At 42.4% G+C, this 121,896-nt stretch overlaps 1 protein-coding gene across 2 annotated transcripts; it reads left to right on the top strand.

The window, feature by feature from the left end:
- Nucleotides 1-13,217: 13,217 nt before the first annotated feature.
- Nucleotides 13,218-88,381, top strand: FAXC (failed axon connections homolog, metaxin like GST domain containing). Of its 2 annotated transcripts, XM_055259557.2 has the most exons (7): nucleotides 13,218-13,427; nucleotides 13,930-14,051; nucleotides 20,153-20,288; nucleotides 29,014-29,210; nucleotides 38,863-39,086; nucleotides 69,317-69,433; nucleotides 79,705-88,381. In XM_055259557.2, exons 2-7 carry the CDS (start codon nucleotides 13,945-13,947, stop codon nucleotides 79,992-79,994), a joined length of 1,071 nt encoding a protein of 356 aa, XP_055115532.1. In that variant the 5' UTR covers nucleotides 13,218-13,427; nucleotides 13,930-13,944; the 3' UTR covers nucleotides 79,995-88,381. The 2 variants fall into 2 exon arrangements, with proteins under 2 accessions (XP_055115532.1, XP_055115525.1); XM_055259550.2 differs by lacking the exon at nucleotides 13,218-13,427 and having other exon boundaries at nucleotides 13,689-14,051.
- Nucleotides 88,382-121,896: the final 33,515 nt, after the last annotated feature.

The following is a 121,896-nucleotide window of genomic DNA, read 5'->3' as shown; positions in this document are numbered from 1 at the left end:
CATCCCCTGACCTAGTTTAGTGCCTGGCACGTGATGCGTGTTTATTGAATTAAAAAAATGAATGAATGAAGTGTTGGTAATATATTCCAACAAAGTTCCAATAAAGTCATTAATCTGGATATCTGACAGGTTACTACTGTAGGCTTTTTTTTTTTTCTTTTTGGAGACAAAGTCTTGCTCTGTTGCCCACACTGGAGTGCAATGGTGTGATCTCGGCTCACTGCAACCTCCGCCTCCCAGGTTCAAGTGATTCTCCTGCCTCGGCCTCCCGAGTATCTCGGATTACAGGCATGTGCCACCATGCCTAGCTAATTTTTATATTTTTAGTAGAGACGGGGTTTCCCCATGTTGGCCAGGCTGGTCTTGAACTCCTGAACCTCAGGTGAACCACCCGCCTCAGGCTTCCAAAGTGCTGGGATTATAGGCATGAGCCATCACACTCAGCCAATTTTGTGAATAATAGGTTCAAAACTTATGCTTTCTTCACTTTGGGACTACCACCTTCAGAGAAGGCCAAATAAATAAAAACAATTTTCTTGAAGTTTTGAAAAGTATTTAATTTGCCTGTCTTTATTCTCAATTTCCCCTTATCTTTTCCTAAGAATATGGCCTGTTTTCATCTTTCTAAAGATTAACCCATGCCATCCCCAATGCCTGGAGAGCCTCCTTTTTGTTCCCCACTAACTGCTCCTCAGTGACCCTCTTAGCCACCTGTGAACAGACATAGCCAAGTCTGATGGATGTTCCCTAAACCTCTTCCCTTCTGTAGCAAAATAACTCTTAGCTACATTTCTCAACCTTCTTTGCAGCTAGATGTGGCCATGCCTTTTAGTTATGGCCAGTGAAATGTAAATAGAAATAATACGTGTAACTTTCAAGAAGCGTCCTTAAAAAGTATGCCCTTTTCTGTGCCCTTCCTCCTTCCTGCTGGCTGAAAAGAGGACATGATGGCTTAAACTGGAACAGTCATCTCAGACTTTCAGTTGGAGAAACATGATTGAGAAGCCTGAGATGTGAAGTACTATGTTATCCCTAGGCTGTTTACTTCCATACTTGAGAGAAGAGAGAGAGAGAGAAACACAGAGAGGCAAAGAGAATCAACTTGTTTGAGCTACTAATGTCTGGGTTTTCTGTCACTCACAGCAAAAATCTTAATTTATTGTAGCTTGCTTTACATCCAGACCTAGAGCCAAATTACCACTTAGAGAGCAGGGATGAATAACCCAAACAAAGCTCACATCTGTTGATTGGAGGATCCCACACAAAGGAAAGCAATGATTTAGGAATCATTCTAAGAATGACCACTTTAGGTCTTGGGGACCATGATGACATAAGGATGAAGACAATTGAGAGGCAATGGCAGATGTCCATGTCTTTATTCACTCAGCACCCTTCTGTCTCTTGTCCATTGAGTGAGTAGCTAACCTGCTTCCAGACTCAGCCCAAATATCGCCTCCATGAACCTATTTCTGGCCAGCTGTCTGACTCAGGTAGAACTGATTATTCACATCTTAGAGCAACCCTTTTCCATCCTCTACCTGCCCCACTCTGTTATCCTATATTTATTCTATGAAGTGTTTATAACATCTTAGTACCCTTAATTCTCTTATTAGGAAGCTCTTTGTGAGTAGGAACTGCATGTCTTATCTCTATGTCTAGTGTAATTTCTGGCACATACAGCCACTGTTAAATAAGAGTTGAAATGAATAAATACTTGTCTTATGGAATCCAGCCAAGAAACATATATACTTATAAAATGAGATCATTTTTACACATGGTGTAGGAACACAATCTCCAAGCCCTTGGTGATTTCTGTCAGCTTTTAGATATTCTTCTTCCTTTTAAGCCCTGTCTCTACTCTTTCTTAACTGACCTATTCAGTCACTCAAACGGAAAATTAAAAGCACTTGCATTGCCAACAACGTAATAATTGATTCAGGCAATGGTTATCAGTGAAAGCTGTCAATCTAAAATAAGCAACAGAGAGGCTGACTCTCCAAAACAAAGAATTTACTTGGGAATAGCAAGAAATTGCCATTCAGAATGCGATTCGGCATAGGCACATACAAAGAGGCTGGGCCAACGGGAAGTTTTTAAGTGAAAAAAAAGGAGACATCCATGTAAGCTGCTTTGAAACAAATCCATTGGCTACAGAGGCTTGTTGCAGGAGTTGGCACCGGCTTATTACTGGAGACAGCCATTGTTAGGCGAGTGTCCTTTGCAAGTGGCTTATCTGGAATAGTGCGGGTTTGAGGAATTTCTTGCAATAATTTCTATTACAGATATAGATGTGCGAGGGGCTCCTTCTTCGTGGCTTTTCAGCTGCATTTTGAAAGAATATGACTTAAGTGACTCAATTTTGATACCGATAACTTCCACAAAGCTAAAACCATTGATATAAAAGTTGAGGGGAACAGGATGTTTATTGGATGTCAAAGTATCACCCAACAGATTACTTACTAATTCCAAATGAGTAAATGTTTTTTTTACAATGGAAAGATTAAATTTAGCATCACTCATAGTGGGATTGCCTTACATTATGTCCTCCTGATATGATGCAAAGTGAAGTACATGATATCTATGGGGTGTCCTGGCTAAAAAAAAAAAATTAAATCTAATTATGCTTCTAGGCTTAAGTTTCCAGAAATATAGGGCAAAGGGAAACACGTTAAAAGAAGCTAGAAGGGGAAAGCCAGACAAATTCAAAATGTGAGGCATTCTACAAGTTAACAGGCCTAAACTGGGATGTAGGTTAAAAGTGACCAATGCAATGCAAGACTGGATTCTAGACAGAAAAAACAACGGCAACAACCAAACAACTAGAAAATATGTTTGAGACAATTGGAAAATTTTGAATATGGTCTGAATATGTACTGGACATGAGATAGCGTTATGGAATTATATATTTCCTTGTGTGTGATAATATTATGTTTGTGAAAGAAAACGTCCTTGTTCAAAGGAATTGCGTGCTGAAAAGTAAAATACCTGCAACTTATGTTCAAAGGGTTAAAAAAAATGAAAACAGGCCATGTTGTTAGAACCCGATAAGGGATAAATGGCAATAGTCAGATAAAGAGAGACAGATGAGATACTTCTCAGAACTTTTAGTTTCTGAGAGTGTGTGTCTCCCTGCTTATGCAGAAACACAGAGAAAGTAAATATAGCAAAAGACTAACAGTTGATGAGTCTAGATGAGGGTACACAGGCTATTATTCCTTCAACTTTTCTATTAATCTGAAAATCTTCAAAATCAAAAGTTAGAAGAAAATGTTAGTGAAATTATGATTTTGAGTTGGCCAAGAAAAGAATTCCTACATTGATTATTGTCTCTGTGTCATATTTCATTTTAAAAAGAATTCATGATTGGCCGGGCGTGGTCACTCACGCCTATAATCCCAGCACTTTGGGAGGTTGAGGTGGGTGGATCACCCGAGGTCAGGAGTTCGAGAGCAGCCTAGCCAACATGGTGAAACCCTGTCTCTACTAAAAGTACAAAAATTAGCCTGGCGTGTTGGTGGCGTGTCTGAAGCCCAGCTACTCGGGAGGCTGAAGATAGAGAATCGCTTGAACCCAGGAGGTGGAGGTTGCAGTCAGTGGAGATTGCGCCATTGCACTCCAGCCTGGGCAACAAGAGCAAAACTCTGTCTGAAAAAAAAATTCATGGTTACTCTTGGCTATTTACTGTAATCTTTTTATTTATTTATTTTTTTGAGAAGGAGTCTCGCTCTTTCACCCAGGCTGGAGTGCAGTGGCGCGATCTCGGCTCACTGCAGACTCCGGCCCCCGGGGTTCACGCCATTGTCCTGCCTCAGCCTCCCGCGTAGCTGGGACTACAGGCGCCCACCACCTCGCCCGGCTAATTTTTTGTATTTTTAGTAGAGACGGGGTTTCACCGTGTTAGCCAGGATGGTCTCAATCTCCTGACCTCGTGATCCGCCCGCCTCGGCCTCCCAAAGTGCTGGGATTACAGGCGTGAGCCACCGCGCCCGGCCTACTGTAATCTTTTGGATTTATGAAGTGCCAAATCTTGTGCTAAACACTATGCATGTGCAATCTCACTTAATTCTCACAACAGCATGACGTAGAAACTATTGTTAGCTTCATTTCTCAGGAATGTTGAGTGACATTGACATGTTCAGCATCACACAGCTAGGAAGGCAGAGCCAGGATCTGAAGCCAGGCAGTCTGATTCCTGAGCCTGTGCACTTCACCACTTTTATACTTGTATCTAGTGTCCATGCCATCTTATAGTCATAGCAGTAGCATAGCCATGCACAGCTGGATTATTTTAATCACATATTTGAATTGTCTGTATGCAAGGCAGCATCTTCAAAAATATTGAAATCAGACAGAACATCAGCAAGCCTGAGTCTGGGCTCTTGACTCAGTTCTCTTAAAGATTAATTCCCCTTCTACGATTAAAACAACTATGAGCTACTAATTGCAACTTAATAAAAATGCTTTAAATACCCTGCATAAAATTATATCCTTACTCTCTGCATTATACTTAGATGTTTTACTATTATATTAGTGTTAAATTGAAGAAAAGCATCAAGTTAAAATATAATACATTGAAAGTATCTTAGTCAAGCACAAAAGTCAAAATTTTGGACACTATTTGAAATAGCCCTTTGATGTGTCCTAGGGACACTCAAGAGGGCTTCTGTGTTACTACTGGCCTGGAATAGATATAACATTGAGAAGCATCAAGTTTTAGAGACTGTTCAGTAACCAGGCACAAGCTCAAGTCATGCTTACTGGGAATACTTTTTAAACCTGGACTGCTGATGTCCCCACAATTCCATTTAACATATTTACATTATTATACGCTACAGAAGGAGGTCTGAACATCTAAGAAAATGTCAATGTAGAAATAAAGATGGAAACAAGACGAGATAAAAGTGTTAGTATAGCTGACACTAATTGTTTTGATTAACTTATGATGTTAATTAACTTACAATGTGACTCTATTAGAAGGGAGATTCTTACTTGACAATTACTGATGAGATGCAAATGACATACAAACTTTTTCTGTATCAAAAAAGCTGACACTGACCGTTTGCATGAAAATTAAATTAAAAAAATGGATTGTGAGTTCAATAAACCTCTTGTATCTGAGCAAAAAAGTGATGCGGCACATATAAAGAACAATTGTCTAGGAGATAAAAGGCACCAGTTGGACCCAAAGAAAAAAATATGTTCTCAAGATGATGTGGTGGCAGAGCTAAGAATGGGAGTAGAGAGTTTCAAGGTAAATATGGACATGAGATGTTCCCACTTCAGCTAGATCTGAATCCTTGTTTCTCATTGAGGAACAGAACCAAATGGATATAGAACTCACTGATATCTCACAAGATCTCCATTCCTTTCTTGACTTTAAAACAGGCTTGGTGTTTGTCTCTGTGCTCCTTAGATGACACCTTTTCCTGGGAACAATCAGTTCAAGTGCAGGTCATTGGTGTTCCAGGGAGCCACTGAGTCCAGATGGTTGTGCCATTCCTATAGCCTGATAAGGATCTCTGCCATCCCTAGTCATTGCCCAACATGTAGACACCCCATAGTGATTCTTTCCCAGAATCTCTCCTTAAGAGTGTTTCTTGAATTTTTCTTGCCTAACTTCCATTGATCTTCTATACTTTTCTGCTACAACCCCTATAAGGCCCATTTCATGATATACCAATTACTCTACCTTCTCAAGTCCTCTTTGTAGTGCCCTTTACTTCCTACCTCAACTGAAACCTGCTGTCCTATGAGGACATGATTTCACCTGGAGGAAGTCCCACATTTTCTATGAACCTCAGACTTTGGAGATGGGCTTTATGTCCTCTTCACTCACTGCCATTACTTTTGGATAAAAGCTCATGCTTCTCCAAGTTTCAGGTCTAGCTCTCCCATCCTCTACTCCTCCTCTGTTCCAAACTCCCACTTCTGGTCACACCCCTCAATCACAGCATCTTTTTTCTTCTACTCTCCCTAAGTCTTCCCATATTCATGAATAACTCCTCTGTCCTTGTGGATGGTCTGTGTCCTGTCTTGTCAGCAACAGACCCTTATCTCTAGAGGCTTCTACCTTCCTGGTCACAACTGACAAAGACTCTCTCCTTGACCAAATTTTAGTCAGGCTCCACTAAGCCTTCTTCTCGACTAAGCCTCAACATTTGGACTTCTGTGTCTATGTTTGCATTGCCCAATTTTAGAGAGAATGCTGCTAAGTCAATTTAGCCAGATTCCCCCATCCTTGATTTTTGATCACCTTCAGTATCTGATCAAATTTCTCATTTCCCAGGTGGCATCTGATCACCCAGGGCTGTCTTCATCAGGAATCTTGTTGGCCAGTTTAGCCTTCTAGTCTTGATGTTTTCTCATAGTAATTCTCCATCCCGTGACATCTTCTCCCCTTTCCCTGCCACTTGGCTGTAAATCCTCACTTTTCCTTGTTGTATTTGGAGTTAAGCTCAATCTTTCTCCCCTGTTGCAAAGCTCCATTGAAGTAGTCCCTTGAAAAAGGTTTTCTTTACTGCTTTTAACAAGTATCAGAATAATTTTTTCTTTAATACACCCCAGCACTTGAGGTCACCCCGGAACATCGAAATAATAGATTTGAGCATCCCATTCAGAGGATAAGGCCACTCTAAAACTATAATAGAAAATCAAGAAGCCACAGAAGAAAAAATGGAAAGAGACTGGGGCAGTGGCTCATGCCTGTAATCCCAGCACTTTGGGAGGCTGAGGCAGGTGAAACGCTTGAGCCCAGGAGTTCAAGACCAGCCTGGGCAACATGGTGAGACCCCATCTCCACAAAAAATATAAAAAAAAAAAATTAGGTGGCCGTGGTGATGCCTGCCTATAGTCCCAGCCACTTGAGGTGGTTGAGGTGGGAGGATCGCTTGATAATTCAGGGAATTATCTGAAGTTACCTCAGCCCAGGAGGTTGAGGCTGCAGTGAGCCGTAATCATGCCACTGCATTCCAGCCTGGGTGACACAGAGGTCTTGTCTCAAAAAGAATGAATATGTAAAATAAAAAGAAAAAATGGAAAGAGAACAAGCTGGGGAAAATATTTGCATCACTTTGATTTATAGACCAAGAGTTATTTTTCTCTATTAAGAGCTCAAATAAATAAATAAATAAATAAATAAATAATTTCAAGTGAAAAATGAATAGTTCAGGACCAGGTGTGCACATATAATTTCAGCTATTCAGGAGACTGAGATGGAGGGATCACTTGAGCAGTTCGAGTCTAGCCTGGGCAACATAGTGAGACTTGACGCTTAAGACAAAACAAATGAACAGTTCACAAAAAAATAGAAATACATCTTTCCAAAAAGTGCATTCAACCTTACACATAATAAGAGAAGCACAAATTTAAAACTACAAGGAGACACTGCTTTTTCAAATTAGGGACGATCAAAACATTTAACAACGTCATGTATGGTAAGGGTAGGATGAGGAAACAGACACTTTGAACACTATTGACGGTAACATTTTTTCAAGCTAGTTTCTGCCTCCGCAACACTTGAATGCACTCACTCACCCACGAAGGTCAGTAATGTCTGCCCTACTGGCTAACTTTATTTTACCTGACTTTTTGGGAGCATGTGACACTATTGATCGTACTCCTAAATTTCTCGAAACTCCCTATTCCCTTCTGTGGCTCTGACACCCTCCCACTTGTTGCTCCTTCTCAGTTTCCCTCTTTCTTTGCCCATTCTCTAAATATGATGTTGTTAGGGTTCTGTTCTTTGCCCTAGCAAACTAATACACTGTCCAAATTCAAAATGCTCTACACTTCTCACGATTCACCTTCTCAATTGCCTTTCACTCATCTGAGCCTGGTTATTATTTGCATATCTTTTCTCAGCATCAAGTTAATCTTAAGGACATGCTTTCTGAGAGTTGCATAATGGTTTATAAAACGCTCAAGTCCAGTGGATCAGAAAGTATATAGGCAAAGCACCTTATGGTGAGAGGTGAGAGACTGGCTTCCAGCTATAATGTTAGTTAGGATTCAGAATTCTCCTATGGGCTGGGTGCAGTGGCTCACACTTGTAATCCCAGCACTTTGGGAGGTTGAGGCAGGCAGATCACGAGGTCAGGAGTTTGAGATCAGCCTGGCCAACACAGTGAAACACTGTCTCTACTAAAAATACAAAAATTAGCTGGGCATGGTGGCAGGCGCCTGTAATCCCAGTTACTTGGGAGGCTGAGGCAGGAGGATCGCTTGAACTCGGGAGGCAGAGGTTGCAGTGAGCCGAGATTGCCCCACTGCACTCCAGCCTGGGTGAAAGAGCTAGACTCAGTCTCAAAAAAAAAAAAAAAAGAAAAAAGAATTCTCCTATGCCAGGTGGGTAGTTTGGTGTGAGATGTCCTCTCCACAAATCAAGCCAAGAAAGCAGAAGTTTACAACAAAATTCAGAGAAATATTATCAATTAAATTATCTACATTTGAATAACATAGAGATATTTTAATGCAATAGCATAGTAAATGTTACTATGTAAAAACCAGCAATAGTGCCACATCACATCCACTTATTACTATAGGAGCAAGGCTTTAAATCTCTTAAACTCGATTTTAAAACATCAAGTGTACTATCATTCTGATAAAAGATGATTAGGATAAATTAAATTTGTAAATTATTTTGTTCATTTGTTTATGCTGTTTGTATTGGTGCCTGAAAAATGTTCCATGATATTATTAATCACCCAGGTAGTGAAACAGAGACATGATAAATTGCCTATTCTCTGTCTTCTCTCTTATCTACTGTCCCCTTCCCTTACATCTCTCCTTCCCCATGACTTCCTCCCTCAGCTCCCAGCACTTGGGCATCAGGTCAGCCTCTCAGAAGAAATACACATTACTGTCTGTTCTAATTGTTCTTCTAGAGTCTTGATTTATTTTCTTCCTATTTCTCATTCTACTACTGCCCCAAACTTATCTGCAATGTATGATGTTCAAACTAATAAAAGGTGGTGACTTGATTGGGTTGATTAGAAACCATCTAACATGGGGTACACCTGGTTGGCAGAGTTCTTGATCTTCCTCATAAGCCAGTGGTATAAACAATTGTTACACAAACTGTGGTCTGGTATCACCTGGAAGCTTGTTAGAAATGCAGACTTTCAGACCCCACCCCAGAACTACTGAGTCAGATTTTGCATTTTAACAATATCCTCATATACATGGTAATGTTTGAGAGGCCCACACTCAAAACATCCTAAACTTTTCTCACCACCCACCTTCTCAATTGCCTCTGATCTAATTGTCTCTTGTTTGATCGTCATGACAGAGCCCCAGGTGACACATATGTACTTTAAGGTTTGGGAAACACTGATTTAGTTGTCCTTACCCAATTATCTTGGCGAGGCTGTAGACCCACGTGACATAGGGCACGCCGATATCTGCATAATAAATTATCTGAAGCTACCTTTTTTTTTTTTTTTTTTTTTTTGAGACGGAGTCTCGCTCTGTCGCCCAGGCTAGAGTGCAGTGGCGCAATCTCGGCTCACTGCAAGCTCCGCCTCCCGGGTTCACGCCATTCTCCTGCCTCAGCCTCTCCGAGTAGCTGGGACTACAGGCGCCCGCCACCACGCCCGGCTAATTTTTTGTATTTTTAGTAGAGACGGGGTTTCACTGTGGTCTCGATCTCCTGACCTCGTGATCCGCCCGCCTCGGCCTCCCAAAGTGCTGGGATTACAAGCGTGAGCCACCGCGCCCGGCCTGAAGCTACCTTTTTCAGGTGACAGTATAACCTGCAGGCATTGGATGCCTTGTAGTCATTCAGTTGAGACAGTTCGAAACTGAGCCCCAGACTAACAGTGTAAAGCAAGAATACCATGGACAGCGCTCTAGCACTCACTGTTCTTGGTGTGAGACCCTTGTAGGTCAAAACCTTGTCCAATCTGGCGGCCCAGGACGACTTTGAATGTGGCCCAACACAAATTTGTAAACTTTCTTAAAACATTATGAATTTTTTGCGATTTTTTTTAAAGCTCATCAGCTGTCCTTAGTGTATTTTAGGTGTGGCCCAAGACGGTTCTAACGTGGCCCAGGGAAGCCAAAAGATTGGACACCCCTGATGGAGGTGGTGGAGCGCCCACAGGGCCGCTGGTGTGAGACATGCTTGGATCCATCATCACCCCACTCTGGGAATTGAACTCGTTAATTGTCCCCTCTGGGCCTTAGTTTCTTTCAGTTGTAAAATTGAAATGACAATACTTATCTAACATAGCTTGTTACTGGAAAAAAAAATCACTATACAACACAAATAGGTGTTCAATCAATATTAGTTCCTTCTTTTTTCTTGTCTTATAACACCTCAATTAAAGTTAGTTAACAAAAAGTCCTTGAAAAAGAAAAATAAGTTGCCTCCAGTTTAGAGCTAATGTCCATGCGTACGGCACCAAAGCTGTCAAAATCAGTGGTGGTGGTGGTAGAAGGGGTGAAGTAGAGATGCCCAGCCTAGTGCCCAGAGTCTTCAAATTTTCTCACTAACTATAGGAGCCTCAGGAGGAGAGCTGGGGTGCAGACACGCTCAGCTCCTGCACCTTCAGCCTCAGCAGGGAGGCCCTGCATAGCTACTGTGGCTTCAGCCTGTGACCTGGCTCTACACTAGGGATTCTGAGGAGGCATTCTTTGAAGAATCAGCCTCCTTAGCAACTCTTGTTAACCAAGCTGTGTTCGGTTCCTTTCTACTGAGTTTATCCCACCGCCACCACTCCTCTGGGGCTGAGTCCTTTGCCCCTGAGCCTGAGTCTCCCATCTTTCTACAGCTTGCTTGCACCCCTTTGTGGAGCAGCTTTTCCCTCTGGAACTCAGTGTGTCTTTGGATGAAGAGCTGGCTGAGGATTGCATCAGTCGGTGCCTTTACAGCTAGAGCTGCTTTCCTTGCTCCCCAAAGGTTTGTTCCGAGGTTCTTCTTCTTTTTTTGAGATGGAGTCTCACTCTGTCACCCAGGCTAGAGTGCAGTGGCACGATCTCAGCTCACTGCGACCTCTGCCTCCCAGGTTCAAGTGATTCTCCTGCCTCAGACTCCTGAGTAGCTGGGGTTACAGATGCTCGACACCATGCCTGGCTAATTTTTGTATTTTTTTTTAGTAGAGACAGGGTTTCACCATGTTGGCCAGGCTGGTCTCAAACTCTTGACCTCAAGTGATCTGCCCACCTCCCAAAGTGCTGGGATTACAGGCGTGAGCCACCCCACCATGCCCGGCCTGTTCTGACATTCTGATACCAAACATTTGTCCAACTCAGATTTGTTGTCTCCTCAGTCTACTCCTCCTCTTTTCATCTTATACAGTCCTAGCAATAATCATCTTTTCTCTTCTATCCCATGGATCTAAAAGTTAAAATTTAAGATGTGTCAGATTAAGGTGACATTTTAGTTTCTCTTGTGGGATTTTATTTTATTTTTATTTTTATTGAGACGGTGTCTTGCTCTTGTTGCCCAGGCTGGAGTGCAATGGCACAATCTCTTCTCACTGAGACCTCCGCCTCCTGAGTTCAAGCAGTTCTCCTGCCTTAGCCTTCCGAGTAGCTGGAATTACAGGCGCTCGCCACCACGCCCGGCTAATTCTTTGTATTTTCAGTAGAGACGGGGTTTCGCCGTGTTGGCCAGGCTGATCTCGAACTCGTGACCTTAGGTGATCCACCCACCTTGGCCTCCCAAAGTGTTGGGATTACATGTGTGAGCCACCTGCGCCCAGCCCACATCTGCTTCTTAAAGACGTTCACTGCAGTGTCTCTAAAAATGTAAACCATATTTGAACCAGAGACCAGATGATGCTCAACAGCTGTCTGACACTACCAGGAAGCAGCAGTGGGCCCCTGGCCTGCATGAGTGGGTGGGGCAGGTCACTATGAGTGAGAGTGAATTGTAGTCAGTGGCTTTCTGGGATAAAAATACTACACTTCCTCTGGGTTCGAACTTGTTTTGGGGCATAAGGTTTGTCAGGATTGACTCTCCCTTTTGCCTTCCATATTCTTCCACTCAAGGTAATTTATGCCCATCCCCATGCCTAGACCTAGATATGCAAATAATGTGATCCCAAGTATCAAACTTATATTCTTTAAATACTGGCTCAGTGTTCACTGAGAGCAAAGACTGAGTGCTCTGTAGGAAGGGCACAGAAGGAGTATGGAGAATCCCTGGTGCCAGCCCTCCTTGTTCCCTCTTCCAGAGCACTGCAGCTCTGGTCCCAAACTTAACTACTCTGCTTCTTGCTGACAAGGCCAGGCAGCCTTCTGGCCTCTCTCCTTGGAAGACCAGCTGGTGACCACCTCAGTCACCCCAGGAGGCCGTTGGGTTTCACTCCTTGCAACCTACTCATGGGAGCTTCACTTACAACCACACACATACTTCTACCTGGGAGGTCACATATTCCCAGGAGTGTTTGGGGCGTCTCACATGTTGGTGCCTAGGCATCAGCTGACTAGCCCCTCCCCCTGTCTCATTGAGGCGACACGTCCATATTTATTATTTATTAACAATACGACCACACTCCTTGCCTGTTCTAAGGGGCAGGTGTGGCAGGAGAGGAAAAAAAAGGGGAGTCCTTTTGCGCCTCAATCTCTGCTCCACAGGCAAAAGCCTGGAGGTTTCTTTTACCCATCCTTCCACCTTAAGAGTGATGAACCTCCAGGGCCCGAATCCTTTTTCAGTTCTTCCAAACAATTTAAAACTATCCACGCTCTTGCTAAAATCTGTGCATATATTACAAGCTTCTATTCTTTGTACCTATGAACTTTAATAAATGAAGTTAAAGGAAAAAAATACACTGAACACACACACAGTTGTTAGACAGATTTTCTAAAACAAAAGAGGGACCCCCGTCCTCCAACCAAAACTCTTTATCAGCGAGTTCCCTGATAGTGACTTCAAAGAGGAAAGACTTGAACTGGGTTTGTCAGAGAAATCTCTTTAGGTAGAGTATTTTGTTGTTTGTCAAACCAGACATCTCGTCTCTGCAAACACCTGGTCAAGCCCGAGGTAACTGTGTAATGTAATGAGAGTGTTGTTATACATTATGCAAATACGCAGCGCTTTCCTGATGGCTAGAACAATCCGATTCCCGACTTTAATCCCGGCCCACGCTCCCAGCCCCCGCCTGGTGGCGTCTCCTGCCCGCAGCTCCGCGCCGCCCCAGGTGAGTCCTGCGCGTTCCCCGCTCTGGGGCCCGCGGGAGGGGCTGGAGCGCAGGCGGAGGGCGGGCCGGGGTAGAGGAGGACCGGGATCCGGGCCCCGACTGCAGCTTCCTCGCAGTGGAGCCGCGTTTCCAGGCACCTCCGCTGCCCTTGCCCGCGCGCGGCGAGCAGTTTTTGGGCGTGCCGCTTGGAGGCGCGGAGCCCGCCCGGCGCGCCTCAGCCCTGCAGATCCGGCCCCGGCGGAGGCGGCCGGACCGCGGAGATGCGGGGCGGGGGCAGGGCGCGGGGTAGGTGACTTTATCCCGCCTCTGTTTCCCTGCCCCGGGGAGCAATGACATCACGCGGCCTTCTCCAGGCGCCGACACAAAGAGCGGGGCGGAGAGGCCGCTGCCGGGGGAGCCGGCGGCCGCTGCTGCCGCCCAGGGCTCTGGGGCCCCGCCGGCCAGGCCCGCCGTCCGCGGCCAGTGTCCTTCCTCCTCCTCCTCCTCCTCCTCCTCTGCCGCCGCCTCCTCAGTCGCCGCCGCCCGCGCCGCCCGCGCCCTCCGCGCCCTCCGCGCGCCTCTGAGCCCGCGCCGGGCCGCGCCGGCCCCTTCCCATGCGGGCGGCGCGGGCCCTGGGAGGGGCGCCCGGAGCCAGCCGCGCAGCATGCACTGGGGGGTTGGCTTTGCTTCGTCCAGGCCGTGCGTGGTGGATCTGAGCTGGAACCAGAGCATCTCCTTCTTCGGCTGGTGGGCCGGGTCCGAGGAACCCTTCTCCTTTTATGGGGACATCATCGCTTTCCCTTTGCAGGATTACAGTGGGATCATGGCAGGGCTGGGCTCCGATCCCTGGTGGAAGAAAACCCTTTACTTGACCGGGGGAGCTTTGCTGGCCGCAGCTGCGTATCTGCTCCACGAACTCCTGGTCATTAGGTGAGCCGGAGAGAGGGCCCCGCACAGGGGCGCAGAGCGGGGCACCTGGCTAGGGCAGGGCTGGCGCGAGAGGGGCCCGTGCCAGCCCCTCGGTCACGCTGCCCAGATGCCCAAGCGTCCTGCAGTTACCTTTCCCTAAAGGCATTTGTGGTCACCTGGCCGTGAGGGGCAGTTTGGAGTTGAAAGGAGAATTAAACCGGTGCTGGGAGGGAAAAACATTTGTCTCCCAAAATGCTCTGGGTCACTTGTCGTTATCTATTAAGAAACGGCCTTAGGAGGATCTAAGTGCAGTGTGTTTGCAACAATAGAATTGGGCCCTGCAGAAATAGGTTACACTTTTACGAAATGCCTTGCTTATAAGTAATAATGCTGGAATATTAACTGCTAACCTTATCTTTTACCTAAAGGTTAATTCTTCACCATCCTTCCCTAAATGTCAACATCAAAAGACTGAAAAATTGCAAAAGCTCCAGAAACCTGCGGGTCTCTGTTAAAGATGCATGACCAAGTGTAGTGGTGGGCAGCTTTGATGCAGCCTTAATCTGGTTCTCTGCTTATCTGGTATTGAACGCCAAGCACCATCTTCAGGCTTAGATGTCATTGTTGTGTGAGCAGTAGGACAGGCTAGCACATGGGTGTGTTGGGCATAACACGGAGTCGCCCAGTGCCGTAAACAGTTGCATCCGCTGCCGCAGAATGTTTACAAGATTGAGTTGGAAATACCAGAAAATGGAGGCCCCTGCTGTTGGTACATCCAGCCGGCACGAGATTTTTGTTTGGGTAGAGTAATACCACAGGGCACTGAGACAGTCGTTTGGCTAATTGATACATCAATTAATGGTTAAAATTTCCATGCATTTGAGCCTTCCGTCACTGGAAGATTACCAGAAGCCCAGTTCTCAATAGCTCAGATTGTCTCTTTGCCAGTATTTTGTGAAGTGAGAGAAACGTGTCCACACTGCCTTATTCCGGTGGAGGAATCCTACACAATAGGTTATAAACAAAGACAGTGATAGGTGACCTTTACTAGCCTGCAGGGATCCCAGGAGATTATTGTGATAGCCTAATAATAGATAGCCTAGATATTTGGCCTAACGTACATGTTTTGAATAGTTCCCATCTCTGAGAGGGTGGGAAATCATTTAGGTTTGGAGAAATGTATTGGTTTTCATATTATTTAGCCATGTTTGAGGAAGTTTAAGTTTGTTGCACATTTAATTCTCTCACTTAACACATTGCCTTGAATCTAGCTGAACCAAACAAAAAAATTTAAAGAGAATTATCTCTCTAGATTATTTGTTAATTGTGCTAGTTTTAGAACTGTATTTCAAGTTAGATTTCAAGCTACCTAAAGAACTAAAACATTTGGGCAGTAATTTAAATGGTAACCCAGTTGTTTCTCAGTTGTATTCTAGTCTGAAGCCTTTGAGGAGATCCCAAAACATGAGGCTCCTCAGCAGTGGAGGGAGTGAAGGCTTCACAGGACCATGTTTAAAACAAAGCGTAAATGACCTTGCAGAAACAGTATGGAGCTCAGCTCCCACTCCGGAGTAGGCCATGCCCTGGCAGGTGTGGTCACTGGGGACTGGAGAGCTCTCTGCCCACAGATAGCTACTAACTCATTTAGGGGACTATAAACCTCAGCACTGGATGCTTGTTTGGACTAAGGAGTTTAATCCTGGGTTGATTCACTTTTTCTTTTTTTGCTTTTGAGACTGAGTCTTGCTTTGTTGCCCATGCTGGAGTGCAGTGGCTCTATCTCAGCTCATTGCAACCTCCACCTCCCTGGTTCAAGTGATTCTCCTGGCTCAGCCTCCTGAGTAGCTGGGATTACAGGCGTGCACCACCGCGTCTGGATAATTTTTGTATTTTTAGTAGAGATAGGGTTTCACTGTGTTGGCCAGGCTGCTCTTGAACTCCTGGGCTCAAGCGATCCTCTGGCCTCAGTCTGCTGAGTTGCTGGGCTTACAGGCATGAACCATTGCACTTGTCTAATTTTTTTTTTTAACTTTTTTTTGTGGAGATGGGGTCTCACTATGTTGCCCAGGCTTGTCTCAAACTCCTGGCCTCAAGAAATCCTCCCTCTTTGGCCTCCCAAACTGTTGGGTTTATAGGTGTGAGCCACCATACTTGGCCAGTTTTGTTTCTGGACAGATGTTTGAGTTGAATTAGAAAGCTCTGAAGTAATGCAAACGATAAAAAAGGGCTATTTCTGAATACTGAGTAGGATGGGCTTTGCATGTGTGACTGCATTTATTCCTCACAACTGTTGTTTGTTCATTTCATAGATAAGGAAATTGCAGCTCAGGGAGGTTAAGTAGCTTGCCCAAGATCACACAGTAAGAGTAGTAGGATCTAGATTCAAATCAGAGCCTGCATTTTTTAACCACTGCCTCTTAGAAAGTACCTACTTTGGCCGGGCGTGGCAGCTTAGGCCTGTAATCCCAACACTTTGGGAGGCCGAGGCGGGTGGATCACGAGGTCAAGAGATTGAGACCATCCTGGCCAACATTGTGAAACCCGTCTCTACTAAAAAACAAAAAACAAACAAACAAACAAACAAAAAACAAAAATTAGCCTGGCGTGGTGTCACGCACCTGTAGTCCTAGAGCTACTCAGGGAGCTGAGGCAGGAGAATCGCTTGAACCTGGGAGGAGGAGGTTGCAGTGAGCCGAGATCATGCCACTGCGCTCCAGCCTGGCGACAGAGCGAGACTCTGTCTCAAAAAAAGTACCTACTTTGAAGTCCGTTTTGTTGGAGGAAGAGGAAGGAAGAGAAATGTGGAGAACTGAAGCGTTGCTCAGGGAAGACAGACCTGTATCAGGTGCCTTTCTTGCAGCATCTAGGGGAAGAGGAGTGGAGGGGCAAAGGGAAAAAAACAGGCAGGAAGGTCAAAGACCAAGGCTTTAGAGGTTACATGATAGCTACCTCCACTTAAGGTGAAATCTAGGTTTCAATAGTCTTTATAATTTAGGCAGAAAACAAAACAAAATCTGAAATATGTAAGATGGAAAATACACCTTAAAATGACTGCCATTAGTTTACTAGCTATTGCAGACTCTTCCCCAGCCTACTTGGATTTTCTGCTGCATAGACATAACCTTAATCTATGACTATGTCTCTAGAATGGAAGAGTAAAGTTGACAGGTGAGAATTACTTAGGAAGTTTAATTAATGATTATAACCAAAATAGGGTTTTGGGGTTTTATCCATGTTTTTTAGCACATATTTTAAAATAAATATTGTTCCAACACACTACTTTGTTTTCCCTGAGTGGAGATAGCTTGGCGGCTATCTTAAGTTCAATCAGGCTTTGGAAATTCTTGTTTGTAAATTGAATAAGTACTAACTTCATTACCAGTGCTTATTTGCACTTTTGACACACGGGCTCAGCCTCTTGTAGAACATTTAGTTGGCGAATCAACATCTGATCTCTGCAAACTAACAAATCATCAGCTGTATACAGAGGCATCTTCATCTGTGGTATCGTTAGCCCCGGGAATAGTAGTAAACTAGCTAGTTAATGCTCTATGGCTGTCCTCTTACCCAAACCTTATGGTAAGATCACTTTATAAAATATAGCTGTACAGGAAACAAACCATCCAAACCTCTGATCCTAAATTAGAGAGGAGTTTCTGACATGTTTGAGGGAGGGCTCTGGAGCCAGGCTGTCTGGGTTCAAATTCGGATTCTGTCTGTAACCAACCACATAACCTTGGATATGACAGTAAGCTCTTGATGACTCAGTTTTCTCATCTGTAAAATGGTAATAGTAGTAGTAGCTTTTCTCATAGAGTTGATTAAATGAGTTAACACATGTGACATGCTTAGAACAGAGTTTGTCAAGGTGAAAATTCAATAAAACTTGGCCATCATTAGCTGTGACTTTTATGAGAAAGTTGCAGGCTTCAGTGGTCTAAGTCAAACTGGTGGTTTTAATACGATTAACTGAAGAATTGCCCATTTTGGTGGCCTTGAAGTGCTTAAGAGCATGGAAACTGGAGTTATTTCAGAGTCAATCTTAAATTGACCTTCCTTAGGCAAGTTATTTAACATCTTTGAGCTTCAATTTTCTTATCTACTATAAAATAGTACAATATGATATCCCAAATTTAAACTATAACAATACCCATTCTAAAGTGTCATTGTCAGAATTAAATAAGTTAACATATATAATATATGTAAAGTCATTAGCATATGCTTGGTAGATAATTAGCATCCATTCTTACTATGACATGGCCCAAATTAACAATTAGAATTAGATCGTTCTGGCTGATGGATTAGGGACTTTTTGTTTGTCTACTCTCCTGTCAGTTCTGAAATTTTTGTCTGTTAATTTACATGAAAATACCACTTTGTGATGGGAATTATTTGACTGGACAAAATCAGTTAATTGTCAGATCTATAGTTTGTGCTGTCTTGGAACATCGTCTAAATGAGTTCTTGATTTTAATATCTGACTTCCCAAACATTCCATCTAAATGAAAACATTTCTTTTGTAGTGAATATTGCCAGAAAGCAGCAAATATTTTTATTTTTTTGACTTGACAGATATTTTCAAAATGAGTCATTCTGAACTGTGAAGTTGAGTGGGCCCTTGGGTGGTAAACTTTTCAAGAGAGTTTGTTTTACTAAATGGGGATCTGCAGGAAGTGGGCATCCATGTGATGAAGATACAAAGAGCTTGTTCTTGCTTGGGTAGAAAGAAGGGGGTGTGGTGTTGTACTGGGAACAATGCGAGGGAACCAGAGGCTCAGGGAGGGCCAAGGGGAAGGAAGAGTGAAGTTTATCTGACTGGAAATCGGCTGGGTCAAATGAAGGTGGAAATTGCAAAAGGGTCCCGAGGAGTGGGGTATGAGTGGGGCTGTGTGGAATGATGAGCTTGCAGGGATGAGATCATATCTCTTTGGATGGGGATAAATTCCACTATTACTTAATGCTTGATAGTTCACTAAATAGTTACAGTATTACCTTATGTCATCCTCATGATAAACCATACAGAATTGGTACTGTCCTCACTCTTCAGGTGAAGATGATGGAGAGATCTAGGCTAATGTGGCCAGTAGGAAGCAGGGCTTGGATTTGACACCAGTTGTCCAGACTTGGAATCCAGCATTCATTCCATTATGTAGTGGTTATTGAAAAACTGTATGCAGGGAAGTCCCCCTCACCCAAAAGAGTAGCCAAAGGAAAAGATGGATGTGTGGCTGAGACAGAAGAAAGGGGAAAAGCAGGGGTACTGAAATACATGCTGTGTGGTAAAAGTGGGGATACTGGGAAGGCAGAAAATAAGGAAGACAGAGCTAGAGAGAGAGCATCCAGAAGGCAGGTTCCACGGCATTACAGGTGAAAGAAGGGTTAGGTGGGGGCATGGGCAGTTGGGAAGAGGGACCAGAATTTCAGTCTCAGATTCCCTACAGGCTTGGGTCATAGCAGAGCACATCTGCACTGTTATTCCTGGGTCTTGTGGATGAATAGACTGTTTCACGGTATAGTCTAATGGCCAAAAACATGGGCTCTGACTTCTTGGTTCAGTGCCCATTCTGCCATAACTAGCAATGTGACTTTGGGCAAGTTAATCCTCTGTGCCTTAATTTCCTCATCTATAAAACGTGGATAACAGTAGTACCTACTTCGTAAGGTTATTATGAAGATTAAAGGAGATAAGACCCATGAGACCCTTAGAACAATGTGTGACACACAGCAAGCACAGAATATCATTTTTATCCATCCAGCTTGTCCCTGGCAGGTAAACACAGCTGGCTGGAGATAGGTGGACCAGTACCAGAAAATGTTCTTGTTGCCCAGAGGCCATAGGTAACGGAAGGAGGTTGTTATGTGGTTACTTTGCTGAGCCATTGAGGTCATGGTAATATCATGGGAGTTTGTAAGGTTCTCTTGTGTTTTGACTAAGCTTCCATGAGTGCTGGGTGAGGTAAGCCCCTTCGACAAACTGGGTGGTGGGTGATGTAAGCCCCTGTGACAAACAGATCTGCTTGTTCATTGAGGAGCTACAACCCTGCAGGGTCCTCTCAAGAAGTAAGGGAACTGAATGTGGATAACATGTGGATTGTTCTTTATTTCTGTTTTGGTTTTGACAGGAAACAGCAACAGATTGACTCTAAAGATGCTATTATTTTGCATCAGTTTGCAAGACCTAACAATGGTGTTCCCAGTTTATCTCCTTTCTGTTTAAAGATGGAAACTTATTTAAGGATGGCTGACTTACCATATCAGGTACTTGTGTGCAAATATGTTTTCTTCTTATGACATCAGCATCAGGGGATGAGTATTTAACTAAAGGGGGGAATATTTCATCTCACACAGTGGATGCCAGAGGGATGGGAGCTGAAACTAGCAGTGCTTAGTCCTTAGTTAGAGGGAAATAAAATACTTGATTCCAGGGTCTGTTGATAATGATGGATCAAAAAGGTCTAAACTTTTGAGAGATTCAGCGCCATGATATTTTTCTTTAACAGAGTATTCTTTGGCCCGGGCATGGTGGCTCATGCCTGTAATCCCAGCACTTTTGGAGGCCAAGGCAGGTGGATCACTTGAGGTCAGGAGTCCGAGACCAGCCTGGCCAACATGGTGAAACCCTGTCTCTACTAAAAATACACAAATTAGCCGGGCTAGTGGCGGATGCCTGTAATCCCAGCTACCTGGGAGGCTGAGGCAGGAGAATCACTTGAACCGGGGAAGCAGAGGTTACAGTGAGCCGAGATTGCACCACTGTACTCTAGTCTGTGTGACAGAGCAAGACTCCATCTCAAAAAAAAAAAAAAAAAAAAAGTATGCTTTGGTTAATAGTTTGGACAGGCCTACTGGGCCTTGACAAAAATGGCTGTGCCACTGCCTGATGTGGTTTTTTACTTTAGGTTTTAGCTTATTGACAGCATCGTATTTTGTCCCTCATGAATCTTGGGGGCAGAAGGCCCAGTAGGCCACGAGGTAGATATTTGTATATGTAGTGAGGGCTTTTCCACAGCACTCCATGTTCTGTTTGTGTGACTTTCAGGGAAACACTTGTTCATTTTAGCAGTAAATAAGGAAGAGGAATGTACTTAAAGGTATATATTTCTCTCTGAGTAATGCTTGAGCTGTGTCTCACAAAGTCAACATGCTGTGTTTTCATAGTCATTCAATTCTATGTATTTTTTTAAAAGTTCACTTATGTTTTTATTTTTAACCAAGTTCTAGCCATATGGAACTATTTTAAGCTTTGATTTTTGTTATCATTTTTAATTTTATGGTCAGAGAAGATAGTCTCTGTGATATTGACTCCTTGGAATTTACTGAAGCTTTAGCCTGGTTTGTAGTTACTTTTTTAAAATGTTGAAAATAATTACATATCCTCTGTTTGGATATAGAGCTCTCTATATATCTAGTTGCTTAAACACGTTTAGTGTATTATTTAGACCTTCTATATTTCTGCTTATTTTTTTGTCTGAAAGGAGCATGTTAAAATATTCAAGTGTATTTGTTGATTTGTCTCTTTCCTGTCATTCTGTCAGTTCTTGCTTTATGTTAGAGTATTTATATATTTTAGGTTACATTGTTAGGTACATATAAAAGTTTACATCTTTTACTCTTGTTTATTTTTCTAGTATGTATCATCCATTGATATCTCTTACTATTTTTTAAAAAACTTGAATTCTGTGTTATCAGATATTGAGATAGATTCTCCAGCCTTCTTTTGGTTCATATTTGCTTAGGATATCTTTCTTCATCCTCTGTCTCTCTCGCCCTCTCTCTTTTTGTATTTGTTTCTCTCATATCTAATTGGAGAGTCTTTTAATTGGCAACTTTAATCCATTTACACTTATTGAAATGATTGTTTTATTAGAACTTATTTCTAATATCTTATTTAATATTTTTCTCCTTACTATTCTTCATTTTAAATTTTTTCTCATTTCCTGCTTTCTAATAGATATTTTTTTCTCATTTAAAACAAATTATATTTTTGTTGTTGTAGTTACTCTTAAGACCCAAATTTGTGTTGATGCTTATTAATTTGTTAAACGTATTAAAGTCTGTATTTATTCTGTTATAATACAAACACATTAGCAGTTTACGTGTACTTTAAGTCTCTCCCTTTCTTCCCAGCCCTCATCCCAATTGTGTTGCTGTCTAAGATTTTAATTCTGGAATATTTCGGCCGGGCACAGTGGCTCACGCTTGTAATCCTAGCACTTTGAGAGGCCAAGAAGGGTGGATCGCTTTAGGCCAGGAGTTCAAGACCAGCCTGGCCAACATGGTGAAACCCCATCTCTATTAAAAATACAAAAATTAGCTGGGCGGTAGTGGCATGTTCCTGTAATCCCAGCTACTCGGGAGGCTGAGGCAGGAGAATCGCTTGAAGTGGGGAGGTGGAGGTTGTGGTGAGCCGAGATCACGCCACTGCACTCTAGTCTGGGAGACAGAGTGAGACCCTGTCTCAAAAAAAGAGAAAATTGATGTTAATCTCATTCTTCTTTCTGTTTCTCTCTCAATTATCTTAGAATTTGTATTTAATCTTAATATTCTCAAGTTTCAATATGGCATGTGTTGGTGTGGGTCTTTACATACCCTGTTTGGTCCTTTATAAACTCTTACTATCTGAGGTCTTTCATCTCTTTTGAATTCTGGAGAATTAATTATCAATTTTCTTAAAATATTTCCTTTTCTTTTATGTTTGTTTTTCTTCTCCCTCTTCTTCCTTGTTCCCTATTATCCAGATTTTGGAAACTCTGCTTCTATTTTCTGTGTCTCTCTACTCTCTACTTGAATTCTTTTCTGCTTCTTTCTGGAAGCATTCCTCTCTCTGAGCTTCCTTTGCATTGCTCTGTGTGTGTTTGTTGTTTGTTTGTTTTTGTATCCATTACGCTATTTACCCCATCTATTGTGTTCTTTATTCCAACTTTTGTATTTTTCTTCTTAATGTTTTCTTTTAGTTTGTATTAGTAATCTCTTACTTTATCCATTGGAGGATATTTATTATGTTACTTAAATTTTTTGGTCTGTCCCAATAATTCCGCTTCATGTCATATAATTCAGTGTACTGCCCTTCTCATAGTAGTGGCACTTATCTAGTTATTTTGGTTTGAGAGCTCCTTTTACCAGGGATGCCAACTTCTCTGCCTGGGAATTTGTACTGGACAAGGGCTAAAGCCCAGGCCAGAGGTCCTGTACCTCTGAGGGAGTTTAAAAAAAAGAAAGGAGGTGAGTCTCAGGCATCCCCAAACTACTCTGGTCCTTTTGCTTGGCTGCCACTCCCCCAAATGGCTCCTGCAGCTCTGGGGTTCACCTTTAGACTCTTGTAAAGCACCAACACTGGGAGGAGGTATTCTCCTCAGGTTGTAACAGACCAACTGGGAGGTTGGAGGGGGTGGGCTCCCCACTCAGCAAGCTTTTGCCTGCCCTGATAATGATATTACCTCTCCAGCTCCTGACTCCCCATAGCCTGTGCTTTTTAGATAGCTTCTGTAGAGAAGAGGGGAATTGGGTGGCAGTGATCCTTCTAAGGCAATGCTGGGACAGCATGGTTGACATGCTTTAGTTTGGTAAGTGCTATAATGCAGGTCCTCTGGGGACATGGTGAAGTGGCACCGAGTCCAGACTTCGGATTGGGGCATCAAGGAGGACATGGGATGTTTGGGAACAGGAAGTGATTAGAAAGGGAATCTTTATAACTGGTAACTGGAATGCACGGGGGGAGTCCAGAGAGAGCAGCAGGGAGAGATTACTTAGGACTTGCTAAGACAGCAATGGAGGAAACAAGGCCTGCAGCGTCTAAACGCATTGGCTCATATCTGAAAGATCGTTGTTCAGCTTGGTGTTGGCAGTCAGCACTTGAAGATGCGTGTCACTTGGAGACTCAAATTGAAGGAAGAGATTGCTACCCAACAGCTACCTGTCTCTATTCCATCATCACTCTTGACCAGATTGCCTCACTTAGCCATGACAGCTTTGGGGCAGTGGGAGTCCAAAACCTGAATTTTGTGCAGTGCTGTCTCTGACTACTTTCAAGATCTTTTGTGCTCCCCCACCTTTGATAAAATAATCCTGCTGCAGCAGCTCCCAGGCTTCTCTGCACTTTCCTTTCTGCCCTTCAAGCCATCAAGCCCTGACTGCTGTAGACCTGTCTTTACCTGCAGCATATCTGCCTTTGTTCACATTTTAGAGCAGCTGCCTGTAGTTAGTGTAACTGGAGCAGCTGGACTCATGCCTTGCTGTGAAGCCTGCAGCTATTACAGAGGTCTTCAAGAAGGGGCGTGCTTACCCCTTCCAAAATTATTATTTCTTATTAAGTATATTTTTTAAAAAAGAATTGCATAGGGCTGTTTTTCTTCTGTGAGGTCTGTATGGAAAATAAATGGAGTGGGTGATGCTCCGGGGGGGTGACAGATTTTAGGTAAAAAAAAAAATGGGGCTGTGGTTTAGAAAGGGATGCTATGTTGCAGGGGTTGGGGGTACCTTGATTCCCATTCCCTTAGTGGGGATTTGTATTGCTGCAGTGGGTGTCTGGGGAGTGCTGGGGAGTTCCATTCTTGGATTGATCAGTAGAGAAATATTTTGTCATGGACCCAGGGAGCTGTACCCTCTGCCCCTTCTTTTGCCTGTGCCATTTTAAAAAGATTAAAATGCCAGTGTCCCTCAGATCATGACTTTATATTAGAAGCTCTTGAATTTTTTAACCTAAATGGAATGGGAATGAATATTTGATGACCATTAGTTAGGAAATCAAAAGGCTTATTTTTAAAAAAAAGCTCAATGTATTGAACACATTTATTATTTTTCTCTATCAAGATATGAATATTGGTAGTTCAATTTTAAAATCTTTTTATTTTCTAATAATGATAGACTTATAGGAAATTGCAAACAATGTACAGGGAGGTCCTGGGGATGTGGTTATTTTTTTAAAAAACACTAAAATAGCTTTACTGCGTTTTCTGATTATGTGTAGATGATATATGGTCCTTAGAAAAATTCCAAACAGTACAAAACAGTGTATGTGGAAAGTGAAAATTACCTGATATCCTAAGAGCTGGAGATTATTATCATAACTGATATTTTTTACTTTTCTTCCTTACATTTCTTTAGATGTATATAAAAACACCTACATCATTTGATATAAGTAGTTGTATAAGAAGCATACATTTCACAAAAGAATTCTTTTTAAGTAAGAGAAAGAAAAAAGAAAATGTTTCCTTTGGAGCTGTCTGCCTCAGCTGTCAGCCCTAACTTTTGATGTTGTATTTATTTGCTGATCTTGTCTCCCCCTCCTGCCTCTTTTTTTTCCTAAGCTGCAGACAAAGGAATAGTACAGTGCACACCCCCTACCTAGATTGTGAATGGTTAATGTCTCCTCCTTTGCTTCCCCCCTCTTTACATCTACATTTATGAACAATGTTTTTGGTAAACCATTTTAAAGTAAGTTGCAGAAATCCTGAAACATCATCCTGCAATACTTCAACATGCAGCTCCGAAAAATAAGGACATTCTTCTTCAAAACTAAATAGATAGTGGGTGCATGGATTTTTTCAGTGTGTCATAATCCACACAGACTGCTCAAATTATTTCAAATTTAGCCAGTGGAAGATGACTCAAGATAGCTCCAGGGCGGAGTGAATATAATAGATAGATATTTACCTGAAACCTGTGGGTACTCTGGCCAGTATATCAAATCAGTGTCCCAAGACTCTGGTATCTCTCTTAGAGTCTCAAGTTCTTCATCTCAAAATACTTCTGATGAAGGCACTGCACCTCTTCTCATTTCATCCTAACAACTGTTATTATCCTCACTCTACAGATGAGGAAACTGAGGTCCAGGGAGGGTTAAGGGAGACCCAGGGAGGTCCAGGGTCACTCAGTGAATAAATGATGGAATGAGATTTTGAAATCCAAAGCCTATGGCCTTCACTGCCATGCTAATAATGTAGTATATGTGTGGCTGCATCAGTTTCACCTGGGGCAGACTTGCAGAAGGAAACATCAGCTTGGAAAAAATATAGAGGATTTACCTCTTTATCTTCTCAAAATTACTTTCAGAAACTACCCTCAGTGGATTAGTCAGAGTCTAATTGCTTAAATAAAAATAGTCCAGGAGTTCTTCAATAGATTTAAGGAAGTTAAGAAAAAGTATTATTTTTGGCTGAGTGTGGTGGCTCATGCCTGTAATCCCAGCACCTGGGGAGGCTGAGGAAGGAGGATCACAAGGAGTTCAAGATCAACACAGCGAAACCCTGTCTCAATTTTGTAGAGTTAAAAATATTTAAGAAAAATTAAAGGGGGAAAGAAAGAAAAAAAATCAACATTTTTAACATACATTTTTTCGGGCCAGGCATGGTGGCTCATGCCTGTAATCCCAGCACTTTGGGAGGCTGAGGCAGGCAGATTGCTTGAGCCCAGGAGTTTGAGACCAGCCTGGGCGACATAGTGAGACACCCATCTCTATAAAATTTTTTTTTATTTTAAAGATTATACGACCACATTTAGAAAAATTGAAATGTATGGGAAAAAAAGATCACTGGCATCTCACCTATAGTCTTCTCAATTACTTATGGCATGTTTGTAAGTCTCTTTTTTTTAAATGTTTTTTCATTCATCTATGTTTACTAGATGTAATCAGAGTGTCTCTAAAATGTTGTCTCTTGCTTTTTACCTAGCAATCAAAATATAACTGTTGATCATGAAAACATACTAGAACTTCCATTTCCATAAGAATTGATTATTAATTTTGTTAGAAATACCAAAATTGTTAGAAATAGATAATTGGTGCTGCAAAGAAAAGTCAGCATGGAGACAAAAGATCTCTCAGCGAGGCCATCTTTACTTTCTGCAGAAAGGGTGTTCAATCACAGATGGAACAATGGCAAGAGCACACCTGAACAAAGAAAAAGCAGACATATTTATCCCTTACGCATTTGGGTTGTCCTTACTGCTGTGTCCTGCATCCACTGGCTTGGGTAGGGCCTCACAGTCTTAAACTGATACCCAATTTGCTAATAGCCTAAAACTTTCCTAAATAGGTAAGTGAAAGGAAGAACAAAGAAGTTGCTTAAGAAAGGCTTAAGGAAGCAATAACATTTCCAAATAAGGAAGGGGCATAGGCTGTGAGCTGGAACGTGCCTGTGAGCGCGTCCAACAGTTACATAGCATAGGGCTTAACAAAGAGTTACTAGCACAAAGCAAGGAGGCTTGAAGAAAGTTAGTCTTTAATAAAAAGAAACTATTATTTCTAACACTTATGATTTATTCTTTAACAAGAAGGGGAACTTTGAGGAGGAAACTTTTTACTTTCTACAGTTTTTATTCTATTTTAAAAAGTAGTCAAGATAAACATGTAACAAGTTATCAGGGGAAAGGGTGGTCTAGAGGGAAGGCCAGATGTATAAATAGTTACTCCATAAGGGTAGGGGACTACACACCATACAGTGGAAGCACAGAGGAAGGGCAAATAATGGTTGTATCCTGGCGAAATAGTTATGTAACAAGGTGAGATTTGAACTGATTTGTTTTAAAAAGCATGGATAGGACTTTACAGAGATTGGAGAAAAGGATTCCTATAAAAGGTGAAGAGTGCACAAAGTCAGGGAGGTGGGCAGACACCTTGACCTGGCTGGGTAGGGGTAGTTGGAATTCAGGAGACCAGAGGGACTTAGCCAATGAGACCGGGCAGGTGGGCAGTGGCTGGATGGTGGATGTGGGTCTAGATTGCTGTGTGAAAAGGGATAGTTTGTAGACTAGAGCTATTAAAGCCATTGGATAATTTTGAGCAGCAGCGTTCTTGGGTCTCATTTGCGTTGTAAACAGTTCCCTCTGGTGGCAGTGTGGAGGATAGATTGCATCTGAGAATGACAAGAGTCCAGAAAGGGATGTATTAAGAGGATATGGATGGCATCAAGAGAAATCTGAAATAGGGGCTATGGTATGTGGTAAGTTTACATCTTTAGTGTACAGATTACAAGAATGTTAGATGTATTAGAAGCTTCTAGAAGTAGGTGACATTTCTCCTGGTTAACATCAGGGATAATGTCTAGAGAGCCATGTGTGGTTGTGCAAGTTGCACACTGCACAACAGTGCCTGGCCGAAGGGTGGGGGTGAAATCTTGACCCAGTTCTATTTGCCAAGCCGCAAACCTTGGAATGGACCATTTCCACCCAGAGGAAGTTCTATTTTCTAAATTGCACAAAGGCAATATGACTAACAGCAGCCCCTATAACATCCCCAATAGTTACCGTTTTTGAGGTTAGGCCTACTTTTATTCTTTAGAATAAGCAATGAGATAAAATATCGAGACACCAGGAGGCAGAGATCAGTCCAAATCCCCGTTATTCCCTCTGCCAATGACAGCTTGTCAAAAACACAGATTTCTGGGCACTATCCCCAGGATTCTGATCCAGAAGTCCAGGCTGGGGCACAGGAACCTGCATTTTTAAGAGGCACAGTAGTTGAATATGTTGTACATACTTTGCTACACCTAAGCATTATAATTTTTGGGGACTGTTCATTTATGGTGTAGTGGTGTTATTATTCAGGTGTGAGATACTGGTTTTCAAGTGAGGTCTTTGGTTAGTTGTCCAGTCAATACAGGCATCCTTGTGGTTTATATTCACTTTCTGAGTTTTTGAATTGTCTGTACATTAAAATTAGACTGACTATTACTAGGGTCATTTCAGCCCTTTCAATCTGCTACCCCTTACCCCCATCATCCCTTGCCCCTCGGGTCTTTTTTTTTTTTCTTTTCCATCATAAGCCAAAGTCCATGAGAGAATAAAGTGATATCTTTATGTGAGGTTAAACAAGTTTTTTATCTTAGAGTAACCATGTATTGTCTTAAGGAGTTTATGCCCTGAGTTCATTCACTTGAATAGTACTGTCACTATCAAACATAAGGTTGGAATGTTTGTTTCTATTAATCATGCAGTGGAATTTAAATACAATATTGCTTTTCTCTTTTTAAAAATGTACTCTGCTTAGAACTATTTTGGTGGAAAACTCTCTGCTCAAGGGAAAATGCCTTGGATTGAATATAATCATGAAAAAGTTTCTGGCACAGAATTCATAATTGACTTTCTGGAAGAGAAACTTGGAGTGAATTTAAACAAAAACCTTGGCCCTCATGAAAGAGCCATCTCCAGAGCGGTGACCAAGATGGTGGAGGAGCACTTCTACTGGTGAGTCCCCTCTGGGGTGTCCCCATCCTTTTGAAGTAAGCCCCAAGTTCTGTTTCACTTTTCAGATCCTCTTTCCACCTTTTCAACAGTTTTCTACCTTAACAGTTTTGGATGAAGTGAGTGGCTCAGTCATCAAAGTTATTATGACTGTTAAGTTTCTGGTTACCTAGACCAGGGGTCAGCAAACCATTTCTGTACAGGACCAGCCAGTAAATATTTTAGGCTTTGATGGCTGTACGTCTCTTTTGCAACTAGTCAACTCTGCTGTTTTATCACAGAAGCAGTGATAGAGTATGCCAACAAATGAGCATGACCATGTTCTGCTAAAACTTTATTATGGGTACTGAAACTTGAATTTAATTTAATGTACCATATCCTTCTTTTGATTTTTTTCAACCATTTAACAGTGTAAAAACTTCTTAGCCTGTGGACTATAATTTGATGGGCCTTGATCTAGACTAGAACTCACTGAGTTGAGGAAGATAGTTGAACTGATTGGACTCAGAGCTTTTTACCAATACTGTATAAACTGTTGAATTAAAGTAATATTATGTCAGAGACTCAGAGGGGGAATGGAAGACTAACTCAAGATGGAATTCCTAGGGTCAATTGTCCATAGATAACAAGAGCTTCTGTATGTTCCAGAAGTAAAGCATACTACTCCTTTCTGATTTTCTTTGGCTTGATTGCATACTCCTAGTTTGTATTCCCCAAGTTTGAACCATCACACGAGTTGATGAGTTTTCCCTGTTCTGTTTTTTGTAGCCTTGAGCTGGCGGTGGTACCATGTGAGTTAAGCAGATATGGTTCTTGCTTTACAAACTCATTAGTCTATGGTTTTTAAAATTTTTCTTTCATCCATTTTCTGGAGTTTCTGCACCTTTCTCTACATCCCAGTAGATAGAGAAAGTTTCTCTTGATTTCTGCAAACTTTATCTTTTTCCAAAGATTGAATTAAAAATTGTTAAGCCCATCGTTTTTGGCATTAATCGTTATCTGCAGGCAGATGCTGGCCCAGTAGCTTTTATTAAACCTCTCCCACTGAGTGATATCCTCAATATGGGGTTGATTGGAGAAGGTTCTTTCTCCTCCTCCTCCCCTATTTCATTTATTCCACTCTCTTTCTAAATGGAGAACTTGCTGTTCATATCTCTCGGATTTTAAGTGACCCTCTTTTTCTCTTTTTACTTTTGATTCTTGCCCAGTTTATTCCAGGGCTGACCTAAGCTCCACTTCTACCCCCCGCTCGCTAAAGAGGTGATAGAGTGGGCAGCAAGGAGGGGGCTGGGGAGAGGCTGGAGACAGGGGTACAGATTAGTGTGGAAGTAATCAGACTCAGTGTTTATGGAATGAGCCGGGTCTTTTCCTTACAATAGTGGTGGGGAACTGCTGGGGCTCCCCTCCCAAGGTGTGCAGCAGTCACAGTGGGAACCAGAATGCGTGACTGCGTCTGACATGCATAGCTTCCAGGAAAAACTTAGCTTCTGAGAAAAGCCTCGCGAAGAGCCCATCACACTTGCTTACTAAGCTCCAGTCAGTTCTGCTGCTGTGAAGGGAAAGGAGGGACCTGCACAAGGCCACGTGACCCGCGTGCCTTCCCTCGACAGAGGCCCTCCAAGGCACTACCTCATTTGATTGATGGGCGCATTGATTGCCAAAACTGTCGCTTTGTTAGCTGTCTGAAAAGCTGAAAGCCATACATTTTAGTTGTCACTTTGGCTACAACTCTTTGATTTCCATAATGGTTTAGAAAATATATATTCCCCTTAGAAAGTTTTTGACCCAGCAACATTTCCAACTACCACACATGACTATTTTTTGTTCTGTGTGTGCGTACATGTCATTTTATGTAACTTTACTCCCTGCTAAAAGTTCATCCCTGCCCTGCCCTTTCCATCTCTTCCTTCACCAGCTCCGAGCTGATACTCCATGCAGGGTGGAGTGTGGGCGGGGTAAGGGATGGAGGTGAGAGTTGGGAAGTGGTACCCCATGGGAAAGGATCTAAATTTTGTAGACTGCAAATTCCCAAAGGCTTGGGGATCTGCTTGGGTCATATGTAGACTCTTCTAAGGACAATTTTATTTCTCTAATTCACTTTTTAATTTGAAAAATGTTGGAGGGGTTAGCTATTATTTCTTGCTTATGTCTTTTCAATGGTTAATTTGAGGAAAAAATAGTGAGGGTGGGAGGAAAGGTCTTTGTTGAGATGCACATATCTAATAAACTTTCAAAGCAACACTGCTAATTCCCACAGTTCCATTTAGTCCCTAGTAGCAGAAGGAAAAACAAATCTGTTTCTTAAGGTTCTCAAGCCTTTAGCCAACTTCTTGCTTTGGGGAAACCCTGAAGAGACTTTTAGGAGAGCTCTAAATCCCAGTGGAGAAAAGACCCTCCTTTCCCCCTGCCCCAGGCGGAGAATCTTCAGATACTCTTCCCTCAGGCACCTCCCCTCCTCCCCTCTTCTGGTTCCAAGGCCACACACAAAATGTCTACCTGTGGAAGCTGAGGCCCAGCATATAGGGATCTGACCAAAATTTGTAGGAAAATATTATAAGAATGAGCTTTCCATGATATCTTGTTAAATTCTAACAGTCAGCGAGCTCCTAGGTTGTGTCTATACTCACATAGCCAGAAGAGGAAATTTAATAAACCTACCTTGTTTGACTCAATTGATTCAATTATGTGGAGTTTTCATATGTTTATTTTGGCCTGAAACCTTAAAAACACCCCAGGCATGATTTTATGAAAAGCAAAGACGATGGAAAGCTAGCATTGTTATGTTACATCACATAATTCTGAAACTGTTTTAGGTCTATTCAAATAAACACACTCAGCTCTAAAGTGGCTTTTCTTCCACTTGAAATCTATACACTGATGTCCCCCTTGCATTATAAAAACTATTACTGAAGATCAAGAACACAGTTTTTAAAAATCCCCTTTGTTGTACTGAATGCGTAAGTGCAGAGAAGCTGGTGTAAAGGGAAGTCAGCTTGACGTGGGTCAAATGACTGGAATGAAACTGATTTTGGGTAACACACTACAGCTTCTTCAGTGTGACGTACTGCCCCCTTGTGGATGTCAGTGAGCATCTTCAGAGTCTTTCAACCCCATATGGGTATCATTTTCAGACTACTTAGTTATTATAATATTTTCACCCATAAAAATATAGGCATTAGGGCCAGTCGTGGTGGCTCATGCTTGTAATCTCAGCACTTTGTAAAGCTGAAGTGGGAGGATTGCTTGAGCCCAGGAGTTCGAGACCACCCTGGGCAACATGGCAAAACCCTCTCTCTACAAAACAGTCAGGTGTGGTGGCGACTGAGGCGGGAGGATCTTTTGAGCCCAGGAGTTTGAGGCTGCATTGAGCCGTGATCGCGCTACTGCACTACATCCTGGGCGACAGAGTGAGACCATGTCTCTAAAAAAAATAACAAAAATTGTTCTAATGCCTGTGTGTGTGTGTGCACACATGCACACACACAGGCATTAGAACAGTGAATTCAAACTTGCTTCTAGGTTGGCCATAATTTTACAATTTTGAGTGTAGTTCAGGAGATGGGGGAAGATGGGATAGTTTCAAAAATTGACTTAACCAAGATCTTTTCTAAAAGCCAAGAGACTACTCTTTCTGATTATAACTTTGTTCATATGTTCTCCTTTTCTTTCTTTTCTCCCCACCCCAGTTTTAGATGTAGTGAGGGCCCCTGTTTGGAGGAGTTGATGTAATGCTTGTGAAACTTGGTGAAACTACAGAAACATATCATATGCTCCTATATTCTTGAGTAGATATTCAGAGTATAAGCAAAAGACAGCAAGGATGTAGCCCTATGCAGAGAAAGGCATTCTCATGAGTTGGAAGTCCAGGTGTTGATACTCAGTCACCAAATTGTAGTTTGTTATGGGTTCCCACTTATAAATATTCATTTCTATCACAGGCCAGGTATTAAGTTATAATGCGTGATATCTTCATTAAAATATCAGGGGTCAGCTTCCCTTTGACTGTTTTCTTGTTCACCTTTAAACATTTTTGAGCAGGTTTTGTTCCTCTGTTCTAAGATAGTCTTTTAAAAAATCTCTTTGACCCCATTTTTGCAGAAGAGATTAGAGACATTCGTTGTGATGAGGAAAATTAGTATTTCAACTTCTTGAAATAGATCCTCAAAATGATAAATTAATTGCTTAGCCTTGTCTGCTTTCCAAATTGACCCTCTCTGTCCTCTCCAGCTAATGATTCATGATTCCTTTTGCAGTGGGTCTCCTCCCAGTGGAGAGTGAAGAGCCATGGATTCCAAGAGAAAAGTGGCAGCCCCTTCTTCATTTCCCATAGGCACATCTCTTTGTTCTCTTTTCCCATTTTTCTACTTAAGTATGTGTCATCCCTTAGAAACACTACTTAGCAGTAGCTGGCTCAAAAGCAAAGCCTTTTTTCATTTAATCAATAATTCATTATTTCTGCAAACTTAATGAATGACTGTTAGTGGCCAGGATGGTATGTATACCTGTTATCAAGTGGCTCAAAGGCTGGAGGCAGACATCAAGCCTTTGTAATGGTTAGTGCTGGGGGAGGGTTTGAAGAACCAAGAAAAGGCAGCCAGCCATTACTAGAGAGAAGGGGAGAAGGCTTTACAGAGGAGGTATTGTCAAAACGGAATCCAAGGACAGTTGGAGTGGCAGATGGAGGGGCTGGTGGTAGGGAAAGGTTAGGATGCCTAGACAGAGGGAGCAACATCTGCAGAAGTTTAGAGGCAAGAAGGAGGCATTTGGGGAGTATATTAGGCCGTTGGGCTGTCATAACAGAATACTTTCGACTGGGTGGCTCATAAAGAACAGAAGTTTATTTCTCACGGCTCCAGAGTCTGGCGAATCCATGATCAAAGCATCAGTGGATTTGGTGTCTGGTGAGGGCCAGCTTCCTGGTTCATAGATGGTCATCTTTCTCACCATAACCTCATATGGTGGAAGGGCCAAGGCAGCTCTCTGGGGTCTCTTTTATAAGGGCACTAATCGAGGGCTCTGCCCTTATGACCTAATCATAATCCCAAAGGCCCCACCTCCACATACCAACACACTGGGGGTTAGGTTTCAACACATGAATTTTAGAGGGACATGAACGCTCAGTCTATAGCAGGGAGGTGCATGTAATTCTGTATGGCTTGTACATAGGGTGCATGGGAGTCAGTGCTGGGGGATGGGGCCCGAGAAGGGCCAGGTCATAGAGGGGTTAGACGGTGGGGAGAGGGGCTGGCATGCCATGCAAAGGAGCTGTGGGGTATTAATGAATGACTCTAAGAAGCATTACTGTTATGATTAGGTTTGTGTTTAGGAAGCTCTTTGTATACATTGGAGCAAATGCATTTCTGAAGGGCCTTGAGGGGATGTCAGGGGACCTGGTAGGAGGCCATGTTCCTTGTAGTTAAGAAATAATGAAGGGCTGAACTGCAGTGTTTATGGAGTTGGAGAAAGGGCAAATTCACAGGGTGACTGGCTGTCAGGAGTGAGGGAGAGGGGGCAGTGGAGAATAACTCCTGGGATTCTGGCTTGGGCGATGAGAATCAGGTTTGAATGGAGCAAAGATGATGAGTGCAGTTTTGGAAATGTTGGTTTGCAGTTCCTGAGGGTCATCCACATAGGGTCCATGGATCTCAGGAGAGAGGGCTGGATATGGGAGACATGAGTGTGAAGTCATAGGTGTGAGTTGGATGGCTCCACGAGTGTGGAGTAGGAAGATAGGAGGAATGAAGATAGAGATCCTGGGAATATGTAAGGGGTGGAAGGAAAAGCAGTAGCGGTGTAAGCTAAGGGGAAGTTCCAAGAAAGAGGCCAATAGTGTCAGATACTTTAGAGAGTTCAAGAATATAGAAAGATGGTTTATTTAGATGTTGCACTGTTGACTTGAACAAGAGTGATTTTGGTAGAGTAGTTGGGGTAGAGGCTCCAACCATGTGAACAGAGTTTTCAAGAATCTTGATTGTGAAAGGAGGTGGATTCTTGTTTGCAATAACATGGAAACATATACAGTGTGATGTCTTCTATGTGTGGTAGTTGATTTAGGAATCTATGAAGCATCTATTTTCTTTGGTATTTAAAGTTTATACACATTTCACTGGCCATAACCCTTAAAGACCTGCCTGGCCCTCATTTACTTCTCTTCCCTGACACTGGTCAGTAATACTGGGCACAGAGAGTGAAAGAGAGGAAGAAAAATCAAGAGCAAGGTAGAAGGAGAAGAGAGGAAGACCAAACAGTTTCTGAGGTTACTTCTAGCTGTGAAATTCTGAATCAAGCCAGTGTTTCTTCTTCTGTGTCCTGCATTCAGCCTGCTGCAGGTAGAGACTCCCACACCACTGCACTGGCAGAGACTCCTCCCTACCAAGTTGTATGGCCCAGAACAGCTGCCTCTCCCTTCGTGCCTGCTGCTGCTAAAACTCTCTACACTGCTATGTTTTCACCTTGTGTGCGTGCCCCCATTTCCCATGCGATGGAGGAAGCTGAAGTCATCAGGCAGGAATTCTAAACTTCTCTGTAGCCCCTCACCCCTTACAACACTCTCTCTTTCTGAAGCGCAGAGAAAGATGTCCCTACTTCTCTCCAAGCTGCCTCTTTCAGCTTGGCCTTCACATCTTCTAACTTGCCCTTGAACTATGGTTTCCTCAACACTCTAGAAACTTCCTAAGGTGACCTCATCTCCTCTCACAGCTTTAAAACCATCACCGACATGCCCCTGCTCACCAGTTCTGTATCTGGAGTCTAAACCTATCTCCTGAGTTCTCAGCCTTCTAGACATCTTCACTTAGGGGTTCCATGGGACCTTCAAATGCTACAGGTTAACCAATCTTTCATCATCCAAATATATTCTACCTTGTACAATCTAGTATTGGTTAATGGTATTACCATCCACTCAAACTACCATTTTAGGAGAAAATACCTAGTTTCTCCTTACCCATAAATCTTTACATCCATTGTAGTCCATTAAATTCTTTTTCTTCTATCGCAATATTTCTCCTATGGATTCCTTCTGCGTTTGCCTCACCCAGTGCATCATCTCTTGCCCGGTTTTGCTGTAGTCTGGTAACTGGCCTTCCTGCTAGCATTTTCTCCACCTTCCAGTTCTTCCTTTACATTGCCACAAATCTGACTATGTTTCTTGTCTGTTTAAAGCCTTCCAGCAGTTAACCTTTGCTTTTGGAATAAAGTTCAGCTCCCTGTCCTCAGGCCTGTCCTGATTGGGCCCTTGCCGGCGCCTCCAGCCTCACCTCTTACAGGCTTTCTCAAATGTAGCCTGTACCCACGTGCCCCTTACAGAAGTTCTTGCAGTTCGTCAGGCAGCTGATGGTCTTCATGCGTACACCTTCACCCTCTGCTCTGCCTGGTGAGCTCGATCAGTTACGCTATGATCAAATCTGTGTAATTTGTCTACAAAGGATTTTTTTCCCTTTCTAACCTGTCAGCTTAGAGCCACACATTCCGCATTTTTATACTTTAGATGCTTTTCGGATGCTATTATTACTTGTTCATGTTCAATTTAGAATAATCTAGTTTTATCCTAAGACCATTGAATTCCAGAATGGTAAAAGGTTGTGTAACTTTTTGTTGTGAATTTAGACCTAATACAATTAGAGTAAAAGTGCTGAATTATTCTAAGGGAATGTGAAAATTGTCATCTTAATTACTGCAGGTGTGAAAAAAGGAGCAAGTAGGAAAGCATTTTGTTTCCATGTCTATATAGAATTTACTAGAAAAAATGTGAGATATTCTGTATTGAAAGATCAATGGAATGCTCTGACTATACACATTCATTAGTCACTATTGTGATGTACTTCTTCCTGTTTTGGGGAAAAACTATTTCTTGATTCTTCAGTACTCTATTTTGAGACTTACCAAAAGAGTCACACAAAGCTTTCTAATCAGATTTATGGGCATTCATTTAAAAAGGTAGCCAAGAACAGCTATAGCTACAGCACAGGGAGTATGTTGAAATTGGCTGTAAGACTTTTTGGTGAAAATCAGGAATCCAGCAATTTTAGAGAAATCTATTTCTTATTTTTATTTGTTTTTAGAACAGAGAACTCTTAAAGAACAGAACTATATAAAATGATCAAAATGCCTTTTTTCCCCCTTGAGGTGGAAAACAGCATTTCATGGTAGCCGTGATTTACTGTCATTCCTTGAGTTCTCTCTCAAAATATTTTTCACCCCTTTGATTAAAAAAAAACAAAAAACCTTAAAAAAACGCAGCATTCTGGCTCTGACGCTTTCCAATTCCATGAATTTCTTTTTATTTCTAAGTTTTTATTTATTGATTGATACAGTGGCCCCACTATGTGTTGCCCAGGTTGGCCTCAAACTCCTGGGCCCAAGCGATCCTCCTGCCTTGCCCTCTCGAGTAGCTGGGACTACAGGCATGTACCACCACACCTGGCTTCTGAATTTTTTGAAGTGGCCATTACTGCTATATCAGCCAGCACTAAGAGTAGAGGTGATTGCCAATACATCTTTTATTACTCGTTAGGGAGGAAAAAGGAAAATGTTTTATGCCTGTAGTCCCACACAGCTACATTCTCTTCAGCCTTTGGTAGAAAACCTTTTGAATTTCTATCTACTAGCACTATTAGCCATAAAAAAAATTCTTGCGATTTGGAGAATAAAATGAGCAAAGACCTGGGTATGGTGGCCAGCAAAATGTTTGAACAGTGAATAGCTGCTGGCCTCGCCATGCGGATTATACTGTTTTCAGGAGCACCCGAATAAGCAAGTTTACCACTAGGATCACCTAGACGGGAAAAAGGATTCAGCCAAGTTCCACTGGCAGTTGTGTTCCCTTTAGAGTTCTTGAGAACAAACTGAGGTAAAGAGTTGATTTTCTCGGAGAGCAAATCATTTACATAATATTTTAATTTATAATAAAGATGGACAGGTGCACTTACTCCCTAATGCGCTATCGAAAAAGCAAAAAGGCTGGGTGTGGTGGTGCGTGCCTGTAGTCACAGCTACTCTGGGGGTTGACCTGGGGGAATCACTTGAGCCCAGGAGTTATAGAGTCCAGCTTGGACAACATAACAAGACCCTGTATCTTTTTTTAAAAAGGCAAAAAGGTTTCTTTCAGAAATTTCTTTTTTTTTTTTAACTCTTTTATGTCATAAAATGTAAAATGCGTATGCAGAGTATACAAAACAAATGTGCAGTTTAATTAATGAACACCAAGCATAAACCTGTGGAACCATCATTTTGCTCAGGAAAGAGAATGATGCCAACACCCCAGTCACTACTGCCTCCTGCCCTGTGCCCCCATGGGTGCTCACTCTCCTGACTCAAAGATTTTTCCAGTGGGTTTCTACTTGTTTTCTGTGGGGTTGTGTGAGAGAAGGCAGAAACGTGGCACTGGGAGGGGAGGGGAGAGGTCTGAGGGTGGGTACCAGGAAAGGTTTGATGGCATCTTTATCTGGATTTTTTCCCATTTCTTCCACAATCCCTTAAGTCTAGGCATTGACTAGAGCCTGTTGTGACAGCTGCCATGCAGATTGCTCTTTATTAAAGCTGCAGTTATTCAGTTCCTCCAGAGTGTAGTAAATTCTGAACGACTCATTCTAAAGTGACCCTGTGGAGCTGTTATGTACCTGATGCACAGTAGTAACTTGTTTCCACACAATTCCAGGACGTTAGCTTATTGCCAGTGGGTGGACAATCTCAATGAGACCCGGAAGATGCTCTCTCTTAGTGGTGGTGGTCCCTTCAGCAACCTGCTGAGGTGGGTTGTGTGCCACATAACGAAAGGAATTGTGAAACGCGAGATGCACGGCCACGGCATTGGCCGCTTCTCCGAGGAAGAGATTTACATGCTGATGGAGAAGGACATGCGGTCTTTAGCAGGGCTTTTGGGTAATGTACCACACCTTCTATTCTATATTTGCTATTCTTTCCTTTTGCATGATTAGTAAAGCACTGTTGGTTCACTAATTTATGTTTTAATTTTGGTGGATTTCTTTGCTTCCATGTGTAGATTGCAATCCCCACATTTAACCAAATCCTCTAATTTTCAAAAGCATGTGTCTTTCTACTTAATCACTGGTACTTGACTGTTTTTAGCATGGTGAGCCCGTGTGACGAGAGTATGGAACATGCTTCAGCCTCACCACCTGGCTGCAAGTGATGCTGGCATTTCTGAATGTGCTGTAAGAAAACAGGGATTTTGAGCAAGGAAGCACTAATGTTTATAAACAGGTCAGGGTCACAGGTTGCTTTAGGAACACACTGCACAGAGGTTCAACTGTGTACCCATTGACGTCAAGAGTTTAAGAGACCTGCTGACAGCACTGATTCTGATCCATTCCCTGTATATGTGGAACATTTGTCATTTTCTCACCCCTCTTATTCCTGTTTGTATTCTTAGTCCTCTTATTACTAGCACATTTTAACCCTGATTTTGCATTTGTCACACACAATGATATAATTTTGTTTGGAAAACCACTAAAAGAGAAGCACAGAGAGCAGTGTGTATCCATGGGCCGGTGAGGATGGCTGGGAATAGGATGATGCACTCTTGTTCCCCTGGCTGGCTGAGGGGGCCTGGGCTGATGTGGTTCTTCACTGGGCAGAGCCTGATTCATAGAGATGACAATTCATAAACAGATGTTGAATTCAGGACCTTCTGTGTGTGAAATAGTGGCTTCTCCTGGGGGATAGCTAATGTACAGGGAGCCAAGTCCTCTATGTGACTAGGCCATCTGACCAGGTCCTTTGAGGGCTACTAGTTTTTTCTGCAGAAGGTGGCTTTTCACTGGCTCTCCCTCCTCTGCAGTAATTTCTAGATTCACCCTCATCCTCATTCTAGAGCACATTAAATACCTCACCTCTGCTAGGAAGTAGAGTTTAGAATTCGTTTTGTTAAAGACCACCTCGTGCCTTAGGAACTGGAAGCCATGCTGGGTAGAGGCCGTGCTGGATATAACCTGTCCCTTGCAGAGTGACCCACTCCGACTGTGTCTTTCTGCTCTACATTTCAGACAGTTGCTAGACCTGAGGTCCTTCCTTGAACCCCAGCCTTCAGAGGGCAGATCGCAGTACCACATCCAGCTCTTGGCTAGCTTCGTTACGGGAGTTATGTTATGGGGGTGGGGGCTTGATACTGGCTGGACTCCTTCAAAAGCTCTGTCTGGCTTGCAGAATTGACGTTGTCTAGGCCTTCTGTTGTTTTGCTCCACTGGGACCAGGTAGACCTGCTTGATGTAGATGTGAATGGAATTAACCTCAAGTTTGCCTCATTCCTTTGGAAACTTAATGCTGGACTCTTGGCCTCAAAAACCAGGCTCACAACTGGGCCATTTCTCCTTAACAATGGCTATGTCTGTTCCGGGCTTCCTCCCCTGCCTCACCGGCTCGTGCTGTTGTGAGCCTCAGTAAACAAGGAATTGAGTCCCTGGAATTATGACAGAAATTATGCTATAAGTACCACACATCTTTAATAGTGTGGCTTTTTTAACCAGAGAGGGGCGACCTTCACTTTTCCGGACATTTCTGGTTGGGAAAATCAGGGAGCAGGGTGATAGCAATAATAATGGTAACTGACAATTGTTTCTCTGACGTTTAGCGATTTAGACAATGCTTTCTCCCCAGTTTTCAGGAGATGGAAGAAAACGGAATCACTGATAGCTAGGCTGGATACATGATAAATATTCAAAATAGCATCAAAAGTCTGGATTTTCTGGGATGAGAAGCTGAGCGGGCTAGCTGAAAAGTTGGAGTTAGCTGGCGTTGTATTCTGTGAGGCCCAGGGAGCAGTGTAGTTGTGAACTCTGTGATAAGAGAAGCACTTTTTCTATATTTGGGGAGGGAGAGGCTCTTTGGCTGAATATCATAATTTGTCTTACTAAATGAGGCAAAAAGCCTCATTTCATTTATTGAATAAGTGAAATTCAAACTACCTCCCTGCCATCCCCACGGATGTGGCTCATTTTTAATGCCCAGATGCCTAAGAGACTCAAAATCCAAAATTACTTTTTGTTGAAATAGCTCAAGATTTGGGGAAATAATTGTCCATGGATGTATATCTGACTCATCAGGATACATTAGTTATCAGTGTTCCTGGTCAATCAACTTCAGTGATTTGAACATTTCCCAAGTGCCAGGAGCTGAGGAATATGAAGATGGGTTAGAGATTTTCCCCCCTCTCAACTAGCTTATAGTCCAGGGGATGATGAGGCTGTAAACCAGGAGAGGCAAAGTACTGCTGATCCCTGGTGGCCTGTTTTCATATGGCCTGTGAGCTAATAATGGTTTTTACTTTATTAAAGCATAGAGAAAAAATGTAACAGAAATGTGCCCATGAGGCCTGGAGAGCCTGAAATATTCACCATCTGACTCCTCACAGAAGTTGGCGGACCTCTGCTCCAAATGAGGAACTGCACAAGTCAGGCTGGGGCAAGTCCCACGACAGAGACGTGTACTTGGTGCTCTGGGATGAAATAGCAGGGAGGACTGGGGAGGGCCGTAGATGAGGCGGCAGTGCATTGGCCCAAGAAAGAAAAGAGTTGTCCCAGTGAAGAAAATAAGGAAGGACTTTTTTGGAAAATCATGAGAAAAAGAATCCCAAGTGAGTGGCATTTGGGAATCATGGTTGAAATGAAGATTAAAAGATAGTTTGGGGCCATCTTATAAAGGACAGTAATTATCATGCTAAAAGATGTATACTTTATAATACAGAAACATGGTGATGTTGCAGATTGCTGAGAATAAGAGAGAAGGAGCCACATGTGTGATCTAGAAAAGCGGCTCTGTTGGCATTATGGGGGATGAATTAGGCCTAGTGGGAGGTGGTAAAGAGAGACAGGAGACAGGCATAGTGAATAGCTATGGATATAGTTTTAAAAATTGTAACTTAATTCAAACCAAAGTAAATGAAATTCAAACTACATAAAACATTAGTTAAACAAAATTAGCTAATTTTTATTTTCATATATGAAAAATACAGTCAAATCCGGTAGAGTTAGAATAGAAAATATGGTTTATGATATGAAATACATTAATAATATTTATCATGAATAGCTAGGAGGATAGTCATAATTATCTCAGTACTGGGAAGACATTTGATGATGAAGTTCAGTATTCATTCCTGATAAAAACTCTTAGTAAAATAGGACTCAAAGACTAGTTCCTGAACACGATGGAAGGGTATTATATTAAGCCAACAACTGGTATCATACTTAGTGTTGAGTCACTAGGAGCATCCCCAGTTGAATTACAAAACAAAGATGCCTGCTCTTGCTATTATTTAATGTAGTTTTGGGAGGGTTCTGACAATGTTGTTGTACAACATGAAAAAAATATATCTTTATATTGGAAAGGAGGAGGCAAAATTAGTATTTATAGAAATTAGGAGATTATGTAACTGATATAATGGAGAATCAACTAAAATTATTACAGTTAATGAGAGAATTCAGTAAGTTTATGAAGGATACAAAGCTAACATGTGAACAAGTTTTCTTGAGTATCTCAAATAACCAGTTGGAAAATATAATTTAAAAATCTTAGAAGTATGATTTATACAAAATATTCAGGACCTACAGAAATAAAATGAAGCAATCCTAATAAGGGAAACATTTTTTAGAAAATGGAGAGGTGTGCCTTCATTCTTCATTGACTTGAGAATGATAACTCCAGAACTCAAACCCCAGCTCTGAGGCCTTGGGCAAGTCTCTTGACTTCTCTGGGCCTGAATTTCCTTGTGTAAAGTAGGAACAGTAATGGTGAGAAGAAAAGTAATGCATGCAAAGTGCTCCGAAAAGTGGTCGGCATGTAGAAGTAATCAAACAGCAGGCAAATGTGGAGGGCAGGCATGACCAGCGTCTGGAAGGAGAGGTTTGTGGTGCTGTGAGAGCTGACAGGTGGAGGGTTTACTTTTTAATTCTCATGTTCTTATGTCCCCCTTGGGGAAGGTGTGTGTGTTCACAGCAGATAACTATGTGTAGTGGTTGCCTGACTGCCTCCACATGCCAGAAATACATACACTGTTTATTTCCGAACACCCCCAAAATGGAATGAGAGTCAGTAAAGAGCAAAGAAGACATGAAAATCAAAAACAGAAAGGTGAGGTTTTCGGGAACCAGCGTGGCTAGTGGTAGGAAGCCTAGTGGCTGGCATATGGGGGTGGGAATCCTGGAGTCGGATCCCGGGTTCACGTCTGGAGTATCACCGCTTACCAGCTCTTTGATTTCACACAAATAACTTGAGTTGCTTATTTGCAAAATGAGGATCAGAACAATACCTACATCACAGTGGGTGGGGACTAAACAAAATGCTTTCTGTAAAGTACTTACTGCAGGGCCTGGCCCATAGGAAGTGCTAAATAAATAGTTATTCTCATAATCACTGTCACTGATTTTGTATGTAACACAACTTAATTGGAAACATTGTTTTCTGGGAAAAATGTCTTTATAACAAAAATCTTTTTTCTGATTTTAGAATTTATTGGAGAAATTTGGGAAGGCTCAGAAAAGCATAAGGAAGGAAAATAAGTCACTGCAATTTTTAAAAAATATATTTTCCCATCCCTCCCTCACTTGTTGCTGTAATCTTCTAACCCATTGCTAACAACTGTTACCATTTTGGTGCATATGTTTCCAATATTTTTATGCATAATTTTGAGTCATCTATATATACATATTTGTGCATATATATTTTCCATTTCTTCTATTTTTTTTTGTGTGTGTGTGGTTTTTTTTTTTTTTTTTTTGGAGACAGAGTCTTGCTCTGTCGCCCAGGCTGGAGTGCAGTGGCGCCATCTTGGCTCACTGCAAGCTCCGCCTCCCAGGTTCACGCCATTCTCCTGCCTCAGCCTCCCGAGTAGCTGGGACTACAGGCGCCCACCACCACGCCCGGCTAATTTTTTTGTATTTTTAGTAGAGAGGGGCTTTCACCGTGTTAACCAGGATGGTCTTGATCTCCTGACCTCGTGATCCACCCGCCTCGGCCTCCCAAAGTGCTGGGATTACAGGCGTGAGCCACCGCACCCGGCCCTATTTTTAAATATTCTATATCATGTGATTCTGTGTGCTGGGTATCACTCTTGGTGCCAGGAAAACTGATAGAAGATTTATCAGACAAAACCCTGCTTTGTCTTTTGCCTTTTTAGTATTTCTGTTATCAGGCCTACATAGATTACAGGTGTGACCTTGGAAGTGGATGTGAAATCAGATAATGAAAATAAGAATTGTATAGTTGTGTCCCATGTTAACACAGAGATTCCCAGCTGTGGCCATGAGATACAAAATATGAATGGAAGATAGACTCTAGTGCAAAGTCAATGGAACACCACCCATTTGACAGATAAGAAAAACGAGGCACAGAAAGGTTGAATGACTTGCCAACAGTCACACAACCACTAACAAGTGAAGCCCAGACTCAAATCCAGGCTGCCAGACCTAAGGCCCCTGCTGTTTTCTGACCTGACTACTACCTTGGTTTCTTAAGAATTGTGCTTTGAAGTACAGAAGTTAAATTATGTCAGGATGACTTCTTTAGAACATTTTCTAAAATTGCCACGACTTCCACTGGCAAGTTAAAATGTGGTCTTCAAAGTAATTTTTAAGCACGTTTGATTAGGTTGCCCCTGGAAGCAGAGTACAGATTTAAATGTGGAGCATTGTCACTGATTTAGAGATCCTGAGCCTTGTGAGTTGAAGCTGTGCCCTTCATCAGGAGGCTTGCTGCCCAGCCTCTAGGTTGAAATGCTTAAGGAGAAATGATCTCTTTTTGGGGGCTGCTTCTGAAAGAGCGAAGTGGTAAATGGAATTTGTAAGTGGAAGTGAAAAAAAAATCTGATTTCCAGCAGACTTCATTTGATTAATAAAAAATGTAATGTGCTTTTCTTCTACTTTTTTTTTTGCCAGGCTACAGCATTTTATTGAGTCAGAAAATGGCTTGAGGAGTCATTATTTTTCAGTCTTCGTTGACATTGGATCAACGCATTTTTAAGAACCAGACTTTTTAGTTATTTTAGTAAACGTCAGTGTGACCTTGACTGTGTAATAAAGAGTAGGGAGTTGCAAAGTAGTGCTTCCCTTCAGAGGCAGTAAAAATGAATCATTTGCTGCTTCATGTCACCTTCCTAAGCATGTGTAATGACAGTGTGGTTTTGCTTTTCAGAATGATTGTATTTTGCTGTAGAATAAAACAATCAAGCAACTTTGTTTTCCAAGTATATAGATATTTGGGTGATCACTTAGTTCCTGGAAGGTGAAAATATTCTCAGAGAACAGCAAGGTTAAGCTTTTGTGATTAGTCATAGAAAATCTGTAGGTTGCTCTTACCCAGAAATGCCTTTGGGGTTCCATCCCTCCAGATTGGGAAGCCTAGACCATGAAGCAGTGTTGATGCTCTTCAGGGAGCAGATGACTATAGCAGAGTCAGGGAAACTCAGAGACAGGCCTGTGTTGAGGGAAAGGTAAAGAACATATGGGTACAACTCTGCCTTGCAGTGTAGATCAAAAACCTTGGAAAGGCAGGTGCCACACTGCGGCCCTCTTATAGCTCTGGCATGCTGAGAAAGGGAAAACCGGCTTCAGTGAGCTCAGAATCCAAAGACAAGGCTGGACTCTTGTAGGAAATAGGCAGGGGGAGGGGGATGAGTAGGTTAACACATGTAGAAGAGCTACCCTCTGGGGAGTGTGCCTTGGGTTGTTGTCAAACCCTTTCTGTGGTTTTATACACCTTATCTTGTGGTTCTCAAGCTTCTCCGAGCAGCAACACAAGATTGGATTTTGATGCTTCTGGAAAGCAGCTTTCTTCCCAGAGCTCAGAGCTATTCAAGAATGTTAAGGGGGCAACCCCTTGCCAGTGGGGGGTGACTGGGTTAAAGCTGGGCCTGAGTTTCTTCTCTTGATCTCTATACTGACCCCCTAAAGCTCAGGGTGGGATACCGGGTGCTAGGTGGCTGGATTTGGTGATACTGATCATGATGAGGCAGCACAGATTACTAAAACCTAATGTTTCTTTGCTTTTAATTGGATTTTTATAGATCTTGGGTGGTGATACAGCAGCTATCTCATGGGAAAAGTAGATGAATAATTGGTAAATAGAGTTGGTTTGGGAGATATATAGAGGGAGAAGAAGAAAAATACAGTTTCATTTGTGAGGCTCAGCTGTGAACCGGTGGTGGTCAATAAATATCTGCTGGATGAGTGAAGAAAAGAATGAATGAATGTTAGAATGCTGTTAGCAGATAGCCAAGCATGGACTCCAGGATCTGTGGATCTTAGGAGTAATTTCTGAGCAAAAAATTTAAATTTGTGAATGTATTTAAGAGTAGGTAGGATCAGAAATAGTAATGGGCTGTGCAAGTGGAAACTGCGATGTTATTTTCAGCCACTTTTCTGTTGTTAGACACCTTAGGAGGAGAGTATACTTGTAATAATTAGAATTCAGGCAGAAGGGTAATTCCATTGACTTAGGACTGTGTGGTTAAACACACATGCCTTGAACAGTGTGCTGGGCTTTTTGTGAGGGGCTTAAGGGTTGGTGGTGAACACATTGGGCACAGCCCTGAGCTACCAGAGCTGCCACCTGAGGGAGATATTGCAGGTAAACATTTATAAAATCTCAGCACTTGTGAGGGGTGCCACTGTAAAGTGCAAAGTGCAATGAGGAATTTTTTTTGGCAGGGGAAATGAACATGGTGGTGGTAGTGATGAAGAGGTGGTTCTGGAAGCCTTCTTCAAGGAGGTGACATTTCCTGTTTTTTTTTTTTTTCTTTTTTCTTTTTTTTTTTTTTTTTTAAGATGGAGTGTTGCTTGGTTGCCCAGGCTGGGGTGCAGTAGTGTGATCTCAGCTCACTGTAGCCTCCGCCTCCCAAGTTCAAGTGATTCTCTTACCTCAGCCTCCCGAGTAGCTGAACTTACAGGTGCGTGGCACCACGCCTGGCTAATTTTTGTATTTTTATTAGAGATGGGCTTTCACCATGTTGGCCAGGCTGGTCTTGAACTCCTGACCTCAGGTGATCCACCTGCCTCGGCCTCCCAGGGTGCTGGGATTACAGGTGTGAGCCACTGCGCCTGGCCAAGGAGGTCATATTTAAGCTGCATTCTGAAAGATAAGCCCAAGTAAGGCAGGCATGTATGTAGGTGTGGGCAACAAGGGTGGGACAGTGAGTAGAATAGCGTGGACTAGAGAAGGAACATCATATGTAAACAGCCTGAGATGAACAGCAGCTGGGAGCTTTCAAGGAATGGAAAGGTGGCTAGTGTGTCTGGAAATTGTGTGAGAGCAGGAGTGGCATGAGGCAGTGGTGGCAGGGGCTGAGCTCATACAGTCTTATGTGTAACATAAATAAATATGGACTTTTTCCCAAGAGCAGTGGAAACCAGCAGAGGTTGAAAGTTGGGACATGGTGTGATCCTATATCTGTTTCATGTGCTGGAGGGGCCAAGAGTAGATTTGGCCCAGGGAAGAAGCTGTTGCCCAGGCTGTAGTGCAGTGACACAATCATAGCTTACTGAAGCCTTGATCTCCTGGGCTCAAGCGATCCTTCTGCCTCATCGTCCTGAGGAGCTGGGACCACAGGCATGTGCCACCACACCCAGCTAATTTTTGTATTTTTCGTAGAGATGGGGTTTTGCCATGTTGCCCAGGCTGGTCTTGAATTCCTGTGCTCAAGTGGTCCGCCTGCCTTCGCCCCACAAAGTGCTGGGATTGTAGACATGAGCCACTGCACCTGGCCTCAACCTCTTTAATATCAGAGAAATGCAAGCTAAAAAATGAGGCACTTCTCTGTCAATCCAATTGGCATATTTTGTTTTTGTTTTGTTTTTTAAATAATATGAAGGAGTATCAGCAGGGGTGTGGGAGAGGCATTGACATATTCTTGTGGTAGGAGTAAAAATTAGTATGTAGTTTAGTAGCTTCAAAAGATAAAATGTCATATTTCTAACACTTACTTATTAAGTAATTCAACCTTCAGGATTTTTTCCTAGGAAAATATTAGAAAGATTTAACTAGAAGGAGAATTCAATATTAAAATATTGCAACCTTACAGTTATTAATAGTATGGCTTTTTGGTCTGGAGTCTCTGATTTTTGTTTGAGATAGTAGTTGGAAACTTAAGCTGCTGTAGGCACTTGCCCTTACTTTCCCTACCCTCTTCTCCCTTATGTTGTCAGCTTTCCCTTTCTTCAGCTGGGAGTCTGAGGGTTTAATGGGTACACAACATGTGTAAGTTGGTGTATCTTCAGACAGCCACTTGTAGATCATTTGTGAATAATCTGCATGTCTCTATGAATGAGTGATACCCTTTCATTAGTCCTCTAATGAGGACTACCTGAAGAAATGATCACTACTGCAGAGAATGCTCTGAAGAGCTGAGCAGTGTGCATTGGTGTCACCAGGTTGGAGTTCAGTGGACCGAGTCTGGACCTGTCTCCCAGAGTGTTCCCAGCAAACCTGTTCCGTGCTCCCAGGCAGCTGGTGCTTTCTTTTTCAGAGCTCTCCTTGCACCGTTTTCTAATGGTTTGGTTTGAGTGTTTCCTCAGCTGGACTCTGTGCTAGGCCTGGCAGATTCCTCCTTTGTCTTGAGAGCCCAACTGAGTGCCTGGAACACATGAGGCATCCAGCAGATGTTTATTGAACAAGAGTGTAAGGAGCAGTTTTGGGATTGTGCTTTTAAAAGAAAAATGGCCAAACTAGTGTGTTTCCAGAGGAGGCTGGTCAGGAGTAGTTAGTGGGGAAAAAATTTTGTGTGAGGAATTTGAGGATACTGGGCATGGATAGTATGGAGAAGTAAAGCTATCAGGTAATATACTAACTTTTTTCGAATATTTAAAAATGGCTAATGACTTAGGTGTCACTGTAGATAATAGGCATAAGAGGGAGGGGAGAAGAGACAGAGAGGAAGGTGAGATGTATGTTTGGGGAAATAATAGCTTTCAACTCAGGGTAAGGCAGAACTTTAAGACAGAGCTGTCCACAACTGGGAGGACTTGTCTTGTGGTGTGGCCTGAGCTGCTGTTCTCCAGATGAGGTTGGATGACCACTGTCATGATAGCTGAGGAAGGATCTTTTTTACAGAAGGTGAGATGTTTAGAAATGGGAGGTCTTTCCAGTTCTAATGGTTTCATGATTTTATTTATGTATTTATTTATTTATGTATTTATTTATTTTTGAGATGGAGTCTTGCTCTGTCGCCCAGGCTAGAGTGCAGTGGCACAATCTTGGCACACTGCAACCTCCACCTCCCAGGTTCAAGCAATTCTCCTGCCTCAGCCTCCCGAGTAGCTGGGATTACAGGTGCCCACCACCGTGTCTGACTAATTTTTGTATTTTTAGTAGAGACGGGGTTTTACCATCTTGGCCAGGCTGGTCTCGAACTCCTGACCTTGTGATCCACCCACCTCGGCCTCCCAAAGTGTTGGGATTACAGGCGTGAGCCACCGTGATTGACTTCATGATTTTATGTTCACTCTCTGGGGAGAAGAGTAGAGTCATTTTGTAAGTCATGAAACAAGGCAGAGGCCAAAGTAGAGATTGGTTGTCTCGAATTCTGTTTGCTTTCTTGGGTTGTGATTTATGTTTAGGCTGCTACTCATGCCTGCCGAAGTCTCAGTGCTTTAAAGGATCCATGCTTACAGCACTACTCTACATCCGTTGTTACTAAATCTATGCTTTGAACAATGAATCTTCCACTTCTTTTAAAGTTTTTTTCTCTTTTTACTTGGACAGTAGCAAAATTGTTTTTGTTTTTAAGAAAGCTTGGAGATAGGCTGTTTTAATACCTGCTCTTCCTACTCTGTTTAATTAGATCATGCAACAGCACCTCATAGAGATGCCCACCTCATCTCCACATTAGGCCTTCAAGTCTTGGCCAGAAGCTGCTTGCTTACAACACAGCAGCCACACACTCATACCTCCTATGAAAGTGAAGGGGAAAAGCCTTCAGAACCAGGCAGTGGAAAAGGATGAACATCTACGCACACATGTTAGCACATTTAGCACATGCTGAGTAACTGGGAACAGAGATCAGAGAAGAAAAGTGAAGACATGGAAGTAATTATGCCTGTCAATCTAGCTAGAAAGATAAAGTACACAGATAAAAGAAAAAAACCATAGACATTAAAAGTAATGAGCTGGAACCTCAAAGCAGTGTTTCCTATTGCAGGTTCTAAGCATTCTCTAAATGACAGGGGCTTGTCTTGAGCAGTGGCTTTCAGCCCTAACTGCTCATTTAGAATCACCCAGGGAGGTGTGGAGGGGGAGGGTGGTGCTCTTAAAACACAGCTATGTGGGTACCATACCAGAACAGATAATTCAGCCTCTGGGAAAGGGGTCTGGGAGAAGGTAGTTTAAAACTCACCAGGTAATTCAAATGTGTCTGTAACCCAATATAGGGCAGGGATGGAGGAGGGAAGGGCCACGTGAGGGCACTGTGCCTAGGTTTGGGCAGGCACCAAATGGGAGAACATTGTAGTCTTTTATAGAGGAGGTGATAAAATCTAGAACAAACCAGGCCTACTTCAGTTTTGCCAGAAAGGTTACCTTTGCACGGTCTGTCTGCATGGTACATAGCCCAGCCCTTCTTTCCATGTCAAAAACCAGTTGCCTAGACAGTAGACTTTTTTGGTGTGAGTAAATTTTAGATGCCATTTTTAGTAGCACCTTGAAGATAACTCTGGTCTTAACAACAGCTCTGAGAGTGAGTTATTGTACAGATGAGAGGGCCAGATGGGGTTCAGAAGGGCTAGGGAATGGGTCTAAGGCCACTCAGCAAATGATAGTGCTTTTCTTCTGTTCCAGTAGAACTTCTGTGTGTTTACCTTGGTGGTTTGTTAAAGTCACATGCCAGAAGAATAATAATTTGACCTGAAAACCATAAATTTTAACTTTACCTGTATTGCTTGCATTCTGGTGAGTACCTCACCCTCTTACAAGTTCATACTGGAGTCCTGTGCTCATCCATTGAAGTGGAAGTGATTTACTCTGACAGGTCTTTACTTATTATTCAATAACTCTAAGTTGCTCACTGCTCTCTAATGGAGAGGACCATTAGATCATACACTCAGAAAGCATTAACTCTTCTTTTCACTCAGCCTCTCCATTCCAGACTTCCAGAGGGCCGAAGGCCTGGTATCTTTCAATAGCTGGGGATTGTGGGACCAGGCCCCATCCATGCTGGCAATTCTTCTGGGGACCAGGCAGTTGGAGGTCCTGAATTGTGGTTTATTTGTTTTCCATTTTCCTTGTTGCTATCTGAATTGGTAAAACTATGTTGATTATTCATGAAAATGAAAAAATTAGTTTTAGCAGAATAAAATTAAATGCTAATAAATACCGAATTCTTAGAAATCCTTGTGGCTTATTTAGCAATACAAATGGATTGGTACAATTCTGTCAGGCTCTATCTGGTGTCTGTTCTGGGTCTTTATCCTGGGTATATTTTAGCTTTTTCTTCCTCTGAGAAAAGTGACTTTGACTTGGTGCTTAAATTTCAGGGTTCAAATTACTGAATGATTTCAATAAAAGAAAAAAAAACCCTTACAAGATAGCATCATGTAGACAATAGTCTTTAAAAAATCTTTATGAGTACACATCCCTTAGGTGTGTTTATGTGTTAGAGATGAATATAGAATGGGAAGGCTCAGCACTTCCCTTTCATCCCCACCCGTAAGTTGCCAGCTGTGGAAGCTCTCCCAGTGTGTGTTCTGCTGGACTGATTTGCCTGGATACAATTCAGGAGGAATTATAGATAAGTGATGACCTGGTATATTGTAATACATTGTCAGTTGTTTGGTGCTTGGTCAACCTAACAGATTATTTCTATTTATTTAAATGATTCAACTTATATAATAAGCCAAAATTTTAAAAAATTGGAAAAAAAGTAGCTATCTTTCATTATTCTGTCACCTAACTTAGTAACTATTTCCTATTTCCGTATACTTTCCACATACATATTTTTATGGAATTCAATTTTTGATGTACACATCTCTTTGTATCCTGTTTATCTTTTAAAAGCAAACACTAAACATTTTTCTGTATTGACAGGTTTTAAAAGTTTATCTCTTTTAATAGCTGCATAATGTTTAATTGTATTGGAAAGTACCTGTATTGATTCCTTTACAGTTAGTCCAATTTTTTTGTTTTTTGGATTATAGATGACTCTTCCATGTCTGGATGCATTACTTCTGAGGAATAATTTCTCTGAGATAAGTTCATAGGAGTGAAATTACTGGGTGAAGGATTATGCACATTGTTAGGTCTGTTCCTAGGCATCACCATGGTGCTTTCCAAAAGATGCACAAATTTACAAAGTGACCAGTAAAAGACTGAGGCTTCAATGTCACTGGTCTTACCAGTATCAGATCTTACTACTCAAAAATAGTTTACCACTTTATTCATTGTAAACTGATATCTTAAGGTTGCTCTATTTTCTGATTCTTCTGATTCTTTAATCACTTGTAAGAATAAATATTTTTCCTTTTTGGATTTTTCTCTTTTCTCTCTTTTTTTTTTTTTTTTTTTGAGATGGAGTTTTTTTTTGTTGTTGTTGTTTGTTTGCTCTGTTGCCCAGGCTGGAGTGCAGTGGCACGATCTTGGCTCACTGCAATCTCCGCCTCCTGGGTTCAAGCAATTCTCCTGCCTCAGCCTCCCAAGTAGATGGGATTACAGGCACCTGCCACCATGCCTGGGTAATTTTTGTATTTTTAGTAGAGACGAAGTTTCACCATGTTGTCCAGGCTGGTCCTGAACTCCTGATCTCAGGTGATCCACCTGCCTCATCCTCCCAAAGTGCTAGGATTACAGGCGTAAGCCACTGCAACTGGCCTGGATTTTTCTAATCATGTATTGTCTTTGATTTGTCCCAATCCTTTATCCATTTTTCCAGTGAATGTTGAGGGTTTTTTTAAAATGTCATTTGATCTATTTATATTTCACAGCATTGTCTCTGATGTTTGAGGGAAATATTTCCTAAGAGTCACATGGAATCTTAAAGCTTTATGTGGAGGGACACTGACTTAGGCTCATCCTCTTTGCGGCAATCCCCATCCCACTGTAGGCATCGCAGCGCTTGTGTGAAGCTTTTGTCCAGCACCTCACAGCAGTGAGCCTCAGCCCTGCAGTTAACCTCAACTTCCATTAAGCCGCCCTCTCCTATAGGCCAGCTCCAGACTTCACTGGTTCCTGGGGCCCTCTGACCCCTGACCTTGCCCTTACAGCCTGCAAGTGCACTCCTGCTTAGCCTGCAACATTCCACCCTTGATCTCTGCCTGCCTCCAGACCTCCCCACTGCCGCCACAGTGGATTAGCCCCTTCCCATATTGACTTCCCTTCCATTCAGTCAAGCCTGAGCTCAGTCATGGAAGCCACTCTCTCCGTAGTATCCCCCATCGGTGCCCCAGCCTCTCACTCACCTCATCCATCTGGGAGTCAGCCCCATCGGCTCATTGTTCTCTCCATTCAGGCCTTTGGGTACAAATTATCTTTCCTGTCTGTAACTCTTATCTCTTGAAGTCTCCTATCTTTAAAGACACCACCCAGTTCTTTCCTGTCTCCTGCTTTCCCTTCACACAAAAGCGTATTTAAAATGTAGCAGATGCTCTTCCCTTATCTCCCATTTACTCTAAGAGCCACTGCATCCTGACTCCCAGACCTGCTACTAGTTGGCTCTTGAAAGGGTAAATAATACCCTACCATTCAAAAGCATTCCTATTCTGTTTTGGCTTTTTGGAAGTAGGAAGCTTCTACTAGAGAGAGAGGAACCGAGGAGCCTTTCTTCTCTTCTGTAATGCTAATGGAAATGAGATTTCTTGGGTGTATTAAACTACAAAGGACAGGCTTTCTCCTCTGGAGGCTTTATCCCACCTTTTCAGCTCCAGAGATTCCCAGCTCCCTCTTGATGAGACATTAGTCTCTTGTAGTTACAGGTGATCCCTGGTTGTTGGATGTAGCAACTACTAACACATGCAGGCACTTAGTCCATGCCAGCACTATTCTGAGAGCTTTTCAGGTATTAACTTATTTCATGCTCACAACATTCCTATCCATGAGGAAATTTAGGCACAAACCGGTAACTTGCCCAGGGACACCCAGCTTGTAAATGGTAGAGCTTAAATTTCAACCTAGTGTAGGAGAAGCCAGAAGTCATTGCTTAACACCTTTTAGCCTTTATCTTATGTATTGGATTTCTCTGATCCTTCATTCCTGCTTTTCCTTAAATGTATCAGTGGTTCCCAGGATTCCAGCCCCCACCCTGTTTATCTCACATTGCATACTCCCACATATTTATCTCCGCACACTCCCACATATAATCACTCTCCTGAATCCCAGCTGTTTTCTGGATCTTCACTTAGATGTCCCAGAGCCTGCAGAAATTCAGCACATCGTACAACAGAACTCTTCATCCTTCCACCAACCCAGCATTCCCTGTGACCTGTCTCCATGAATGGCAGCACCGTCCATCCAGTTGCTCCAGCTGGATGCCAGAAGTCATTCCCGAGGGCTCCTGCATCATTTCTACTGGGCTTTCAAAGCCCTGTACTGCCTGACCTCTCCAGTCTCATTTTGTAGCCCCTGGCCCTTGCCTGCTGTATCTTAACCACACTGTTCTCTCTGCCTCACAGTGTCTGTACTCCAGGCTTATTCTGACTTTCAGGCCTGTGCTTTAACTCTTCCTCTGCCTGGAATTCACTTCCTCCAGATCTTTGCCTGCTGGATCCTGCTTGACATTCATGTCTGTGTAAATAGCGCTTCCACAGAGAGGCCTTCCCTGACCACCCACTCTAATGTAGCTGCCAGCCACCCTCTATCACATCACCTTGCTTTAATTCTCTGCATAGCACTGATCATTGGCTGCTTTTTTTTATTGATTGATTGATTTGCTTATTGTCTCTTCATGTGATGTAAACTCCGTGAGAGCAGTGACCTCATCTGTTCCATTTGTCACTGTATCCCACTCACCCAGAGCCGTGTCTTGCAAATAGTCAAAATAATATTGATTAATATTGATAAGAACTGACATTTATGGAGCATTTACAGTGTGCTTAGGCAAACAGTAATGCAATATATAATATATACCCTTATGTATAATATACTTACCCTCAAAACTATAATGTATATATATGTTATAATATGTATTACACATATATGTATAATATATAAAATACCTACTATATATATTTTTTTCCTATGGTGATATAACAATACCTATATTCTCATGGGTTTGGTGAGAGTTAAATGAGGTAGAAGTTGTTCTCATTAATTTTCACTAAAGGCATATGAGGGTAGGTACTATTATTAGTAGTAGTATTATGCCTGGTTTATAAATGAGGAAACTGAGGTACATTCTAGTGAATTAGCTTACGTGAGATCATGACTAATAAGGGATGGGGGTCAGGCCTGGCCCTGGGTGTCTGGCTGTAGAGCCAGATGCACAGTAAGTACTTGCTTACCAAACAGATGGCTATAATTCATCACCGGGGTGCTCACTAGGTACCTGAATCTCCTACCTTCTTTCTGCCCCGCAACCATAGTAGAAACACCTGATGTCTCTTGCCTGGATTTTAACCGCAGTTTCTTAGCTGATGTCCCAACCTCCAGTTTTGGTTTGTAACACTAAGAGTGGTTACTTTGAAATGCAGACTAGAACTGTAGGCTCTCAGTTCCTCTTAGGCTAAAATTCAAACTCCTTTTCTCCACAAGCTGAATTCTCACATCTCCAACCTCATCTTTTTCCCCATATGTGCCTTGATTCCTGCCACACCAAATTACGCTTGTTCCCTAAAGTCCACTCTGCTGTTCTGCAACTTCGTGCCTTTGCACAGGCTATTTCCCCTGCTTTACTTCACTTCAGTTTCTCAAAACTTATTTCCACTTACTTAGAAACTTTCTTAAAGTTCTTCCTAACCTCCCCCAGCCTCCCTGGGCTATGTTGGAGGTGCTTCTCTTCTGTGCTGTTTCACTGAGCTTGTACTTCCATCGAGGGAGTGCTGCGTTATACTTGTCTGGGTTCTTCCTGTCCTCCTCCCCTCCCCCACTTTCCGATAACCTTGCCTGTGGACATTGTCGTCCTGAAGGAATTGACTGGCTTCCTTCTAATCCTGGTCTCTAACAGAAGGCCTAGTAAACAGTAGGCACTCAATAACTATTTGCTGAATGGATACTAACTTCCCAAGGTCAGTTGAGGCAATCCACAATGTTATAATACATATAAGACAAGGCAATATAATATATTACAAAACATTAATAGAAAAGTTTCAGAAGCCTGTTAGAAAAAATATGCTTTTGGAATGAGCTAATTCCTGAGATTAGGTGCAATTTAACTTTGAGCTTTTGGCAACCAAGGTGAAAAGGGAAACGTGGGGTTTGTGTTTATTTTCTAAGAAAAGGAAACACACAAGTTCTTCAATGGGGACAATTTTTTTCTTGGTCCTGAATCCTAGAAGATTCTTCCATGGATGTTATATAAGGGAGAGTGGGTTTCCTTGTGGACAGTGTTTTTTTTTTTAAATTATTTTATTTATTTTTTATTTTTTGAGACAGAATTTCACTCTTTTTGCCCAGGCTGGAGTGCAGTGGCGTGATCTCATCTCACTGCAGCCTCCGCCTCCTGGGTTCAAGCTATTCTCCTGCCTCAGCCTCCTGACTAGCTGGGATTACAGGTGTGCTCTCCCACGCCCGGCTAATTTTTTTATATTTTTAGTAGAGATGGGGTTTCACCATGTTGGCCAGGCTGGTCTCAAACTCCTGACTTCAGGTGATCCACCTGCCTCAGCTCCCAAAGTGTTGGGATTATAGGCATAAGCCACCACACTCGGCCGACCGTGTTTTTTGAATATAAACATTTGTAAAAACCTTTCTTAATAAAAGCTCAGGTTTGAATGTAGAAGCTCCATTTCTTTGAAGATCTACTTTAACATAGCTCCTATATATTTTTTTTCTGATCAAATTTATTATAGAGGTAGAGCTTAAAGAGCCTAGAGGTTTTGATAACTTGCCTTACAACCATAGCACAGGCACCTCTTAGACTCACTTTCTAATACAAGTTATTTTTTATGGGAGAGAGGGTAAGCCGTGACAAGTCTTGAATGAAACTGTTTTACATTTAATATTTTGGTGACCTCCTGAGGTATAGCTCTCCCATGTTGTTGGTAAAAGAGAAGTCTTGTTGCATTAGACACTAGGTGGTCTAACCTTGGGCATTCTCTTAAAAGAACATAAGGGCCTGACTTGTCATGCTGCCTGGTTAGAAGGTCTTCTTGCCCTCCTGGGGCAGTGCATTAGAGTAGTATGGGACAGGCCAGCATACTTCTTCATGAACTTTTAGCTCCAGCACCTATACACGTCCTTGGTTGAACCCCAGAGTTCTAGACCCTGGAGTTCCATGTCATCAAGTACTGAAAGAGATAATTTGGTCTAAATATTTAAGGGCAAGGTATTATAAATAGTTGCCATTTACTAAAAGTTAAGTATATTTACTGACACCTACAGTATACCGGGCACTGGGCTGGGTACTAGGATGTAGTCCTAGTGTTCAAGTAGAGTTCATCGTCTGGTGTGACTTCTGTCCTTACTGAATATACGATCTAGACAAAATCACAAGAAAAACATTTTGATGAGACCATCAGGGCATATAGGTACCAAATAGGTCCCAAAGGACTTAGTTCACTTGTCGGAGAGGTTATTTAGCATTGTCCATTTAAACATTGGAGGATGTCTCCCAAATATTATAATTTAAAATTTAGCATAGTTAATATACTTTTTCCCATTGACCCCACTATAAGTGAACAGGATCAGACAATTTTGATTTTTTATGATCAAATTTTTCAAAGAGTCAAAGAGCAGTACAATGAACAACTTTATAACCACCACCTAGAGTTAATAGTTAACATGTTGTTATATTTGCTTTACCTATTTTTTTTTGTACAGAAGTATTCTAAAGTAAATTACAGATATCATGACTTTAACTTCTAATCACTTTTGAATGTAGCTCTGGTAAATAAAGATGTTTTCTTCTTGTAGTAGGCAACCCCCAAAATGGATCACAATGACCCCTGCCTCCTGCTGTATGGCCTCCTGTGTATTCCTCTCCCTATGAGTGTAGGCTGGACCTAGTGATTTGCTTTTATTTTTATATTTTTATTTTTTTGAGACAGAGTATTGCTCTGTCAACCAGGCTGTAGTGCAGTGGTGTGATCTTGGTTCACTGCAACTTCTGCCTCCTGGGTTCAAGTGATTCTCCTGCCTCAGCCTCCTGAGTAGCTGGGACCACAAGCATGCGCCACCACGCCCGGCTAATTTTTGTATTTTTAGTAGACACAGGGTTTCACCATGTTGGCCAGGCTGGTCTTGAGCTCCTGACCTCAAGTGATCCACCCATCTCGGCCTCCCAAAGTGCTGCGATTACAGGTGTGAGCCACTGCGTTTGGCCGTGATTTGCTTTTAACAAGTAGAATGTGGCAGAAGCATTGGGATGACCCAACATTCAATAACAATGCACGTGGCGTCTATCTTAGGCATCTTTCTTTCTTCCTCTTGCCCTCTCACTTGTTTGCTCTGACAGAAGCCAGCTCTGAGGTGAACTGATCTATGGAGAGGTCCATGTGGCAAGGAATGAATATCTTTGGCCATGAGCCAGTGAGGACCTGAGATGTACTAACAACCGTGTGAGTGAGTTTGGAAGGAGACCCTCCCCAAGTCAACCCTTGAGATAACTGCAAAGGGCTGGTATCTTCATTGCAGCCTGTGAGACACCTTGAGCAGAGGCACCCAGCAGAGGCACCCAGCTAAGGCTGTCTGGTTTCTTGACCCACAGCAACTGCAAGATAACACATGTCTGTTGTTCTAAGCTGCAAAATTTGGGGGTAACTTATTATGCAGACAGCAATAACTAATATACCTACATAGCCCCAATCCTATTAATCCCAGTAGGCACTTCTTTCAGCTGCTGCTGGGCTGTGCAGAGTAAAGCCAGGTTGTCAGAAGAGGTTGTCATAGCTTATCCTGCTATGGTGGGTGGCAAGTACCCGATCTCAGTTGCCTCAAGTTATTTATTTAGATAAAAGGTTTTACGTCTTGTAGAAGTAGAATCTTATCTTTCAGTCTCTCCAGGGACTATTATTATTAGCCATTCTGATTTTAGCAGGAATATTCTCATCTTGGCTGTGAAGAAACCAGGATCTATTCCAAGATTACAGAGCTTGGCACACAAGAGGTTTCTGTTTCTGGCTTCAGTGATCTTTGAGAAAGAAGTATGCACTGGAGAAAGTTCTGTGGCCATCCTGGTTTTTATTCACTTTCTTTTCTTCTTAAAATTTTTTGATTTTTAATTTTTGTGGGTACATAGTATATTATACGACCCCCTGGTCGTGAGATCCGGGGCCACTTTGTGAACCCCAAGAGTGCTGCAGTCCGAAGCCTTTAACTTGGCCTCTTTGTCTCTAAGCAGAGTCAAATCTAATTCGATTTCCTTTAAAAAATTTTTTTTTGCCAAGCTCCCAAAGGCCAAAGCTGGAACAATTTGAGCAACAAAATAATGAGAGTACATATATATTAATGAGGTGCATGAGATGTTTTGATACAAGCATGCAATGCCTGTGGCCATTCTTAACCATTGACTTGTCAGGGCACAGAGACAAGCACATTTGGTAGAGGAGTAACATGGTCTCCCACAGAGTAGAAGATAGAGATTGACTCCTGCACTTGAAGAAAAGCATCACACAGAGTTTTGACATGATGTCCAGCATACTGATGAGTGTATGGTTTGAGAAGGTTTAGGATTTCCGTGTTTAAATATAAGGTCGAACGCAATTTGGTTTCCTCCTAAGGGATGTGTGCCTAGAGAGTTAATCTGAACAAGGCCTACCACTCTGGGCAGGTCCTAAACAGTGCTGGTGGTTAAAGATTTTTACCAGTTTTTGGTGATTATGTACATGTTTGAAAGTGGTTGAGGATCCTGGATTCCAGCTATGGTGAGGGCTAAAATCCATAAAATGAAGAAAAGTCCTTCAGGAATGTGGAGTCTGCCTGCAGAGTTGAGCTTTTCTGGCCCCAACAGCCAAACACAAAACCTCCCACTAGAATCTGCTACTATTCAGCTTTCTCAAAAGATGGGCGAGTTCCTTATAAAAGGATTTGAACTTAAATTTCAACATGACATTGTGTTCTTTCTGATGTTTCGTTAACCAGAATTTGGGGGCTACCAGATGGTCTTTATTGAATAAAGAGATAGAACAGCTGGTTCCTTTGATTGCCCAGCACAGGGCAGGTGAGACAGAAATGAAATTGAGGGGGAAGCCTGTCCTGGAATGCAGTTTGAATTGAGTGATATATTTTCTTTATCCTCAGAAGATGTATTTGGGAAAGTGATACTGGGGAGAGAGACTCATATAATTTTTATAGCCCTCAAATCTCACAATTTCAGTTGACTGTGCAGTCACTCAGAAGCAACAATATTGTAGCAGCTTCAAGAAGGGAGAGAACCAGGAAGGCTGATCATCAGTGAGTTGGTAAAACTGATATCTTTGTTGGAGATGTTGGCTGTAGATCTTTAAGACTTCCGGGAGCTGCTTAGTGATGCTAAATTATAAGTGAGCCTGAGTAGGCATTTGCCTCATCCTGAGGAATACTTTCCTAATTTAGATGTGTAAAGTCTTTCCACACTGGTGCAAATCCTTCATCCAAGTTTCCTAAAATTATAAAGTATGCCCATGGATTCTCTGAGTGTCCAGAGTTCAGAAGATGTTCAGACACATTAATAGAGGACCAAAGTACAGAGGAGTATACACAACCCATTGCTTAGAGTCGGGGATTTATGTACTTCCTGCTTTCATCCATAAGGAATTATAAGAGCTGGGACATCAGCAAAGAGACAGAGTGATGGTGGTACTGGTGGCCAGTGAGGAAGGTGTCGAGATAGTTCATATGAGCTGAAAAGAGATAAATTTTTGTGTGTTCTTTCAGAAAATCTTACTAAAAATTACAGGAGTATCTAGTTGCTTTCTAGAATGAAATCTGAAGAGGGATTAAATTAAGGAGCTTCTTCTGGTATTTTCTCCACCCACCTTTATTTTTTCCCAGAATGTGAGCTAATTGGCGATCGTGAGCTAATCACAATCTATACAGTGATTTTAGAGTATGCTTGTAGTATGAAAACAAGGGCTTTTTGAAGGAAGTGGCTTGTCTTACATATTATTTCTGACAAAGTGGGGTCTGATTACTAGTGTAAGAGAATAGGAAGTAGATTTTATTTTTCCTGTAGCTTTGCCCTCTGGGAGATTCACTTGCAGAAAAAAAGTTTTAAGTGTGTGCATTTAAGTGTGTGCTCTTTGATGCTTGGATGGTAAGATTACCATGACCTCCTGTTTCCTTAGGAAAAGCACTCAAAATCTTTGTTTCTTAATTTTTCTTCTATTTCCAGTTAATGAAAGGCGAGAGAGGGACAATTAGAAGTATGAATAATGTCCATATTGATTTTACTATAATTGCCTGCTTATAAATCGTGTGCAAGGGATAGGTAGCCCTGTGTAAAACACACAATTGTACTTTATGTCTTAGACTCATAGAGAAATGAGTCTTGGAAAATCTTTTGATTATTCTCTTTAGTTTCTCCCTTGAACTTATATTTTATAGCACAGCCAGTCTTATCTGTTTTGTCACTTATAGAATTTGGAAATTTAGCTAAATTGTGGAAGTGTAGCTGACAGTGACCAGTGGGAAGTGGGAAAAGAATCAGGGAGGAAGGAAATGAGATTCAGAAGTTCATTTCTGTAGTGTTTCCAGTGGTCTGAAATAGACTTTCTGTCCACCATCTCATAATGATATATATGAAAACAGGTGATTAGTTTTTCCTTAGAAGTATGTTAGTGGAGACTAGGAATGGGTGCTGTGGTAGAATAAATATGGCCATAAATTTTTTTGTGAATTCCAGAGGAAAGAACTGAGATGCATGGTGGAAGTTCTAAGGAGACTGTTTTGTTTCAGTATAAGGAACCATCTAACCACAGAATAGTCTTCCCTGCCCAGTAAATTATGGGAGAGAAGTTTCAGCAGGGTTGGGGTTGGGGATGGGTATCTGGTAGGAAAGTGTGAGAAGGGATTCCTACACTTGGAGAGAGATTGGACTGGTTCTGTCCACATTGCTTGTTTTGATTGTTGGAAATGAGTATAAAATAATTCCTTATGTTAGAATAGCACCTCCTAGTTTGCAAAATGCTTTCACATTATTATACTTTTTAATCACTATTATAGCTCTCCATTTTGAGAAAGGACAGAGATCAAACATAATTAAGGCTATCATAACCTTAATTGATGGTTCCTATGTGATAGGTACCAGATGGACAGAAAAGTAAAATAGAAGTTTACTTGCCCTCAAGGTGCTTAAAAATTATTTGAGGAGATAGGACCTACACGTAGGTAAGACTGCAAGATGGCTGTGTGATTTACCTAATGTGTGAGCTAGACCAGTGGTTCTCAAAGTGTGGTCCCTGGAGCAGCAGTATCAGCATCACTTGGGCTCTTGTTAGAAATGCAGGTTCTTGGATCTCACTCTGTACCTACTGAATCAGAAACTCCTGGGATCAGGGACTTGAGTTAGTGTTTTTAAAAAGCCTTCAAGGCCAGGTGTGGTGGTGTATGCCTGTAATCCCAGCACTTCAGAGGACAAGGCAGGAGGATCACTTGAGCCCAGGAGTTCAAAACCATCCTGGGGAACATAACGAGGTCCCGTCTCTACTAAAAAAGAAAAAAAAAAAAAAAAGCCTTCCAGGTGATTATACTACATGCTCAAATTGAAGACCAATGATATACTCTAGTTTAGCACAGTACTTCTTAAGCTTCAGTGTGCACAAGAATCACCTGGAACAGTGCTATTCAAAGTCTGGTCCAAGAACTACAGACTATCCTGGTGATTTTAATGCCTCTAAAGTTTGAGAAACCCTGACCCGAAAGCTTGTTAAACACAGGTTCTCTAGTCCCATTCCCAAGTATTCTGATTCATGATGGGATCTAAGAATTTCTAACTAACACTCAGGTGCTGCTAGACTACTCTCTCAGTAGCCTCGCTCTAAGCAATACGCCCCTCTGGGATTTAGCAGAGGCGTGGACAATGAGAGGTTCCAGTAGACTGGGACAGTGCGGGAAGCCTTCATGCAGTGGAGGAGGTAGGACTTGGTCTGAGTCCTAATGGAAAGGTCAGGCTTAGATAGCCGGAGTTATTTGGGGCAGGGAGGATAGGATGAGCACCTGCATGTTTGACTGAAGTAGACCATTCATAGGAGGTAGAGCTCGGCTTGTCCTGCCCAGGTCTGGAGAGCGTCACACACTGTCAGCTCTCATGCATCCTCCCCAAGGGGGTGGCTCAGAGCCAGGCAGTGAGCAAACAGCCCAGGATTGTGAGCACTTCCTCATTTACGCTGCGTATGGCACCCCCTGGAACTTTCAGGGGCATGTGGCTCTCTGCTTGTCCCCTCCTATTCTCTTGGTTCCCTTGCTCATCAAGTTCAGCTTGCTCAGCTTTGCAGCTTGCTAGTTCCCTCAATTTGGCATAAGTCGTCAGGCCTGGATTCTGGCCATTCTTCTCAGACTCAATATTGCTTCCATTCTCCCTGGACAACTGTGTGTCTTTGTCCTCCGTTGTTCTCCCTGCCCTGCTCATCCAGCCATCCACTCAGTACTCAGTGGGGGTGAGGGATGTAGTCTACATGCTCAGTCCTCCTCCACATACTCTTGTCTTTGCTATGTCCCTTATCTTCTGGTCAACCCTCTGTGGCTGCCCATGACAGAAGTGGAAGACAATGTGGGAAGGGCTGGTCAGGCTTGGCAGTCGGGATAAGCAGCCTTGGGTTAATCAAGGTCACTAAAGGCTTATAACCAACGATCCATGACAAAGTCCAATCATAGTGAACTCAAATCTGGGTAAAAGAGCTGATATCCATCAGGACCCCTTAACATTCTTGTTATTCATGGTTTAGTGCTTTCACTCAGTTTTTGGTCATCCTTGGGTCCCCCAATGGTTCCTTCATCTACAATATGGCCTTCCTCACAGAGAGGAGCTGCCTATACCACCCGGGAGAGGTCATATGAAATTCTACAGATATCCAGGGCCAGCTGTCATTCTCCAGCCCCACAGTAGAAGCAGCCCCTGCTACTCCCACTATGGGCTCTCCTTCTCCAGATCCACATGGCCCCTCCCTCTGGCTGCATGGTCACTGTCCTTGTATTTCATCCCTGGTCTGTGCTCTCTGATTGCCACTTGAAGACCAAGCCATGAGGTCTGTCGGGTCACTCCGGGCACCTGAAGTCACTTTGCTACTATCAGCATGTGGACTCACCCTCATCGTCAGGAGGGCTCTGCACCCTTGGGGAGGTGTTCTGGGTGCTTAGAAGCTGGCCTCAGGTGGAGCATACTTTAGAAGGTCTGATGTACCCTAGGTCCCTTCACACCCGGGGCTTTGATGTTTTCCACCTTCATTTTCCCTCACTGATGGTTCACAGTTCACATTCCGAGCTTGGAGGCTGGCAGGGGAGTTACAGGTGCCCACATATCCCTCAACTGCTTCTGTCCATCCTATGGAAGTCACCGGATGGTTCACCTGCCAAAAATGAAGCTCACAGTGCCTCACCACCCAAGTCTCCTCCCTCAGTGCCCTTCACAAGTGTCCTGAGTGTTCTGCTTTTGCCAAAACCCCCTGGTCGTGAGATCCGGGGCCACTTTGCGAACCCCAAGAGTGCTGCAGTCCGAAGCCTTTAACTTGGCCTCTTTGTCTCTAAGCAGAGTCAAATCTAATTCGATTTCCTTTTAAAAATGTTTTTTTGCCAAGCTCCCAAAGGCCAAAGCTGGAACAATTTGAGCAACAAAATAATGAGAGTATTGGATTATAACCTATAGAATAAAATAAATATCCATTAGTGCATACTTACATAAATAAATAATTGAATACATTAGGAGATGGGAAAGAAAGGACAGTAGAATTCTAATCAATACAAAGAATGAGAGAAATCGAAACTCACAATTAAGCAAACACCACAGTAATATTTGCTTCTGATAACATCCACCAATGGACACTAAAATTAGCAGGCCAAAGTTTGAGGAGAAACAGGAGATTTATAAAGTCTCAGAGTGTCTCTGTCAAGATTATTAGTTACAAAGGAATAAATCTTAACTTTATAGTGAAAAATCTAGCAGATACCGCCTTTACCACATGGTTATGGTTAATATCACAGTCATAAGATATAGGACATTATATGCTCCCTGATATGATGCCCTGCGAAGGTGTACTAGTCAGGATTCTTCAGAGAAACTGAACCATTAGGATTTATTATGCGGAGTTGGCTCACACAATTATGGAAGCTGACAAGTCCCGAGATCTGCAGGATGAGCTGGCAAGCTGGAGACCTAGGAGGGACCAGTGTCCCAGTTTGAAGGCAGTTAGGCAGAAGGAAATCTGTCTTCGTTACTCAGGTGAGGGGTCAGCCTTTTTGTTCTATGCAGGCCTTCAACTGATTGGATGAGGCCCACCCACCTTAGGGAGGACAATCTGCTTTACTCAGTCCACTAATTCACCTGCTAATCTCATCCAGAAACACCCACACAGACACACTGTGCTATTTTTGCAACATTTCTGTAAATCTAAAATTATTTTAAAATAAAAATTTAAAAAGGCTTTCTGCCTTCAGGTATTATGAGGACTTTTGAATGATGGGATATTTTTATATTCTTTTCATTCATAACTCTCCTGTATGTGTGTACACATATATAATTTTACATCTGCCACTCAGCATTTTCCACAGATACTAAATTCCACCCATATTTTTACAGGCACCTTTGAAAACACCTGATTTCTGTTCTCTTTTCCCTTTTGCATTCTGTGTTCCTTTCTGACAAAAGCATCCTTTAGTAAAAACTTTCACAGCTCAGCCCTCCTGCTCTTCCATACGGTCTTTATCTCTGAGATCCGTGTGGCACATTGTGGAGACCGAGAGCATCGGCCAGAAGTCGGGAGACCTGGTAGCATTCTCAGCCTTGTTCCTTAGTTCCTTAGTTCCTTGTTCCTTAGTCACTAACTCAGTGTCCTTCCAGTTTTAACATTCTGAAGCCAGATGGTGAATTTTGGCCAGACATTATATGCACTATTTGATGTGTGGGTTCAAATGATTTTTTTAATCATTTTTTCTTTTTGTCAAAGTCCTATGTGTTCTATTTCTAGGTTTTCCAAATTTTTATTCATATTTATGTTTTACATTTTGCCTTCAGTCTTTGGATTCTACAAGACTTCAAAATTTACCGACTTGACTCTGGCATTTCCCTTAGAGTCCTTTTGAGTAATTCAAGGGCAGCAACATTTTCTTTCTCCCCCTCCCCCCCTTTTTTTTGACCATGAAGCCATTGTTGCTCTTAAAGAAAAACACACACAACAAAAATCCTGTTTTCTTCTCTCTGAGGCTGTGAGTAGCCCTTCTCACAATGGTCCTGAAGCCCTCTTGTGGCTTCCAGTGTGTGGGTAGACCTGTGTTTGGACTTCGAATGGGTTGAGACTGGTACAATCCCATAGGGAGGACTATTTGGCCACCTGGCCAACACCCCCTCCTGCCCTAGCAGGATGGCAGGAGAGCTCCTGTGCAGTTTCCCTCTGCCTGCCTGCATTCACTTAATGCCAGCAGGGGTGCGGTGGAGGCATGGCGCCAGCGGGATGCAACCTCAGGAGTAACACCTCAGGAGTTACTTCTTATGGTATCTGATTTTTCATTATTATTTCTGTCCAGTTGGTACTTTCTCTGGATTTTCCCCCAGTATTTGGATAATGGTGTGAAACTCAAATGATGGAGAAGTTGGTTGACAATGGGAAATAGCTAAGAGCTCTAACGTGAATGACTTGATTGTCCTCGCCAGAAAAGGCAATTTGGTTAGGTTCGGCGTATTGCCCTACTGTAGGGTATTTCTTGGTCTCTATGGCATATATAGGAGAAATGATTTTTAAAAATCACTTTCTGCTTCATTCGTGCTGTAACAGTTGTTACCTTGTGTTCCCACCTCCAGCCATTTCCCCCTCCTTTCTTTCCTGTGCATTGTCATCAGATACTCAGTTTTCTCAGCTTGTCACTCAAGAATGGTGAAAGGGGTAGATATTCCTAGAGTACAGCATGTAGAGCCAGGCCAGGCATGTAGTAAACATGGTATAAGGGTTTGCTAAATAAAAGCAAGAATTGACCCTTACTTTCAAAAGAGCTAACAATTTAGCTGGAAAGATAAAATGCACATACACACACACACAGACACATACACGTGCTCACGCGCACACACACACACACTGTGTATAGAGCATTATGGGAAAAATGTGACTCAAGAAGCCTGAGAGACAAGAGGCAGGATATATCTGCTGTGTGCTCTGCTCAAGTCACCTCAGTTATTCTTCTCATTTTATAGTTCAGAAGGTTAATAGGCATTAAATGCCTTAAAGTCCTGCAAGGTTGTATGTGCAAAAGGGAGATGTAAACACAGGACTGTATGAACTGAAAGCTCCTGTTGCCACCAGAAAGCTTTGAAAGCAGGCTGGAGCTGGACCTTGAAGGATGGATAGAATTGATTGAAGATAAGTGATGAGCACATATAAGTTGTGGGGGCAGAGAAAGGGTGCACAGCATGAACAAAGGTGTAGCAGTTGGAGGCATAAATTGTGTTGGGGAATGGGGGTGGTCCCCAGGTTTGCTAGGGTAAGGGAGGGAGGAATGAAGGATACAGCTGGAACATGGGTTGGAGGCAATGTATAATGCACTTTAAGTTCTAAGTTGAGTTTGGACTTCATTTCATAACTCATTTCAAAAGCCATGGAAGGTGTTTGAAAGGGAGTGACATGATTAAAAGAGTGTCTTAGGGCTGGGTGCAATGGCTCACGCCTGTAATCCCAGCACTTTGGGAGGCCGAGGTGGGCAGATCACTTGAGGTCAGGAGTTCAAGATCAGCATGGCCAACATGGCGAAACCCTGTCTCTACTAAAAATATAACAGCCAGGCATGGTGGCAGCTGCCTATGATCCCAGCTACTTGGGAGACTGAGGCAGGAGACTCACTTGAACCTGGGAGGCGGAGCTTACAGTGAGCCGAGATCATTTCACTGCACTCCAGCCTGGGCAATAGAGCGAGACTGTCTCAAAAAAAAAAAAAAAGTCTTAGGAATTTGATGGTGTCAGGTGGGATGTGGAAAGGACTGGAGAAAGGGAGGGGCTGTCATGAGTGCTAATGTACATTACGTCATTTCATCCTCACAATAGCCCAAAGGAATAGAAACTCTTAGTTTCATCCCCATTTCCAGATGGGAAAACTGAGGCTGTAGATGTTACGTGATGACCAGATTCCCACAGTGAATAACGGTGATGCCAGGTTGTGAGCTACGCAGCTCCTTCTCCCCTAGTGCTCCCTCCATATGCAGCAGTGTCTAACAGTTTTAATAGGTTGAGTGTGATAGTCCGGTGACAAGGCCTGGATGAAGTCAGTAGTGTGAAATGGAGAGATGGGAGCAGTAGTGTGAAACATTCTTTCATGGGATCCTGTTGCCAGGGCTGAGCCCGTGACCTCGTAGCTACTCCTTACTTATTGTTTTCCATGGAAGCTGGTCCTCAGAGGTGAGAACTTTGCCAGAACCATGTAGTGTCATGGGAAACCTCACCTCCAAACCTCTTAAGGAGCTTAGGCTTCTTGTTTTTCCTGGGGAAATGTATTTAAATTAATAACGTTAAGTGCTGATGTTGGCTGTGCTTGCTTTGGGTTACTTTTGAGATGATTTAAGCAAAGTTCCAGGTGTTCTTAAGCATCACAGGCTTTACTTGAGTTTGAGACAAGAAGGTTCCCCAGAGGTCTGGTGGTGATCAATTCTCCCTTTTTTCCATGAATGCCCTCCCTCATCTGCTTATTTTGGTATGTTCCCTGTGTTGCTGTTCTGTGGGTTGATGTATCACATGATTGCTTAATTCATTTTAGTTTTGTTCTATTTTTTTTTTTAAGCAAAAGGGTGTGCATGCATTTAGACTCTGCAAAGCTTTTTGGTATTCAGTAAAAGAATATGTAATAGAATGTGCTAAATGCAATTGTGATGATGTGGGGCAGTGTGGGCCAGCCCATTGACTTCTCTGCTTTATTTACTGCAGGTGATAAGAAGTACATCATGGGGCCCAAGCTTTCCACTCTTGATGCCACTGTCTTTGGACACTTGGCACAGGCAATGTGGACCTTACCAGGGACAAGACCCGAACGGCTGATCAAAGGCAAGCCCTACACTTTTCTTCAGGTTTTGGGGCTTACCGGGGCTGGGTGGGCAGTGGGGTAGCACAGTGGAGAATTCTAGACCAATGCTTTGGTTTTGGGTATGCTTGATGGAGACACCAGGCATGGTGTACAGGGCTAGGTTGGTTCTCTGTACTCAGGATACTTTGGGGTGGAAGAGAGACTGGGCTTCTCACCTGCTGTCTTGCCCAGACTATGTTCTTAGCAGTGCTGACATAGATCCTGCCATGTTTTTATGCTAGCCCTTTTCTTCCATCTGCTTACATAGTGAGACTTAAGATTTGTGCTGAAATAGGGCTTGAATTCCACCTAGTGCCCTTGCTTTGCTGGTCTTCCTTAATTTCCTTTGGGCATTGGGGGCTCCCCACTTTCTGGTATATCCCGCTACAGCAACTACGGTAGGGTGACGCTGATGAACTCACTGGCTGTTTCAGATGCTCTGAGTCTAAACTGTTTTTAGATGTTGCACTTGTAACTATAAGTACATAGGATTCTGTGCCATTTGCATTCAAGCCACTCTCTCCTCCTGTTCTAACAGAGTGGCTATAGATCATACACTAAGAGTAGTAGAGCGGCCGGACGCAGTGGCTCACGCCTGTAATCCCAGCACTTTGGGAGGCCAAGGCGGGTGGATCACGAAGTCAGGAGTTCGAGACCAGCCTGGCCAACGTGGCAAAAGCCCATCTCTACTAAAAATACAAAAATTACTTGGGCATGGTGGCATGCACTTGTAATCCTGGCTACTTGGGAGGCTGAGGCAGGAGAATCTCTTGAACACAGGAGGCAGAGGTTGCAGTGAGCCAAGATCGTGCCACTGCACTCCAGCCTGGGTGACAGAGCAAGACTCTGTCTTAAATTAAAAAAACAAAAAAACTAGTAGAGCTAAAAAGTTCAAGACTGTGGGAAAATGAAAATGTCAACAAATACTTTGTAAGTCTAGTGCTTTCTGAAGTATTATTATTATTATTATTATTTATTTTTGAGACAGGGTCTTGCTCTGTCACCCAGGCTTTAGTGCAGTGGTGCAATCTTGGCTCACTGCAACCTCTGCCTCCTGGGTTCAAGAGATTCTCCTGCCTCAGCCTCCTGAGTAGCTGGGATTACAGGTGCCCACCACCATGCCCAGCTAATTTTTGTATTTTTAGTAGAGACGGGGTTTTGCCATGTTGGTCAGGCTGGTCTTGAATGCCTGATCTCAAGTGATCTGCCCACCTCGGCCTCCCAAAGAGCTAGGATTACAGGCATGAGCCACCATGCCTGGCTGCCCAAAGTATTATTTATGTTAATTTTGACCAAAGAAACACAGTCTTAGTACTTTTTTTGTGTGATGTGTACCTTGGATGTGAGGCCTGTCAGAATTACAAGAGATATGAGAGGGGAAGCTAAGGAGCAAGGATAAGTAGAACCAGTGCTAGGGGATGAACATATATGTGTGGGGTGGGTGTGGGGTTGTAGCCAGAAGTAAAATTCATGGTGGAAATGGCATACGGAAAGATAGCTCACCTTGGATTGATGTGCAAGGGGCCAGATCTTGGGGTGTGTGTGTGTGTGTGTGTGTGTGTGTGTGGTGGGGTAGGGTGGTGGGATATACAGATGGTTCCTGACTTATCATTGTTTGACTTATGATTGTTCAACTTTAAGGTTGTGAAAAGCAATACTTGTTCAGTAGAAACTATACTTTGAATTTTGATCTCTTCCTGGGCTGTCCATATGTGTGGTGCAGTACTCTCTTCTGATGCCGAGTGGTGGCATTGAGCCACAGTTCCCAATCAGCCATATAATCATGAGGGTAAACAACTGATACTGTACAGTGTGCTGTGTTGCCAGATGATTTTGCCTTACTGTAGGTTAATGTAAGTGTTCTGAGCACGTTTAAGGTAAGCTAAACTAATGTATGATGTTTGGCAGGTTAGGGGTGTTAAATGCATTTTGGACACTATATATTTATATGTATATATATATATATATATATATACACACACACACACACATATACATATGTACATATACATATATATTTTAATGGGGCCTTGCCGTGTTGCCTAGGCTAGAGTGAAGTGGCATGATTATGACTTACTGTAATCTCAAACTCCTGGGTTCAAGTAATCCTCCTGTCTCAACCTACTGAGTAGCTGGGACTTCATGAGTGAGAGACCATGTCCAGCTAATTAAAAAAATTTTTTTTAAATAAATGAGGTCTTCCTGTGTTGCCCAGGCTGGTCTTGACCTCCTGGCCTCAAGTGATCCTCCTACCTCAGTCTCCCAAGTAGCTGAGATAACAGGTATGAACCACTGTGCCCAGCTGACTTAACGATATTTTTAGCTTTCAATGGGTTTATATGGATGTATCCCCATGTAAGTCGAGGAGCATCTGTATGTGGCAGCCAGGGACTCTGGGAGAGGCTTCCCCTGCATAGTTGCATGGGAACTGTTTAAGGCAGTACCTAAGCAAGTGCCTGGGGGCCAGGAGGGATGTGGGGATCAAAATTCAATATTTAGGTTTGGGGAGGAGGATTGACAAGAATTAATCAAAATGTTTATGCCCAACTGAGCAGGCTGGGTATGTAGATGAGAGACCAGTAGAATAGCGCATAGAATGCTCTTAATAAATGTTGGATGGATAGCTGGATGGGTGAATGGATGGATGGATAAATGGATGGACAGATGGATGGGTGAATGGATGGATGGATGGATGGATAGATGGATGGATGGAACCAAGCAAGGCAGAATCATATAAGAAACTGAGGCAGGCAAGCAGTCATGTGTGGTGGTCATGTAGATGGGTGGGGAAGTGGTGGAGCCTGCAGCTCTGTGTGTGTGTGTGTGTGTGTGTGTGTGTGTGTGTGTGTGTGTGTCAATTCATGTGCATGCCCAGGAGGTTAGACCAGGCTGACGCCAGCAGCATTCACTCTCCAGATCCTCGTATTGGTGGGGACAGAGCTCCAGATACATTATCAGACTCGTTGGAATGGGCCAGGCATTGATGGAAGGTCTTCCGGAAGTTCAGCTCAGTGAGACTAGGGATAGTATGGACTGTCATTTAATTTCCTAAATGGTCATTATGAGGATGTTCCTTGTTTTGCAATACATTGGAACTTCTCTAAACTAAATATGTTACCACATTGGTGAGGTTCGTGGCATTTAAAATATTAGTTTCCCTTTAATTTAATCACATTTTTCCATAGTGGTCTAAAAGATGTTGGTTCCTTTTAGTTCATTTAGGGCTGTGTTTTATATCCATTCTCTGTTCCTATTATTTCCTACTCTATTCCCTCCGTTCTCCTACCATACCACCTTTACACACCCACATGTACATACCCACCCACATCTACTCACATGCTGTATACACACCCCCCCACACACACTTACTTGTACAGATATACCTACACTTCTACCCAAACACATCCCTACATACACACATACGTGTGTACATACACATACAAATGTGCACACACACACTGCTGTGGTCATCTGTGACTTAGTCTGAAGTATTTAGGGACCCCATTATCAGTAGAACTCACAGACTCTGTAGAATTTTTTCTTTCGGAAATGATGCATTTTTTTGTTATGCTTTGGCCCTTTTCTCTATTACTTCCTGAAAGGACTTGAGGCATTTAGTGTTCTTTTAAAAGAAATGATCAGCCTTTTGGAGGATTGATTTTGGGCCTCATGCACATCTGGGGAATCTGACACCATCGTCTGCAGGGGCTTTTGGCACATTGTTGCATGTACTTTGATTCTTAAAGTAGCTTCCAGCTTTCCCTGGGTACTGGTGTAGCATGAATTATTAAAGTCCACAGGGATCTATAAATCCCATTTTAGGCATTAGTTCCATACCCCTTCTAAATCTTTGGAGGGGAGCTGATAACATGCAGCCAAACTACTACTGCTGTAATTTGTTCTCAACCTCTTTCCCTGCCTTTGCTGTCTCTGTGGTAGAGACTTTCTCAAGAAGTAACATGAGAAGGGTTAAGCAGAAACAAGTAGCCTGGAGATTTTAGAACTGGGTGGAACCCGGACATGTAAATGGCTCGGATTCAGGCGGTTTTCTGCTTTAGCTTTGGAACGGCAGAAGCACCACTGGCCTTGCCTCATTGTGAGTGTGTATGGATGAATATTAGTTTTTTGGTCCAACATATTATTTACAAAGCCACACAAGCTACTTCTGGAACCATGTAGAACAGTATGAAATTTTCCTTCAGTTAGATGAGCAGGAGGACAGGCTTTGAATATACATATGTATGCATATATCTATCTAGATAGACATATAAATATGAATAATAATTTGCTTACTGAAGAAAATTTAGAAAAGATAGAAGAGTTTTAAAAGAATAAAAAATAACTTGTGACACTATCTTTCACAGAGAACAATTGCTGATATTGTGGTATGTATCTAATCTTTTATCAAATGTAAGTATGTATATATATATTTTAAGCTGGGATGATAATGTTGATACAATTATAACCTAAAGTTTTAAAATTAACTGTATTTTGGCCATTTCCCTTGTCATGAAATATTCTTCAAAATGGTATTTTTAATAGTTGCATAATATCCTATCCTATGGCTACATGGTAATTTATGTGATTAATCTATTTCTGGACTTGTGGGTTGTTTTAAATAACTTTTACTAATATTCTATAGTGAATATTGTTATAAATATATACTTTTGCTCATCTCTGGTTATTTCCTTAGGCTAAATTTCTTGTTCGGTAATTACTGTCTCAAAGGGCATAAGCTCTTGGTCTACATGGCTAAATTGCTTTCTAGAAAGATTATACAACTTGTATTCTCATGAGCAAAGTCTGAAAGTACTTCCAATTTTTGCTCCTTGATTAGGGTTGAATATAATTTATTTTGAAATTTTTGCCATTTTATACTAAAAAAATCTCAGTTTTATTATTAGCAACATTCCTAATGTGGAGTGAGCTTTGATATTTTAATCAGGGTTCTTATCAGAGAATTGTATGTGGATTGGGGCACTCCTTCAAACAGATGTGGAGAGCTTAAGAAGGCTGAGAAAAGTGAAACTGAAGCCATGATGGGTCAAGAGCTCTGCAGCGTGTCTGCCTGTCCTCCAGAGTCCTATCAAAACCACAGACCTTAATGCTATTTTCTGAATTAGGAGGAGCCCAACCTTCTGTGCTCTAGGAAAAACCTCATTCAGCAACTTTCACCAGCAATTATTTATTTTACTTGAATGTCTTTTTTACTTAATACTTGATAGATTAAAAAGTAGAAAAAATGCTGCATCTCCTTGACCAGCATGTAAATATCTCCTCACTCCTGCACTCTTACTATTCTCCATCTGGAGGGAAGTGTTCAGGAAGAGGTTGTTGTGAGGAGATTTGGGTTTCAGGAAAGGGCTGGAATGAATTACCTTGGCCTGTTTTTGTATTTGGAGATCTGTGAATTAATATTTTTTAGCTTCGAGGAGACAAGGCAAAGGGGGGGTGTTTTCATTACAGTATTCAAGTATTTTAGGAACTTTTCTGAAGAGGATATATGCTCAGTGTCCTCCGTGCCTGCATGACAGATGCTAAAAGGAGCAGCCAAGGATGTAGTCAGCACCTAGCATGGATCTGGAACAGGGAGGTGCTGAGTAAATACCTGTAGAGCATATGAGTGTGTTTGGATGTTGGCCTGTGTTTTCCAAGTTATTTGCTGGTTCGTGACCAAGGGCTGGCAGGTGCTGCTGCGAGACATTGGCATGCTTCTCTCTCACCTGCATTCCTGCCTTGCATGATTGGCAGCTGGGAGAACCTTAGCTCTGGATTCTGGGTTTGGTTGACAATGTTTTCAGCATCAAATTGTACAGAATGTTTTGATTATTAGAGAAATTAGAGGAATACAGGAATATAAAATGCATCACTTTATTCAAAGAGCAGGGAGGGCATTTCCATTTGAGAAATTTTAACAGAAAGGTTCTTTATTCTATCTGGGATTATCTTCTGGGTAGGGGGGCATTCGGCTTTCTGATAAATATCCTCTCAAGTTGTCTGAGAATATCACTTTGTTTCTTACCAATTGATTTTATTGGATTTTTAAATTTGAAAAGTAATACATGATGGTTACAGTAAGTTGAATTACCAAGGTATAGTTTAAAAAATTTATGGCCTTCTCCTCATCCATGTCCAATATTATTTCCACAGAATAATCAATACTAAGGATTTAATGTAAATCCTTTTGTGCCTTTTTCAGGTACAGATTTGCATAGCATATATAGGTGTTTCAGTTTGTTTGTTTTCACTGTTTTTAAACTAAATGGAATTATACACATTATCTATAACTTGTTTTTTTCACTTAACAGAATATCATATCATTTTAACAGCTTCACAATATTCTATAGCATAGATGCACCTTAATTTATTTAATCAATACCTACTGATGGAGATTCAGGCTGTTTTCATCATTTACTTCTTTTTTTTTTGCTTAAAAAAGCTTCATTTGATATCCATGTACATATATCTTTACATACCACTGCTTTCATTATAGTTGAATAGAGCACTAAAAGTGAAATCCTGGGCCAAGAGATATGCACATTTAAATTTTTGATAGATAACATCAGATTACTTTCCAAAACAGGTTATAGCAATGTATGCCTCTGCCAGCCATGTAGTACAATGCCTGACCCTCCACATCCTCATCAGCATTGGATGTTATCAGACATTTTTTTTTTTTTTACCAGTCAAGTGGATGAAACTGTTATCTGATTGTTGAGTACACTTTGAAGAAATGCAGTTTTTCTATTATTTTGCAAACTGTATGTCTTCCGTATCGGCTTTTTTTGAGATAGAGTCTCACTCTATCTCCCAGGCTGGAGTGCAGTGGCAGGATCTCGGCTCACTGCAGCCTCCACCTCCCTGGTTCAGGTGATTCTCCTGCCTCAGCCTCCCGAGTAGCTGGGACTACAGGCGCCTGCTACCACAACCGGCTACTTTTTGCATTTTTTAGTAGAGATGGGGTTTCGCCATGTTGGCCAGGCTGGTATCCAACTCCTGGCCTCAGGTGATCCGCCCACTTCGGCCTTCCAGAGTGCTGAGATTACAGGCATGAGCCAGTGTGCCCGGCCTGTATAGGCATTTATATTAACACAGGCTTATCTCACACACACACACACACACACACACACACACACACACAGAGACACTCCACACAACCTGTTTCTGCTGCCAACTTTTTCTGTTCTTTTGTCCAGTAGCATGTTAGGTGGCTCAGCTGATGGTGAATCTAGCCACAGAAAGGGATAGGCAAAGCCAGAAAAAGATAAAACCCAACTATGGATGTCCACTCTCTGTTTCACTCTTTATCATGGGCAGGAATTGAGGAGTGTGTGGGCTCCCAGCTCTTGCTCATCAAAGCAAACCCTTTCTCAACTACATATTGGAATGATCACTTCTTTTATGATAGCTCATTGCCATTAAGGGGTGGCACCTGTCTCCTCATAAGTCTTAAGACCTCAAGAATAATTACAGAAAAATACTCCATGATAGGTAGTGCAATACTATTAATTCCCAGGCCATGCTGTCAGCTCATCAGTAGAGAGTTGAGTGGAGGTGAAGGGCATGAGGACTAATGAGGTTAATATGAATTCAACAGGTGAGTGAAGCACTTTACGTGCCTGGCACACAGTCAGGACTATATAACTGTTTGCTATTACGATTCTTAATTTTTGTTATTGCATACTGAAGCGGTATTCATGTCACATGATCACAGAGCAGGCACCTCTTCTGGAGAAAGGTGAAGAAACAAGCCTGTAGAAAGAAAAGCCATGAATGAAGTGATATTCATAGATCCTGTGGATCTTGTGAATAGATTCTGATTTTCTGTAGGAAAAGCTAGTAAGGAATGGATTTGATTGAGTCAAACAGGGCTGTCCCCAGGTCCTACTGTGAAGTGACTGTGTTTCATCTTTGATGTCTCTTTACCTCCCCAATTAGGTCTTTTTTTTTTTTCTCTTGCTGCTGCCCTCACATCTTTATTCAATTGTTGGTTCCCTGGGATTGGCAGCAATACCTGGTGAGGCGTTTCATGATGTCCCCATGAGGGAGAAAGTAAGTGAAGGTTTTCCATGCTGCATCTCCTTAAAAGGAGCAATGGTGTTGACTTCTCAGCTTCTGGCTCCTGAGCATGTGCACAAATATCTTCTAGAAGAGAATAGATTTTTACATAGTGGGGGTTGAGCTGTTATAATTTGAGAAGACTGGAAATGGTGACCTGGAGCCAGTACATGTCTGTGGGATCCATGAAGCAGGGGGATTTGCTTTCTTATGTTTTGCAGGGGATGTAAGTAAAACAGCAATCAAGTTTTGAAAAATTTTAACAACATGAGAAAATGTTTACAATAATGTTACAGGAGATAATATGTAATAATAATGGCAATAGGTAAATAGAAAAAATACTTAAAGAAGTTACACCAAAATGTTAATTGTGATTATCTTGGATCGATGAAATCATGGGTACTTTTTGTTTTCTTCTTTATGTATTTGTACAGTTTCTCTATACAGACTAATTCTAATTTTCCAAAATGAGAATATGTTATTTTCCTTAACAGAAAGATAAAATAGAGTAGTGACAGACTATAATCAACAGAACCATTAATATGGAAACAACCTAAACGACCTGTGAAAGGGGATTCATAAAGACAAACTGAAGCTATGGTACAGCCATATAACATAGTGTGCACTTATCACTGTGGTCAGAGTGTGACATTCAAAGATTTTTATTATACGTTGTTAAGTGGAAAAACGTAGGATAGGAAAAAGAATATATAGTAAATCCTATATAGCACATGTAAATATATGTAAATGTATATGTAAATATGTACCTTTCTGGAAGAACATAAATGAAAATGTTATGGGGAATGGGATTATTGGTAATGCTTTTATTTTTTGCTTATCTGTTTTTTCTGATTTTCTGCACTAAAACATGGATTATTTACACAATAAGTGAATGTTTATATAACTTAAATCCAGATATTCTTGGAGTAATAATGTCCTATAAGATATAGTAGCAAATCATATATTTATAAGCAATGTTGCCATCTGCTGGATCAAAGGGAGAAACTCACCCTCTTTCTTTCTTTTTCATTTGGAATTAGGAAATGAAGGCCAGGTAGAGTGTCATGTTTCAGACAAATGCCTAGAGAGTAATAGTGACTTAACACAAGAGTTCTTTTGATTCACATAAAAAAGAAGTAGTCTAGTGACTGAGTGGGACCCGGATCCTGAGTACCGCTGTTCAATTTCATGTAAAAATTTAAAAATATCTTATACTAAGTGTGTTTGCAGGCACACTTATCCATAAAGACAGTTGAGTTATCCATTTTATGGATTTTTTGGGGGGAAAAGTTTATGTCCTAACATAACTTTTTTCAGCTACTTGGCATGGTACTCAGCCCGTAGCAAGACTGCGAAAATTTGTGGAGTAAATGAATACTTCTGGCTGACTTAATGCAACCACCAGTTGATGTATTTTCTTGGAATATAAATTAATTTATATATGAACCAATCAAAGCATTAGCTCTCTTGATATGTAAACATAAAATAATGAAATGCTTCCTAAAGCCAAATGATGGTAGTTTATCTGCCGTTTTGAATAAACTACCTTGCCACTTCTAATCATCATCGGACTCACTCCTTCATTTCATTCAGCCCACTCACTGAATTTAACTTTTCTCACTCACCGTTTTTATTATGTGCATAAAAACCTAAATATTTTCACAGTATCTCTATGGAAAAATACTGTTAATGTTTACCTTCCCCATTATTCCACTTTCCCAGAAAGCGCAGTAGCTGGATATCATAGTTTGGGCCTCTGTTGCAAAATGCCATAAACTTGGTTTCTGGTAAACAACAGGAATGTATTTCTCACAGTTGTGGAGTCTGGGAAAGTCTGGGAAATGCAGGATCATGGTGGGAAATGCAGGATCATGACTCTGGCCCATTCAGGATCTGGCGAGGGCCTGCCTGGGGGAGGGCCCGCTTCCTGCTTCCTGGACACAGTGCTGTCTCGCCGTGTCCTCACATGGTAAAAGGGGGAAGGCAGCTCTCTCAAGCCTCTGTTATGAGGTGCTAGTACCACGAATGAGGGCTTGGCCCTCACGAACGGACCACCTCTTAAAGGCCCCACCTCCTTAGACCATCACATTGGGAGTTAGGATTTCAACATTGGAGTTTTGGGGGAATACAGACCATAGAAGTGGTAGACTGCTGCCTTTGAGAACTGATCCTTGCTTTCCTTACAACACTGCAGGTGAGCTGATCAACCTTGCCATGTACTGTGAGAGGATAAGGAGGAAATTTTGGCCAGAGTGGCACCACGATGATGACAATACCATCTATGAGTCTGAGGAGAGCAGCGAAGGCAGCAAAACCCACACCCCGCTGCTGGATTTTAGCTTTTACTCAAGGACAGAGACCTTTGAAGATGAGGGAGCAGAAAACAGTTTTTCCAGAACCCCAGACACAGATTTTACCGGACACTCACTCTTTGATTCGGATGTGGACATGGATGACTATACAGACCACGAACAGTGCAAGTGACGTCCAGCCTCACTGACCCTCTTCCTTGGGACCTGCCACTCCCTGGGTTGGTCCATTTTCCCAGGTAGCAATCCATCCGAGCTGGGAGGAGATCTTCGTGCTTGGCACAGTTTTCACATGCTAACTGGACTATAGCAGCCTTATTTCTTTTTTGTACAAACAAAACACAGAACCATTCAGATGACTCCATTGAAAACAAACAGGCAAAAAATAATGTCAGCATGGTTCCTGAAATCCATTTTTGTTTTCATTAGAAAACTATTAATAATATTGTGTGGTAGAGCAGGTGTAAGAGCGGGTTTTCAGCTGATAGTGTTTATCATGATCCTCTTCAACCTTGAGGTCTTAGTTGTGAGATGGATTCTTGAACCTCCTTCCTCCAGGATTTGAAGTAATGAGAGATATCATCAGAAAAATGTTTTATGGTGGCTGCTTGTACCTTATGTGTGTATATTGTATGTTGAGACATAAGTCAAATAAAATCCACAGATATTAAACGAACACCTACTATGTGCAAAGCACTGTGCTAGGTGCTAATCAGTATACATTTTATTCTAAGCCCTGCCAGTGACTAGCTGTGTGATTTTGAGCAGATCTCTTATTAACTATTGTGTGCCTCATTTCTCCCACCTGTAAAGTGGGGATGACAATACTCTCCACCTACCTACCTCACAGGGGTGTTGTGGGGATTCATGTGGTAACATTCGCACAGCGCTTTAAACCTCTAGGAAGTGGTGCGACGTAAACACAGCATTTTATTCTTTATTGCACTTCATGCATGTGAAGATTTGAGGGCAGAGGAATTCCATATCCAGGCAACCACCACCACAGTCACTTGCAAAAGCTGAGCGGATGAAATACACACAAAGGTACACTTAGGACTTTGTCATCATTCCTTTCTGTAATCTTGGCTGAATCAAAATCTTTTGTTCAAAGAACATTGGAAATGTTTTTACAAATTATCGACAGCTACAAACAGTCTTCAGTTCTACCATGTATTTGCAGAAAAGTGGTTCTTTCATTGCCTGAACTCACCCTGGCATGTTCTGTGTTGACTTCAGAGTGTTACGTTGCCTATGTTTGATTTATTTGAGGAGAATAAATCTCAGGAATACGGCAGGTTTCATAGAGTTGAAGGGAAAGTATTTCATTGATTTTTGTAAGCAGAAGCCTGCCAACTTGTAATGTCTTTTTGAAAACAAACCTTGCAAAGATGTATTGAAAAGATGAAGTAGCAAGAGGATACTTGTATCAAAGCACTCTGTGCAGTGTTAGACTATATGCAGTTTTATTAATGCAACTTTTCTGGTGTTTTCAGCCACTGCCCAGTGAGAGGAGAGCAATGCTGAGAACAAGTCTTAATGTTTTTGCTGTCTCATACCCGTTCTCTCTCTCTTTCCCTATAGTATTCTATGAACTGTTGGCTTACCCATATTTGTGAAGGCACCCTATTTCTAAAGATGAAGTTTTTTTTTTTTTTGACTTAGGACATTTTCCAGGGAAATATGGGGCAGAGATCCTGGGTGATGGCTGTGAGACTTGGGCTAGGAGAGCCAAGATTCACAATTGCAAACAAAACTGCTTTGGTTCTGACCAACATAAGGATTGCTCATTATGGGGTTAAAGAGGCACTTCTTAAAATACAGCAACTTCTGAGAAATCCATGCACTTTACTTGAAAAAAAAAAACAACCTCTTTTTGAATATAGCATTTGCAAAACAATCTTAAAAGACTGCTGTAGATTCACAAAGAGGTAAAGGGAGGAGAGTTTTTCAGGCTGCTTACCACTTAAGCAATTGTGTAGGGCATATGTAACTGGGAATACATGCTGAGATACCCTGTTAGAAATTCTTATTCCATGGGAAACTTAGTTGTTAATATCTTATTAAAACCATTCTTATTTAAAGGGACTGTTTGATGCCTAATAAGAATGTGGTGGAGAAGATATGAATGGATAAGCCTGTTTGAGGCTCCAGCGTCATTTGGGAGGACTGTTTGCCTCCCCTCTCTCTAGCAAATGTGTTTTAAGGCCAACTGGTGGCATTTCTGTGTGACTAGGGAGACTCCTGGACTGAAAATATGAATATAATGAACAGGTGGACTGCAGACCTGTCTCCACAAAGCATGGGTTGTCCTTTTCCCACCACATTTTAGCAGAAAAGAAATGTATTTGAATTTTTTTCTATAAACAATCTATCTTACTGTACAGTACCAAGTGTGATGTATTTTCTCTCAAAGGATGATTAAGTTATGAGAATGAAGATTCATATATGTTTTTAATTTTGTATTACTTGGAATACAAGTATGTGGAGAACCAACTTTGAAAATGAAGTTGTAAAATAAGTCATTCCATCCAGGCACCTCTTACAGGGGCATGAATGGACATTGCTACCTGGAGTCTTGGGCACTTGCCTGACAGCATATAACTGGATATCAACATTTTGTAGGTGTTAATTTGATTTAGAGCCATAGAATATGTCCCCGCTTTACTTTCCCAAGGTGGGTTATGCAAACAAAATAACCAAGACAAAGTCACCATCGTGTGAGTCTTTATCCGGAAGGATTTAATTTTATGTGCTTCATTCTTAAGCTACCCAGATTTGAAATGTTCTCCAATTTCATGAACAGGTGCTAATTATAAGAAAAAACAATAAGAAGTTAAGGGACATTTTGGTCATCTGGCTTCTTGTTCAAGTTCTGTGTTTCCTTTTTGCTGGAAGGTAACTTAAGTATGTGATCTTTAATGTTAACAGATGCTTTTGGTTGGACAAAAGACCCATAGGCTATTTGTTCCTTTTTTTAACTCTCATTGTAAAAGTAAATCAAGCTCTTTCATCCACCTGTCTTTGCCCACCTGTACCCCCACTCAACAAGATTAATGAGCAGAATCATCAGAACAGATATAAGGACAATCTGTATTTATGCAAAGATGAACTGTATTGTCAGCATTTACCAATTTGTTGTTGTTACATAATGAATTGTAGAAAGTGACACTACCAAGGCTGTGGGCTACCCAGGAGACTAATCACAGACTTGGAACAACTTGGACTTGAATCAGACCGCAGTCTACTCCTCAAGTGAGCCCTGCCCATGTATACTGTGGTATGAGGGTATATTTTTGTGAAATTGCTAAGGTTCAAGGAACAGACATACTAAGGATTTTGGCCTTGTGGGTCTTGCTTAGATTTGTTTGAGAGATAATGTAGAGTCATAGAAATGTATAGCTGTGCTAAAAATTAGCTGTAGAAAGCACTTTATTGGCTCGGTGTCACATACATACTTATTTGAAGGGCAGGACCAAAAACTGAGGTCAATATGGTTCTTTCCATTACACCACGTTGCCCTTGATGGTTTCTTTCTATTATACCACCTTGCCCTTGATGGTTCTGTCCATTATACCACTGTGGCTTTGTTGTCTTATAAAATGCATGTTACCTGAGAAGTCACCCTGTGTTCGGAGAACCAGCACATCTCCAGCCATTCCCTGCTTGGAATCCTACTTTACTTTTGTCCATGTCCTGTCAGCCTGGTCAAGACCAATACAAGAGTCCTCTCATCAGTGCAGGGCATTGCTAGACTCTGTGCAGGGCATTGCTAGACTCTGGGAAGAATAGCAAGATGGATTCCCAAATCACCAAGACTCCTCATACTTCCTTATGTATCTTTTAAAGAACCCATGTCCATTCCCTCACTTGCTGAATATTTACAGAGCACCTACCCTGTGCCTGGCCCTGGGATCTACACTGGTTGTAGAGTGGCAAATAGAACAGCACAGAACTCTGATTTCAGGGCATCCCCTTTTGCCTAGACTTCTCTAGCCTCTTTTACATACTTGGCCACTTCCCTGTTCCATTCCATCCACTACAAATGGATTAATCTTTCTAAAAAGCTCTTTGGCCCTGATGGGGTGTGGCATTGCCTCAGGGTGAGGGGCTACTCCTTAGGGTCTGGTGTTTTCACCTTTGTTCACCTTGTCTCCATAGCTCCTCCATGGGAGCCATCCAGTGCAGCCAGGTTGATCCATTTGCCATTGCCTAAAAATGCCTCATGTGGCCCACCTCTGTGCCTCTGCTCATGCCAGTCCTTCTCCTGAAATGTTCTATTCTCTGCTCCACTGGCCCAAGTCATGCCCATCTCTCAAGGTCTGACTTCGTCAGCTTCACATGAAGGCTTCCCAGCTGATTATAATCTCTTCCTTCGAAAATGAAGCACTCATCACTTCCTTCCCTGAAGGTTGCATGGGAAAGATGCGCAGAGAGTGAGTCACATACCATTAAATAGTGAATTTTCACCTTTTGTTTGTCAGGAACTCCACGATAATCTAATGAAAGTTCTATACCCTATTCCCGGATAAACACATATATGCAAATACATAAAATGTTACATATAAATTCAGGAAATTTAGAGACCTCCTGAAATTATCCATGGTTTCCTCAGGGGGTTAATGGATCCCAGTTAAAGAGTCTTGTTCCCAAGAGTCTTTAAATGTTTTCGTTGTGTTTGTTCTTGTTTTTAACACAGCCAGAGAGAAGAAAAATTGGTACAGGCTATGCAAGCAAAAGTAATCTCTATTATCCATGTTCAGTATGTCTTGAGTGACAGAAAAGAAGAAAGAAGTATTCTTAGGTTATTTGAGAAAATTTTGATTTGGAGGTTTAGAATTTTGAAAGTGATAGGATTTTGTTGTTGTCCTTGTCATTTATCTTATAACCACCCCCAAAACTGATTTATCAAAATGAGTTCAGGGCCAACTGCACTTCATTTCAGCCCTGAAACCCACCGCTTCTGCATGGATAGGGCAACCAGCCTGGGCTGAAGGTGGGAAAGAAGAAGCTGGATTTTTCCTTGCAGAAGAAAGGTCTGCACAATCAGATTTTCCTATATTCATTCATTAATTCATAGAACAATTGTTAAGTGCATTTTCAATAAAAGGTTGGTGCCTTTTGTTGATAGGGAACAACTCAGGTTATTCTTTCTTTCTTTCATGTTTTTTTTTTTTTTTTACAGAGTACAGTTATTTTATTGTTCCTGACTATGACCCAGGATCCTTTGTTCTCCTTTATATGCAGTGCTATTTAAGTCAAACTAGAACTGATAAAAGTACATTCAATGATGAATACTTCCCAGGCTAAATGCTGGGCTCTGGGAACCCATCTTTAACAGGTCCAGGGATCAATTGCATGTGATTGTGAAGTGCTTGACCTTTATTCAGTTTGCTTCCAGTGGTCTGGATATAACTTGGGAAGTTCAAAAGGATCCCCTTGGTGGGTGAGGAGGGAGGGGCCTCTTACCTGTAAGACTCTTGCTAGTGTCAGGCGTGGATGCGAACATCTGTGGCATGTTTTCCTCATCTGAATTCCTTACCAGAAACTCAGATTTTTGGTCCCTGACTTTCAAGAATATCTTAAGGATATTTAAGTTTCCTTAATTTTTGAGATTAGACTGCTGGAAGCAGCAACATTAGCTTTGCCTGTTAGAGATGATTACAGAGGGCACTGAAGCATGGATTTAAAAAAAGGGGCTCAGCTGTTTTGGAGCTGACAGGGTGACCTCCTCAACCATTCTGCTTTCGCCGAAGCAAGGAACTTGTCCCCAGACCTAGACCCTCTAAAACTCCTGCTACTGGCTGGACCATGACAAACTAGGATGCTCGAATTTCATGAGGATGATTGCCTTAAGTTGTCAAATTGGTAAACAAATAAAGGGGACCACTGCAATAATAAAATGAATAACCTACAGATATGGTCCAGCAGCACCAAACTGACCATTTCAGTCATCTGGAGTAAAAGATGAATACGGTACTTTGGTGTTCTGTACACAATAATTTTAGCAATGAACTTAATGGCCATCATGCATTTTTGGAACAATCCACTAACCATAAAGCAATATATGTGTATCATAATCAATTAACTATAAAAAGTTGTGCTACTGAATGTGACTAATTCACCTCCCACTCCCCATTGGCATGCATTTATTTTTATTTATTTGTTTTTATTTGTGGCTCTGGAATAGAGTAACTTTCACTTATTAGTAATGCTTAAGCTTTTTTCCTTATTTAATACCTTTTTTGTTTTTAGTTACCCCATGGCTTCTAAAAAAATAAGATCCAACTTCTGAATTGCCATGTTAGTTAATGGTGGCTAAACAGATAGCAGAGGGAATATAATATAATTGTTCATTGAGGGCTAAAAAAGAGGAATGCTCTGAATATTTACTATCTTCCTCCTCTTTAAAAATAATCAGTGACTTTCCTCTTTCATTGTTCAGAATCAGAAATGTTCTTTCATATTTGCTTCTCTTCTACAAGAGATTATATTTGGCTTATTACCATGTCCAAATGATTGTATTTTTATCTTTAACAAATTATGCCTGGGATTTGTTTTTTACAGAAATAAGGCTAAAGGCTTCTGCTTCAGTAGGGGTGACATGTTTGTGTTACTCCTGTCAAAATGATTTTATTGCAAGTAATAAGTCTCGTGGGATCAGAACATGCTTATTGTAAACACATGTTTTTTTCCCAGTGATCTACATCATGCCAAATGGCTGACAACTCAACTGTTGATGAGAGCGATGGTTTTTCCATGGTGATGGTTGGAAAAATGAGGGTCTGAGTCCCTCATTTGGTGGTAATAGAATTTAACTGAGTAGGAGGAGAGAAGAAAACAGTAACAAATGTCAAAGTTTCAGGCAACCATGTGGTATGGCTGTGGTAGAGATGTATCAGGCAATTGAAAGTTGTCTAGGTGGTGCCATTTTGCTAAAATAATAAAAAGTACAGGTTTATAAATCAAAAACAAGTGCAATCTACGTAGGGAAGGATTGTCTATGGATATACAAGTGACCAGTGCAGGAAGTGAAGTAACATTTATCTTTATCTTAATTTCTATGCTCATGTCCCCCATTCCCCTTCTGAAGCCAGGCCTAGGACCTTAGATAGCAGCTTAGACGGTCTGGCCCTGATATGTTTACTCCTTTAATTTTGGAATTTCCTTCTAGTCTCTCAAGAGTGTTTGTGGCATATATTTTTCATCTTATAAATATAAAATGTACAAAGTAATGTACATTTTGTTTTAGAGAAGTCTTTTAAATGTTTGGAGACAGCCCAGATCATCCATCCCTATTTAGGCAGTGGCCTCCAAACCTTTGTGCTTATTCACCCTATTAGTAAAACTTTCTGAGCATGCCTCTCCATGTATTTATTTAGATATATATGTATACACTGCTGTATATGTATATACTGTTTTACTGATGTAAACATTAAAAACCATAGCAAACATAGATATTTTAAAAGTATATTTTCTGGTCCTCAATGGAGTTTAGAGAATGGGATAAGGGGTCTTTAGGCGTAGCACCCAGATGCCTGTAATTGATTAGAGAATGTGTATATACCATTTGTGGCAAAGCAGATATAAAATAGGCATGGACACATGATTTTAGGTCAAGGTATTTAATTATTTTTACTTAAAATAGGCATTTTTGGTTGGGAAGGAGAAGGATAAACAATTTGATGTCACCTTTAAGACTGCTGTTTTTAATTCTGCTTTTGGGACCATTTGATCTAGAATGCCTTGAAAATTCCAGAAAGATTTAACAACACACTGAGTTAAGCAAAACAAGAAAAGAAAGTAGGGGTGAGGTGATACCCAGATAATGCAAATACAGGATGTATTGTCTGTGAATTTCAGCATCAGTCTGAAAAACATGTTTTGATAATGCCTGATAATTCATCATCTCACTGATTACATGTCTTTTTTTCTATTTGTTTGTAATCTTGTGTCTTCAAATGTGTGGAAGATGTGCAGACTTATTTTTAGGTATCTGAGATAGGAAGGGCCAATGTTGGCATAATTTGAACCGACATTTCAGCTACTTGGGGGCTAATGGGCGGACACCACCTGGAAACACTTACCTGCGCCATCTGTTTTGCAAACACAATGATTAGCATCTTGCTGAATGATGACCCCAGTGTGAAGGTGGCATTTCAGTGTTTATTTCTGGATCTATGAGTTACTTTAGCAGAGTTATTAGTAGTTTATAAAGCCATATTTAAACTTGTACACTTGATTGTAAGATAGATTTGAATTGTGCACTATGTTGAGTACTGTATATAAATGTGGAAATTCTGTATATTTAGTCTTAATGCTATATGTATTTGATGTGTAAATGATAACTAATGGATATGAAATAGTTTTCTGTGAATGTCTTTATTCCAATTTACTCCTCTTTTGCAAATTTGAATGTTTAAACTTCAGGCTCATGGGGAAAATCTGAAATGTTTGCATCTAATATACTGTTAAGTGGTGGTCTCTTAGATGACTGGGAGAGTATTTTAGTTGTAAGGCTCTTGGATAATTAAAACAGAGGTAATGAATTTTTTAGGCATATAACTTTCTGATAGAATTTCAAATGAGTGGCTTTTAAGAAGAAAAACAGATCTCTGGAATACGCTGTCCCATCCTCTCCTGCTTTTATTTCATGCCCAGTGTGCCTCAGAGTGTTATGAAGTGTGAGAACCACTGGTAGAGAGAAGACAAGGAGGAAAGGGAGAGCTGGGAGCACATGTTGAGACCTTTACTATGGCTAGGCCTTATAATAAACCAGTTTCCCCGTGTATAAATATTGTCTCAATTAGGCAGGGTACAGTGGCTCATGCCTGTAATTCCAGCACTTTGGGAGGCTGAGGTGGGCAGATCACCTGAGGTTGGGAGTTTGAGACCAGCCTGACCAACATGGAGAAACCCCGTCTCTACTAAAAATACAAAATTAGCCGGGCATGGTGGTGCATGCCTGTAATCCCAGCTACTTGGGAGGCTGAGGCAGGAGAATCGCTTGAACCCGGGAGGCGGAGGCTGCAGTGAGCTGACTTTGTGCCATTGACTCCAGCCTGGGCAACAAGAGCAAAACTCCATCTCACACACACACAGACACACACACACACAAACACACACACACACACACACCCAAACACACACCCACACACCCACACACACACCCAAACACACACACACCCACACACACCCACACACACACACACACCCAAACACACACACACCCACACCCAAACACACACACCCACCCACACACACACACCCACACACACACACACCCAAACACACACACACACCCAAACACACACACACACCCAAACACACACACACCCACACACACACACACCCACACACACACACACCCAAACACACACACACACACCCACACACCCACACACACACCCAAACACACACACACACACCCACACACCCACACACACACCCAAACACACACACCCACACCCACACACCCACACCCACACACACACCCACCCACACACACACCCACACACACACACACCCACCCAAACACACACACACACCCACCCAAACACACACACACACCCACCCAAACACACACACACACCCACACCCACACCCACACCCACACCCACACCCACACACACCCAGACACACACACACACCCAAACACACACACACACACCCACACCCACACACACACACCCAAACACACACACCCCCACACACACCCCCACACACACACCCACACACACACCCACACACACCCAAACACACACACACACCCACACACCCAAACACACACACACCCACACACACACCCAAACACACACACACACCCACACACACACACCCAAACACACACACACCCAAACACACACACACACCCACCCACACACCCACACCCAAACACACACACACACCCACACCCAAACACACACACACACCCACACACCCAAACACACACACACCCACACACACACACCCACACACACACACACCCAAACACACACACACACCCACACACACACACACCCACACACACACACACACACACAGTCTCAATTAGTTTTCATATCTCTTCAATTGAGTAATTATTGTTCACAACTTACAGATGAAGAAAGACGTTTGGAGTAGTAAACTGGCATATGGTAATATGGCCATGATATGCTCAAGTCTTTGGGGTCAGAGATTCACAGCAAGATTTTGGAAATTCAAATCTTACTATGAAGTGATTCACACATGTGTATGGTAATGAACCTTAAAGGATAGCTGGGCCTATAGGCATGTCAAGATCTATAGAGACATGCAGGATGTTTCAAATTCTATCTTAAAATTTGACCAAATCTTTGGTCAAACAATAATACTGTTACTCAAATATTAGCTTTTTACCATTTAGAGCAAATTACAATCAGGTAACATTCAAAATTCGAACCCTCCCTTCCCAACATGGGAATATCTATTAAGTAGCAAATGAGAGAACCCCCTAATTTCCCATTTCAGTGATAATACTGATTGAGTATCTCTTATCTGAAGTGCTTGGGACCAGAAGTGTTTTGGATTTGTGTTTTTCTCAGATTTTGAAATATTTGCATTATACCAGTTGAGTATCCCAAAATCAAAACTGGAAATCTGAAATGATCCAATGTCCGTTTCCTTTGAGTGTCATGTAGTGCTCAAAAAGTTTTGGATTTTGGAGAGTTTCAGGTTTTGGAGTTTTGGATTTGGGATGCTCAACCTGTAGTTTGGTTTTTCTCTTTTTAGACTCCATTTCTCTTGACCTATAAATCCTAACTATCAGCCCTGTTTATTAACATAGACCCTAGTCAGAAATGCTTTGAAATAGATCTACATCTACTTCAACGTCAGTTGGTTCCAGACCCTTCTAGAACTTGTGTGGGGTCCTGGACTTCCTGTCTGTCCTGTGTGGGAAGCTTTGCTGTCCTAGCTTTCAGGACTCATCAGAGGGAAGAGGATCATTTACCTTTCCAGTGTGCTGTGCTCTCAGAAGCGTTAAAATACATGTTTTGCTGCCATTTGTACTGTTTCTTGACTCAATTTTTCATATTTCTGTTCTTCTTTCCTTTTAGAGGAGAGGCGGAACAGCTGGTCTCCCTGCTCTCTCAGAAGCTGCTTGATTTGTTTCTAGATGACGCCACTGGCAGGCACGCATTAGATCTTTCACAGCTGGGCTGGTTCCCATTACAGACTTTTCTTTTAAAAACTGTCAAGGTTAGAGCAGCTTATCCTTTGGATAAAAGTGGATTTTGGAGAAAAAAAAAAAAGAGGAAAAAGAACCAGCTTCCTTCCTTACGGAATTAGTGTGTTGCTGCCCCATATGCCTAAGAGGTCTATTTTAGTGTCAGTGTTCTTGTTGTGAAGACTTAGGGGGTCGTCTCCAGTGGAGGGACTGTTCAGATTGGAGAGTTATGTTCACCTACCGCAGGGTATGTTGGGCCGGGGCAAACACACTGGGTAACCTGTGCTCAACATTATATACAGGTAAATCTGGATGAAAGCGAACATGAAAGGCAGCTCCAGAAGGGCAGAGGGTTGAGGGAGGGGCTGAGTGTGGGAGGGGGCAGGCCCGGGACCCTTCCCCACTCTACCTGTTTACAGGCATTGATTGTGTGGGGGCCTGGCTGCCTCCTTCTCTGCCGTCACAGGCCTCCTCACAACTTTAGCTGGGGATTTCAAAGGATGATGGTGGAAATCCTGTGTGACTGTCAAACAGTCAAAAGTCAAATAGTCCTGATTCCCTGGTAGCACAGCTTGGGAAGGGGGGTAAGTGAGGAGGAAGTATGCAGGGCCAGATTCTATGGAAGTTATCCCTTTGGGAGTGAAGAGGGTGTTTGAGCAGGGGACTAACACAATGGGAGAGTATTTAAATAAGATTCATCTGAGGACATCCTGGATATAGTCAGAGAAGGGGCCATGGCAGAACAATGACACCTGCTGATTCCCGGGGCTCAGAGTGAAGCGAAAGGCATGCAAGGGAGAGGGGGTGGTGGAGATGGGGAGAGGGAGAGAGCAGCCACGTGCACAAGGAAACACTGAGGCTACTGGGATGTGAGGAGCAGCAGTGGGAGAGAGATGATGAAAATGAAGGTAATGCTTAGGCTCCTACCCTAGGAGACTGGGGATGTAGTGATGCTGCTGTCAGACATGGGAAATGTGGAGGAAGGGGAATGGGTTTGCAGGGAAAATGGAGTTTGGTTTTAGCCACACTGAATTTGAGAATCCAGTAACAAATCACAGGCCTGGAACTTGTGATGGGGTGAAGTGAAGCCATAGCCTATGAAGGGATAGTTAAAGCAAATAAGCTAGAGAGCTAGAGACAGAATAAAAATTACTAGCACCTTATATTTGTATTATGTTTAGTTGTCTTTAAGATATTGTAACTCCTGGAGCATGTCACTATCATTTTCTTATATAAAATGAGGGGGCCTGTAGATTGATCTTTAAGATACCTTCTAGCTCAAACCTCCTTCCATCCTCCCCGAAGTTGAGTACCACTCCTCTATAAACACTAATTCTACCTCCTGCTTTGCTGATTCTCATATCAATGAAGAGTTTATTGATCAAATCAACTAATAATAGCTAACATTTACATATCACTTACCATGTGCTAAACACTGTGTTCTTTGCAAGCTACATATATTAACTCATTGAATTCTCACAACAATAAAATAGGTGCTATCATTGTTACCCTTGTCATTGTCACATCACCATTATCACCTTTATCACCGTCATGTGGCTCCATCATCATCATCACCACCATCACCATTGTCACCATCACCACCACTACCACCACGACCACCACCACCATCCTCACCGTCACTATCAACATCACCATCATCATCTCAACAGATTAAAAACTGAGGCAAAGTGAGGTTACATAACTCGCTGGAGATCTCATGCCAAGTGAACAACAGGGCTTGGGTTTGAAAGCAAAGAGTCTAGGTTTAGGAATGTAGCTTTTACATTCTACACAATACTAGCTCTACACCACTCTATCTCTTCTGCTATCAGACCATACAGAAGGTAGAAGGCTGTGAAGATTGGGAGGTGCTTGTGTTGAACCAGGAGTGATTTTACTTCATCAACTTTTGTTAAATCACCCTCACCTCGTAATGCAGGGTTTGCCTTCTTACAGAACACATGCAGATCTATATCACTGAGAGGTGAAGCTGGCTGGGCTTCTGGGTCAGGTGGGGACTTGGGGAACTTTCTGTCTAGCTAAAGGATTGTAAATGCACCAATCAGCACTCTGTGTCTAGCTAAAGGTTTGTAAATGCACCAAACAGCACTCTGTAAAAACGCACCAATCAGTGCTCTGTGTCTAGCTAAAGGTTTGTAAATGCACCAATCAGTACTCGTAAAAATGGACCAATCGGCACTCTGTAAAACGGACCAATCAGCGCTCTGTAAAATGGACCAATCAGCAGGATGTGGGCAGGCCAAACAAGGGAAAAAAAACTGGCCACCTGAGCCAGCAGTGGCAACCCGCTAGGGTCCCCTTCCATCCTGTGGATGCTTTGTTCTTTCGCTCTTCACAATAAATCTTGCTGCTCCTCACTCTTTGGGTCCACACTGCCTTTAAGAACCATAACACTCACTGTGAAGGTCTGTGGCTTCACTCCTGAAATGAGCGAGACCATGAACCCACCGAGAGGAATGAATAACTCTGGATGTGCCACCTTTAAGAACTGTAACACTCACTGCGAAGGTCTGTGGCTTCACTCCTGAAGTCAGCGAGACCACGAATGCACTGGAAGGAATGAACAGCTCCAGATGTGCCACCTTTAAGAGCTGTAACACTCACTGTGAAGGTCTGTGGCTTCATTCCTGAACTCAGCAAGATCACAAACCCACCAGAAGGAAGAAACTCTGGACACATCTGAACATCTGAAGGAACAAACTCTGGACACACCATCTTTAAGAACTGTAACACTCACCATGAGGGTCCGCAGCTTCATTCTTGAAGTCAGCGAGACCAAGAACCCACCGGAAGGAACCAACTCTGGACACATTTTGGTGACCCAGATGGGACTATTGCCTATCGCCAAGCAGTGAGTACCATCAGACCCCTTTCGCTTGCTATTTTGTCCTATTTTTCCTTAGAATTTGGGGGCCAAATACCACCTGTTGGCCAGTTAAAAGTGACTAGCACGGCCATCAGACTAAAGACATGTGTGTCAGGCTTTCTGGGAAAGGGCTCTCTAATAACCCCGACTCTTTGGAATTGGGAGCGTTGGTTTGCCTGGAACTAGCTTCCGCATTTCCTGTACTTCTGGGCTGAGCCAAGGGTTGGCAGAGAGAAAAGCCATTCAGCTCTGGGGTCCTGACAACAAGTTGGTTGACCCTGTGGCCATGAGCAGAACTCTCAAAGTCATGTCACCCAAGCGAGACTCACCCATCTATCCTATCTATCCTGACTCTTGCCTCCTGGGTCCTAATGCCTGTCAGACAAACTCCCTCCCGCCTTTCTTCTCTGAGGCTAGTCCTGCTTCTAAAAACCACTCCCTGTCTCCGGTGCTTTTCTAGTTTCTCCTGTAAGAATTATTTCTAGTATAAACTTCAGGACTCTGTTACCTTCTTTAGTACCTGGGCTCACCAACCAGAAAGACATAATTTTTGCCCAAAGCCCCATCATAGCAGGGACTATCTGGAATTTTAAGATCCCTCCTCAGACAAGCAGGCCTAACAAAAGCTATTCCTGAAGCTAGGATTTGGGGAGCCTCAGAAATTGTATCCTTCCTATTCATATAAGTGAGGACAAAGGCATCACTCTTCCAACTCTGGAGATCCCTTCCCTCCCTCAGGGTATGGCCCTCCACTTCATTTTTGGGGCATAACATCTTTACAGAACATGGATAAGGTCCCAATACTAACAGGAGAATGCTTAGGACTCTAACAGGTTTTTGAGAATGCATCAGTAAGGGCCACTAAATCCGACCTTCCTTGGTCCTCCTTGTGGTCTAGGAGGAAAACTAGTGTTTCTGCTGCTGCGTCAGTGAGTGCAACTATTCTGGTCAGCAGGGTCCAGGGACTATTTTGGGTTCTTGGGCAAGAAGTGTTTCTGCTGCTACGTCAGTGATGGCAAGTATTTCGATCAGCAGGGTCCAGGGACCGTTGCGGGTTCTTGGGCAGGGGGAGAAACAAACAAACCAAAACCACTGGCAGTTTTGTCTTTCAGATGGGAAACACTCAGGCATCAACAGGCTCACTCTTGAAATGCATCCTAAGCCATTGGGACCAATTTGACCCACAAACCCTGAAAAAGACTTGGCTCATTTTTTTTCTGCACTACAGCTTGGCCCCAATATTCTCTCTCTGATGGGGAAAAATGGCCACCTGAGAGAAGTATAAATTACAATACTATGCTGCAGCTTGACCTTTTCTGTAAGAGGGAAAGCCAATGGGGTGAAATACCTTATGTCCAAGCTTTCTTTTCATTGAAGGAGAATACACAACTATGCAAAGCTTGCAATTTACATCCTACAGGACGACCTCACAGCTTATCCCTATATTCTAGCCTCCCTATAGCTCCCCTTCCTATTAATGATAAGCCTTCTCTAATCTCCTCCACCCAGAAGGAAATAAGCACAGAAATCTTCAAAGGACCACAAACTCCCCAGGCTGTCGGTTATGTCCCCTTCAAGCTGTAGAGGGAGGGGAATTTGGCCTAACCTGGGTATGTCCCCTTCTCCCTCTCTGATTTAGAGCAGATCAAGGCAGATCTTGGGAAGTTTTCAGATGATCCTGATAGGCACATAGATGTCATACAGGGTCTAGGGCAAACCTTTGATCTCACTTGGAGAGATGTCATGCTATTGTTAGATCAAACCCTGGCCTTTAATGAAAAGAATGTGGCTTTAGCTGTAGCCTGAGAGTTTGGAGATACCTGGTATCTCAGTCAAGTAAATGACAGAATGACAGCTGAAGAAAGGGACTAATTCCCTACCAGTCAGCAAGCTGTCCCCAGTATGGATCCCCACTGGGACGTTGACTCAGATCATGGGGACTGGAGTCATAAACATCTGTTGACCTATGTTCTAGAAGGACTAAGGAGAATTAGGAAAAAGCCCATGAATTGTTCAATGATGTCCACCATAACTCAGGGAAAGGAAGAAAATCCTTCTGCCTTCCTTGAGCAGCTATGGGAGGCCTTGGGAAAGTATACTCCCCTGACACCCAACTCACTCGAGGGTCAATTGATTCTAAAAGATAAGTTTATTACCCAATCAGCTGCAGATATCAGGAAAAAGCTCCAAAAGCGAGCCCTGGGCCCTGAACAAAATCTGGAGGTATTATTAAACCTGGCAACCTTGGTGTTCTATAATAGGGACCAAGAGGAACAGGCCCAAAAGGAAAAGCGAGATCAGAGAAAGGCCGCAGCCTTAGTCATGGCCTTCAGACAAACTTTGGTGGTTCAGAGAGGACAGAAAATGGAGCAGGCCAATCACCCAGTAGGGCTTGTTATCAGTGTGATTTACAAGGACACTTTAAAAAAGATTGTCCAATGAGAAACAAGCCTCCCCCTCATCTAAGTCCACTATGCTGAGGCAATCACTGGAAAGTGCACTGCCCCAGAGTGCAATGGTTCTCTGGGCCAGAAGCCCCCCAACCAGATGATCCAACAACAGGACTGAGGGTGCCCAGGGCAAGTGCCAGCTCATGTCATCACCCTCACTGAGCCCCGGGTACGTTTAACCATTGAAGGCCAGGAAATTGACTTCCTCCTGGATACTGGCACGGCCTTCTCAGTGTTAATCTCCTGTCTTGGACAACTGTCCTCAAGGTCCATTACCATCCGAGTAATCCTGGGACAGCCTGTAACCAGGTATTTCTCCCACCTTCTCAGTTGTAACTGGGAGTCTTTGCTCTTTTCACATGACTTTCTTGTTATGCCTGAAAGTCCCACCCTTATTAGGGAGGGATATATTAGCCAAGGCTGGAGCTATTATCTACATGAATATGGGGGACAAGTTGCCCATTTATTGTCCCCTACTTGGGAGGGAATCAACCCTGAAGCCTGGGCATTGGAAGGACAATTTGGAAGGGCAAAAAATGCCCGCACAGTCCAAATCAGGCTAAAAGATCACACCACATTTCCTTATCAAAGGCAATATCCTTTAAGGCCTGGAGCTCATAAAGGATTACAGGATATTGTTAAACATTTAAAAGCTCAAGGCTTAGTAAGGAAATGCAGCAGTCCGTGCAACACCCCAATTCTAGGAGTACAAAAACAGAACGGTCGGTGGAGACTATTGCAAGATCTTGGACTCATCAATGAGGCAGTAATTCCTCTATATCCAGTTGTATGCAACCCCTATACCGTGCTCTCTCAAATACCAGAGGAAGCAGAATGGTTCAGTGTTCTGGACCTCAAGGATGCCTTTTTCTGTATTCCCCTGCACTCTGACTCCCAGTTTCTCTTTGCCTTTGAGGATCCCACAGACCACATGTCCCAACTTACATGGGCCGTCTTGCCCCACGGGTTTAGGGATAGCCCTCATCTGTTTGGTCACGCACTGGCCCAAGATCTAGGCCACTTCTCAAGTCCAGGCACTCTGGTCTTTCAGTATGTGGATGATTTACTTTTGGCTACCAGTTCAGAAGCCTCATGCCAGTAGGTTACTCTAGATCTCTTGAACTTTCTAGCTAATCAAGGGTACAAGGCATCTAGGTTGAAGGCCCAGCTTTGCCTACAGCAGGTCAAATATCTAGGCCTAATCTTAGCCAGAGGAACCAGGGCCCTCAGCAAGGAATAAATACAGCCTATACTGGCTTATCCTCACCCTAAGACATTAAAACAGTTTCAGGGGTTCCTTGGAATCACCGGCTTTTGCCACCTGTGGATCCCCAGATACAGCGAGAGAGCCAGGCCCCTCTATACTCTAATCAAGGAGACCAAGAGGGCAAATACTCATGTAGTAGAATGGGAACCAGGGGCAGAAATAGCCTTCAAAACCTTAAAGCAGACCCTAGTACAAGCTCCAGCTTTAAGCCTTCAGGAAAGCAGGGATAGCTCTTGTAGTCCTTACCCAGACTCGTGGGACAAGCCCACAACCAGTGGCATACCTGAGTAAGGAAATTGATGTAGTAGCAAAAGGCTGGCCTCACTGTTTGTGGGTGGTTGCGGTGGTGGCCATCTTAGTGTCAGAGGCTATCAAAATAATACAAGGAAAGGATCTCACTGTCTGGACTACTCATGATGTAAATGGCATACTAGGTGCCAAAAGAAGTTTATGGCTATCAGGCAACTGCCTGCTTAGATACGAGGTGCCACTACTTGAGGGACCAGTGCTTCAAGTGTGTATGTGTGCAGCCATCAGCCCTACTGTTTTTCTCCCAGAGGTTGGGGAGCTGGTCGAGCATGGCTGCCAACAGGTTGTAGTCCAAACTTATGCCACCCGAGATGATCTCTTAGAAGTCCCCTTAGCTAATCCTGACCTTAACGTATATACTGATGGAAGTTCATTTGTGGAAAATGGGATATGAAGGGCAGGTTATACCATAGTTGGTGATGTAACTGTACTTGAAAGTAAGCCTCCTCCCCCAGGGACCAGTGCCCAGTTAGCAGAACTAGTGGCACTTACCCGAGGCTTAGAACTGGGAAAGGGAAAATGAATAAATGTGTACACAGATAGCAAGTATGCTTATCTAATCCTACATGCCCATGCTGCAATATGGAAAGAAAGGGAGTTCCTAACCTCTGGGTGAACCCCCATTAAATACCACAAAGAAATTATGGAGTTATTGCACGCAGTGCAAAAACCCAAGGAGGTGGCTGTCTTACACTGCAGAAGCCATCAAAAAGGGGAAGGAGAGGAGAACACCAGCATAAGTGGCTAGCAGAGACAGGGAAAGACCAGCAGAAAGAAAGAGACAGAAAGTCAGAGAGAGAGAGAGAGGAAGAGACAGAGACAAAGAGGGAGTCGGAGAGAGAGACAGAGAGAGAGAGACAGAAAGTCAAAGAGAGAGAGGAACAGACAGACAAAGAGGGAGTCAGAAAGAGAGAGACAAAGAAGTCAGAGAGAAAGAAAGAGAGATGGAAGTAGTAAAGAAAAAAGTGTACCCTATTCCTTTAAAAGCCGGGGTAAATTTAAAACGTATAATTGATAATCGAAGGTCTTCTCCATGACCCTATAACACTCCAATACCAGCTTGTTGTCAGTGCAAACAAGGGCATAGCCTGAAAGCACTGAGGCCACTGACAACCCATAGCCTTTCGGTCAAAAATCCTTAACCTAGCAGGTTTCCTAACAGGGATCTAAATCTTAATTAATTACCATACAAAGGTCCAACCAGATCTAGGAGGAAATCCCTTCAGGACAGGACATATATGGTTCCTCCCAGGCAATTAAGGAAAAAAAAAAAGACACAATGGGTATTCAGTAAGTGATAAGGAACTCTTGTAGAAGCAGGTAGGAAAATTGCCTAATAATTGGTCTGCTCAAACATTTTGCCTGCGCGTTGTTTGCACTCAGCCAAATCTTAAAGTACTTACAGAAGCAGGAAGGAGCCATCTATACCATTTCTAAGTTAATATGGACTGAATGAGGTTTTATTAATAGCAAAGAAAAAACTGTAAACTAGTTCAACCATTGTGGAAGTCAGTGTGGCGATTCCTCAGGGATCTAGAACTAGAAATACCATTTGACCCAGCCATGCCATTACTGGGTATATACCCAAAGGATTATAAATCATGCTGCTATAAAGACACATGCACACATATGTTTATTGCGGCACTATTCACAATAGCAAAGACTTGGAACCAACCCAAATGTCCAACAATGATAGACTGGATTAAGAAAATGTGGCACATATACACCATGGAATACTATGCAGCCATAAAAAATGATGAGTTAATGTCCTTTGTAGGGACATGGATGAAACTGGAAACCATCATTCTCAGCAAACTATCACAAGGACAAAAAACCAAACACCACATGTTCTCACTCATAGGTGGGAATTGAACAATGAGAACACTTGGACACAGGGTGGGGAACATCACACACCGGGGCCTGTCGTGGGGTTGCAGGAGGGTGAAGGGATAGCATTAGGAGATATACCTAATGCTAAATGACAAGTTAATGGGTGCAGCACACCAACATGGCACATGTATACATATGTAACAAACCTACACATTGTGCACATGTACCCTAAAACTTGAAGTGTAATAATAATAAAATTTTAAAAAAAGAAAAATTAAAATCCCAAACTTACAAGGTTTTCAACTAAAGTTTGCTAAAAGTTAACAGTGTAACATGCATTATCCTACTACCACACACTCTCAAAGGGTTTCTCAGACAGTTTGCAAGAAATAACGAAATCTATCCAGTAAGGATAGTAACTACAATCCCAAATAGACTCTTTGGCAGCAGTTACTCTCCAAAACCGCCAAGGCCTAGACCTCCTCACTGCTGAGAAAGGAGGACTCTGCACCTTCTTAGGGGAGGAGTGTTGTTTTTACATTAACCAGTCAGGGATAGTAAGAGATGCTGCCTGGCATTTACAGGAAAAGGCTTCTGAAATCAGACAATGCCTTTCAAACTCTTATACCAACCTCTGGAGTTGGGCAACATGGCTTCTCCCCTTTCTAGGTCCCGTGGGAGACATCTTGCTATTACTCACCTTTGGGCCCTATATTTTTAACCTTCTTGTCAAATTTGTTTCCTCTAGGATTGAGGCCATCAAGTTACAGATGGTCTTACAAATGGAACCCCAAATGAGCTCAACTAACAACTTCTATCAAGGACCCCTGGACTGACCCACTGGCCCTTTCACTGGCCTAAAGAGTTCCCCTCTGGAGGACACTACCACTACAGGGCCCCTTCTTTGCCCCTATCCAGCAGGAAGTAGCTAGAGTGGTCATTGGGTAATTCCCAACAGCAGTTGGGTTGGGGTGTCCTGTTTAGAGGCGGGATTGAGAGGTGAAGCTGGCTGTGCTTCTGGGTCAGGTGGGGACTTGGGGAACTTTTCTGTCTAGCTAAAGGATTGTAAACACACCAATCAGCGCTCTGTGTCTAGCTAAAGGTTTGTAAATGCACCAATCAGCACTCTGTAAAAACGGACCAATCAGCACTCTGTAAAAATGGACCAATCAGCGCTCTGTAAAATGGATCAATCAGCAGGACATGGGCGGGGCCAAATAAGGGAATAAAAGCTGGCCACCTGAGCCAGCAGTGTCAACCTGCTCGGGTCCCCTTCCACACTGTGGAAGCTTTGTTCTTTTGCTCTTCGCCATAAATCTTGCTGCTGCTCACTCTTTGGGTCTGCACCACCTTTAAGAACTGTAACACTCACTGCAAAGGTCTGTGGCTTCACTCCTGAAGTCAGCAAGGCCACGAACCCACCAGAAGGAAGAAACTCCGGACACATCTGAACATCTGAAGGAACAAACTCCAGACACACCATCTTTAAGAGCTGTAACACTCACCACGAGGGTTTGCAGCTTCATTCTTGAAGTCAGCGAGTCCAAGAACCCACTGGAAGGAACCAACTCTGGACGCATCATCATGCCCTTGATCTATGTTCAGACACTCCTTGATTCTCTGTTAGAGGGCCTGTCTGATTTGTGAATTATATGTGGTCAGTTCACTTTAATTTTTATTATTATTATTTTTTTGAGATGGAGTCTCACTCTGTCACCCAGGCCAGAGTGCAGTGGCCCTATCTTGGCTCACTGTAATCTCCACCTCCCTGATTCAAGTGATTCTCCTGCCTCAGCCTCCCTAGTAGCTGGAATTACAGCCGTGTGCCACCATGCCCAGCTAATTTTTGTATTTTTAGTAGAGACGGGGTTTCACCATGTTGGCCAGGCTGGTTTCAAACTACCCCAGGTGATCTGCCTGCCTTGGCCTCCCAAAGTGCTGCGATTACATGTGTGAGCCACCGCGCCAGCCAGTTCACCTTAATTCTAGTGGTTATAACCATTGGTTCCACACAATTCACTCACCCTGACTTCATAGATGGGTCCTGGGGATATTACAGAAAAAATAAAGGAGAAAACACCCTTAAATGGCATGATTCTTAGGGCTTCAACTGCCACTGCCTTGATAAGCTCACCTTACACATTGCTTTCCATCATCTACAAGCAGGTGATACACACTTCTACATCTCTAACCCCAGACCCTGCTCCCCATCTCCAGACCCATATATAAACACATCTATGGACACTGCCTCTGATGTCCCAACATATTCAGAAGTGAACTTATAATCACTTTCCCCTAGTCTGTTGTTTCCTGATGTTTCTAATCCACCCAATGTCTAAGCAAAACCCTTGGAGTCATCTAAAAGGCTCCTACCTTCCCTTTGAAAATTTCGAGTTACCTAATCCTGTAGATTCTGATTTTTGAAACTAGTTTTTTTTTTTTAATTTTATTTTAGAATCGGGGTACATGTGCAGGTTTGTTATATAGGTAAATTGTATGTCGCAGGGGTTTTGTGTACAGACTGTGTCATCACCCAGATAACAAGTATGGTACCTGATAGGTTGTTTTTCGGTCCTCACCCTCTAAACCTCCACCCTCAAGTAGGACCTGGTGTCTGTTGTTCCCTTCTTTGTGTCCATATGTACTCAATGCTTTGTGTCCACTTATAATTGAGAACATGCAGTATTTTGTTTCTGTTTCTGTGTTAGTTCACTTCGGCTATCTTCCATCCATGTTGCTGCAAAGGACATGATCTTGTTCTTTTTTGAAGACAGTTTTAAATCCTCTCCTCCTCAGCTCAACCTGAATTTCTGGAGCTGCTGTTTCTTCTTCTTCTTCTTTTTTTTTTTGAGACAGAGTCTTGATCTTCCACCCAGGCTGAAGTGCAGTGGCATGAGCTCATTGCAACCTCTGCCTCCTGGGTTCAAGCAATTCTCATGCCTCAGCCTCCCAAATAGCTGGGATTACAGGCATGTGCCACCACGCTCTGCTAATTTTTTGTATTTTTGGTAGAGATGGGTTTCACCATGTTAACCAGGCTGGTCTTCAACTCCTGACCTCAAGTGATCCACCTGTCTTGGCCTCCCAAAGTGCTGGGATTACAGGCGTGAGCCAATGCACCCGGCCAGGAGCTGTTTCTTATCTGCGTTCTTTCTCATTCTCTACCTTGCTGCCAAGCTATTCAAAAAGCAAAAACCTGTTCATGCTGCTTCTGTAGATTTCAAGATAAAGTTCAGGCATACAAGAATCTTCATGCCCTGGAACCTGCCTCCCTTACTGGTCACATTTCCCACTACTGCCCTTTCCATACTCACACACCAAATTCCGGAGCTACCAAACTATGTATTGTTTTTGGTCACATTATTTCACATGGCAATCCACCATCAAGGGATGGATGCTGTTTAAAAAAAAAATTTACATTGCTATCGTTTGACTCTATGTGTCCCTCTAAAATTCATATGTTGAAAACGAATCTCAATGTGATACTATTGAGGTGGGGCCTTTAGGGGGGCAGGGTGCTCATGAATGGGACTCGTGTCCTTGTGAAAGAGGGTCTAGTGAGATCCAGAACCCATTTTGTGCCCATTTACCATGTGAGGATGCCATTTTGACAGTAGAGAATGAGCCTTCACCAGACACTGTTTCTTACAGTTCTGGAGGTTGGGAAGTCCCAACCCAAGGTATCAGCAATTTCTACTATATTATAAATTGTCCAGTCTGTGGTATTTTGTAACAGCAGCCTGAACAGACTGCGACAGACATCTTTGTCTGTTTCCTTTACATACATAACAAATGGTTGTGGTTAATTTTTTCTGTGTCCTCTGCTGAGCACCTTTATTTTACTATAGTTTCACCAAGGAGAGAGGATCACTAGAAGGTTCTCTTTCATTTCTTTGATATAGTGGATTAATGACGGTTAATTTTATTAACCATCACTTTAATTTTATAATGGTTAATTTTATTTTTATTTATTTATTCTTTAAATTTTTTTAATGTTTTGAAATTTCAAAACAGTTTTGATGAACACATAATAATTGCACATATTTATGGAATAGATAGTGATATTGTGATATGTACACATAGTGATCAGCTTAGGGTGATTACCATATTCATCATCTCAAACATTTATTATTTTTTTCTTCTAGCTATTTGAAACTATATATTATTGATAATTATAGTTATTATGGTTAATTTTGTGTGTGAACTTGAGTGGGCCATAGGGTGCTGGGATTAAACATTGTTTCTGGTGCACCTGTGAGGATATTTCTACATGAGACTGACTTTTGAATTAGTAAACTCAGTAAAGTAGATTGCCCTCCCTAATGTGGTTGGGCATCATTGGATCTTTTGAGCACTGCATAGAATGAAAAGTGGAGAAAGGAGAAATTCATTCTGTTTTGTCCTGCCTCACTGCTTGAGCTGGGACATATCACCTCATCTTCTCTTGACCTTGGGGTAGGATTTACATCATAAACTCCCCTGGTTCGCCTGTGTCTCTAGCCTGCAGACAGTGAGGGACTTCTTAGCCCCCAAAATTGCATGAACCAATTCTTCAGAATAAATCTCTCTCTCTCTTATTAGTTCTGTTTCTCTAGAGAACCCTGACTAATACAGTGGTGGATATAAAGATAAACCAGGCACTGATCCTGCCTTCAACGGAAGGTAAGGCATGAGCCCACAAAACTCTGAAAAAAGGTAGATGCTGGCTGAGCCTGGTGGCTCGTGCCTATAATCCCAGCACTTTGGGAGGCTGAGGCAGGAGAATCGCTTGAGTCCAAGGGTTTGACACCAGCCTGGGTAACAGATGGAGACCCTGTGTCTACAAAAATTTAGCCGGGTGTGGCGGCTGACGCTTATAGTCCGAGCTACTCAGGAGACTGAGGTGGGAGGACCACTTGAGCCTGGGAGATGGAGGCTGCAGTGAGCTGTCATCACACCACTGCACTCCAGCCTAGTAACAGAGCAAGACTCTGTCTCCAAGAAAACTTCCCAAAATAGATGCTCGTAATAAGATAATTTGGACTCTATAGTAAAGAGAGTCTTTCCACCGCAAGCCTTCCAGAAACAGAGTGAGGCCTCTTAGAAGTGACCTTCTAGGCTTTGTGCCTCTCTCTGTTGTTATCCTTGCCCTTGTAGTACTGAAGGTTAACTTATTTTATTTATTTATTTATTTATTTATTTATTTATTTATTTATTTATTTTTGAGACGGAGTCTCACTCTGTCACCAGGCTGGAGTGTAGTGGCACCATCTTAGCTCACTGCAATCTCCGACTCCCTTGTTCAGGCGATTCTCCTGCCTTAGCCTCCCGATTAGCTGGGATTACAGTCATGGGCCACCACACCCAGCGAATTTTTGTATTTTTGTAGAGACGGGGTGTCACCATTTTGGCCAGGATGGTCTTGATCTCTTGACCTTGTGATCCACCCGCCCCGGCCTCCAAAGTGCTGGGATTACAGGCGTGAGCCACCGTACCTGGCCTGAAGGTTAACTTATTTTTCTAAATCATAACACCTTCAGATGTGCCCTCTTGTTAGCATAGAAAGGAAGAAACATGTCTTTTATTGGTTAAAAAGACTTTCAGAAAGCTGGAAGTCTAAGAAATAGTTGTCCACAGACCACATGACCTGAATTCTAAATTTAAGATTCTGTTTATCTTCATCCTCCTGAGACGACTCACACTGTCAAGGACTCTCTGTCCACCATCAGCATCTTATACAGGTAAATAACATTAACATGGAAGGGATAAAGGAGGCAAAGAGGTGTCTTGAAAAGGTCAGAGATGACATGGAATGAATCTGTGAAAGGGAGGGACAGGGTTTTGCTCAGTAGCATCATGCTAGCTGCTTGGAAGCAGGTGGTGTGGGCTGACTGGGTGTATGCAGTTTATGTCTTAGTATTAACTAAGTCACCCTTTTTTTCCTTAACAGCAGCTTCCCAAAGTCACTATGCAGCAGCTTTTCCCTATGGGTGGAGTCCTGGGAAACTGCTTAGATAGACGTTTAAGGATAGAGTACTCTGAGAACCCCCACTCCAAAACGTTTGTGGTTGTGTCCTCATTGAACATTTGTTTAATTTTTTTGTTGATGGGTATTTACTCTGCAGGCAGGACTCTCTAGCTGGCTATAGAATGTCTGTTTTCTGGTGTCAACAGCTTTATGGGCCTAAAGCCTGAAGTAGCTGGAGGTCCAAAGGTAACTGCACAATCCACTTCCCCTCACAGCTTGGTACATGTAGTAAATGCTCAATAAAGATTTGTTACAGAAATGGACAGATTCTCAGGTAAAAGACAAATCAAATTCCAAAGAAATATCCTGTTTCAGGTTTGACACAACATACTGTGCAAAGGCGGCCAATAAATTACTCATAGAACAAATCACAGGTGACTGAATTATGGGGTAGTAATTTCTGAAGGCTCAAGTGGTTTATGCAGTCCTCAGCATCCCTGGATGGAATTATAGCACCATAATTCAAATAGCTCCTGTTTCCTTGACAGACACATACCATGGATTTGAATCCCAAATCTTGCCCATGGTTGACACTCTGTTTTTATTCACCCCTGCACTCTTTTGCTGCCCAATAAATTCTTTTGTTGAAGCCTCTAGTGTTAGGTACATTTCCCTATTTCTTGTGTTATGTCGTTTCCATGTATTACTGGGTATTTAATTTATTAACGAGACTACATACATGAACATTTTGTCAATGGCTTTCTTTTGGGATTTTGGAAGTTTATTTCTTTTAGCGGTCAGTTTTTGCATCCTGTGTGAAGCAGAGTGAGGCTAGTGCACGGTGCATTCTTTGCTTAAGTGCTAGCATGTACGCATTTAGTCTGATCTTTGTACACAAAAATAGAGAGGTAGTGAAACGAGAAAGATTCCTTTGTCCCCCTCGCAGGGCATGCGATAGGGGTGTGGCTGGCTTCTTCAGTGCCCTGCTGCTCAGACCTCTAGGGGAGCATACAGATGGGCAGGCTGTGGGACTCCCACCCCAGAGCAATGTCTAGGGGTGAATGTTTACAGCTCCTGAAGCCCCCGTGGGCATGTGTTACCTGGTGCTCTTTCAGTTTGCCTTTCTCTTTCTATAGGCGGCTTGTGTTAGCACAATTAGACCCTCTACCCTGTCACAAGGATAGAGGGTTTTCTGTATCCTGGGGTTTCTTGCTTTGGTGTACCGGAAGAATCGGATCACATGTGGGCTTGGAGAATGAATGCAAGGTTTTATGAATGGAAGTAGCTCTCAGCAGATGGGGGAGGCAGAAGGGAGATGGTTTTCCAGTGGAGTCGGGCCACCTGGCAGCCAGGCTTTCCTCCAACTGCCCCAGCCAAACTCCATGTGGTTCTGCCGGTCAGTGGCCTGTTGGCATGCCAGTGCTGGTGCATTCCTCTCCATGTCCAGCTGCCTGTGTGTTCCTCTGCCGACGTGCTCCTCTCGATGTCCAGCTGCTTCTGTCTCTGCCCTGCAAGGGTCTCGGGTTTTTAGAGGCACAGGATGGGGACATGGCAGGCCAGGGCGGTCCTGGGAAATGCAACATTTGGGCATGAAGGCAGGAGTGCCAGACCTCACCCAGGTCCCCGAGGGTGGAGCCCTAGCCAGGGACCACGCCTTTCCTCTCCCCAGCACTTCCCTTCCCCACTTCCGTATCATTTAAAGGGACCGCTCTTCCTTTCCCAGCACTTCCGTATCATTTTCCCCCTCTGAAGAAGCACATCTAACTGCCTTTAGAATATGGACGATGACAGGTCTTAGCTGCATCTTGCTGACAGGGGTCATTGTTTTGGAGGAAAACAGCCGTCAGACTCCTCCCAAAGGCCTAAGGGTTCCTAGCAAAGGTAAGCCATCATCCGAGGCTCTGGTTGCCTGACCGTTTGGAGTTTAATGGTTTCTAAGCGTGAGAGAAAAAAAACAAGTTTTATAAGGTTAAGTATGCATGGGTTAAACATGTGTATTATACAAAGAAAGGATTTAGTGCCAAAGATTACAGAGACAAGAAGTAAAGTATATTAATAACATTGTACCCTGAGCTGTTTCACCTTGGTGAAAGAAATTAAACCTTGTATAGGAGCAGATAAAGTTTTAGAAGAGAGGTAACAGTTCTTGCCATATCTTCAGCAGTTAACAGGTGCACCCTGGGAATACCTGTATCTTCTCTCTCTTTCCCGGGCCTCCCTTTCTCTATTACAAAAGACCGAGGTGGCCACTTTCAGGAGGTCCTCTAACGTACTTCCTGGTCCCAGGGCTCGTTTCTGCAATTTCCTCCTGATGTCAGGAGCTGCCTGAGTAATACATCTGTCCTTTAGGATTAGCTGTCCCTCGACTGAATCAGGAGATAGAGACTTACCAAGTCCTCCCTTAGCCTTTCCAGGAAGGCAGTGGAATTTTTATCAAATCCCTGGTGGATCATGGACAACTTAGTATAGTATAATTGAGAGGCTTGGTCCCATAAGCCTTCCATTATGCACACCTGAGACTTCCACCTCATCATTGGGATCCCATTTAGGGTCATTCATTGGTACTGCTTCTCTTCCAGCTGGATAATGTTTGCCTCCTTCCCTGACACTATATGTAATACAAAGGTCATCCCCAAATCTCTCTGCTACTTGTAGAGCAGCCTGCTTCTCATTGTCTGTTAGGGTCTGATTCAAAAGTAACATAACATCTCTCCAGGAGAGTTCAAATATTTGAGTGAAATCTTGGAAAGCCTCTATATCTCTATCAGGGTCATCTGAAAATGTACCAAGATCTCCCTTAATTTGCCCTAAGTTCTGTAGGGAGGAGGGAATTTGAACCCTACTGGGCCCAGATTCACTGGGCATCTGTTGAAGTGGGGGCAAGAGAGAGACTGGGCTTGTTTACGGCAAGGATTTTTAGGAGGGGGTAAGTGAGAGGCTGAAACACTATAGGGAAGTAGGGGTGAACCTGGAGGGGCAGGGCTGGAGAGAGCTGGCTCCTCTGCTGGGGGTGCCTCTGGGACTCCTATCTTTACTTCCCTGGGCTTGCCCCTTGCAGCCTACCCTGAGATAGCAAACAGGAGGGTTGGATCATTTCTATACTGTCGGCAAAGGTCTGGATTGCCTTGCAAGTTATAGAAAGCCTGCACATATGGGGTCTCAGACCATCTGTCCTCAGGTCTACAGAAAAGTTCCCCTTTTTCCACTGCAGTATGTACCCATGAAGCAGTGAAACTCTGGAGAATAGGAATTAATCACCCTCACCTATGCCTCCATTTCTTCCTGCTGTTGGCAAACTTTGAGTTCTCTGGGTCTGTTTATGCCATGAAGCATGGCCTCCTTCTTTGGGGTGGAGGGTTCAGTTGGCAGGAATTGGTCGTGCCCATTTACATTGTGCTTGTTGCCTGGCTTTGGACCCACTAAGACCTGGCTTTTCTTTCTAGGACCTCTGCCTGAAGCTTGGAATAGAGTTAGGGATGACTGAAAAGGCATCTTAAAGGCTGTTTGTATCTGTTTGGAGTGTCTCAAATGTGTCCCGTCAAAGTTCTCAGCCAGCAGGCATCATTCCTCTGTTAACTTCCCTATCAGAAACAAAGTTGGGTGTTGCGGGGTGGGGGGCCCTTTCACTTAGAAAAGGAAAAAAGAGAAAAACAGTTTAAGGGGAAAGAGGGGAAGATTCTGGGGGAAGAAAACCTTGCTTAGTGCAAGTGGGCGCCTCTAATGTCTATATCTTTTCCCCAAACTGGGTTGAATTCCATGGCCAGGAGAGAAAAGGTTCCATCGGCTTGGCAGGCTAGAAGCACCCTGTAGGGTCGTGGCTACCATCTCTGCTTTCTCCCACCCCGCTCATAGCTGTTGGGCTTGGCCTTTGCCTGCTTGTGGGCACGGCTAGGCACCTGTGGGAAAGGATAAGGAGAAGTGTCCTAAGCCATGCGTTCCTGCAGCTGTCAAGGTAGTGGCATACATGGCACTTATAGGAACAGTTGGTCTGATTTGCACCTTTGGCAGCTGAGCCAAGTGCTCACTTTACTTAGTAACATTGCTGTACCCTGTAGCAAAACATTATAAAGAAAGAGATAAGAGCCATTTAAAACCTTGTGAAAGAAAAGAGACAAAGTCTGGGGGTTTTGACTTGCCAGTTAGGGCAGAATTTTTATTTTATTTTATTTTATTTTTATTTTATTTTATTTATTTTTTTGAGATGGAGTCTCACTCTGTTGCCCAGGCTGGAGTGCAGTGGTGCCATCTCGGCTCACTGCAAGCTTTGCCTTCCGGGTTCACGCCATTCTCCTGCCTCAGCCTCCCGAGTAGCTGGGGCTACAGGCGCCCACCACCACGCCCGGCTAATTTTTTGTATTTTTAGTAGATACGGGGTTTCACCGTGTTAGCCAGGATGGTCTCAATCTCCTGACCTCGTGATCCACCCGCCTTGGCCTCCCAAAGTGCTGGGATTACAGGCATGAGCCACCGTGCCCGGACCAGTTAGGGCAGAGTTTTGAAGGGAAACAGAGCCTGTTACCCACAAGAAAGAGAGAGAAGTGGCAGAGTTTCGGAAGGGAGGTGGACCCAACAGTTTCACATTCATTCACACTCACCTTCCAGGATGCCAGGGCCAGGCCCCAGTTGAAACAGGAAAGGTTCCCTCGTCCATTCTCACACGCCCTGCGAGGGGACAAGGGAGCCTTTCCCGTTTCAGTAGGTAGGAGATAAGCTGTCTTCTTTTACTTTTTCCTTCTTCTGCCGCAACTCTTTCCTGCTATTAAGAATTTGAAATCATAGTAATATGCTATTGTTTTTAGCCCTCTTTCCTGTGCTGTTATATGCTTAAAAGAGATGTCAGGAACAATTATAACGCAATTTATATTTTTAAATAACTGCCCCTGTAAAGTCACTTAATGGGGATCATTTTTTCTCCTGATATTAGATGAAATTTCAGGCAAGCCTCATCGTTTATCTGCTCGCTCTTACAAAATGAAAAGCAAGGGATCTCTTTAGTCCCTTTAAACAGTTACAGTTCTATTGTTAATACCTCCAATCAAGTGTTATCATCAAAACTCTGAATTGCATTCAACACTGAAGTTACTCCCTTGCTTTGCTTGGATTTCCATCAGAAGAAGGGCATGGTACATTTATTTTCTTTCCTCAATCAAGTCTTCTACCTCCTACCTCCATCCCACTCCATCCCACCCCGTCCATGCATTAGTTAGCCTCAACTTCTGACCCTTCTAGAGTTAGAGCAGAGGAAGAGAGGGCATGTTTAACTCTGCTGCCACCAAAATGGTTGTAGATATTTGCAGATGCTTAAAGATGGCTTTCTTGTGGGTGCATTCATGGGCCCTTTAGAGACTTTCTAGTACTGGGGATCTATGACCTGGCAACTACATTGACACAGGCAAATGCATCTTCTCTGGCTGACCCTTTATGACTCCACTGTTACCCTTTGGTTAGAATTCTACCACTCTTCTAAAAGCCCCCTTAGGCAGGGTCTCTAAGATGGTACCATTCTTTGCCTTTCTTTATGTTAAAATGTAGACTTCTCCACTCAAATGGTGAATTCTCTACCAGGCCTCATTCACTGAGCTTGAGGTGACTCCCCCATCCCTCACCCACCTCTGCTAGACGTGCTTATGTGGTCTAAGACTCCACTGAGGAAAGTGAGATTAGTTGGTGCCTATTGTCTTGGGCTCTCAGTTGAAGGTGAGGGCATAGTTCCAGTTTAATATCCTGTAAAGTGTAGCATATACATGTGAAAGAGAACCAAATAGTTTTCTAGGTGGGCTTGATATTCATGAGTCTGTTAAGAGCCACTGATGAGCAGGACTCTGGTGTCTGTTCTCCTCGGGCTTGATGTGGGAGGCACTCATCACAAGGGCTCTGCTCCAAGTATTCCTAACTGTTCAGTTCTTTCTCATAAGCTCCTATCTCTTTCTTCATCATTGCAAAATAAGAGAATAAAAATTCTTTATTGGCCCAAAGAACTGGTTAAGCTAGCCCTGTATTTTGTCTCTGAAGTGAGATTCTGAGGTACTCTGGTGATATCCCCTTAGTATGTAGGAATATTTCCATATGTTCTTTTAATAACCTGAAATGAAACTAATACACATATATAAAAATCAATCATATAATCAAAAGATAGTTATTGCTCACCTCGTGTTCTGTTCTTTGTTAGGGACTTGAAGGGACTAAAGATTATTCTTTAATATGAGAATACTCAAATATGTGTATGTAAAAAGATACCTAGCAAATGGGCAAGGGACTGTCAAGGAGCCTGGCTTGACTAGTAGGAGCCTCGGCTTTATGAAAAGTAAGTGGGATTTGTTGAGAAAAATTGTTATTAAAGTTTCACTTCTAAAGCCAAAACTGAAGGGTAAATTGTTCATAGAAGTTTATTCCCAAATTATGATTCAGGGAAATTATAATAATTTGTGTTTTGCCAGGTGCAGTTGCTCACGCCTGTTATCCCAGCACTTTGAGAGGCCAAGGCCGGCAGATCACTTGAGGTCAGGAGTTTGAGACCAGCCTGGCCGACATGGTGAAACCCTGTCTCTACTAAAAATACAAAAATTAGCCAGGCTTGGTGGTACGCACTTGTAATCCCAGCTACATGGGAGGCTGAGGTGGGAGGATCACTTGAACCTGGGAGGTGGAGGTTGCAGTGAGCCGAGATCATGCCACTGCACTACAGCCTGGGTGACAGAGTGGGACTCCATCTCAAAAAGAAAATTGCATTTTAATTACACTTGTTTATAACATTAGGGCTAACCTAAAATTTATAAAAACAGAAATTTATGCTTTTAAAGTCTGGGTGCTGTTGTACCCCTGGCACACTATTGCATCCTGATGACAGCATGTGCAAATTGCAGGGAATGTGAAAAAAAATCAATCTTAGGTGTGGAATTTGTTTTTAAAAAGTGATTTTTTTTTGATATGTTAAAATCAGAAATAAAATACAATTATAAATTATTATAAATATAAAATTATAAATAAATGGAAAAGATTATAGGTACAGATGATTTCAGAGTAAGTGAGGGCAGTGTAGGTAAGTGTGATCATCAGTGGCCCTGGGGAAGATGTGGACATGCTTCTAGATGAATGAATAGTGTTCAGGCAAAAAGCAGTAGAAGGGGGATTCCATTAGATTTGGGTCTTCAAGAATAGTCTCTATTTTATCATTCTTTCATTTTCACATGTAGCACAGAGCAGGGCACAGTGGGTGACCTTGTTAATAATAAACTATATGTATGCTGGATATAGTCAACTGATTGGTTGAATGCAGTGGAAGGGTCATGTTGTAAGTGGCAACTGAGTTTATAAATAGATCTGTGCAAGATGGCAAAGCATAGTGGATACTAAGAAGAGGAGTTTGGACTTTGTGTGGTATGCAATGAGGTCTTTTGAGTGGAAGATTAGCAAGTTGATAAAGGAGGATTAATCCAGCAGCAGTGTGCATTAGAAGGGAAGAGCAGACTGTCCTATAAATTTCTTCCTTTCTTTCCACCTTGTTGCTCTCAACTTGGGTTCTTATTGCTCCTTGGCAGAACCTCCTGCTCAGACATTTTTGATGGCTCCTCACCATTACAGAATAGTCTGAGTTCTTTAGCCTGCTTATCAATGACTTCTAATATCCTGTTCCTAAAGATCTCATTCTCCTGCTCTTCTATGTGAAGTTTCCTCACTTGAACTCCATTCTCCATCCAGACAACTGATTTACTCAAATTGGGTCATACTCTTGGTTGCCTTCATGTCTTAGCTTGCGGGGTTTCCATCTTATCTGCTTATCTGTGCTCATCCCATGCAGTGTGGCATATCAAGTTTATCTTTCTTCAGGAAGTCCTCCTGCCCTGAGAAATAGTCCCTTCTTCTTAAGGTTTGAAGCAATTATTGTTTATCTCTTCCCTTAGCAACTAGCATGTGCCTATGTCATTTTCTATTCGTCTCTTGTTTTATATCACATCCACTTTTGAGATTATACATTTTCAGAAAATACACTTTTCTTGCATTTAAAAAAATTTTCTTGGAGGATTCAATAAATATACAGTGTTCAAGGTGAGGATGGTGAAAATAGAAGGGAAAAGGCAAATAGATGAGTGATTTTGAAGGGAGAATTCACAGAACTTTGTAATTACTGACCTACCTAAATCCTTCTTGGGCTTATTTTTATTTTTATGCTGTACAAACTCTTGAGATAATAGGTTCCATATACATCCATACTCCTGTGCCAGGAAGTTCTTCCTTTTATTTGTCCTAAATTGCCCTTTATACTGATGATCCTATTTAAAGCATAAGGTCTATATGCCTTTTAAAGGTTAGGGCACTGTTTAGCCAGACGCCCAAATATTTATATACTGAGACCTACGTGAGTGTTTTCTGATTAATACCTGTCTTCTTGGGAAAGCTGTGAATAATGTCAACATGAACTACATTATTCCTGCTAAAAATTCATCCATTTAGTTTGACTTGCATGTAACGACACCTGAAAGTCAGGAGCTGTTTGCTGAGCACTGTTGCAATACTGTTGCAGCTCATTCATAACGAATGGCAATGAAGTACCTTCAGCATATCAAATGGGAACATCAGCATAAATGGGAAATTTAGCAGCTTCTGGAAACCTTTAATATGTGATGAATATAAAGGGAAAATGCAATGAGTCTCAGAGAAATTCTTGTTTGGAAAAAAAGACACCTTTAGTAATAAAATTGAATTGGGAGTTAAAACTATGGTATTATCCATATGCTTTACATTAATGCCAGTTGAAATTTATCAAAATAGCTGAACAATAAAGAAGGTAGGGATGGAGCTATTAAATAGATCCAGCAAGGGCTGGGGAAAGGCAGAACACCATTCCCTTTTGACCTTTCTGTTTCTTCTTTTTGATTCCTTTTTTTTCTCTCTTGCTACATGACTCTGTTTATGCTTTTTCTTCCCTGTTGAAAACTGCTATTTACCCTGGTCTTTGATCAGCCTTTCCTTTTTTTGTCAAATTGCAGATTCCTTTCCCCACTCCCTCCTCTTTCTTGCTCTCTGAGTCTACCCTTTCTCCACCTCAGATGTTCTGTTCCCTCTCTGTTGTAAGTTACAGATTTCTGCAATGTGAGAGACCTTGAATCATCTAATTAGCCTTCTCTTATAGGTGAGGCTGAAAAGCCCAAAAGAAATTAAGTTACTAGTTCAAGTCACCTGGACCATGAGCAAAAAAGTAGTATGTCTTAGTACTGAAAGAGACTGTATGTTATCTAACACAGAAACACTTTCCAACCATCCTTAAATAGTTAGACTGTTGGAGGATACTTCCAGGGAGGGCAACCCACTTCTTGGTTAGGTGCATTATTACATTATTGGAGAACTGTGAAAGCAAGCTATTCATTAGGTTATGTTCTGCCTCCCTATGGAGAAAATGGCATGCTTATACACCATTTATGGGAATGTAGATTAGTTCAGCCACTATGAAAAGTGGTTTGGCAATTTCTCAATGAACTTAAGACAGAACTACCATTTCACCCAGCAATCTCATTCATTACTGTGTATATATTCAAAAGAAATAAATTGTTCTATCAAAAAGACACATGCAGGTGTATGTTCATTGCAGCACTATTCACAATAGCAAAGACATGGAATCAAACTAGATGCCCATCAGTGGTGGAGCGGATAAAGAAAATGTGGTACATACACACTATGGAATACTATACAGCCATAAAAAGGAACAAAATCATATCTTTTGTAGCAACATGGATGCAGCTGGAGGCCATAATCCTAAGAGAATTAATACAGGAGCAGAAAACCAAATACTGTGTGTTATCACTTATAAGTGGGAGCTAAGCAGTGGATACTCATGGACATGAAGATGGGAACAATAGACACAGGGGACTACTAGAGTGAAGGAAAAAGGGAGGGAGCAAGGACTGAAAAACTATTGGGTACTATGCTTAGTACCTGGGTGACAGGATTAATTGTAACCCAAACCTCAGCATCATGCAATATACCCAGGTAACAGACCTGCACATTCCCCCATGAATCTAAAATAAAAGTTGAAATTACTAAAAACAATTCTGCTTCCCTATAATTTTCTTCTAGGATTCTGCTTCTGTCCTCCAGAGTTATAGTAAATGCGTTCTTTTATGTGCTTGTTCTTTAAATATGTGAAGAAGTAATTAGACTCCGAAGGCTTTCCTTCTCTAGGCCAAACACCTCCAAGTTCTGTTAATGGTACCTCATGTCACATGGTTTACACATTTCTCATCACTTTAGAGGCCTCTCTGGATGATCCCTAGCCAGTATCATCTTTGTAGGACGACAACAAATCAGGCACAATACTTCAAATAATATTTAATCTACACAGACTGTAGAATCATTACCTATCATAATCTGGGAGTTCTATCATTTTAATAATGCTTATCGTGTTGTGCTCATATAGTGTTGGCTTATCCTGAGATTAGGCCCAGCTAAAATCTTCAGGTCTCATCCATTTGAACTGCCAAGAAGGCAGATCTTTCCAGCTCTTCTTCTATTTTTTTTTTTGAGACAGCGTTTCGCTCTTGTCGCCCAGGCTGTAGTGTAATGGCATGATCTAGGCTCACTGCAACCTCCGCCTCCTGGGTTCAAGTGATTCTCCTGCCTTAGCTTCCCGAGGTAGCTGGGATTACAGGTGCCCACCTCCACGCCTGGCTAATTTTTGTATTTTTAGTAGAGATGGGGTTTCACCATGTTGGTTAGGCTGGTCTCAAACTCCTGACCTCAGGTGATTGACCCGCCTCGGGCTCCAAAGTGCTGCGATTACAGGCATGAGCCACTGCGCCTGACCTCTTTCCAGCTCTTCTTATTTGATTATGTAGACGATTATAACATTAATTTGGGTCTTAATAGGTATTCCTATAAAATTTGGTCATTTTGGTTTTGTGCCATTTCCTCCAGCAACCTGGGCTCTTTCTAGGCTGCTGATTTCACTCGGGTTCCTGTACTTTACAGTGTATTGACATCATCCTACTGGTGAACAGCCACCTTTGATCAATGTGTAAATTTATGTTTGCTACAATTAAGTATCCATGCTGTTACTGATATCTTCCAGATAAAATATTCAGTGACAGAGTCATGTGCTGCAGAGTGGAATGGAGTACACCCTGTCTTGTGTCAATTAAGATTCATTTGATTATAAGCCATAGTAGTCAATTGGGAGAACTCTGTCTTATTTCACAAAGCTAAAGGAAGAATGGGATAATCAAACCTTGAAATGGCAATTTGGTGCTAAGTGTTTGTGACGTTTTCTAGAGATTGGTGACTCCCAGCTCCTAGGTCTTTCCATTCTACCTTTCAAAATTCTTGGTGGAAAATCTGATTAATCCAACTTGGGTGTCATTGAAGTCCCTGGAGCTCTCCACTTTTGGAAGTCCCACTTTGCTGTGGCTCATGTAGTCAGAAGTTCAAGGTTTTGTTATGCATACACAGAACCCCTGGGACCCAGCTCCTGCATTCTAGACTTCCCAGTGAAGGGTACATGTTATAAGCTACTCACCCTTAATGATTCCTAATAAAGACATGGCATAGTATAAAGAGAATGCCAAAGGAATAAAGGGTGTTTACTGGAATATATGAGAATATAGTTTTATTAGTACAGATAAGAGCAAGGTCAGGGCAGTAAGGAGATTTTCTTCAATAGCTACCCAGTGCTGAAGAGCAACCAAGGGAATAGTGAGAGGTTTAATTACATTGCCAAACTTGGTTATACTGTAGGAGTGGTTCTGCCACTATGTTGCTGACCTCATTTGTTCATTCCTTCATCAAATTTTTTTATGTGTTTACTATGTACCAGTCATCGTTCTAGGTGCTAGGGAAAACTTGTTGAATAAGATAGGCATAGTTCTGCCCTGCTGGAGCTTTTTGTAGTGTGTCTATGGCACGATAGACAAGAAAACAAACAGGAAAGATAATTTCAGATAATGATAAGTGTTACAAAGAATACAAAACAAGGCCGGGCGCGGTGGCTCACGCTTGTAATCCCAGCACTTTGGGAGGCCGAGGCGGGCGGATCACGAGGTCAGGAGATCGAGACCACGGTGAAACCCCGTCTCTACTAAAAATACAAAAAAAATTAGCCGGGCGTGGTGGCGGGGGCCTGTAGTCCCAGCTACTCGGAGAGGCTGAGGCAGGAGAATGGCGTGAACCCAGGAGGCGGAGCTTGCAGTGAGCCGAGATTGCGCCACTGCACTCCAGCCTGGGTGACAGAGCCAGACTCCGTCTCAAAAAAAAAAAAAAAAAAAAAGAATACAAAACAAGGTAGTGTGAAGAAGACTGACTGGGGCTGGTGCACAGTCAGGGAAAGCCCTTCTGAGAAGATGACATTTGAGCTGAGCCCTCAGCATGTCAGGAGACATCCAGATCAATAGATGCGGAAGGCTAAGGATATTTGACTTGCGTAGCATTCAAGTTTTTTAGTACCTTTAAATGCCCCCAATAATTCTAGTATTTGCAAGTTAATCATAAAGGCAGCAAGTCTGAGAGCCCAGCCCTAGGTAGATTGCTACTGAGTGGTAAATCTTGATTTGGCTATAGGAATCTAGTGGCTGTGGTGGCTTGACTGAGGCAATAGCTCTTGGAGTTTCTAGTTTGGTATGAGTTGGGGGAGAATAAGTAGACATTTAGGTTTAGTTTCCTGAAGCTTCATTACAAAGAGAGGGGTGTTCTGATTCTCCAGTTTCACCTGTGTTGCCCATCATTCTTCCATTGGCTCCCTGCTTAGACATAGGTCCTAGAAGAACTCAGAAATTGCCAGACCTAAATCCCCACGTGATAAATGAGAAACCTGAGAGGGTTAGTGACCTGCCTCAGATTACACAGCTAGTTAGGTCAGAGCCAGGATTTGACCCCAGGCTTCCTACTCCCCAGTTCGATTTTCTTTCTCCCAGTTCACTATGACCCTGAAGATACAGGAGGTGTTTTCTGAGAGCTCTATTTCAAACATGGGTGAAATCAAAGCTTACATTTATTTTTAAAAGTAATAGTTCCCCAAATTTCTAAATAATATTAATGAAAGATAAAATATTTTATAACAATATATTAGTAAAATATATTGTTAAGAACAATTAACAAGTAATACATGTTTTATTAAAAAATAAACAGCTGTGAAATTACTCACAAGAGACCAATTAACCTTATAGTTGTGTGGTGAGAGAAAGTGAGTTATGGAAAGCTGCAGGGAGGAGGTGATATTTAAGGAACCTGGGTCTTACAGGATGAGTAAGCAGATCACAGGTAGTGGGGTAGGAAGTAGAGGGGAGACATCCCGGGGAGATCAGTGGCAGTGATGGGATTGGGAGCCATGTAGTGGGGATATTTGGAGGAAGAGGCCAGAGACGAGAGTAAGGTATTTGGGACCAGGCTGTAAAGGGCTTTGTTTGTTTTGCTGAGGATTTTCATCAGTATCCTATATTTAAGAACAATTTATGTAATCTTGGAAATGTTCAACAGTTGCACTAATACAGTAGCCACATGTAGCTACTGAACAATAAAGGGCCTAGTGACTGGTGCAATGAGGAAACTTTAATTTTAATGCATTAAAATATAAATTTAGACAAACACAGCTAGTGGCTACAATATCAGACAGTGCCACTCTGGAATATGGAGGCCATGGGAGTTTCCAAGTAGATGAGTGATGCAGTCAGGTATGTGTTTAATGAATCTTCATTTGAGGAATCATTAATACGAAGCTGTATCTATGCAATGCTAGGTCAATCAAGTAAGGAAAAAATAAATTCATTGCTTGATTTCTGCATGGACCAGACTTAGAATGAAAACTACTATCTTAGGATAGAGGATGCTCATAAAACAGGCTTTTCTATTGTGAATGCTCATGGGATCAGAATGAATGCTACTTTAAAACCACTACTCTAGCAATAGTATTAGTAGACTTTGTATTATGATATATCGATACAAAGATAATAGTAAATAAAATACTGTTTTATTAAGGCTCCCCTCTTTTCTTAGATTATTAGAATATGTGGTTACATTTCTGTAAGACTGCTGAAATATCATGTATATATTAAGAATGTAATAATTAAAAAAATCCATTTAGGTTCATTTTTCTGTCACTAGTTAAGTTGCAAATGATGTGACAGCTAACAGGGAAATCTTAAATCTTTCATTAGCACAGGGTGATCTCTAGAGGGACGGTGACTTCCACACACATTTTGGATCTATTCCAAGGTAGGGAGAGTATCTTGCAACATTCCTAAAGACAAAAAGCAATTCGCTTAGCTCCTGATGGGCTAAAGTCTAGCTCGGCTCACTGTGGACAGAACTTGAGCTGCAATTTGGGGCACAGCACCTGCTCCCAGCTCAGGCCACCTTCACTGTGAATCAGCCTCACCTCCTGCTCCGTGAAGTCTGGTTTGGTTTCACAGTTGATCTGGTCCAAGATTTCATAATTGGCCTGAGCCCCTGACCTCCTCTTCTCTAGAGGAGATGTAACCCTAAGGATTGGTCTTGGAATACCTCATCTTACTAGCTCTCTCCTACCTCCCACCACCCCTGGATGGTGCAGGGTTAAGCCAGGAGCCCAAATTCAGATTTGTACCACAAGAAAATTATAAGCACTATGACAAGTTATGCCTTTTGTTGCTTCTCCTTCACGATTTCTTCCAAGGCTAAGGAGATAACCCAGACTTCCCTTGGCAAGCAGCAAGACGGGATACCAAGGCACCCACAAGAGGGCAGCAAATGATTTCCATTCTAGTTTTGCTTCTTTTTAAAAGTCATTTTGCTTCTCTGCCACAGAGCTTCTATTTAGTCAATAAATAAAAATTTGATGCCGATGTGAGGAATGGGACCTGGTTTCATTTCCCTGAGAATCCTTGTTAGTACAGCTTACCGCAGGAGCGTGGCAAGTCCTGGCTGGTGGTTTGGCCCAGGCATGCAGGATAGAAAGGCCTGTGGGAATGGTGCCTTTCTGTCCACTCAGCTTTTAAGGTCTGGGTTTATTCCCAAGGAAAATTGAGCCCTGCATTTAGTCAAGTATTTATATATTTTTTTGTTTCAACGTCCCTTGTTTGTAAAAACCCCTCAGATTGTGCCTCTGACTGAATTATCAAATGCTGGTCAATTGTCAGTTTACCTACCCAGGAGCCTGAATATGGAGAGGACGTCTTGAGGGTAGAGGTCCATGGAGCTGAATGCTGCCCTGTTGATGAAGGATGTGTTCCTACCAAGTGTGGTCTAGACTGAATTGGGATTGGCCTTTACCTGCGATCCTTTGATGACCTCTTCTGTATGTCCTTCTCTCTCATGAAAGAGTCTTCCTCTAGTGTCCCAATTCAAATCAACAAATATTTGTTAAGTACCTCCACTGGCAAGTCACTAGGGAGGTGCCAAAAAGGCACTAATAACTTACTTATTAAATGTATATTCTTAGCTCATTTGTTGACATTTTATGAATCCCCAAAACAACCCTATGAGGTTGGTTTTATTCTCGATTTGAAGATGAAGAAATTGAGACTGTGAGAAGTTAAGCAATTTGTCACTTAGCTAGTCGAGGGGAGGAGCAGGGATTTGAACCCAGGTCTGTCTGACTCCAGGACCCTACTGTGCCATTATATTGGTTTTCTTCCTGGGAAAGCCTTTCGTCTCAAAGACCTTATAATTTACTGCAATGACTTTCCAATTTGGGTACACATCAGAATCACCTAGCGAGCTTTTAAAAATCCCAGTGCCAGGGCCTTGTCCCAGGCCAATTAAATCAGAATGTGTGTGTGTGTGTTTGGGTGAGGGAGGTGTCCCAGCCACTGGCACTTCAAAAACTCCTCAGGTGATTCCTCTGTGCAACCAGAGTTGGGAAGCCGTGCTTTTGTGGATGGAAAGGGATGGGTGATGCGCAGTCCAGGCACCAAAATAAAGAGAGGTGTACATTTGTTTCAGGTGGGATTGCCTATCAGCATTGCTCAGCCCTCTCAAGCAGGCAGCTGAATGTTCCTGTTAAGGAGAGTACACGTGTGCAAGGGAGCTTTCATTTGATAACAGTGATAACAGCTAATTTTTTTGAGTGCTTGCCTCTTGTGACACACAGTTTCAGGTTTGTCCATCTATTTCAACTCTGTTAATCATCACAACAACCTAATACAGTAGATCCTACCTTTTCATCAAGTGTAAGATGCTGTGGGTTCTAAGATGCATCACCTTAGAGCATCTTATGTACAATAAGAAATAAAGAAGAAAACACTACC

The sequence above is a fragment of the Symphalangus syndactylus genome, chromosome 2, assembly GCF_028878055.3.
Source record: "Symphalangus syndactylus isolate Jambi chromosome 2, NHGRI_mSymSyn1-v2.1_pri, whole genome shotgun sequence".
In the NCBI taxonomy this organism is placed as follows: domain Eukaryota; kingdom Metazoa; phylum Chordata; class Mammalia; order Primates; family Hylobatidae; genus Symphalangus; species Symphalangus syndactylus.
This window is presented reverse-complemented; position numbering and strand designations above follow the sequence as displayed.

Coding starts and splice junctions, on each gene's coding strand:
- FAXC (XM_055259550.2), top strand. CDS start 13,786: ATGCACTGGGGGGTTGGCTTTGCTTCGTCCAGGCCGTGCGTGGTGGAT. Junction 14,052..20,152: donor CACGAACTCCTGGTCATTAG/GTGAGCCGGAGA, acceptor TGGTTTTGACAG/GAAACAGCAACAGATTGACT. Junction 29,211..38,862: donor GTGGAGGAGCACTTCTACTG/GTGAGTCCCCTC, acceptor ACACAATTCCAG/GACGTTAGCTTATTGCCAGT.